The 122,760-nt window shown below is 46.9% G+C and overlaps 1 protein-coding gene across 6 annotated transcripts; it reads right to left on the bottom strand.

Annotated features, from left to right (window-relative positions):
* Positions 1-2,533: 2,533 nt before the first annotated feature.
* TK2 (thymidine kinase 2) lies at positions 2,534-103,105 on the bottom strand. 6 transcript variants are annotated; one of them, XR_003857669.1, is made up of 11 exons: positions 102,902-103,103; positions 101,807-101,844; positions 99,774-99,848; positions 67,588-67,641; positions 61,440-61,529; positions 37,772-37,845; positions 25,431-25,519; positions 8,759-8,838; positions 6,625-6,705; positions 5,784-5,963; positions 2,534-3,611 (listed from the first exon to the last, which is right to left on the bottom strand). XR_003857669.1 is itself a non-coding variant. In XM_029608188.1 (11 exons), the coding sequence occupies exons 6-11, from the start codon at positions 61,521-61,523 to the stop codon at positions 5,865-5,867; spliced, it is 507 nt and encodes a 168-aa protein (XP_029464048.1). In that variant the 5' UTR covers positions 61,524-61,529; positions 67,588-67,641; positions 90,179-90,653; positions 99,774-99,848; positions 101,807-101,844; positions 102,902-103,095; the 3' UTR covers positions 2,534-5,864. The 6 variants fall into 6 exon arrangements, 5 of the variants coding, with proteins under 5 accessions (XP_029464048.1, XP_029464045.1, XP_029464043.1 ...); XM_029608188.1 differs by adding an exon at positions 90,179-90,653 and having other exon boundaries at positions 2,534-5,963; positions 102,902-103,095; XM_029608185.1 differs by adding an exon at positions 90,175-90,653 and having other exon boundaries at positions 2,534-5,963; positions 102,902-103,095.
* Positions 103,106-122,760: the final 19,655 nt, after the last annotated feature.

The raw sequence follows: 122,760 nt of genomic DNA on the forward strand, positions 1-122,760 counted from the left end.
TACATATCTTAATCAGTTATATGCTATTGTTCTATACCAGTGTTTACAGTTTTGCTGTTAAATTACTTTAAATGTATCAGGTTGTTGTAACTGTAAACCGGAGTGAAGGCAACTCTGCTCTACCTCTGTATATAAAATATGCTAAATAAATATCAATACAGTAAAAAACTAATCAAATTAAAAGGTAATAAAAAGAAAAAAAAGACAGATTAGGCGGGGACAAAAATATGTCCAGGGGAGAGATCGTGATTTCATATGTGCTCAGCTAAATGCCTGCTGAAATAACCAGGTTTTTAGTTTCTTCTTAAATGTCTGAAAATTACACTCAAGCCATAAATCAGATGGTAGGGAGTTCCATAATTTAGGACCTGCTAAGGAAAGAGCTTTTTCTCTTACACTATATTTAAATGTGCTAATCTGGGAAATGGTATTGAAAGTAAACCTATATTAGCAGATCACAAATTCCGTTGTGGTGTATGAAAATGAAGTGCTTCGCTGACCCATTCAACATTTTCATTAAAGAGCGTTTTGTGGATCAGAAATAAAACTTTAAATTGGATTCTGTATGTCTTTCAAGACTTTCAAGATGGGTGTAATATGATCGTATTTCTTAGTACTGGTTAAAACTCTTGCCGCTGCACTTTGGAGCAGTTGGAAGGGCCTGATAGCAGCTAGTGGAAGGCTCAGGAGCAGAGCAGTACAATAGTCCACTTTCGAGAATATCAAAATTTGTAAAACTGTTCTGAAATCATTGGGGTATTATTATGTTTTCAATTTCTTTAGAACTTTGAAGTTTAAAAAAAAATCTTTGATCAGGTTTTTGTTAAACTTCTTTAAATTGAGTTCACTATCTAAGATAACCCCTAAATCCCTACTTTGTTAGCTATAGCATACCTAGGCTGCATATTGTTAATATCCAATATCCTCTTATCAAGCTTGTTGCAAATATACAAAATTTCTAATTTTCTGTTGCTTTAAGGATAAGTTCATATGGGCTAGTAATTGTTGGATAGAAGCAAGATATATTTCCCATAAGTTTAGAGAATTATCAAGAGAGCCAGAAATTGGAAGCACAATTTGAACATCTATATATTCTGTTTGTGTTAAAACTGCTGCTCAATGCAGGTTACTCCTACACAGTAAGATCTAGTTCATGTACCTGAAATAGATGTACAAAGAAAATAAGGCTTTTCTTTATTTATATACTTTCATAAGAAAGTATATATTTTGTTCTCTTTCTTGACCATAACATAAATGAAAGAGCAGAATCGCTAATATCCAAGAGATGAGATATCTATCTACATTCCTAGGGGCTGAAAGCCATTATTCACACTGTATTGGAGTGTTTTGTAATCAGCCAATGCAAATCTATATCACAGGTTTATGTCTAAACAAATAACAGAATCTAAAGCAAATGCAACGTTTTTTAATCAAATCTCCTTTGCTCCTTGGCAGCTTGTCCCATTACATATTGCAAGCTCAGAAGAGAGATTTCTTTATTGAAAGAGTAGTGGACATTTTGAATCACCTACCAGCAAAGGTGGTAATGGCCAAAAAGCACAAGGAAACCCGTTTTGTTTTGGGTTTTTTTTAAAATAAATAATTTTTAAAAACCTGGCTATAAAGCCAAGCTTTCCTTTGCATTTCAACACATTTTACTGCTAGGTATCTTCCCTAAACTAGGAAAACAGTACATAAGCAGATAAGATTTACATTACTGGGTCAGATCAAAAGTTCATCAAACCAGTATCATGTTTCCAACAGTGGCCAATCCAGGTCACAAGTACCTGGCAGGATCCCAAAAGGTCGATAATTTCCCCGTCCACTTATGCTTTCTGAATTTGTCCAAACCTTTTTTTAAACAACTACACTAACATCTTTTACCACATCCTCTGGCAACAAATTCCAGAATTTAATTATGCACTGAGTAAAAAATTATTTTGTCTTAAAATGTATTATCTAGCAACTTCATTGCATCTCTTAGTCTTTATACTTTTTGAAAATGTAAACAACTGATTCACATTTACCTATTCCACTCATTATTTTATACACCTCAATCATTATCTCCCTGCAGTATTCTACTTTTAGGTGTTGTGTTTATTTTGTTAGGTATCCTCTCTATCCTATGACATCCATCTATACTGCCTAATGCTTCTTATACAGTTTTGCATTGTTCAATTCCCAGTTTTATATTCTTGTGTCCTCTCTCTCTCCCAAGACATATGTACTGTGATTCATATCTTTCTTTGTAATTTTTCCTTGTGGAATATCAAAAGGCAATAAATAAATGTTGGACTGGAGAAAGAGTAGAATCAGCTAACACACAAAAGATTAGGGCAAGTGAGCAGCCTGGGTGGGCCAAGGTGTCCTTACCTGCCAACAAATGCTATATTACAAAAACAATAACTTATAATAACTTTACCGTACAAAGAAAAATCCAACTGAAGTTAACAAAACCACTGAAATTAAGGTCAGTATTTTTTTTTCGTTTGATTATAATACAGAATTCAAAAAGGCAAAAATCCCCATAAAATATCAATTCAAAACACTTTATTTATGCAAGAAAGACAACCAAAATACAGTAAACAGAAATTCTTATAGATTAATATGGTTGAAGACTAGTGCTATCCATCTGTCTGCCGGTTCACTCCAGCAGTGTCCACAAATGGCTGTATCTATGCTATGTTGTTTGAACACAATGCTAAACAGTTTCACTGCACGCTACTGAAAAAATAGCACGTATGGTTAAACATTAGTGTGCATTGTAGAAGAGGTGGCAGAGGAAAAATAGTTGCCCTTATGGTGAGAAGGAAGAGAGAAGTTTCAATACAAAATGCTCATTTGACCACAAATGTTTTTGCAGGTTCAGCTAACAAGCAAAACACAGAACGTCATCAGCCTGACAACTAAATAGCATTGTTCCAATGTATACTATTACAAATGTCTCAATGTAAAGTAAAAATGCATGCCTTGTAAAAGTTTAGATTATGCCAGGATCTACACATGAGAATCTGCATGCACAAAACAGAAAACATGGAGTTTAGAATTATGTTTAAGAGAAGGTACTCTCCAGTTTATTTCTTTCCCTCTATCCTCTTAGCTTGTTTTATGCACATTTCATATCTTTTAGGTGTTCTGGTAAATGCTTTACATTGAGGTAAGTTTCTGTTCAGATCCTTTCATCTTATGATGACAGGAAAATTCTGCAGCATCAGTAACTAAATGATGCCAATATTGCAGTGAATATAAAGAATGTCCTTGGAATTTTTGTGCATTCCAATGAGCATACCTTTCCAATCTTCTTTGTAAGGCTCTTTTATAGCTGAGGGAACATCCCACGTTAGAAGCAATGTTCGCAGCTTCAACGTCAGCCACAAACTTTTCAAAATATAACTTCTTATTTGGCGAACCGTTTCTTTCCTGGAATATCTGCTATTTCATGCTACAGCTCTCCTCGACCATGTCAGAATGCCACAAGAAATGATGCGGGACCACCGGAGGCTATGGGAACTTTTCAAAGAATGCAAAGGCTTTGCAAGCTCTTTCAACTACAAAAGAGCCTTCTAAAACTTCAGAGATTCATGCCGAAAAGCTGAGTCTCCACCGTGATTCTGGAGGAGGGGAAAGAGTTTGGGGTGACAAAGATCAGTTTATGTAGGCTGAAGTTACATCTTAGTAGATATGGGGCATTATCCTACCCCCACCACTGACTGAACACTCAAAAAGGCATAACATGCAAAACCAGCTTATAAAGCAGCAATGGCCAAAGCCAGTCTGCCAAAGCATTGCTTATGAGGGAAACAGCTGATGAGGCACCAGCTTCTATTTCTGAAAACATTTCCATCAGAATGATTATGCCTTTCATATCGACTACTTGGTCCTTCACCATGGTACACATGCTGCTCATGCAAAATATACATAATTGCTGATTTATTTTTTTTCCCTAATCATCTAGGTCAAGCACAGCATCTGCTTAAAACAGGAAGATATTTACCTTTCTATGCCTGTACCAAAAAAGCAGATTCCATTGAGGCTCAATAAATAAATCCTCAGTGTTAGGTAAATAAGCCCTGATGGGAACTAAACCCCAGACATGAGTATCCAAGAATTCGGAGATACTTTTTCCATGCATCAAGGTTAAGTTATGTCATATCATGGCAGTGGAGGGATGAGAGAACTAAGCTACCATTAAACTCTCTTTTCATCCACTGCTGACTCTGCTCTGTGACCTTCACACTTCGTTTAAAAAAATGAAAGGAAATAATCTGCCTCATCAGTGCATATTTCAACTTTCCAATGCACCAGTGCTCACAGGAGTTGACATTGCAGAGTTTAATGTTACCCAGATAAAAGTAAGCCCATTCCTTCTCTGATTTGGCTTATTACCATTCACGGGCTTGCAGGTGGGACTTGTGATTTTTATAAACAAAGCTTAGTGCGCCTCTTGTCAATAAAGAGGCCAAAGGAATACCCCCCAGATCAGATTAGCATCCAAGACTGCACACCATGGCAGATAGTATGCTATTTAAAAAAATGATCGCCTTTCTCAGATGATTTCAGTGTGTGATGGGAGAAGATACTCCCAATCATGATTAAATCAATGCAACACAGCAATGAGGATTCTTAAAAGTGATGGAAAATTAAAGGAGGCACTGGGTCAGCGTTTCCCAAGGACTAGTTCAAGGTAGACCTCATTAGTTTGTAATTTTGGGCCACAAAATGAGGTCTTCATTTTGCATCCTGATTTTATTTGGTACAATAGTTTCCCTTCTGCTCTGTTGGGCTATGGCACCATGAATCTTCATTCACAATCACCGGAGGTTCTGCCCTGTTATTTAAACCTCCTTTCTCTTCCCTTCTAAGCATCGGTCCTCTGCTAGGGGCCTCAGGAGTTCTCAAGGAAGCAGTGTGCACAGATGCTCTGAGTCTAGCAACGGGGGGGGGGGGCTTCACCGTTGTACCATGGTCCTCCTTGCCTCTGTAGCATCCCCATCCATGCCCAACTAGAAAAGAAGCAGCACTGCCATAAAGTCATCAGGTGAGTCTTCATTCTCCTTTCAGATTAGGCTTTTAAGACGTTCAAAGCTTCTTTAACACGCCACTCCCACTATTGCACATCTAAATAACCTGGTGGGCTACTCCCTTTTAAGAGCCCCCTGCATCCACTGCACAGATGCAGGAATGCAGCATGGATAACCGAAGAACAAATCTTCATTAGGATTCCACACAGGCAATGCACTGATACGCATTAATGTCATGTAACGCATCCAGAGGGAAAAAAAGAGTTTTTAGAAAAGCACATATGGTTATAATGAAAGGAAACAATTCATTGTTCCGGGCAAAAAAAAAAGGTAAAAAGATAAAAATTTAAGACATGAAAAAGCAGAGTTTGACCCAAGACCAAAATAGTCAAAGATCAGGTAGGTTGACATCTTATTGCCTGATTTAGGTTCTTAAGGAGCAAAAAAACATAACTTAGAATAAGACCCCCAAGAGCAGGAATTTGCCCACCCTCATCCCCACAGGAGTGCTGCACTTCAGTGGTGGTTGCAGGACAACCTCTTTGTGAGGAGTCTTAAGCATTCCAGCATTGGTCTGTCATGCAGAGAAATGGTAGTGGAATAAGGCGGCAGAATACAGCCGCACAGGTATGGGAATGGAAGTGAATCCTAGTGCCAAACGTTACAATCCCTGCTTTGCACCAGCACACTTTACTACCTCCATCAGCCAAACCCACAGCCTAAACAAGATGTCTTTCCAAGCCCGTCCCAGTTCTTTCTCACCAGAAATCTCCTACTGTGACTACTTAACAGGAACTGACGTTTCAGCAGTTTGAAGCGAACAATAGCGCTCTTCCTCCTGCGTTACAAACAGTGACGTGCATTGCATGGAGTCCGTATACGGGCCAGGTTTTCTTCGAACTTCTTGATTATTTTCTGCATGTCGTTATCTGCTTCTATGACCTTGAAAATACCGCCCCCCCACCCCCAATACAAAACGCAAACATTAGTACAATAAGAAATCTGAAAAAATCCTCAATGAAATGAAGCCATGCACGGTCCCTTCTTGATCATTAAAAATACTAGCATTAAAGACGTAAGGGTGTCATTACAGCACTAAGGTTCCCCTACACCTTCTGTTAATCTGCTTTCTGTCAAACACCAACATTTTTTTTTTTTACACAAAAACTATAGCCAAGTCCTCTAATGAGCACCAAATAATTCCCCTGATTGAGTTGTTCTACAAAAAGTACCACCACCAGGTAAAACATCAGTTTTAGCACATAAAAAAGCGTACATGTGCAGGTTATAGCCATCCAGTGGCATGATAATTCCTGTGCCCATGGACCGATGCAGTTAAATCCGAGGGGAAAGGCGGACATGATCCTGCCAGCCAGGCTGTTGAACATGAGCTCAATCCAATAAGCATGAGGTCATTTTAAAGCAGGATCAACTTGGAAAAGTGCTCCAAATCCAGACATCAAAGTGGCTTGTTCTCACTTTTTACTAGATAAAGTATTTTATTGAGCTTGGTGCTTTACTATTCGATTATCTTAATGCTAGAGAATGTCCCAATGCACTGCACTACTCTGGCACAACTGGGAACAACTGGATACAGACTTACAAGTACTGGAGCAGGCACTGGAAAGCGGGTTTGTTTGATGAGCCATTCTTCGTGGAGATGGTGGATGGCTTCTAAGTATTCCTGCATACAAACCCATTCAATACTAATTTATTTATTTATTTAAGGATTTTTATATACCGCGGTTCGTTAGCAAACATCACCTCGGTTTACAGAGAACATTAAATTAGCAACAAGCTTTACAATCAAAATTAAGTTAAGGCGAAACAAGTTTGTAAACAATAATAATTTAACTAATACATTAGGATAATACTCAACAATACTTCCAAGGAGGTGTAGGATACTAGGTATAGGGTACTAATTACTGAACAGTTCTAGCAAGCAGTCCCAGAGAAAAAAATGGGATTCTCTATGGTTTATAATACCTTTTACTGGGCCAATGTCAGAAATTTTAAAAGATAATGACATGCATTAGCTGACTGGGAGGGGGTGCTGGCAGAGGGCAGTATCTTGCTAGATGGGGATTCGTTTTCTGGTTTGTTCCTTTAAGTCTAGGTAAGTCATAAGAACATAAGAAATTGCCATAATGGGTCAGACCAAGGGCCCATCAAGCCCAGCATCCTGTTTCCAACAGTGGCCACCCAGGCTTATAAGTACCTGGCAAGTACCCAAATACTAAGTAGAGCCCATGCTACTGATGCCAGTAATAGCAGTGGCTATTCCTGGTCAACTTGATTAATAGCAGTTAATGGACTTCTCTTCCAAACTTATCAAAACCTTTTTTTAAACCCAGCTACACTAACTGCACTAATCACATCCTCTGGCAACAAATTCCAGAGCTTAATTGTGCTTTGAGTGAAAAATAATTTTCTCCAATTAGTTTTAAATATGCTACTTGCTAACTTCATGGCATGCCCTCTAGGCCTTGTGTTATCTGAAAGAGTAAATAACCGATTCACATCTACCCATTCTAGATCTCTATCATATCCCCCCTCAGCCACCTCTTCTCAAGCTGAACATCCCTAACCTCTTTAGCCTTTCCTCATAGGGGAAGATCATTGTATGTCCAGCTTCTCAGGGGCTGAAGGCCTAGCACAAAGCAATGCACAGCGCCTCAGCATATCACTCAAGAGGCCAAAAATAAGCTGCAAATATTGTCACCTTACGTAACACTGGATTTTATTCCAGCAGGAATACCAATAAAGCATTGGAGCAGGGAGTGGTCCGAGCCACAAGTTAAATAAAGCACCCACTGTCAATTTGCAACCAGCATTGAGTCCCCAGTAAGCTGTCAGACTGATAAGCTCCAACCCGCACCCTTTTAGCTATGGAACCCCCATGATCTGTGTTAACCACTCGTTGCCTCGCTGCACTGACAATGGTGTACAGCACAATGTAAACTCGGTGCTATAGGAAAATGAAAGAACTGAGAAGTGAATAAGCTCTCTGCCAGGGTTTCAGGGCCGCTGGAAAGATTGGCTAGCTTTAATTTATGCATAGGTTCAGGGCCGGATTTACATGTTGGGCGCTCATTGGCAGATGGAAGAGGTGACGCCCAGCCTTTCCCCCGCCCCCCCCATCTGCTGGGTGGCAAGAAGAGGTCCACTTCATCCCATCCCCTCAAACTAATGAGAAGTAGGGTGGAGAGGAGAGTGATGGCCACCAGATTTCCCCTGTGCAGAACCTCTCCCTCATCTCCTGGCTGCTTATTACCTAAAACAACAGCGTCCCAATCTAACAGCAGCAACTTAAAAAAAAAAAAATTCGGCATGAGGCCTCCAGCTGCCCATCATGCACTCAAGGCCTTGTGGCATCACCACCCCCTCCTCCCATTCGGGCCTCCTGTTACTATGGAAACTTATGCGAGGGGCAGGGCTGCATTAAGGCCTTGAGTAGGCGATGGGCGGCTAAATTTCTTTTTTTTCAAAGTTGTTGCTGCTGGATGGGGACACTGCCACCACGTTAGGTGACAAGTGGCTGGCAGGCAGACCCAGCAGAGGCGTAGCAGTAGCAGCAATGCTCCAAAGGCGCCTGTGCCTAAATCCGGGCCTGCACAGGTTTGATATGCAACAGTAAACATTAAGTTGCATGGTAAAAAAAAACAAAACAAACCCAAACAGCAAGGGCTGTGGGACATTCTGCTGTGACCGACCGACCGACCATAGAATTTTCTTACCATGGGAATGGTCTTCTCTTCCTCCCGGCACCTCGTCTTTAATCTCCTGTAACAGGTCTCAGGGGAGGTCTGTAAGTAAACTGTCATAAAAAACAGCAGTGGTTAGAAAGGCTGGCTGGTCTGGATTTAAAGGTCACAGGGAGCAAGGCCTAGATTCACAGAGGCATGAGAAGAGAGTTGATGGTTGGAGACACAGCTCCATATAGCAGCTTCAGTATCAAACAATAACCCAATTTACACAGTAAATGTCCTTCTTGGTCCACTCTATCAGCCCAGTTACCACTGTCTACTGCATCCATCTCCACTCTCTGTATCTATCTCAGGCACTCTTGGATTTGGCTACCGCTTGTGCTAGTGGGCAACTCCAAACGTTCACTGCCCTAGTCAGTAAATGTGAGGAAACAGCATTTTAACTCAGGGGTGACATAACAGAAGCAAAAGGGGGAAGCACAGGTTAAACCAGCATGCCCAACAGTGAAACTAGCCAGGGAAGCAGAAGTCCAAAGAGAGTGGGAGGGCATTTGCAGATGAACAGATTCAAAGGGGGAGGGAAAGCAGCCAGCATCAGCGTTTCAGAGGAATGTTTGGATTTTAAAATGTTCTCCCTCTCCTCCCCTCCATGCATCCTCTTGGAAATCTCTGAACCTGCAAATCCAAATTATCACTTTTCTCTCATAACTCCTTTCTGCTATTTTTGAAAGTGTGGAAAAAGGAAAAAGCAGGCGAGCAGGGCAGAGCTGAGGGACAGAGTTAGCTTTTGAAACAGAGCTCTGTATAAACCTGCAGCGTGAGAACAAACGTGCACAAACACACATATGCACTTATGCACTATAGAAACAAATAATGACAGCAGACATCCAGTCTACCTAGCAAGTTGCCTCTCTGTGCAGGTTACCCCCCCCCCTGCAGAAATATAAACTTTGGGAGTAACAGAGGTTACCCCCCATTTCTTCAATTCTATTCCCTAGCCAATAAGGATCTTCTGTGTTTATCCCATGCCCTTTTGAATTCCATGGACAGTTCCTGCCTTCAACACCTCTTCCAGGAGGGCAACCCAGGCATCCACCACCCTTTTCCTGAATAAATATTTCATGACATTGATCCTGAGTCTACCCCCTTGGAGTCATGATCTCTTGTTTTACAATATACTTTCCATCGGAAAAGGAAAATTGGTTCTTACCTGCTAATTTTCGTTCCTGTAATACCTAGTTAATCCTGGTCCACTCCATGTAAAGGCTGGACAAGCTTCCCCCTTGTGTTGACTTTCCACCACCAGCCCCTTGACCGGCATCATCCCTGGAGCCTCTATAGCCTCCATGAAAGAACTGCTGGCAATTGCCCATCAGCTTCGAACTGGTGGGAGTAACAGAGGTTACCCCCATTTCTGCTGGCAGTTGCCCACCAGAACAAAAACTTCTCGAATCCCTGAACTGGGTTCGAGACGGGAACACCTTCTTACTAGTGCGCTTATCCTCAGGCACCCTGTTCCCCTTAGATTCCTCCAACCCCTTCATCAGCTGATCCAAATCCTTCCTGGAGAGAAACTTCCCTTTGAAAGGGAGATTACACAGCTGAGCCTTCAACCACTGACCAATTGCACAGCCACAAAAGCCTGTGGGCCACCACCTCCTAGACCATACTCCTGGCTGACGTGCAAACCAAATCATAGAATGCATCGGCTACATAAGCCACCCCAGCCTCTAAACTAGCTGAATGCAGGGCACCATCTCCTGTCGAAGCCGGATCCTGTGCTTTCTGCACCCCACACAGACAGGCCCTCTGCATCAAGCTGGCACAAACAGCGGCCCAAAGACTCAGCGTGGGGACCTCAAACATCCACTTTGGTTGAATCTCCAACTTGCGGTCCTGCATATCCTTCGAGACGGCAGCCCCTGCCACCGGGGTGGTCGTCTTAAGTAACCGACAACGCAGCATCCACCTTTGGTAGGCGCAGTATCGCCAAACTCTCCTCCATCAGGGGATATAGCTTCCCAACTTCCTGATCTTCTTAGGTAAGGGAAAGGCACTGGGGGGGGGGGGGGGGCCGGGGCCCTCAGCCCATCCAAGAAAGGACTCACCCCCTTGCTATCCGACTCCTCCTAAGTCACTTTAACCCCCAATTCCTCCAAGACCTGGGGAATAAGAGGGCATAGTTCCACTTTCTTAACTAAACTGACAACTTGAGGATCATCCCCCTCCGATATTTCATCTGGATCCGGGACGTCCTTAGCTACATCCGGGTCCACACCCAATGCCACAGTCATGTCAGCATCTGGAACCATCCCCTGGTGGTCCAAAGGGAGATCCTGCGGATCATCCATGAAGTCCCCAACCCTGGAGTCCACCTCCAACTCTGCCCAAAGCAGTCCCAGACGATGCAGTAGGTCCCTGGACACAACTGCGGCTTCTTCGGCGCGGATAAGGGAGGCCTGACTTTCGCCCGCTTCCCTTTCGGCCCCTTCCTTGCCAGGAAGGCTTTATGCATCAAGAGGATAAATGTCTGCGAAAATCCCTAAGGACCATCCTTCCCCTGCTCCAGGCTATTGTCGGAGTCCCCCTGAAACACAGGAGAAAATGGGGGAGGGGAATCTCTGGGTTCCCTAGTTAAAAAGGACATCTGCCTGCAGCCCTCCACAGATCCAGCCACCTGGCAGGGGGCCCCCAGACCCCTCGGCCACCGACCCCCAATGTCCCACCAGAAAGGCGGGAAAATCCGCTTCCCCCAGTGTGCCCCTGCTGAGGAACCCTCCTCTCCCGAAGCGTGACTAGGATAGAGGGAGCGAGAATCCAAGCACGTAGACTCCAGCCCACAAGTATGGCACAATTCTCTGCACACTACCAGCCTCTGTCGCCGCTCTGGTGCAGGTCTTCTTTTTTTCCCTTAACTGTGCTGCTCCATTTACCACAGCGCGGAAGAATCAGCCGGGCGCCGCTGCAGAAAAGACTGCGGCTCTCCAGCCTCAGCAAGGCCCCCCAGAAACGCGCAGGAAAACAAACGCAGCCTCACCTCCTCTGCTACAGGCCTGCAGAACTCACTGCCTCCTGGCCATACCTTCCGTCCCCCAGCAACCAGCTGCTCGCCTTTCTGCTCCTTTCTTTCTTTTATCTATTTATCTAATTATTTAAACTTTAAAGTCACTGATGCAAAGGCAAAAACCACACACAGATGTACTTCCCTGATTCCGGGGCCTTACAGACAGAGGCCTCTGAGGGAATCAGTCCCCTGGCTTTCAGGACCCCCAGCACGATGTGGGCAAGCACAAGGCAGGAGTTCCCAATCCCCCGGATGCCCGGCTCAACCTGAGGGATGGTTCACCAAGGAGCCTAACACCTCAGGGAGCTTCCTCCAAAATTCTCCTACAAGAAAATTATTTCCTTACCTGCTAATTTTCGTTCCTGTAGTACCATGGATCAGTCCAGACTGTGGGTTATGTCCCCCTTCCAGCAGATGGAGTCAGAGCAAAAACTGAGAGGGCGGTCCCTCATGACTGGTGCGCCCTCTGTAAACCTTCAGTATTAAGAATATCCAAGCAACAAAGAAAAACCCCTTGGATGGATCAATACAAAAATGAATATCAACTAAATTGAACATCAAACTGTAAATCTGAATAGGCAAACTTGCAATGTGGGATCTCAGTCAATCCCAAACAGGTCCTGAAATGATTACACAGTCGAGCTGAAGGATTAACCCAAAGAAAAAAACCCCAAAATCCTTAGGGTGGGTGTCTGGACTGATCCATGGTACTACATGAACGAAAATTTGCAGGTAAGGAAATAATTTTCTTTTTCCTGTACGTACCAGGATCAGTCCAGACCGTGGGATGTACCAAAGCTTCCCTTAAATAAGGTAGGCCACTGATATCCCAGCTTGAATGACCTGAGACTCAAAAGAACCAAAAGATACAAGCGATAGTGATGTGGAAAAGTGTGCAAAGACTTCCAAGTGGCTGCTCGGCAAAATTCCTGCGGAGAGACCGCTCGGCTTTCTGCCCAGGAAGCTGCTTGAGCTCGGAGAGAATGAGCTTTAATACCGTCTGGGGGCTAATGCCCCGTGCCAATGTACGCGGTAGAGATTACTTCCTTCATCCATCGGGCAATGGTGGTCTTTGAAGCCTAGTTCCCCTTCTTGGGACCATTCCAGAAGACAAAAAGATTATCTAATAAGCGGAAGTCGTTAGTAACCTCCAGATATCAAAGGAGGACTCGCTTGACATCTAAGCACCTGAGCTCCTTGGAATCCTCATCCTGGAATGATGGCAGTACCACCAACTGAAGCAGATAAAAAGACGAGACCACCTTTGGAAGGAAAGATGGTACGATACCAGAGGATACTCTGGGATCCGTAGAGCAGAGATAAGGCTCTCTACGTGACAAGGCCTGCAGCTCCGAGATTCTGCGAGCAGAAAGATGGAAAGCAAGGAAACTGTCTTAAGAGTCAGGTCCTTGAGGGTAGCACTCTACAGAGGTTCAAAGGGCGGCCCGCCAAGAATTCGAAGGATCAAAATCAAAACTCCCCGAGGGGCATAAATTGCGAATCGGTGTTTCACATGTTTTACTCCCTTCAAGAACCGGACCATGTCCGGGTGTGCCCGGGCGTGTCGCAAGAGAAGGGCCATCCCGATGATGAACTAGAGCACCTAAGTCTGCCACCTGAACTCTGAGAAAATTGCAGGCTAATCCCCTCTCCAGCCCTCGCTGTAAGAATGACCAGATCTGGGCTATGGTCGCACGCCGTGGACAGAGACATGAGGACTGGCAGCAATCCTCAAAAACCTTCCAAGCTTGGATATAGGACCTGGAGGTGGAAGGCGTCCTAGCCTTGAGAAGAGTGGAGATAACCGCCGCTGCATACCCTAGTCTCCTCAGCTGGCGCTGTTCCAAAAGCCAGGCCACTAGACAGAAGCGATTTATCTGGTCGAAAAATACTGGTCCCTGCCGTAGGAGATTCGTCAGATGCCCCAGGCACAGCAGGCTGTCCACCGCTAGGTTGACTAAGTCTGTGAACCACGGCCAACAAGGCCCCTCCGGAGCCACGAGGATCACGGGCCCCTGGTGACCCTCTATTCTTCAGAGCAGGGACCAAGGCGGGAACACGGAACGTAGGATGTTCCTCGGCCACGGGAGGGCTAGGGCATAGACGCCTTCTACTCCATGCTCCCTTCTGTGGCTGAAAAAAGCACGGAGCCTTTGCGTTCCCATCAGATCCAAATGGGGAGTCCCCCATCGCGTGATGAGTAGTACCACTGCCTCTTGGGACGGTTCCCATTCTCCGGGATCTAAGCGCTGGCGACTTGAAAAAGCCGCCTGAACATTGTGCACCCCTGCAATGTGAGACGCCGCCAGATGAGACAGGTGGAGTTCCGCCCATGGCATCAGCTTGTTCGTCTCCCGAGTCACATGGAGACTTCTTGTTCCCCCCTGACTATTGATGTACGCCACAGTCGTGGCGTTGTCTGAGAGGATCTGGACTGCTCGGCCTTGTGCTAGGGGCAGAAAACGCTGCAGTGCAAGACAGACCACTCTTGTCTCTAGACGGTGAATTGGCCAAGTTGTCTGTTCTCCTGTCCACTGACCCTGCTTCGAGTGCCGACCGCACACTGGCTCTAGCCGTTAAGGCATCTGTTGTAATGAGTACCCATTGTGGAACCTCGAGCTCTACTCCTCGAAGCAAATGATCCAGGTCGAGCCACCAGGTCAGGCTGTCCTTCGGTATGGGCAGTATCGGCAGAGGAGCCTGAGATACCGGCTTCCAACAGGAGAGTAATGCTCTTTGTAAGGGACGCATGTGGGCAAAGGCCCAAGGCACAACATCTGTTGTGGAGGCCATGGAACCTAGCAACTGGAGACAGTCCCAGTCTGGGGGAAGTCTGAGGTCCCGAAATGCTGAACCTGAGCAAGGAGCGATTGGGCCCGCTCCAGACGAAGAGAGCCTGTGCCTACTTTGATGTCGAAATGAGCTCCCAGAAAGGTGAAGGACCAGGATCCGTTCCTTCCTCAGGGCCGCCGCCACAACTACCATTACCTTGGTAAAGGTGCGAGGAGCGATTGCCAAGCCGAATGGCAGGGCCTGGAACTGTAAGTGCTGCCCCAAAATCTTGAAGTGAAGGAGGCGCTGATGCTCCTTCAGGATGGGGATATGAAGATAAGCCTCCATAAAGTCCAAGGACGCCAGGAACTCACCCCGGTGCACCGCAGCAATCCCTGAGTGCAGAGTTTCCATCCTGAAGTGTGGTATCTTGAGCGTCCTGTTGACCATCTTGAGATCCAGGATCGGCCGGAAGGAGCCTTCTTGCTTGGGGGCTACGAAGTAGACGGAATAATGGCAGAGTCCTTGTTCCGGTAGTGGCACCGGAAGAATGGCTCCCAGATCCAGGAGGCAGTCTAGCATCTGACGTACTGCGCCATTTCCTTAGACCGCATGGAAAAAAGACAAACCTGTCTCTGAGAGGTCGAGCAAATTCTAAAGCGTAACCACGCTGTAGAATATCCAGACGCCCTGGTCTGAGGTGATTGTGACCCACTCCTCATAGAAGAGCGACAGGCGTCGTCCTATCCGGGGAATCGAAGAGTGGGCCAGCAATGTTTCATTGTGAAGATGTAGTGGCAAATCCTTGGGAGAGGGTGTCTCTGGCTGATCTTCATCTCCGAAAGGAATGAGATGAGGACTGCGATCTAGACTAGGGAGGCCTGTGGGACACTGGCCGCACCTGGCAGAAGCACCGTTGTCCTCTGAAACTGTTCCGCAAGGAGGTGTACGTTCTGGATCTCCGAGGATGATCTCCCGGAGCGACTTAATAAGTTGCTCCATCTCCTCTCCAAACAACAACTTACCCTTGAAGGGAAGGGAGCAGAGTTGAGACTAGGAGGAGGAATCCGCAGACCAGGTCCTGAGCCAGAGGAGGCGCCGAGCTGAGACTACGGAAACCATAGATCTGGCCAGCACCCAAAGATCACACAGCGCGTCTGCGCCATATGCTATGACGGCTTCTAGCCTTTCCGCCTGTTGTGCCTCCCCTGGAGGCAGGACCTGAGTCTCGAATAGTTGTTGGACCCACCGGAGTCATGCACGCTGCATCAGGGAGCTACAAAACAGCAGCCCGAACTCCCAAGGTGGACGCCTCAAACACTCTCTTCAAATACACCTCAAGTTTGCGGTCCTGCAAATCCCTGAGGGCTGCTCCTCTAGTCACAGGAATAGGTGTCCTAGCCGTGACTGCTGATACAGACGCATCCACTTTTGGTACCTTAAGTAGTTCCAGGGACTCCTCATGGAGTGAATACAGTCTGTCCATCACTCTGCCAACCTGCAGAGACACCTCCGGAGTCTCCCACTCCCTGGACAGCAATTGGAGGAGCATAGGATGAAAAGGAAAGTCTTCGAAGGTGGCTTGAGCCCTGGTAGGACGGGATCCCCTCTCTTCGGTGCAGTGCTGGTGGCAGGAGCCTCCTGGGGGGGCCTCAATATCTAATCTGGCCAGGACATGTGTGATAAGCGGAACCATCTCATCACTCTGGAAAAGGTGTAGAACCCGAGGAACATCCCCTTTGACTTGCGTCGAGGGTGTTGGGTCATCTAGATCAGGGTCCACTGCAGGGTTTGTCGGGGGTGGAGGGTCAGGAGCAGTTGGATGGGCAACCGGCTGAACCCTAGAGGATCCCGAAAGGGCCACTGAAACGGCAGGGCCAGAAATACTGGTGCTGTACCGGGTGGTGACTGTACCGATCCCCGAGGCCCCCCTGCCACGTCCGGGAGTTCCCCCAGACTGACCACTTTAGGAGGAGGGGGAGCCAAAACCGCATCCTGGTGCTGGCTGAGCCTTGCCAAATAAGCCCCATGCATCAGCAGAATAAATTCTGTGGAAAAAGGCTCCGGGGGAGGGATGGCCGGGGGGGCCCGAAGGGTGGCTCTGCGTCAGGGACGTGCGCCAGAAAGAGAACCGGAGAAGAATGAGGTCCGTCCGGGTCTGAATCCCCAGGAGGCAGCACCGGAGCAGCAAGTAGTGGATCCAAGATGGCCACCATTCCCACCTTGGACGGGAACGGGACTGACCTCCTCAGAGCCTGGCATGCATTTGCGCGCGAAACAGACCACCCTCTAGGGCTCGAAGTGCCCTCCCCGCCGGGGAGGCACCGAGCACACAGGCCTTCCCAGGAGAGCAGCGATCCGGGCTCCCCGCAGGTGCTGCATCGCGTCAGCCGCGGCATGAAAGCAAGGAAAGAAGGGCTTGGTACCCAGACTTCCGAAAACCTCCGATAGCAGGAATGAAATCAAAGTCCTGCGCTGCCTGACTAACTTTAATGACCCGTTCCGTTTTTTTTTTCAAGCTAGAGGGATGTCACTTCTCTGAAGCTTAGGGGCTGCCCTGAGGAAACGACATCTTCGGGCAGCGGGTCGATATTGAGGGGGAGAGGTTGGACCACCAACTTCACCCCTAAAGGCAGCAAATGACAACCCTGTAAAAGGAAAGTTAACAAACTTACCCCCAAAATTATACAGCAATTAATAAAAAAGATGACAGGTCTGCCACTGAATGAAAGCTCTGCCTGCAAGCCTGCAGCAGGACACAGCAAAGCAACAATGAAAAGTCTTTGCTTTTTTTTTTTTAAATAAGATCCATCCAAGTAAAAAGTGTTAACAAGAAAACAGGAGAAATAAATTAACAGACTAATCTCTCAGAAAGAAAATGGGAGAACCGAAGGTGCAACCCAAATCTGCTGGAGTCAGAGAAATACTGAAGGTTTACAGAGGGCGCACCAGTCATGAGGGACCGCCCTCTCAGTTTTTGCTCTGACTCCATCTGCTGGAAGGGGACATAACCCACGGTCTGGACTGATCCTGGTACGTACAGGGAATTCAATTTCTCTCTCAGACTGCAGGGTTGCACCTCTATCATCTGCTGGAGTCAGAGAAATACTGAAGAGGCTACAGGTAACACGCTCTGTTATGTAGCAGTGCCTGAAAGTTTTGTTCCTGACTCCATCTGCTGTTAGGTAGGAAAAACCCACTTGTCTGGACTGATCTGGGTATGTTCAGGAAAGCTTTGATTTTTGTGCATCATTAATTCCTTTCAGGTATTTGAAAATCTGTATCATATCTCCCCCATCCCTCCAGGGTATACACATTTAGGTCCCTCACTCTCATAAACCTTCTGGTACAGGCACCACACTTTTTTAGTTGCCTCTCTCTGGCCTGCTTCCATCCTGTCCTTATCCTTTTTGAGATGCGCTCTCCAGAACTGAACACAGTACACTCCAGAAGAGGCCTCACTGACGACCTGCACAGGGCATTAACAACTTTTTCCTGCTGGTCATGCCTCTCTCTTGACAGCCCTGCATCCCTCTGGCCTTAGTCACCATCTTGTCACATTGCTTCACTACCATTAAGTGATATTTACTGCTATCCTGGCCTGAAACATCTCGACTGAGGTTACCAAAGTCATGTGCAGCTTTGTGCTATTGGGTTTTGTCATTACATATTTCAATTAGTCTAGGAAAAGAAATGGAAAGAAAAGTGAATAAGTTTCACCTAGTAACATTATCAAAATAGATCCTCACAGCAAGAAACAGTCTTCTACAGAGGCCCCACAAGAAGTGCTGGGATTTGACAAGATCATTAGTAAACCAAATTTAAAAAGTTATGGGTAGATTTTCAGGGATTTACACACACAGCCAGGCCTTGCGCACAACTGCTGGGCCTCTTCAAAGGGAGAGGGCAGGATCTGGGCAGCAGACTGGGACAGCACCATTGATTGCTGTCCCAAATACTCGCACGCCGGCAGCCAGCTGCTGCGCGCAACTTACTTCAGTCTGGGGACCTGAATGAAGTTATGAAACAAAAAAAAAATAGAGATTTAGGGGGTGGGGAGGAGAGGGGAAGAGGGAGGGAGTTTAGGTAGGGGGGTAGGGAAGTTCCCTCCCAGTCTGCTCCTTAATTAGAGCGGACTGGGAGGGAACTGGGGAAGATCCAAATGCGTCACCACGCAGAGTTTGCATGAATTCTCCCCTCATTATGCGTGGATTATAAAATCCGGCTTGCATGTGCGCGCATGTTATAAAATCAGAGCATCCACATGTACGCGCACATTATAAAATCTACCCCATAATTAAAGCCAGAATTTGATTTTGAATTTTTTTTTGCCTGGTAACTCCTCCTGCCTTCTTTTAACTCCATAGTCAGAACCAAGGCTGGGATCTTCTGCTATGAGGCTTCATTCACAATTATCGGGGAGTTTTTCCTCCATTTTTTTTTTTTTTGTTTTTAATCTGTTTTTATTGTTAATCCAAAATAGCATCATATTGCTCAAAACTATTACATTACATTGTCAACTAATGTCAAATGATAGGCCTCAGCCATAACATCACAAGGGTGACTGACAGAAAATCTTAGTTATGCAAAACCGGTAATAAGTAGTACAATACATACAAGGTTACATCCAAATGTCTAGATAAGATTAAAATGTCAAATAGCAAGCTATACAGCCTTATCACTCGACACGTTGTCATATAAAACATCCCCACTTCCCCTCTCCCATCCTCCCTAGCTGGAGAATAAATCATGATAGTAAGTAAAAAATAAGTAATAACAAATAAGAAACAAGTATGAACAAGTATATGGTACAAGGTACTCAACCGGGTAGAGTAATATGGTAAATAGGCATCTCCTATAGGCTGGCTCTGAGGTATAGTCTCTGTTCCCAGAGATATGCTTCTACTGGACTGCCAGATAGTTTGACACGAAACACTTTTCCCGAAACAAGATTATCTAGGGTTGGGTCTGTGATAATCAAATCCCCTAGGGATTGTTGTGCATTTCCATCCATCTCAGATAGGGAGACCATATGGCTTGAAAAGCTGTTAATCTATTCCAGCTTACAGCCGTAAGTCTACTCAATTGATAATTGGAAAAGAGCCGCTGTTGCACAGCAGACAGACTAGGAACCTGTAATTGTTTCCAATGTACTGCTATTTCTGTCCTGGCTGCAATAAATACTTGTAACACCAACTTCTGTGTGGGTGTATTGTAGTCTACCATAGGAAGTCCCAGTAGGATATTCCAGGGCTTCGCATTACAAGGCAAGTGGAGCAAACTGGTAAGCCATTGACATACCCCATGCCAGTAATTGCGAACCTCAGGGCAGGACCACCATATGTGATAAGTGCCACGCTCCCCACACCCTCGCCAGCATTTGTCTGACACACTGGGAAAAAATCTATGAATCACAGCCGGTGTATAGTGCCATCGATATAACATTTTATAACAGTTTTCTTGTATCCCTGCGGACACAGAACATTTGCTGGCCATAGCGAATATAAGATCCCAATCAGTATCTTCCAGCCGTTGCTTGAAATCCATCTCCCAAAGTGCTCGGTATTTATGCTCTATTGCTGGCTTACAATTGAACATGGCGTATATCTTAGATATTATGCCTTTTACTGCCGGAGCACATTGGCACATTGTCTCAAATAGAGTGTTAGTGATGCGTACCTTATGTAATCTTATTCCTTTATATACAAATGAGTGAATCCTCGCATAAAGGAAGAAATCTATAACTCCTTCCTGGTGTAATGCGCTTAATTGCTCTTTGGTCATCATCTTGCCTTGTTGAGCAACATTTCCCAACCTGTAAACCCCCGCCGAAATCCATCTTTTAATAGTTAAAGAGCGTTCTTGTAGTGGTATTACTGTGTTGGCGAATAAATGAGACAGAGAGAAGTCTTCCGTCCCCACCAATACTGATTTCCACCGGTGCCAGATTTGCATGGTGGTATGGAGAGCGTATGGGTAATAATTGAAAACACTCCATGATGTGCGCGGTTGCCACGGCAGTGCAGATATAGGAAATTCACCCAAGAGCCCTTGCTCAAATCTAACCCACTGAGGGACTTCCCTTGTGCCATGTAAAACTACCAGAGCACTAAGCTGTGCCGCATAATAATACCAGGATAAATTGGGTAAATGTAGGCCCCCCCCTATTCTTGGGTTGATATAGAATGGTCCTTGCCACCCTAGGCGGTCGCTTCCTCCAAATAAAGTTACAAATGATTTGCTGCCACTTTTTAAGGAGCGCTGCGGGTATGCTGATGGGAATGGTGGTGAAAAAATATAAAAAACGGGGCAGAATAGACATCTTAACGATAGCCAGCCTCCCCAACCATGAATAAGAATTCCGCTCCCACCTTCGTAATTTCTCCTGCAAGTTGATTACAAGGGGTGTATAATTTAGATCAAACAGTTGGTGTGTGCGTGATCCAATTCTAATCCCGAGATATTTAAAGGGATGATGAGGCCCATATGAATGGGAATAGAGGCCTTATTGTCTGCACTTCATTGGGAGATAGTGTTAAATTGAGGATTTCCGACTTGTCATAGTTAACTCTCATGCCAGACACTGCCAAGAACTCGAAGTTCCTCCATGACACCCTGTAGAGACACCTGGGGTTCCGTGAGTGTCAACATTACATCGTCGGCAAATAGAGATATTTTCAAATGGGTGTCCCCTCCCATAACTCCCTTAATGTTTGCAGCACCCCTTACCCTAATAGCAAAGGGTTCTAAAAAGAGGGCAAACAACAGCAGTGATAATGGGCAACCTTGCCTCGTACCTCTCTGTATTGGGAAAGGGGTCCCATACCCACCATTAGCTTTGACCCTGGCGTGTGGTTGTTCATACAATTTCCTCAACCAGGATAAAAAAGTTTCCCCAAATCCCATAGCCCGCAAGGTCTGAAAAAGATACCCCCAATGAACAAGATCAAATGCTTTTTCAGCATCCAATGCTAGCAGTACCGCCGGTATTTGGTTCTGGTGTACTATATCCACAATATCTACTATTCTCCGGACATTGTCTGCCGCTAATCTACCTGGCACGAATCCAATCTGATCATTATGGATTAGCTCAGGTAACACCTTGTTAAGCCTAGCCGCTAACACCCGTGCCAAGATTTTCAGATCGATATTGATCAGGGAAATTGGTCGATATGAACTGCATTTAGATGGATCCCTACCAGGTTTCGCCAGTACCGTAATGCCCGCAGTATTGGCATCTTTGGTAAATGAGGCGCCTGCCAAAAGAGAATTAAACGCCTCAGTTAAGGGGTCCACTAAAAACTTAGTGAATTTCCTATAGTATGTGCCAGTAAAACCATCCAACCCTGGCGCCTTCCCAGCCTTTAGTTGTTTAATAGCAAATGCCACTTCGCCCGGTTCAATGGGTCTATCCAAACACTCTTTCTGCATCTCCGAGAGAGCCGGCAAGTGCACAGATTTCAGATACTGTTCTATTTCCACTTTATTAATAGAGGGGTCCCCAGTATATAATGAGGAGTAAAAATCCGTAAAGGACTTTCGAATGTCCTCAGATGAAGTGATGATGTGGCCCTGAGGATTTTCGATTTTAGATACCACAGTCTGGACCTGGGCTGCCTTAAGTTGTCTAGCCAAGTATTTTCCCGCCTTATTTCCCCCTTCGAAATACTGCTGTCTCAGCAGCATTAGTTGGTGAATTATCGCCTGATCCTCTAGCGATCTTAACTGGTCTTTAATTTTCAAAATTTGTTTATAGATCGTACTCGATTTGTTGCGACTATGTAACTGCGTTAAGGCTTCTAGTTCCACCAACCACGCTTGCCTCTTACCTTCCCGCTCTTTATTACAGTGAACCGCTCGTGCTATACAAACTCCTCGAGCTACTGCCTTAGAGCATTCCCACACTATGAGGGGGGACATACCCTCTGTTTGATTATCCCGAAAGAATTCCAGTAAGATCTTTTCAACTTGGTTTGTAAATGAGGTGTCCTTAAGAAGACTGTCATTAAGCCACCATGGGCGATATCCCTTATCTGTATCCTGGAAGCAGCACATCAGCCATATGGGGGCATGATCTGACCATGTGATACTGTCTATATCTGTTTTTAAAATTAAATTTTGGTTGGATTTGGAAATAAAAAATAATCTATCCTGGTATAAGTGCCATGTGGACTGGAGTAAAAAGTGTATGACCGGGACGAGGGATATCTCTCCCGCCAAATATCCGCTAAGCTCCAGTCTTCCAAGAAAGTTGTCCACCGTCTGCGGGCTGAGAGGTCAGAAATTTTCCCTGAACTTGAGTCTATGGATGGATTTTGTACAAAGTTAAAATCACCCCCCAATATGAGCTCCCCCTCCAAATGCTGCTGTAAAAGGGCATGCAGTTGTGATATAAACTGAATTGTGTGTAAAATGGGGAAGTACACATTAAGCAGCGTATAAATTTGCTTGCCCACTCTAATCTTGACCAGGACATATCTATCTTGAGGGTCATAAACATGTGCCAACTCTTCATGTACAAAGGAGGATGCTACCATTATACCCACTCCTGTATATTTGTCAGCTTTCGTACTAGCCGCCCAGTGCACAGCTGTATATTGAGAAAAATGCAACAGTCGCTGGTGATGCTTTCTCACATGTGTTTCTTGGAGAAATACTATACCCGCCCGCTGGCGCTGTAGTTCCCTCTGTAATAGGGAGCGTTTTCTTGGTGTATTGAGCCCTTTAACATTAAGTGAAATCAATTTGGTCGCCATTTATCCCATTAAGTATCTATAACTGCATGTCCCTCCCCTAGTCAGTCCCCTGAATTGCGACAGTCTAGCGAGCTGAAAAATCCTAAAGCACCTACCTATAAGCCCTAGATATGCCTACTGACACCCTCAAAAACAAGTACCCACAAGAAGTGTAATAGCTAAGAACTCCAGCATGCCCCCAAAGAAATCCATTAGTATCCCCAAACACTCCCATGGGATACCTCTCCACTGGAGGTCTGCAAATTCGCATGGTGCGTGCCTTCCCCAGCAATGTGATTTCCCCACCCCAGTTATTAAACCATTAATCATTATATGCAAATACCCCTCTCATGAAACCCACATTTTAATAACCATCAACATTGTCAGCCAAAAGCTACTGAACTTTAACAAAACAGAAATACTTCCCCTCAGGAATAACTGTGAGAATCGAACACAGGAACACGTTGTGAACCTTATAGCATAGCAAAAGATCTGTCTGCTACCAAATGTCACCCTTGACCTTGTGCCATCGAGCGTTTGGAATCAGAGTGTCGTTTAAGCCGCTTGCCTCCTTTATCCGCTCTCTGCCATCTAGGCGTGTTGTCCATCCTCTGCTGTTTCTGCGGTGCATTAGGTCGCTGAAATGTAATCGGAATCTGAGCTTTAGAGAAGGCTGCCACCGCTTCATCCATCGAGGTAATTTTATACCCCACTCCTTGAATCTGGAACACAAGTCCAAAGGGGAAAGTCCATCTGTATCTGACGTCCCTCTCCCTCAGTTGCGCAGTGACCTCACGAAGCTCATACCTTTTCTTAAGAGTAATAGGTGCTAGATCTTGAAATATAGAGATGTGGTGATTATTCCACTGAATGTCCTTCATCTTCCTGGCAGAGGCATAGATCCGCTCCTTAACTGGAAAACTGGAGAAACATATTACAATGTCCCTAGGTTTCTGATCCATCCTGGGACCTAGTGCCCGGTGCGCCCTTTCAAATTTGATCTCTTCCAGAGGCGAAGTGATAGTCTGAGACCCTTCTGCGGCTTGTTTGAGGATGAACTGGCAGATCTGCGTGGCTACTTCCTCCGCAGCAATTCTAATATTTTAGAGGATGCAGAGGCTTGTTGAGAGGTAATTGAGTTGATGGAATCACCGTGGCCGTCCACTCTATTTTCAATATCATCCACCCTATTTCCTAGGGCGGCAAGATCCTCCCTCAATTCAGCCATAGTTGCCATTATATTTTCACGATGTTGCCGGAGATCAGCTCGAATTTCCAAAAACCAAGAGCGGGCTTCATCCCGCGTGAGAAGCGCCGGGCTCTCACTGTTAGCCCTCTGCTCATTGGGGTTAAGAGCCTCCTCCTGCACCAACACATTTTCCGGCGTCCGCAACACTGTATCCGCGGCCTCGCAGCCATCTTGAAACGTGTCGGCAGACAGCTTCTCATAAGAGAAGTGTCTCAAATCCATAGTTTTTCGCTTTGTGGTCATAATATTCAGAAGAAATAAAGTTCCTCTCTCGATTGGAGTGTAATTCGCCGACTTTCGCTGAGTTTCAGGCGGTTTCCTGGGTCTGTTTAGCAGGTGGGTAATCGGAGCTGTGGTCCCACACGCCTACCCTCATCCGACGCGAACAGCCAGTTTTTCCTCCATTTTAATAGACTCTCCCACTATGGCAACAGTCCTGAGGCCAGGAACCATGTGCCAGGGATCTTTCCAGAATCCTACATCATGGGTGCTACATCTGACCACCAGATGTCGCCCATCACAGCGACACTGACACTTCCCCACCACCCAGGGTTATGAACACTGCAACCACAGCCTCCGCCGCCCCGGCCAACCTAGAGTGTGGAAGACCGGACTTGGGAATCAAAAGTGAGCACCTGGCTGGCCTTGTTTTCAACTTCTTAATTGGAACCTAGGTGTTATATTTTAGATACTTGTCATTGCTAGTCTAAATAGGCCCTTGGAATAATGACCCAGAATCTCACACGCAAAAACCAGACACCCAGAACATGCTGCAAAATTCTGTTTTTCACTGAACAAAAAAAGGTGTTGATAAAAACAGACTGACGCAGACTACTGATGTACCGTTAATTGCTAACTGCCAAAGAATTACAAGTCTTTTACCTATTAAATCCACAGAGATGTCAATGTTCCCTATGATCCAGTCAAACCATTCAGTCAGCACCGCATAATCCACTTCTGGCATCTTCCCACTGTAACAGACAAAAAAAGGAACACAATCTGTCAAACGCAAAGCATTTCCTAACATAGTACTTATTACATCCATAGGGCAGACATATCCTTTTATATTTCCTGAAGGATGTTCTTTGCGGACTATTTATTTATTTTTAAAGATTTGTATTCTGCACATCCACTGTTTGTGGTGGACAAAACAAAAGACCACCACACCTACCATTTTCAAGTGTATGAGTGCTATTTTGCGCCCCTCGAAACAGTAAGTGCAGAGTACATGTTAAAAGTGTGAATGTACTCTGCAACTGCTGTGTTTTGTCGGCAGCAGGGAGCCAAAGGAGATGCACATACCTGAAATTGGAAAGAAAGTGCACTGGTTTCCTCTCCAGCCTAATAATGCCCACAGGAAGACGTCTTAACACAGCTGAAAAGTGAACGCACACAACAGAACCTGAACTAATGTGTATCCCCCGACAGGCCTATTTGCCTGGATAACCGCCTTTGAAAGTCGCCCTGAGGCCTTCTGTGCTCCCTGAACAGGACTAAGATACTGTCGTACGTGTCTGCATTTATATACTTTTTTTAAACTAGGCCCATCTATTTATTCACAAAGTAAGAGATAGAACTAATTAATTGGCCCTGCACTGGGAGGGATATTACTGGTGTGCATTGCCAGCTGAAAAAATGTAAAAGGGGGAGGGCAATTTTTCAAACCCACCAACGAGGCTGCAACGTCCATCGGCACTTTTTACTTGAGGACTCTGCATCAGTTCTTAAAGGGAAACACACGGGTAGATTTTTACTTCGCAAACTGCCCCAGAGATAAAAAGTTCCCACAGAAATGTGTCTCTCCCTTTTTCAGTGGATACTTTTTCTAATCAAATCTACTCGCAGCTTTCTTCCCTCCTACCCAACTTTACCCTGTTCCAGGAACGCCCCCACTACAGTGCACTGTGGAATCAGGTGCGTAGGTTTACCTGCTACAGGGCAGATAATCATCAGACAGCTGATTTACACAGGTAAAACGGGTTTTACCCCATAGAAATCCCTTTGAAAAATATCTCCATATCCTCTGTTTTTGTTTGGTTTTTTTTAAATCCACAAGAACAGAATACATATGTACTTACGTGCTTCCTTCTCTCTGAAACCACTTGTTAACTTCAGTTATAGCCATTAACATTCTCTCCACTACAGGAGTGAGAGAGACTGGCCTTTTCCAATTCTCTAACCCTGCCACACAAGAACAATGCTGTTTAAACAGACACGGACAGATCCAGAATTCATTCTCCACTTTCAGATCCCATTTCTATTCTGTGCTGGTTTCCACACATTTTGAAAGGCGTCAGTTTTGCATGACTGTGGTGCTTTGTCTCTGTAGTCAAGGCTCTGTCTCACACAAATTGGCCAACAAACGCTGACTCTGCCAGATATCCCAAAAAGAAACACTGAACAGCAAGCTAAAAGAACTTTCCGGCCTGATAAAGATAGAGCGCAAATATGGCAGCGCAGGCACGACAAAGCCAGACACTAATAACTCCAGGTGCATATTCAGGGCATGGGAGTCTGCCCACTGTCAGATGCTTCTCACACCCCTAAATTGCTCCATTCTGCAACATCCGTGGAAATATCCAAAGTGGAGAAATTACTTACCTGATAATTTTGTTTTCCTTAGTGTAGACAGATGGACTCAGGACCAATTGGTATTGTACTCTCCTGATAGCAGATGGAAGACTGAATCAGATTTCAAAGCTGACGTCACTCTACATATACCTGTGCAGCAAGCTTAAGAACATAAGAAATTGCCATGCTGGGTCAGACCAAGGGTCCATCAAGCCCAGCATCCTGTTTCCAACAGAGGCCAAACCAGGCCACAAGAACCTGGCAATTACCCAAACACTAAGATCATCCCATGCTACTGATGCAATTAATAGCAGTGGCTATTCCCTAAGTAAATTTGATTAATAGCCGTTAAGGGACTTCTCCTCCAAGAACTTATCCAAACCTTTTTCAACCCAGCTACACTAACCACATCCTCTGGCAACAAATTCCAGAGCTTTATTGTGCGTTGAGTGAAAAAGAATTTTCTTCGATTAGTCTTAAATGTGCTACGTGCTAACTTCATGGAATGCCCCCTAGTCCTTCTATTATTCGAAAGTGTAAATAACCAATTCACATCTACTCATTCAAGACCTCTCATGTTCTTAAAGACCTCTATCATATCCCCCCTCAGCCATCTCTTCTCCAAGCTGAACAGCCCTAACCTCTTCAGCCTTTCCTCATAGGGGAGCTATTCCATCCCCTTTATTATTTTGGTTGCCCTTCTCTGTATCTTCTCCATCGCAACTATATCTTTTTTGAGATGCGGCGACCAGAATTGTACACAGTATTCCAGATGCGGTCTCACCATGGAGCGATATAGAGACATTATGACACTTTCCATTTTATTAACCATTCCCTTCCTAATAATTCCTAACATTGTTTGCTTTTTTTGACTGCTGCAGCACACTGAGCTGACGATTTTAAAGTATTATCTACTATGATGCCTAGATCTCTTTCCTGTGTGGTAGCTCCTAATATGGAACCTAACATCGTGTAACTACAGCAAGGGTAATTTTTCCCCGATATGCAACACCTTGCACTTGTCCACATTAAATTTCATCTGCCATTTGGATGCCCAATCTTCCAGTCTTGCAAGGTCCTCCTGTAATGTATCACAATCTGCTTGTGATTTAACTACTCTGAATAATTTTGTATCATCCGCAAATTTGATACCCTCACTCATCGTATTCCTTTCGAGATCACACACACACATATATATATATATATATATATATATATAGAAAAGCACCGGTCCAAGTACAGATCCCTGAGGCACTCCACTGTTTACCCTTTTCTACTGAGAAAATTGACCATTTAATCCTACTCTGTTTCCTGTCTTTTAACCAGTTTGTAATCCACGAAAGGACATCGCCTCCTATCCCATGACTTTTTAGTTTTCTTAGAAGCCTCTCATGAGGGACTTTGTCAAACGCCTTCTGAAAATCCAAATACACTACATCTACTGGTTCACCTTTATCCACATGTTTATTAACCCCTTCAAAAAAATGAAGCAGATTTGTTAGGCAAGACTTCCCTTGGGTAAATCCATGTTGACTGTGTTCCATTAAACCATGTCTTTCTATATGCTCTACGATTTTGATCTTGAAAATAGTTTCCACTATTTTTCCCGGCACTGAAGTCAGGCTCACTGGTCTATAGTTACCCAGATCGCCCCTGGAGCCTTTTTTAAATATTGGGGTTACATTGGCCACCCTCCAGTCTTCAGGTACAATGGATTATTTTAATGATAGGTTACAAATTTTAACTAACAGATAAGAAATTTCATTTTTGAGTTCCTTCAGTATCCTAGGATATATACCATCTGGTCCAGGTGATTTGCTACTCTCCTTGAAAAGCCATTGTGGATATATGCTTAAATAACTTGATTAAACTTGAACTGGTTCAACTGATTTCCAAATTGGAGACCACCAGTGTAGTCACCAATTAATGCCGACACCAGACCAAGTATGGGTGTCTTGAACTAGGGGTAGGCCGTGGCTTACCCATATTTGGCTTAATTTCAAGGTTTGTTATCAGAGGTTCTCGTTTTCTGGAGCAGCCATGGGCAGGATGCTGAGTCCATCTGTCTACACTAAGGAAAGCGAAATTATCAGGTAAGTAATTTCCCCATTTCCTAGCGTGTAACCAGATGGACTCAGGACCAATGGGATGTATAAAAGCTACTCTCTGCCAGGGTGGGAGGCTGCCCGTGACCCACTTAGTACTGCCCTTGCAAGGCTGTGTCTTCCCGGACCTGCACTTCCAGGCGGTAGAACCTGGAAAGGGTGTGTATGGAGGACTGTGTCGCCGCTCGACAGCAGCTTGGTTTCCGCCCAGGATACTGCCTGGGCCCTTGTAGAATGAGCCTTAACTTGTAGAGGTAAGGGCTTTCCTGCCTCTGTGTAGGCTGCCTTGATTACTTCTTTGATCCAGCGGACTATGGTCACCGGTGAGGCCACTTCCCCTTGTTTCTTCCCGCCGTGAGGAACGAACAGGTGGTCCGTTTAGTGCACAGGTTCCGATCTTTCCAGGTATCGGACTAGGAGTCTGACGATGTTTAGCTGGCGACAAAGGCATGAGTCTTCAGAGTCCTATATGGAGGTGGTAACAAGGTGATTTGGTTCAAGTGAAACTGGGAAAATCCCTTTCGGTAAGGAGGAGGGGACAGTGCGCAGCTGTAAGGTTCCAGGTGTGAAGCTAAGGAACGGTTCCCGACAAGATAGTGCCTGTAGTTCGGAGATGCAACGAGCTGAACAAATTGCCACCAAGAATGCAGTCTTCGTGATAGACCGTGTGTTGGTCTGAAGGAAGCCCCGCTAGGAAGTCTAATACTAGATTGAGATTCCATAGAGGCACCGGCCACTTTAAAGGTGGTCGGAGTTGTTAAACCCCTTTCAGGGAGCGGGAGACATCTGGATGGGTTGATGGCTTGATAGCGTCCACTTCGGCTCTGAAGCAGGCCAGCTCGGCAACTTGGATGAAGAGGGAGTTGAGTGACAATCCCTTCTTCATACCATCCTGCAGGAACTCCAGGATCATGGGAACTTTAGCCGGCCGCGAGAGAATCCCACGGTCCTCACACCAGGCCTCGAATACTCTCCAGATCCGTATGTAAGACAGGGATGTGGAGAACTTGCATGCTTATAGCAAGGTGTCAATCACTGTCATTGAGTAACTGCACTTCTTAAGTGCTATTCCTTTCAAAGGCCAGACCATACGAGAGACTTGAGACGGATGTTCGTGGAGGATTGGGCCTTGCCGGAGAAGGTCCCTGTGTGGATGTAGGCCCAGAGGATTCCCCGCAAGTAGTCTTCGCATGTCTGCAACCATGGGAGTCATGGCCAGTCCGGGGCGACAAGTAGAACTAGATCCCTGTGATGCTCTATCTTGCGGATGACCCTGTCCAGTAGTGGTCATGGAGGGAAGGCATGCAGAAGATCTTCCTCTGGCCATGTCTGGACAAGAACGTCAATTCCTAGTTCTTGTCTGCAGCCGAAAACCTGAGAACTTGGGCACTGAGACGGGTGGCCACGAGATCCATGGCTGGGAGACCCCAGCAATATACTATAAGTTGGAAGGTTGTGGCTGACAGCGTCCATTCCCGCAGATCCAGAGTCTCTCTGCTGCGGTAGTCTGCTGAGACGTTGCCTTTTTTCCACGATGTGGAAGGCTGAGATCCCTTGAAGGATTATTTCTGTCCATGCCATGAGGGATTCTATTTCCAGAGACACCTGCTGGCTCTTAGTTTTTCCCTGGTTGTTGACATAAGCGACTGTTGTGGCGTTGTCCGCCATTATCCGGATTGATAATCCATGGGGTCTGTGGCTGAATCGCAGGCATGCTAGTCTGACTGCTCATGCTTTAAGGCGGTTTATGTTCCAATCCGCCTCTCTTGTTCTACTGTCCCTGGGTCTTCAGTTCCTGACAATGGGCTCCCCATCCTCGCAGACTCGCATCCATAGTGCGCAATATCCAGTTCGGTGGGGATAGGCTTACTGCTCTGCTTAGGTGGTCTTCTTGTAGCCACCATTGGAGCTGGGTCCGAACCTCTACTGGTAGTTGGAGGTGAATTGAGTAGCTCTGGGACAGTGGGTTCCATCGTGATAGTAGGGAGCGCTAGAGCGGTCGCGTATGGGCCCTTGGGCACAGAACGGCCTCCAGGGTTGATGCCATGAGGCTGAGGACTTGGTGCATTGGTCATCAATCGTTGCAATTGAGCCCTCAATTTCCTTCTCCTTGAGGGGGGAGGAAGACTTTGTTCTGTAAGGCGTCGACCGGGTTCCCGGTACTGTAGTGACTGAAAGGGCTGCAGACTGCTTCTGCTCCTGTTAACAACCCACCCAAGATCCTGCAGTAGGCTCTGGACTCTGCTGGTCACCTGTCGGCTCTCTTCTGGAGAGTTTGTCCAGATCAGTCATCCAGGTAAGGATGTACCAGGATTCCTTCCTTTCTCACTGCAGCCGCCACACCCACCATAATTTTGGTGAAGGGTCCTGGGGGCGGTTGCCAAGCCAAAGGGAAGCGCCCGGAAGTGGTAATGGTGGCCCAGTATTGCGAAGTGCAGGAGCGCTGGTGTTCCTGATGGACTGGGATGTGAAGATTCCGGATGTACTGCCATTATAACGGGGCGCAGAGGTTCCATGCAGAAGTGTATTATCCACTGACAATGGTTGACGTTGAGCTACAGGTTGGGCCAGAATAACCCTTCCTTCTTGGATGTTAAAATAGACGGAATAGTGCCCAGTATTTTGTTGGGGTGCAGGAACCGGAGTTATTGCCTTCAGGCTGAGTAATCTTGTTAAGAGTGGCTTCCACTGCCAGTCTTTTGGTATGGGAGTGGCAGGGTGACATAATAAATTTGTCCCGAGGAATGCAGCGGGATTCCAGAGAGTAACCTTCTCAAAAGATGTATAGCACCCATTTGTCTGACGTGATCTCGACACATCTTTGGTAAAAGAGTGAAAGTCTACTTCCTATTTCATTTTCCCGTGAATGGATCAGCCCCTTCTCCTTGGGGGACATGGCTGGAGCCTGCTCCCGGGCCTGTTCCTCTCTTGGTTTGTTGGTGCTGAAAGGACTGGGGCTTTTCGGAAGGGCGGGGTGCTTGGAACTGTGTTCCTGTAGGGTCTAATGCGTTGAGACCTCTGCCCCTGGATCTTCTGGGCGAGGAGCGCTGGGATCTTTAACTCCTGTCTTCTGGTAGCCGAGGCAATGGTGGTTCGCCCCACATGCTGGCTAACTTTACCATTTCATTTCCGGATAGGAGATCCTTTTAAAAAGGGCATTCTCATGAGCTTCGCTTTAGGAGTCATGTCAGCAGGCCAAATTCGCAGCCATAACTGTCTTCTGGCTGCCACTACCGAGGGTACTCCTCAGGCTGATGTATGCCCTGGGTCTGAGCTTGCGTCCATCAGGAAGGCTGCTACAGGTTCCATCGTCACAACAGTATAAGTTCCGGAGTTATTTGCCTCTCTCGAGAGGAGTAAGCAGCAACGTGTCACCAGTGCGCAGCTGGAAGCAATATGCAGTGTCATTGCTGTTGTGTCAAAGGCCTGCTTAAGGATGGACTTCACTATAATGCCGGCCCTCCCTGTACGGGAATGGTTGTTCGCTTTGAGGCAGCATAGACCATAGCATCCACTTTGGAAAGCGCAGGCGTTCCTTGGCCTCAGGTTCCAGAGGGTATAAGGCTTCCAAGGCCTGACGTCCCTTAAAGCCTGCCTCCGCGGCTTCACACTCCAGGCTGGATGGTTACCATCATCGGGAATTAGCATGAGGCTTTACGAAGGAACACCGGAATGGGCTGCTTCTTTGGTTCCGGCATAGGTTCCGTGCCTGGAAAACCCAGAGTCTGGGAAACAAGGGCTGGTAATTCATCCTTGTGAGAGAAACGAAGCATGGTTCGGTATGGTTCCAGGTCTGGAGGGATTTCTCCTTCTTCCAGAGAGCCGTCATCAAGCTAATGCAGCCCCTTCTGAGGTATCAGAGTCCCTGCCCAGGAGACTCTTAGTTAGACTAGACATTCGAGCAAGGCCGGGAGGGTTTTGTGCTTCTGGCCAGAGTTGAATCTGTGTTGCAGCTGGGGCTGATTGAGCCTGTACAAAGGCTTGCAGTCATTGGAAAAGACTCTGACCAGGGTCCATGTTAATCCCAGGGGGAGTCTGAGTAGGAGCCCCTGAGGAGCAGGCCTCTCGGAGTTGCATAAGTCCGGGGAACTATCGAATAGTAGCTCCAGACCCTCCTTATACAGAGACGGGCTAGGCTTTGGTCTCCCCTGGGCTTCTTTACAAGGCAGACACAGGCAGGCCTCTAGTTCAGGCTGCACGGCTCTTATGTGGCAGGCTATGCAAAGAGTGCCATCTGGCCTTCTTAGACGCCAGTGCCATTGGATTTATGTCTAGGCGCACAAGTTTCACTGCGTGCGAGAATTTGTGCATAGCCGTAGTTATGCGCATGGTGAATATTTGTGCGCGGCCATAGTTATGTGCACGGGAATATTATTATTTAATTTTTATATACGGAAGTTTCATGAGAACATATCACACCGGTTTACATTAGTTAACAAATATCCATTTAAAAATATTTGTGTGAGTGGCAAACTTGTGGTTGTGCGCGAGGCCTGAGTTGTGTGCACCGGTGCGCACGCCCCAATGGGATGCGCACAAGTTATGCACATTGGCCACCGTAATGTCCTGTGCGTACCACCGAAGGGAAGGGAGATGGCGCCGACGACCCCACTTGCAAGATGGCGCCCCCATGAAGGTCTCCACGTGTGTGGACCCTTGCACCGGACTGGGGGCCTAGCCTAACCAAGGCTGCTCAACTCGATTGGTGCTCCCTTTCGACTCGCAGGAAGCAGTCGGTACGGCGATCCGAGTTCTGGAGACCTGAATGTAAAGTTTCCTTCTTACCTGGTCTTGTCGCTTACCGCTTGCGCATCGGACAGTCGCCAGTTGCGGGGGGAGAGGATTTTACTTTCACCGCCGCGCTCTGATGTGCACCCACTGTCTTTAAGCCACTCTGGGGGCTAAGTCCACGCCGGGACTAAGGCATACCTCTGATATCGGAGATCACCTCGACTGGGGGAGAGACCCTATAGGGTTCACCGCAGGAGAGCAGGGCTCGATCTTCTTAAGGTAAATTTTCTTCTTTGTTTTAAATTGTTACGTTGTTCTAGTGTGTGGAAGAGTGTCCACATCTGCTGGGAGACAGAAATACTGAAGAGCTAAGCTTGCTGCACAGGTATATGTAGAGTGACATAAGCATTGAAATTTATTTATTTTATTTATTTAGAGTTTCTTCTATACCAATAGCCGTTTGCACATCGTATCGGTTTACATATAACTAGGAACATTTAGGCGGAGCCATTTACATATAGGCAGAGCCCTTACATGGAACAGTATCCAACTATAAGAGGCAAGGAACAGTAGAATAACTGAATGTTAAATTCAAGGAGCTATGTGTTACATATAAAGCTAATGAACTAGAATACTAGATAAGGTGAACTATAATACAAAATGTACAGCAGTTCATGGTCATTCCAGAGCGACACTATTGGATCAATTATAAGGAGGTAAGAACAACATCTGAGCTGATAAATTGTTTAAATAAGAATCAAGAGGAAAGGATCGTGAGTGAGCTCAATGAAAGTATCACAAACACAATTCTGATTCCGTCTCCCATCTGCTATCAGGAGAGTACAATACCCATTGGTCCTGAGTCCATCTGGCTACACGCTAGGAAATGGGCCTTTTAAATATAAACCTGGTGATGAAGCAGACATGGAAAACCGCATGAAGCTTGCATGCCACCTGGTGGTGCCAGTGAAAAGCTTCAGTTTCCCTCCAAGTAACGCAACCAGCTTCACTTTGTAGATTCTGGAAAGATACATATTAGGTCTTCAAAATATTCAAAAACTACATGGGAGTTGTAATTACAGCAGACAATTGTAACTCCCTTGGTTGCAAATTGGTTTCCAAGACGCTTATCTTGCCTTGGGTTTCTGCCATCTCTCAAATGCTTTAAATGTGTTCCTCGGAAGCGAGAAGAGCTGAAAATCACAGGGCAGCTGCACATAAGGAACACAAAGGTCTCCTGACTTGCCACCAGTATGGTGGTTTGCTTTTGGTTAAGCCTGAGATGAAGGTTGCAAACTTGATAAGAAAGCACGGCTCCCTATTTCTTTCATGTTCCTTCCTGGGAACCTCTCCCTCTCGTCCTCTTCTGTAGAAAGTCTATGGCCCAAGAAAAAAATGCAGAACTGGCAACAGTAATGATAAACTAACAGGTAGCTCATGAGATGAATGTTTTTTGTTATGTGTTTTTTTTTTTTGTTTTTTTTTTTTAACAGTTCTCTCTCCAGGAGTCACTTTTCAAATGGTTTATGGGAAAACAGGAGCACACGAAGCAAGCACAAACAGCATGAAGACTACGCAGGACTGTTAACCTCCTACACTCATGAAAAGCACAAGAATCTACATGCCAGGCTGGGTCAGATCCATAGTCCATCAAGCCTAGCATCCTGTTACCACCAGTGGCCAGTCCAGGTCATTAGAAACTACCCATCAATTTGTAATAAAGTCCATTTCAGGTTTCTCACTCCAAAGGTAACACATGGAGATACCTGTTAATGGAATTTTCCTCCAGAAACGTGTCTAAACCTTGTCAGGTGACTGAAAAAAAAAAAAAAGAAAAAAAAAAACAACTTAAATTTGTTTTAAATCTACTAGTTATTTTCATGGAGTGTCCCCTAGCGCTATTTGATAGAGGTTTATAAAATCATGAGTAGAGTGGAAAAGTAATTAGGGAACTGTTATTTACTCGATCATACCCCCGTCTCCAAGCTGAAGAAGCCCTAACCTCTTTAGCCTTTCCCCATAGGGGAAGTGCTCCATCCCCTTCACCATTTTTGTAGTCCTTCTCTGTACCTTTTCTAATTCTGCTAACCTTTTTGAGATGTGGTGACCAGAACTGCACACAAAACTCAAGGTGCAGTCGCACCATGGAGTAATACAGACATTATGAAATATTCTTTATCTCCATTCCTTTCTGAACAATTCCTAGCATTGTTTGCTTTTTTTTTTTTAAACTACTGCCACACACTGAGCTGAGGACTTCAATGCATTGTCCACAATGACTCCAAGATCCTTTTCCTGGGTGGTGACTCCTAATATAGAATCCCAACATTGTTTACCAATAATGGAGAAATTACTTACCTGATAATTTCGTTTTCCTTAGTGTAGACAGATGGACTCAGGACTAATGGGTTATGTGTTTCCCTGCTAGCAGATGGGAGACTGAGTCAGGTTTCAAAGCTGATGTCACCCTAGATATACCCCTGCAGTGGCCTCAACCCTTCAGTATCTCCCCATCTCCTAGCAGATGTGGACACACTTTTCCTACAGCACTGGTGGTTCAGCGGGATCGCAGTATTCATTAGAAAAAGGAATAACAACTTACCTTTAAATTGGAGAAAGATTGAGCCCCGCTCTCCTGCGGTAATACCTAAAGTCCCTCCCCCAGTTGAGAATTCCTGAGGCGATTTCCGAGATACCTCAGAGGTGTGCCTTGGTCTGGTAGCCGGTTTTCCAATGTGGACGCTGCTGAAGCAGCTGAAAGGCAGCGGGTGCAGGAAGCTGAGCAAGGCGGGGACGGCCAAAGCCCTCTTCCCCCCGCAGCTGCAGACCATCTCTGTACTCAGCCGGTAAGCGCTGAGCCCAGGTAAGTAAAATAAGGACTCCTCCGATTCAGAGACGTGGAAGGGCTTCGGTAAATCTTTCCTCTGGTTCTCCTTGCTCGACGTACCGTACCGACAAAATTCCCGATCCCGTAGGGGCAAGGGAAGGGGATTTCAGAGCAGATTGAGCGGCCCCCTGATGGGCTAGGCCCCAGTTCAAGCTTGGTGGGCACTCTACATGGCAGGCCGCAGCAGTACCATCTTGTGTGCAGTTTTGTGCGGCGCCATTTTCCCCTATAGACAGTTGGAACGCGTGGTTCAGGTCACCTGTTTGCATTCCAGCACGCATAACCACGCGTGATTATTTTTCCCTGTCTGCATCACTTTGCGCTTGTCCACATTAAATGTCATCTATTTAGATGCCCAGTTCCCCAATCCTGCAATTCCTCACAATCAGCTCATGTTTTAAATTCTTTGAATAATTCTGTGTAATGTGCAAATCTGATCACCTTGCTCACTGCTCCCTTTTACAATCATTTATGAACGTGTTAAACTATACTGGACCCAGTACAGATTTTTGAGTCACTCCACTATTCATTACTTTTCATTGGGAAAAAGTGATCATTTAGTCCTATGCTCTATTTCCTCTCTTTTAACTAGTTACAAGACAGTCCAACAATAGAACACTGCCTATTATCCCAGGATTTTTTAATTTCCAAAATGTCTTTTATGAGGGACTTGATCAAATGCCATCTGAAAATGCAGATACACAATCAATGAGATAGAGGGAGAGCACCATGACAGCACATTAAAAATACAACTAGCTATAGAAAAATTACGGCAAGTGCCCTAAAGGGACCTTGATAGTCCTGACAGATGTAAACATTGCTTGGCCTTATCAGGAGGCGGCTCTAACCCAACTGTTCTCATGGCTTTTCTTTATGTTCAACCATGACAACAACCAATTACACAGACTCTGATGTAGCAAATTGTATACCTTTGAAACAAGTTCTCCACAAAGATGTACTTTGCACTGTAAATGGACCTCTCCATCATTCTCATGGGGGAAAGCTAGAAAAAAAAAATACAAAGCAGACATTCACCGGTTTCAATATTTAGTTTCCCTACAGCTCCCCCCTTAACTACCTCCCACACTAATTTAGAATGCCTGGACTGTGGCTCAGTATTGTGTTATACAGCTGTAACACAAATGGTAATGGCCTTGGAGCCAGCTAGCTCCATTTTCGAAATGGGGATTGCTACCATCCCTTTCTACATTGGAGACCACCATGGAAAGTGTGAGCATGGTCCAAAGGTATTGGGGGAGGGAAGAGTGATACATTTCCTGTCAAGTTATTTTTCATTGACTTTCTCAAATGAAAGACACAAAAAAAATAGGGGGGGGGGTGGGACTTTTTTCAATTTTGTTTTTAAAATCAAACAAAATCTTAGACTGAAAAATGCAATGAAAAGCTATTTAAAAACAAATGCACATCCCTAACAAGTACCATGCTTAAGGTGACACCTGCTGGTAAAGTTTAGGATTGCAAACCTTTCAAAGCAGAACCCTAGAACAGTGGTTCTCAACCTTTTTTCTGTCAGGACACACATGCGTGACACACTGAACACATGACAGTCACAGGGCTAAATGTAAATGTACACTTTGCCCCCCCCAGCAATGGGTATAAAGCAGAACTAGAATATTCCCCATACAAAAAAAGGATATTCTGGTGTTCTCATTAACACTACCACAAACTCCCCTCTACTACCAGGCACAATAGCCCTACTTATAAAAAGACAGCAGTTCACCACCAATACATGTCCTATTGAGAAAACACAACAAATAAGGTGAAGTATTTTACTAGCCTACATGCTAGTTAGATGCTTCACCTAGGTCATACACACAAGATCAACCACCGAGTACAGAAAGACCACAAATTACAAAAATGGAGACAGAAACTGGAATGGAAACCCAAAAAAGCCATTCAGCATGCAGTACAAAACTGGAGAAATGGAAACAGAAATAAAGCACCTAACACAGTACCAGGATCTGCAATAATTTGTCCTGGGGGAATTCTTCGCTACTGTGGAACGCAGAATTTGTGCAGAATTCCCCCCCCCCCCCCCCCCCCCGCTGCGCAGAATTGCCATTTTTTTGCACAGAATTGCCAAATTCTGCGCAGAAAATAGCAGAGGATATCCCGGCATGCCACGAACGGAGCGAGCAAAGACAAAGGCCCGCATGTGCCACGGGATGCGCTCTGCTCGCAGTGAAGATGGAAGGCCCCCCCGTGTGCCACGAACGGAGTGTGCTCCGCTCGCGGTGATAAGGGCCCGATGAGAGAGAGAGAGAGAGAGAGAGAGTGTGTGTGTGTGTGTGAGAGAGGGGAGGGTGAGAGAGCATGGGAGGTAAGAGAGCAGGGGGATGCTTGAGTGTGGGTGCCAGAGAGAGGGAGCCTATATGAGGAGATTGTGAAGGAGAGTGTGAGTGTGAGTGTGTGAGTGTGAGAGAGAGAGATTGGGAGCTCGTGTGTATGAAAAAGGGATCGTGTGTATGTGAGGGTGCTAGCCTGTGTGAAGGGATTGTGTATGTGTGAGACAGAGTCTGTATGAAGGGGTGTGTGAGAGAGAGACATAGGTAGCCTGTGTGAGGATGTATGTGAGAGAGAGAAAGGAGCTTGTGAGCGTGTGTATGCAAAACAGAGGGCCCTGTATGAGGGGATGTGTGTGAGAAAGTGAGGGAGCCTGTATGAGGGTGTGTGTATGTGTACTAGAGAGAGGGAGCATGCGTGTGAGAGAGGGAGGGACAGAGGGAGCCTGTGTAAGGGGCAGACCTGAGAACGGAGTCAAACTCTGGGACTGGCGATAGAGTGGAAGGGGTTGAGCCTAGAGGTGGAGGGGAGAGATACTGGCAGGTGGAGGAGTTGGAGCCTGAGAGGGCAAAGTGGCCAGGAGAGTAGGAAAAGCGAGTGGAAGGGACACTCTTACAGTGAATTTCTAGGGAAATTCTGCTCAAAATATTTAAAATTCTGCATCTTTAAGAAACTTTTTTCTGTATTAATTTAAAATGTAATTACTTAAAGACTGTCATGTAAATTGTGTTATTTTGACCAATATAACGTTTGCAAATTTTTGAGTTTTGTGCACAGAATTCCCCCAGCAGTAAATAATGCACACAAACAAATCCGCACAAAGTTACACCTGCATTGTGGAACACACTCAAATGGTAACAGCCTAACATATAAAAAATAGCGACCAAAAAGTAGTGGATCAGTAAAAACACCAGGGATTCTTTATTATCACAATCTTTACAAATTGCCCGACTCAGGCCAAGTTTCGCTCATGCGTGAGCTGCTTCAGGGGCCTAGTGGTTAGAACCAGGAGACCAGGGTTTCAGTCCCACTGTCGCTCCTTGTGACCTTGCCTCGAGTACAAAACTTAGATTGTAAGCCCTCTGGGGATAGAGAAATACCTACAGTACCTGAATGTAAACTGATGTGATATCTCAGATCAAATGTCGGTATATAAAAATAATAAAGTAAATAAAAGTAACATATAAAACATAAAATATGCAGACATTAATATAAAAATGAATAAAATAAATAAAATGATTGACATACCAACAGACCAAAAAATAAACGAGGAAAGCATAAATCAAAACATGTCAGAAAAAACGATACACATATAAAATATGTCTGTTATACACACACACACACCTCCCTGATCAGTTTCCCTCACACATACACGTCACCTCTTTGACCAGTCTCTCTCAATCACACAATGCTCTCTCTCTCTCTTACTTACCCTCTCCCTCCTTCCCCCAGAGCACAAATGGTAGCTGCAGCAGCCTCTTCCAACCCCCATGGCCCACGAAAGACACAAGAAAATTATTCCTTACCTGCTAATTTTCGTTCCTGTAGTACCATGGATCATTCCAGATGGTGGGTTATGTCCCCCGTCCAGCAGATGGCGTCAGAACAAAAAACTCTCAGGGAAGGACCTATATAGCCACGCCTCCCCTGCCTCAATCCTCAGTAACTGGACTAGCAAAGCCAAGACGAGAAGAGACAGAACCAAAGGGATCAATTAATCACAAAATGTAAAAACAGCTGTCAACCAACTGCAACTAAACTTGGAATCAAACTCTTAACTGAGATCTTGCAAACAGTACTGTGGTCTAGAACCAGCTCGCAGCATCAAGAGGTACTGAGTGAAAAATTGTAGAGACAGGAAAGCAGGGATGGCCCACAAAAGAACCCCCAACCAAGGGAGGGGTCTGGAATGATCCATGGTACTACAGGAACGAAAATTAGCAGGTAAGGAATAATTTTCTTTTCCCTGTACGTACCAGGATCATTCCGGACTGTGGGATGTACCAAAGCTTCCCCATCATGGGTGGGTCGCAGACAGCCCTGCCCGTATGACCCTGTCTCCAAGCTGGCCGCCAGACGGCGCGCGGACGTCCAGACGATAATGCCTTGCAAAAGTGTGGAGCGACTTCCATGTGGCCGCCCTACAGATTTCCTGAGAGGAGACTGAAGTACTCTCCGCCCAAGACGTTGCCTGGGCGCGGAGGGAATGTGCCCTAACCGCTAAGGGTGGAGACTTACCCGCTCCGATGTACGCTGCCATAATCGCTCCCTTCAGCCAGCGAGCGATAGATTGCTTGGACACCATGCAACCCTTCCTGGGCCCCGACCAAAGGACAAACAAATGATCAGAGAGCCGAAAATCATTGGTGACCTCCAAATAATGCATCAAAGAACATCGTACATCCAGCCTGCGCAGGTCACTCGACTCAGAGGAGGCAAATGACGGGAGCTCCACCGATTGGTTGAGATGGAAAGCCGAGACCACCTTAGGAAGAAACGATGGCACCGTGCGCAGGGATACTCCACCTGGCGTGAACCGAAGATATGGCTCCCGACAGGATAGAGCTTGCAGCTCGGAAATCAGACATGCCGAGCTGATCGCCACCAGAAAAATGGTTTTGAGGGTGACATCCTTGACAGTGGCTGTACTCAGAGGCTCGAAAGGTGGACCACAGAGAGCCCGAAGTACCAGATTCAGATTCCATGAAGGACAAGGCGGTCGAATTGGAGGCTTCAAGTGTCTCACACCCTTGAGAAAACGTAGGACATCCGGATGCGAGGCCAGGAGTTCCCTGTCGTCACTATGTAGGAAGGCCCCCAAGGCTGCCACCTGAACTCGGAGAGAATTATAGGCAAGGCCCAACTCCAGACCAGCCTGAAGGAAGGAAAGCACGTGTGTCACCGAGGCCTGCGTTGGCAGAATTGCCTTCGTCCCGCACCATTCCTCAAAAACCTTCCATACCCTGACATAGGTGAAAGTGGATGTCTTCCGAGCTTTCAGGAGCGTCGAGATGACGGATTCCGGATACCCGCGTCGCCTTAGCTGACGCCTCTCAAAAGCCAAGCCGCGAGACAGAAGCGATCTGCCTCCTTGAAAAATATTGGTCCCTGGCGAAGGAGACGTGGCAGATGACTGAGACGAAGAGGGCCCTCCACTGCCAGGTTGAGGAGATCTGCGAACCACAGTCGCCGAGGCCACTCCGGCGCAACCAGGATCACCGGACCCTGATGCGTCTCTATCCGTCGGATGACCTTGCCCACTAGTGGCCACGAAGGAAAGACATACAGGAGACACTGTCGTGGCCAGGGGAGAACCAGCACGTCGACCCCTTCCGCGCCGCGCCTGTGGCTGAAGAAACGGGCAGCCTTTGCATTTGCCGCGGTTGCCATTAGCTCCGCATGAGATGTCCCCCAGCGCTCCACTATCCTCCGCTTTGCGTCTTCTGAGAGTTCCCACTCTCCGGGATCCAGATGCTGTCGGTTGAGAAAATCCGCCTGCACGTTGTCCACGCCCGCTATGTGTGAAGCCGCTAGTCGCTGTAAGTGTGGCTCCGCCCACTCCAGCAGCTTGTCAGTCTCCAACGAAACTAGATGGCTTCTCGTGCCTCCCTGGCGATTGATGTACACCACCGTGGTTGAATTGTCCGAGAGGATTCTGACCGCTCGACAGTGTACCATTGGGTAGAACCCCTGTAAAGCTAGTCGGACTGCCCTGGTCTCCAACCGGTTGATGGGCCACCTAGACTGCTCCTCCGTCCACCGGCCTTGTAGTGAACTGTCCAGACAGACCGCTCCCCAGCCGGCGAGACTGGCATCCGTGGTGACGACCACCCAATGCGGGTTCTCCAGAGACACTCCCTGAGCCAAGCACTGGGGGTCCAGCCACCATTGGAGGCTGAGTAAGGCTACTCTCGGAATGGGCAGTACCGCCTGGAAATCTCTCGACACTGGGTTCCACCGCGTAAGCAGGGACCTCTGGAGAGGTCTCAGATGAGCAAAGGCCCACGGGACCAGATCGATGATTGAAGCCATGATTCCTAGAAACTGTAGGTAGTCCCACGCAGTGGGAGCGCGAGAGCCATGAAACCTGTGACCTGAGCGCGCAGAGCCTGTGCTCTCTCCGGGTGCAGGAACACTTTGGCCCGCCTTGTGTCGAAGTGGGCCCCCAGGAAATCCAGCGATTGGGACGGCACCAGCTTGCTCTTTGTGAAGTTGACGATCCATCCCAGGGATTGGAGGAGCTGAACAACTCTGTCAACTGCACGGCGGCCCTGCGCCCGCGATTTTGCCCGAATGAGCCAATCGTCCAGGTAGGTACTAGAATACCTTCCCTGTGCAACGCCGCCGCCACAACCACCATGATCTTGGTGAAGACCCGCGGGGCCGTGGCCAGGCCAAAAGGGAGAGCGCGAAACTGGAAGTGTTGGCCCAAGATCTTGAAACGTAGGTAGCGCTGATGGTTGCGATGGATCGGGATGTGCAGGTACGCTTCTGTAAGATCCAATGAGGCTAAGAATTCCCCTGGGTGCACAGCCGCTAACACCGAACGTAGCGTCTCCATGCGAAACAGAGGAACTCTGAGTGACTTGTTGACCGCCTTGAGATCCAGGATAGGTCGAAAAGTGCCCTCCTTCTTGGGAACCACGAAGTAGACTGAATAATGACCTCGACCCAGTTCGGAGGCCGCAACCGGCACTATTGCGCCCAGCTGTAGTAGGCGATCGAGGATCTGCTGAACGGCTCCTTGCTTGAGTCGGGAACCACAAGGGGAAAACAGAAAACGGTCTCGGGGCGCATGTACAAAATCCAAGGTGTAGCCGTGTCTTAAGATATCCAGCACTCATTGGTCCGACGTGATTTGGACCCACTCTTCGTAGAAGAGAGCAAGGCGACCCCCCAGGTGAGGAATCTCCTCGCGGGTCCATCTGGCATCATTGTGAAGCTTTTCAGGAGGAACCTGATCCCTGTGCTTCCTTACCGTGGCAGCGCCCACTAAAGGACCGGTTCCAGGTGTGTGATCGTGCAGATGGCGCCCGGGGTGTCTGCTGTCTCGCGGGATGCGTCCTCCATTGATTTCGGTACCGGTTCCTGGAGGAATAAAAAGATCTCGAAGAACGTGGCCGATCTTCTGGTAGCTTATGTACCGCATTTTCGTTAAGGGACTTGATGATTTGGTCCAAATCCTCTCCGAATAGATACTTACCCTTAAAAGGAAGGGAACCTAGGTGTGTCTTGGACGAAGCATCGGCCGACCAGTTGCGCAGCCACAATAGTTGGCGAGCGGACACCGCCGCCACCATGGACCGGGCTAGGACCCGTAACAGATTATACAGAGCATCAGCCCCATAGGCGACCACAGCTTCCAGTCTATCCGCCTGAAGAGCCTCTGCATCTGGCAAGGCCTGTGATGTGAGGAGCTGTTTTACCCAACGAAGAGCCGTGCGCTGCGCCAGGGAACTGCAGATAGCAGCCCTCATCCCCAACGCTGAGACCTCGAAGATACGCTTGAGGCACACCTCCAGCTTGCGATCCTGAACATCCTTCAACGCCGTCCCACCAGTAACAGGGATGGTGGTATGTTTCGTGTCAGCGGATACCGCCGAATCAACCGCAGGAACCTTGAGAATCTCCAGGAAGTCAGCGGGAAGAGGGTACAACTTTTCCATGGCTCTCCCGACCCGAAGGTTGGCCTCAGGAGTATCCCACTCCCTTGAGATCAATTGCAAGATGTTATGATGAGTGAGAAAAGCTTTAGCTAGGGGTCGTAGGCCCGCTAGAAGAGGATCCCCCCTCTTGAGCTTCGGGTCAGGTGCCACCGGATCCGGAGGGGGGTCTATGTCCATTTCCTGCAGGATGTGAGGGATGAGGTCATCCAACTCCGCTGCCTGGAAGATGCGGAAGACTCTCGGGTCGTCGCCTTCCACCTGGACCGCCAGGGTGGGATCGTCCGCATCAGGATCCTGCGGCGGATCCCCTGCAGGTTGGATCTGCAGTGGCGCCGGGGTCACGGAGGGAGCACGAGAGGGAACCAATCCCCCTGTGGGCAATGGAGATCTCCCCAGGGGAGGGTCTCCCCCCGGGCGGTGGGTCGCGCAGGCCAGTTTGGGGGGAGGGGGTCCCCAAGCCCCAAAGCCCGAGTCCCTGCTTTGCAAGAAGGCCCTATGCATTAACATGACGAATTCTGGAGAAAAAGCTGGGACTCCCGAGGGGGGGCCCCCCGAGGGATCCTCCCCCTGTCTGCCGGGTTCCGCTGCGTTCAAAAGCCCCAATCCGTGAGGAGAAATCGAGACCGGCGCGTCCATGTCTTCCTCTGAGAGACCTGCCTCCGAATCGGCAAACAAAATGGCCGCCGTTCCCGCGCTGAGAGGGAACAGGGCCTGTCGCTTTCTGCCGGCGCGGTCCGACTCCCCTCCGACCTGCCCACCAGGTGAGCTGTACTCCCCCTCAGGGAAGCTAGAAGAATGCCCCTCCGCGGGCTGCTGACCCCCTTGTCGGCCGGCGGCGATCTCTGCATCGCGGCAGGGGAGAGGGGGAGTGGTGGCTGCGGCGCGCGGTGAAAACTTCGGCGCTGGAGCGCACAGGCAAACTGCCTCCGGACCCGTCACCGACCTGAAGAGACAGTCGGGGAATGTACCTTCCCGACGGTCGGCAGCCCCGGGGAATGGGTCTTCGCAGGGCTGCAGGCCGGGACTACGTTCACTCCCCGAGAGGGAGGGGGGAAACGCTCCGGGGCTAGGGGGGAGCGGTCGGCCCCACCGACTTGCACCCCTTACAAAATCCTGTCCCTACCGGCGGCTGAAAAATGAAAAATAACAAAACTTACCGCAACACAGCAGGGAGAGGAAAAGAAAGAGCAAGAGAGAGAGAGAGGAAATGACAGGAAAGGCACCGCCTGTCAGCAAGCTCCTGCCAAGAGCCAGTGTCCCTCGCTGAACGGACCTGTCCTGTCAGCGGAGCTCACAGGATTTGGCTCCCTTCTAACTAAACTCTCTAATTGAAGAAATCAATCTCCCTATTAATTTTTTTATTGATCCCTCAGAAAAAATAGGCTTAAAGAAGTGCTGGGGACCACCGTGTCCCCCGCTCACATCTGCTGGAGTCAGAACTATACTGAGGATTGAGGCAGGGTAGGCGTGGCTATATAGGTCCTCCCCTGAGAGTTTTTTGTTCTGACGCCATCTGCTGGACAGGGTACATAACCCACCATCTGGAATGATCCTGGTACGTACAGGGAATGCTGTCTCCCTTGCTGATCGCTGACTGCTTCTGATTTTGCTCCAGACGTGCGCTGCTGCTTGGGGCCGATGCTGCCACTACTTTTCAATGCAGCATGGCCTTTTCTTCCCGCATGCCCCCCTACACATCACTTCCTCTTCCAGGCCATGGGGACGGGATAGGCCATGTTGCATTTGCCAGCTTCAACAAACACTGCTGCTGTTCTCATCGGGCCGGGTCTGAACGTTCTGATAGCCCGGGCGGCGGCAACAGCAGCAGCGGAAGAATGTCTGCCTCTCGCTCGGTGAAGGAAGGGGAGAGAAGAGTAATGCGAGACAGAGTACTACACACACACAGATTGAGAATCGCTGCCCTAGAACATTCTGAACCCATTCATCTTTTCACGTGGAGAATGTGTTGTGATTCACCTATAACGCAGCTTTTATTTTCAAAAACGTGGACCTTGCTTTAGATGGAGGCTGCGCTGCTGCTCTGTTACACATAAGAAGAGATTTAGGGAAAGCATACAGAAAAGGACCTTTCTCAGGTCATGGAAGGACAATGCATTAGCAGCCATTATAGGCACCAAAGGGATTAACTGGCCATTCTTCCCTGAAAAGTGGTCAAGCATTAAAACCACATCTATGTTAAAATCTGAAGTAGCCAAAGGGCTTAAAATCATTCTGGCTGGGGACAGCCTAGTGAGGATTTGATTCCTAGCTGCTCCCAGGGGAGGGGAAGGAGTCCCAGTCAGCACAGGAATACCTAGCAGCTGGCCTTAAGAGCCTACAATTCAGGGGTCTGGAAGGAGCCCTAGTGCACCGCCCCGGCTGAGGAACTCAGTAAGTTAGATGGAGGATATAAAAGGGGGAAAATCCCCCTTGAGTAGCTGTGAGTGAAGGATCCTGGTGCTCTAGCCCAACAGAGGTTGGATCCAACCAAACTGAAAGATGAAAGCAGCTGGAGTAAATAGCCGGGCTAAAAAAAGTAAAGGCCGTCTCAATTCCTGTTTATCATTTTCCTAATATTGAATGCATGCCTCTCGGATTAGAATCTTTCAAAACTGACCAACTTTCTTTTCTGGATAAGATCTATGGAAATCCTTTATAACTAACAATCTGTGCAGCCTTTGCTTTCCTAACGAGGGTTTAACCTTAGCTTTAGTGGAGTTGCCTTACATTTTCAGCTTCCAAGACCTAATGTTATCTTAGTTGTCCTGCATGGGTCCTATCCCCGTGAGATGCGGCAATGGCTGAGATGATAGGCTGTTCAGAGTAGGGTAAAGCAGCGACAGACAGTGGCTTACCTAAAGTATTTGGCATCCAGGGTAGATTCTTCCTTTGGCACATATCCCCCCACCCCCCCACAAGTTCACTGCTCCATCCCTCCCCCCATAATCTCCAGTTCCCCTCTCCCTCACACAAGTTCCCTCTCTATCTTGTATACACAAACACTCTTCTCACACGCTCCCTCTCTTGCACACATACTCTTATACACCCCTGCACACAGGCTCCCTCCATTTCCTTCACACAGGCTCCCTTCTCTCACCCACAAACACACACCCTCACTTCCACACACATGCTCCCAGTATTTTACTTATATACACACACACAAATGCATAGGCTCACGTGCAGTCATTCTGGGCCTCTCCTTCTTCAGTTACATGCAGGATGGATGCCTGCAGGTATCTGGCCTCTCTGTTCCCTCTCTTCCACCGCCAAGTGGGATGGGTTCTGCTTACGGCCCGCCGGATATTGCCACTCTGCCAGTGGCTGCGGGTCGGAGTCTCTCGATGACAAATCACTCCAGGCTGTCACCCTTGGCAGAACATTCCCTTGCCCCCTCCCCTTAGTACATCACTGGCGACAGAGGCTATCACAGGAGGTGGCGGGTATAGGAAAATTGGTTCTTACCGGCTAATTTTCGTTCCTGTAATACCACAGATCAGTCCAGACAAGTGGGTTTTATTCATCCCTATCAGCAGATGGAGGTAGAGAACAAAACTTTGGGCACTGCCATATATCCGAGAGTGCCACCTGCAGTCCCTCAGTACTGACCTGTACCCAAGCCAAGTTAACTTAACAACAGAGAGAACCAAGCCCCTGGGATGGATACCCCTGAACTGGATAGCCAAATAAACATTGCAACTCTAGAACATGTCAACAATCCCAATAAATTGTTTTTAAAGCCTTTCTTTGTATAAACCTGCAGGCCCAGCAGCAGAACAAGCAGTCTTTCGGCGTAGAACCCAAGGGTGGGCCTCTGGACTGATCTGTGGTATTTCCTAGCGTGTAGCCAGATGGACTCAGGACCAATGGGTATTGTGCTCTTCTGTTAGCAGATAGGAGACGGAGTCAGATTTCAAAGCTGACGTCACTCTAGATATCCCCCTGCAGTAACCTCAGCTCTTCAGTATCTCTCAGTCTCCTAGCAGATGCGGACACTATCCCACACACTAGAAGAGTGCTAAGAATTACAGCAAAGAAGAAACAAATTTACCTTAAGGAAGATCGAGCCCCGCTCTCCTGCGGTGATACCCAAGGGTCCCTTCCCCAGTCGAGAATTCCTGAGGTGATCTCAGATATCCCTCAGAGGTCGGCTTGGTCCGGCAGCAGGTTCCCGGCGTGGACTTAGCCCCCCCAGTATGGCTGAAAGGCAGCGGGTACCAGAAACGAGCACGGCGGTGAAGGTATTTCCCTCTCCCCCCCCCCGCAGCTGGAGACCGTCCGGCAAATCGATCGGTAAGCACAGAGACCAGGTAAGGAAAACATTTTTAAATTCAGGTCTCCGGTCTCCAGAGCTCGGATTGCCGTGCCGAATCTGTCCCGGCGAGGTTAGAAGGGAGCACCGATCGGGTTGAGCAGCCTTGCTTGGGCAACACCCCGATCCGGTGCAAGGGTCCGCACATTTGGAGACCCTCGGAGGGCGCCATCCTATGCACGGGGGTAGTTGGCGCCATCTTCCCTTCTCGGCCGGCGGTACATACAGGGCAGGCCGGGCGGCCGAGGCACCTAACTTGCGTGCGTCCAATATAGACGCGCGCATAGCGGCACGCACAACTGAGCGCACCCGTGCACATAACTACACGCACAGCCGTGTTTACAACTGCACGCACGCAATTACATAGATACAATGGCACCAGCACCCAAGGCGGCCAGAAGGCACTCTCTTTGCACAGCCTGCCACATAAGAGCCACACAGCCTGAATTGGCGTCCTGCCTGTCAACATTGCGAAGAGGCCCAGGGGGAACCAAAGCCTGGTCCCTTGCTGTCGGGAGATGGTTCCGGAACTACCACGATAGCTCCTCGGACCTTTGCATCTCTGAGATGGCTTCCCCACAGGAGGGCATCTCTGGGGCCCCTATTCCGACTCCCCCTGCGATTAACATGGATCCAGGGACCTTCTCCTGGTTGGAATTTTTCCAAGGGCTGCAAGCCTTCGTTCAGGCGCAATCAGCCCCAGCTGCACCCCAGGCTCAACCAGTGCCGGAAGCACAAGATCGTCCCAGCCCGGCTCGGATGCCTCGCCTAACCAAGAACTTCCCTAACAGGGACCCAGACACCTCAGATGATGAGAGTGACTCCCTGGATGAAGGAGAAATCCCAATACAACAAATCGGAAGGCGGTCCCACATAGCCAAGGCAAAAAACAACAAAGGGACAACCTTATACCGTGGAAAGATTTTATTGATATATTCTATTAGAGAGCCCGCCTCCAGCCGAGTTTCGCCAAATGAGGCTGCATCAGGGGCTAAAAATAAAATTTGAAAAATTAAAATTTTTTTTTATAGAGAAACCCAAACAATAAAATTACTGAATCATAAATTTCACTTAAAAAACATATATATATATATATATATAAAAAATTTAATTCTTTTTACCTCACGTTTCATTTGATGATTATGAAACTACATAAACCTTTTTATGTAGCAACAAAGATGGCAAACAAGGACCTAAATATACAGATAAATTGTACATAGTCAGAGAAACAATTGAAAGTGAGGCATAGATAAATCGTATAACCAGACAAGACAGACGAGAAAGTCATTTTTGTAGCGAGACAAAAAATAGCATTGTAGTACATAAGCTATATCTGCCATGAAAATATTCTCTTTAGTTAGACTGTATATTATGCAAAAATTAATCCATAATCTTTATACAATCTGATATAACTTACATATGTTAAGACACCATAAAAAAAGAAAAAAAAAAAAAGAAAAAAAATTTTTTTTAAGCAATCTAATGTTGTGATCATACTGCCTTTGTTGAACCAAACAGCAGAGAAGGGAAAACGGGGCTAAAATTGCCCTAAAAAATATAACAAGTCTAAATAATTACCTTAGTTTTACGAGCAACTCACACTACTTCATAAGCGTAGTATGTCAGTCTAGATACTGAATTTTTGACGTCCCCGATTGGGAATGTGTAAACAACTACATTTTTTTTTTTTTTTTTTTTTAAACAAAAGAGGGAGACAGTAATCAAAACTCCAATTTAAAGCACCGCGCGAAAACTATGGTGATGTCACATCCTCCAACATATGTCAGTCATGTCTCTGTATACCGAAAAAACGTTATTATTACAAACAAAATCATCATAAAAAATAATGGTTCAATAATATACATACTAAAAAGTAAATATATAGTTGCAAAATCATACTGCCGCAGGAAGAGAAACAAGGGCTCAGATCGTCTTAAAAAAAAAACCCAACATGAGAGCTGTTATTAAATCCAAATAAATATCTTAGTTTTGCCAGCAATTTGCATAAGTCTAATGTGTAGGTCTAGATACAATGTATATATCATCTCTGATTGGAAAAACTATTATAATTTTACTTTACATTTACGGCTGTAAATGCTACATTTACATTATGTACATATTGCCATTCTGATTATAGCCACTACATAAGATTTGTACTTCAGCGGCACTGCAACTATATATTTACTTTTTAGTATGTATATTATTGAGCCATTATTTTTTATATGATATTTTTGTTTGTAATAATAACGTTTTTTCGGTATACAGAGACATGATTGACGTATGTTGGAGGATGTGACGTCACCATAGTTTTCACGCAGTTTTTTGAGAAAAACCCATATAAACAAAGCAAAAGAGTTTGTCAGGTTTCAAATACTTCAAGCAGTGATTTCTGCCTTTGGCGAATTTCTATCTTGGTAGGTAATTTCTAAATACAAATTATGTTAATTTGGTGGTTTAGTAGAAAGTTTATATTTGATTTCTAATAATAACTGTACCGATAACATCGAGTCGAACAGTGGTATTTAAATAACAGCAATAAGAATATTTTTTAATTACAGCAGTACTTTGGCTAAGTTTATGTAGTGGCTACAATTATATTGACAGCAATGCTTAAGTGACCCGGAGCATTTACAGCCGTACCGACCGAAGTGAAATTGCTATGTAGCCTCTTAGACTGATGCTTTAAATTGGAGTTTTGATTACTGTCTCCCTCTTTTGTTTTAAAAAAATAAAAATAAAAATTAAGTAGTTGTTTACACATTCCCAATTGGGGACGTCAAAAATTCAGTATCTAGACTGACATACTACGCTTATGAAGCAGTGTGAGTTGCTCGTAAAACTAAGGTAATTATTTAGACTGTTATATTTTTTTAGGGCAATTTTCCCTTCTCTGCTGTTGGTTCAACAAAGGCAGTATAATCACAACATTAGATTGCTTAAAAAATTTGTTTTCTAAAATATTTTTTCTTTTTTTTATGGTGTCTTAACATATGTAAGTTTTATATCAGATTGTATAAAGATTATGGATTAATTTTTGCATAATATACAGTCTAACTAAAGAGAATATTTTCATGGCAGATATAGCTTATGTATTACAATGCTATTTTTTGTCTCGCTACAGAAATGACTGTTTCACGTCTATCTTGTCTGGTTATACGATTTATCTATGCCTCACTTTCAATTGTTTCTCTGACTATGTACAATTTATCTGTATATTTAGGTCCTTGTTTGCCATCTTTGTTGCTACATAAAAGAATGTTTATGTAGTTTCATAATCATCAAATGAAACTTGAGGTAAAAAGAATAAATTTTTTTATATATATATGTTTTTTAAGTGATATTTATGATTCAGTAATTTTGTTTGGGTTTCTATATAAACATTTTTTTTTAATTTTTCAAATTTTATTTTTAGCCCCTGATGCAGCCTCATTTGGCGAAACTCGGCTGGAGTCGGGCTCTCTAATAGAATATATCAATAAAATCTTTCCACGGTATAAGGTTGTCCTTTTGAAGGAGAAATCCCTCCAGGAATGGAACCATACCGAACCATGATTCGCTTCTTCCACAAGGACGAATTACCAGCCCTTGTTTCTCAGACTCTGAAGACGCTGGGTATTCTTGGCACGGACCCTATGGCGGAGCCAAAGAAAATCCCCATCTTGGTGTCCTTCGCAAGGCCTCATGCTACTTTCCAATGATGGAAGCCATCCAGGAACTGATTGACCTGGAATAGGATGCCCCAGAGGCCAGCTTCAAAGGGGGTTGGGCCTTGGAAGCCCTATACCCTCTAGAACAGGGGTCGGGAACCCATGGCTCGCGAGCCAGATATGGCTCTTTTGATGGCTGCATCTGGCTCGCAGACAAATCTAAATCAGTGTGTCGCCACACTTTCCAGTACCCCGCTGACCCAGCTGCTCCCCGGTCCTCCTCCGCCCGGGCTTAAAATGCTGTCAGCCCGGGCGGAACGCTGCAGAATAGCTGGAGTCGGCGGCACCGGCATGCTCTCTTCTTCCCGCCCCCCGCGGCCCGGAAGAGGAAGCGGCAGAATAGCTTGAGTCTGCGGCACCGGCATGCTCTCTTCTTCCCGCCCTCTCCCCCGCAGCCCGGAAGAAGAAGTGGTGAGCATCGGGTGCATGCGCGGGAAGAAGAGACCATGCTAGTGTGGTCAGCGTCGGTCCGACGAAAAGAAGACTGTGCAGCGCGGCTCGGAGGAAAATAAAGAAGAGCTTCAACCGCGGCCAATGGGACTCCTCCTCCGCGAGGGCTGAAAATGAAGGAGGTTAGCGTTAGGAGGAGGCTGCTGCTGCGAGTTCCCGGGGTGGGGGTGGGGGAGAGAGAGTGTGAATGAGCGAGCAAGCATGTGTGTTTGAGATCCTGTGTGTGTGAGTGAGAGATTGCAGGTATGTGAATGATTGAGAGCCTGTATATGTGAAAGAGAGTATGTCTGTGATTGAGAGCCTGCCTGTGAGAGAGAGAGCATGAATGTAAGTTTACGATTGGGAACCTGTATGTGTAAGTTTGTGATTGAAAACCTGTTTGTGTGAAAGAGTGTGTATGTATGACTGAGATCCTTTGTGTGTGAGAGAGATCATGTGTATGTATGATTAAGAGCCTGTGTGTATAAGTAAGAGAGAGCATGTGTGTCTGTGTGATTGAGAGCTAGTTTAGGTGAGGGAGCATGTGAGTATGTGATTGAGAGCCTGTGTGTAAATGAGAGGACATGTTTGTAAGCATGTGAATGAGTCTGTGTGTGAGAGAAAAAGACAGCATGTATTTATGTGATTGAAAGCCTGTGTGTGTGTGTAAGCGTGAAAAGATAGACAGCATGTGTGTAAATGTGTAATTAAGAGCCTATATAAGTGAGAGAGAAAAAGCATGTGTATATGTGAGTGACTGAGAGCATGTGTGTATAGGTGTGTCATTGAGAGCCAGTGTGAGAGAGAGCGCTGGTATGTGACTGAGAGAGGAGAAAGTTCCAAGCAAACCACCCCTCCTCCTGCTAATTCAGAACAATTTCAGGACACCTGGATATCAAACGTTCCCAGGTATGCAGAGTAAAAAGTTTTTTGTATCCTTATTATTTTTCATTACTGGGTCTTTGTGTCTGCTATTTTGAAATATTTTGTTGGTATCTGGAAATTTTTTATATGAGTTTTTAATTATTGGATATTCCACTCATCAGCTGTTTCGAAATATGTTCTTTTTGTTAGTACAGTTTTACTGCTGATGATTTTATATTTCTTGATTTATTTTATAAGGATGGGTGATGTTTCTTTTTTTTCCTTTGTTACACTGCATACAGAGACTCTGGCTTGTTGCAGTTTCCAATTGTTTTTTCTGCATGCTTCTAGTTATGCGTTTTGGTCTCTTTATTTTATGTTAGGTGAGGGTCAGCACGTGATTCAGGTGAGGTTTTCTGCTGGCGTGTAGTTTCTGTGTAGGACTCTATAGCAGCCTGACTTGGTCCGTTTTCCTAATAGGAGATGTATTGGTGTCTTAAGGCCTGGTGTAATATTTTCAGAGACTTATTGTACTTTAAAAGTGTGATCTTACATAAAATGCACACATTTACTTGTATTTAGTTTTAAACATATTGTATGGCTCTCATGGAATTACATTTTAAAATATGTGGCGTTCATGGCTCTCTCAGCCAAAAAGGTTCCTGACCCCTGCTCTAGAACCAGCAACCAAGGAACGCCTGCGTTTCCCGAAAGTGGACGCTATGGTCTGTGCAGTCTCAAAGCGAACGATTCCCATTGAGGGAGGGGCTGCATTGAAGGACACTCAGGACAGATGATTGGAATCCATCCTTAAGCAGGCCTTCAACACAACAGCAATGACACTGCAGACTGCTTCCTGCTGAGCCCTGGTGGTACGTTCCTGCTTCCTCCTCTCGAGAGAGAGGCAAATAACTCCGGAACCTATACCAGCGAGACGATGGAACCCTCAGCAACCTTCCTCACGGACGCAAGCTCAGACCTGGTGCGCACCTCAGCCAGGGGCGTTGCCTCGGTAGTGGCAGCCAATAGATAACTATGGCTACGGAATTGGTTTGTGGACCTCTTGTTCGGAAGCGAATTGGAAAAGTTAGCCAGCAAATGGGGCGAATCCCCAGTGCCTCGGCTACCGGAAGATAGGAATAAAAGATCTCGGCGTCCCTCCCCCAGAAGATCCAAGGGCAGAGGATCGCAGCGCTTTAGACCCTACAGGTACTCGCAGTTCCAGGCACCTTGTACCTCCGGAAGGTCCCAGCCCTTTTGGAACAGACAAAGAGGGGAGCAGGCCCGAGGGTAGGCTCCAGCCATGCTCCCACAATGAGAATGGGCCGACCCATCCACAGGAAGAGGATATAGGGGGGAGACTTGCCCTCTTTTACCAAAGATGGATCGAAATAACATCGGACAAATGGGTTCTAAACATTATTCGAGAAGGTTACTCTCTGGAGTTCCACAGCATTCCTTTAGACAAATTTATGATGTCAGCCTGCCACTCCCACCCCAAGAGACTGGCAGTAGAAACCACTCTAACAAGACTACTCAGTCTGAAGGCAATAACTCCGGTTCCCAAGCCCCAACAAAATACGGGGCGCTATTCCATTTATTTTATTGTTCCCAAAAAGGAAGGATCATTCTGGCCCATCTTGGACCTCAAGAAAGTAAACAGTCATCTGCAGGTTCTACACTTCCGCATGGAAACTCTTCGCTCCGTAATAATGGCAGTACAACTGGGAGAGTTTCTAACCTCCCTGGACCTTTCTGAAGCCTACCTTCACATCCCAGTCCATTAGGATCACCAGCGCTTCCTGCGCTTTGCGATACTGGGTCACCATTACCAGTTCCGAGTGCTATCCTTTGGCCTAGCAACTGCCCCCAGAACTTTCACCAAAATCATGGTGGTCGTGGCGGCAACACTGAGGAAGGAAGGGATTCTGGTACACCCTTACTGGACAATTGGCTAATCAGGGCAAAGTCTTCGGAAGAGAGCCGGCAGGTGACCAGCAGAGTCAAGAGCCTACTGCAGGAACTCGGCTGGGTCATGAACACGGGCAAGAGCTGTCTGCAGCCCTCTCAATCGCTAGAGTACCTGGGGGCCCGTTTCGACACCAAACAGAACAAAGACTTTCTCCCTCCTCAGAGGAGAAGGAAACTGATGGAACAATTATGACGGATGATGACCAATGCACGCCCCAAAGAATGGGACTATCTTCAAGTCCTCGGCCTCATGGCATCAACCCTGGAGATCGTCCCGTGGGCAAGGACCCATATGCGACCGCTCCAGCGGGCATTACTGTCACGATGGAACCCACTGCCCCAGGACTACTCAATTCGCCTCCAACTACCAGCAGAGGTACGTTCTCAGCTCCAGTGGTGGCTACAGGAAGACCACCTAAGCAGAGGAGTAAGCCTATCCCCACCAAACTGGATCTTGCTCACCACGGATGCAAGCCTGCGAGGGTGGGGAGCCCACTGTCAGGAACTGACGGCCCAGGGACAATGGAACAAGGAAGAGGCAGAATGGAACATAAACCGCCTGGAAACTCGAGCAGTCAGACTAGTGTACTGCAATTCAGCCACAGACTCCGAGGCAAAGCAATTCGAGTAATGTCAGACAACAGTTGCCTACATCAACCGCCAGGGAGGAACCAAAAGCCAGCAGGTGTCTCTGGAGATAGACCCTCTCATGGCATGGGCGAAGATAAAACTACAAGGTATCTTGGCCTCCCACATCTCAGCAGACTTCCTCAGCAGAGAGAGCCTGGACCCGGGGAAATGGACGCTGTCGACCACAGCCTTCCTACTGATAGTATATCGCTGGGGCCTCCCAGCCATGGATCTACTGGCCACCCGTCTCAGTGCCCAAGTCCCCAGGTTCTTCAAATGCAGACGAGAGCCACAATCCCAAGGAATCGACGTTCTCATCCAGACTTGGCCAGAGGAAGACTTACTGTACGCTTCCCCCCATGGCCACTACTGGGCAAGGCAATCCGCAAGATAGAACATCACAGGGGACTAGTTCTACTAATGGCCCTGGATTGGCCAAGATGACCATGGTACGCAGACATGCGGGGAACCCTCTGTGCCTATCTCCCCACAGGGACCTTCTCCGGCAGGGCCCAATTCTCCGTAAAGATCCGCCTCTATTCTCTTACAGTAGGGCCCTTGAGAGGACTCGCCTGAAGAAGCACGGTTACTCTAAGGCCGTGATTGACACCCTGCTCCGAGCGCGCAAGTTCTCCACATCCCTGTCATACACAAGGATCTGGAGTGTATTCAAAGCCTGGTGTGAGGACCACGGGATTCTCCCGTGGACAGCCAGGATTCCCATGATTCTGGAGTTCCTACAGGACGATAGGAAGAAGGGTTTGTCCCTCAACTCCCTCAAGGTCCAAGTAGCCGTACCGGCCTGCTTCAGAGCAGAAGTGGACGGTATCCAGCTATCAACCCATCCGGACTTATCCCGCTTTCTGAAAGGCGTTAAACAACTCTGACCACCCCTAAAGTGGCCGGTGCCTCTATGGAATCTCAATCTAGTATTAGACTTCCTATCTGGGGCTTCCTTCAGACCAACACGCGGTCTGTCACTACGCCTCTTAACACTGAAGATGGCATTCCTGGTGGCAATATGTTCAGCTCGTCACATTTATTTATTTATTTATTTTTAGTTTTTATATACCGAGGTTCCTGTATAATATACATATCACCCCGGTTTACAAGGAAATAAAACTAACGCCTCGCAGGGCAATTTACATTGAAACAAATAACATTGAAACAGATAACAGGTAATGAAGAGGGGCATAACGGGGATTAGGAGAAGTTACATAGAATGACATGTAATAAGCATGTCCATTTTAATTGTAATAAAACTGCTCAGAAACCTATGTACAGGGGGGGATGGTGGTTCAAGGTTTATCCTTTGGAAGAATACAGATATTGTATTCTTCCGACTCTTAGATGTCCGGGAATGCTTGTGCGAAAAGCCAAGTCTTTAGCTTCTTTTTAAACGTAATGTGGCAAGGTTCAAGACGAAGATCCGGTAGGAGCGAATTCCAGAGTGTGGGACCCGCTGTGGATAGTGCGCGTTTCCTCAGGGAGGTTTTCGCCGGCTGGGTTACAAGCATGTTCTTATACGCATTTCTCGGTCGGTCTCTTGGAGATGTGTAGCTGGAGTTGAAAAGTTAAGTTGAGAGGAGAGATGTTATGTAGGGCCTTGTGTATCATCATGATGCTTTTAAAGTGAATCCTGTATTTAATTGGAAACCAATGAAGGTGCTGGAGGATGGGGGTGATATGATCCCTTTTTTTGGTGTTTGTGAGAATTCTTGCCATAGCGTTAAGGACCATCTGGAGTGGTTTGGTGGTGCTAGCGGGAAGGCCCAGAAGGAGTGAGTTGCAGTAGTCCAGTTTCGGGAGTATGATGGATTGTAGAACCAGGCGGAAGTCTCTGTAGAGTAGTAGTGGTTTTAATTTCTTTATTACCTGCAATTTAAAGAAGCATTCTTTTGTGGTGTTGTTAACGAATTTGTTGAAGCTGAGTCTGTTATCTAGGAGTACACCCAGGTCTCTTACTTGTGGTGAAGTGAGGTCTTTGGAGGTGGCAGGGGATTGGCTGGCTGGTAGGGTGATGGGTGGGATATAATTTTCAGGAGCTATAATGAGGATTTCGGTTTTGTTTGTGTTTAGAACCAGGTTGAGGCTGTTGAGTAGGTTGTTGATTTCTGAGAGACATTTATTCCAATATGACATGGTTTTGTGTAGGGATTCAGCAATCGGGATGAATATTTGTATGCCATCCGCGTATAGGAAGTGAATTAGCTTGAGTTTGGTAAGTAGGTGACAGAGAGGGAGAAGATAGATATTGAAAAGAGTGGGTGAGAGGGATGATCCTTGTGGTACCCCCATCTTGGATTCAATCGGGTGAGACTCTTTGTTGTTTATCTTGACCTTATAAAACCTGTTTTCAAGAAACGATTTGAACCATTTGAACACTGATCCTGTGATGCTAATGTCCTTTAGACGCTGTAGGAGGCATGGGTGGTTCACGGTGTCAAACGCTGAGGAAAGATCCAGAAGTGCAAGGAGGCAGGGTTGACCTTTTTCCAGATTAAAGAGAATTGTGTCTGATAGAGAGGCTAATAACGATTCGGTGTTCCGGGTCTTGCGGAAGCCAAATTGGTTTGTGGTAAGTATATTGTTTTCCTCTAGGAATTCTGAGAGTTGTCTGTTTACAATTTTTTCCATAATTTTGGCAATCAATGGAAGATTTGCTATGGGTCTGAAATTGGCAGGGTCTGTGGTGGAAAGGTTGGGTTTTTTTGAGTAGAGGCTTGAGCATTGCCAACTTGAGTTGGTTAGGGACATGGCCTTGAGCGAGCGAGCGAGCAGTTTATAATGTCTGCAATAGGTTTAGCAATGATGTTGGGGATGGAGCTCAACAGATTGGCAGGAATATGATCTGAAGGATGGGACGAAGGTTTTATCTTCTTAAGGATGTTCTCTATTTCTAAAGTGGACGTTGGCTCGAAGGTATCGAGAACCGCTGGGGTTGCGTTATGTTGTTGGGGGGTAAGGAGCGCTGGTTGGGAGCTGGAGGTTATCGTGTAATTTGTGTGTGGCGATGGCCCCTTGAGGGGGGCGATGAGTGCGGTGAAGCAGGCACAGCTCTTCCCTCTTGACCCGCGGGTGGTCCGCCTGTTCAGAGCACCTTTTGAGGGCCCAGAAGTGGAAGGCGATGATCTTCCATAGGGTCCTCCGGGTCCTGGAGGTGCCCCCCTGGGTCTGCATCCAGATCTAAAAAGCCCCCTTGCCTTTTTAGCGGAGTCCGCCAGGCTGTCCTTAAATCACCACTTTCCCAAGCTAGGAAGGCCTCGTGAAGTAAGAGGACAAACTCGGGCGAAGACCCTCCCTGATCTCCCGAGGACTCTTCCGGACTGCTGGGGCCCGACCCTGCCGGGCCCTCCGCCCGATGCTGCACCGTGGGGGAAAGGGGAGGTGGAATCCCCAGAGCTCCAGGGAAGAATCTTTATCCAGATCCCCTGCGGGCCCTTCCTTCAACGCTGCCACGGACCGTGAGGCTCTCCGACCTTTAGAGTGCTTGGCAGAAGCCCCCTCCCCCCACAGCACAAACCGTGCAGAGGAAAAGGGAATTAAGAGAGGTGGACCACTCTCTGCAGGCCTCCACTAGGGGCCAGTCCATCATCAGGCCTAAAAAAAGCACCGCCGGAACAGAAGGCGCACTGCTGCGCAAAGTTCCCGCTGGCGCGAGAGTCATGCCGCCGCAGGACAAACACGCGTGCAATCACTCTGGCACAAAGACAGAGAAAGAGGCACTTCCCCCAGCCGGGGGCACCCTCCTACCACGACCGGCGCAGATCCTCCCCTCCCTGCGCCAACCCTTGACGATCCCGACAGTCGGCCCAGACACTAAGTCTGAGCCACCGCCGTTGCTGAACTCTCAAACTGTCCCCCCCCCCCTTTTTTTATTTTTTTTTTTTTAAAAGAGACAGCCACTGAATCCCAGGCAAAGGGAAGGCACTTAACAGGGGGATACTTTCCTGAATCCACAGGCAGAAGGAGGGGGCTTCAAGCCCCACTAAGGGAACCAGTATCCTGGCTGTCAGTGGTCACGGAGTTGCGGGCTAAAACCTGGCAGGGATATCCAACCCCCCTGTTTGACTGGCTCAACCCGGCACAGGAACCTGGCACCTCGGGAAGCAGAAGTCCTCCAAATTCCTAATCAGTCAGGACTGCAGGTTTAGCACCTCTACCATCTGCTGGAGGTAGAGAAATACTGAGGGATTGCAGGTGGCACTCTCGGATATATGGCAGTGCCCAAAGTTTTGTTCTCTACCTCCATCTGCTGGTAGGGATGAATAAAACCCACATGTCTGGACTGATCTGGGTATGTTCAGGAAAAAGCAGAGAAAAGGTCGGCAATTCTTCATACAACAGAGAAGTAACCTTTAGAACTCACTCAGGCATTGCTCCAATTAGTATTCTAATGCACGTTTATACTTTACCAGTTGCCGTTTTGATTAAAGTCAGGTATTATTGATTTTGACAGTCTAACCCCTAGATCCCTGCACTCACCAAAACTGCATGTAAAGGTTGCCCTTATCACCTACATCCCCAGCTCCACTACTTCACAGTTGCCCTCACTGAAACTTATCTGCCACCGCATGCTCCAGTCTCCCATGCTGAATCAGTGTATTTATTCTTGGGAAGAAATGTTTTTTTTAAGTGTGTCTCTGTCACCCCCACCCCACTCCAGAAACCAAAGTGGAAACAAAAGATTAAAAAAAACAAACAAAAAAAACCTTACGCTTGGCCTGGTGTGCATCTTCAGCATGGTAAGCTGCACGTAGGTCTGTAAAGTTATCCCCCAGCGAGCAGGGTCCAGATACATCAAACCCTGAGGAAAGGAACATGTTTCAAAGATCGTCAAGCCAGCCAGGCTGCAAGGACATTCAACATGCAGGAAAAAAGCAATGATAACATCTGCATTAAAAGGATCCTCTCTGTGGGTTTCCTTTATCATTGTCCAGGTGAGAAAGTGAGGTGTGGCAATTCTCTCCTGGACTTCCTTGCTCATCCCAAAAAAGGATATATGATCACTGGTCAATGAATTTTTGGTTCTGTGTGGCCTGCCGAAGCAGGGCCCTGTGCACATGCGAGGGAGGCGAACCGTTCCATCTGGTGTATTGGCCAAAAGAGGCACCTCTTTTCTGGTGGCAAGTGGAGGGGCTCTTTAAATTAACACAGCTTAAAAGAAAATTAGGTCTTGCCTTCGATAATTTTCGTTCCTGTAGTACCAAGGATCAGTCCAGACTCCTGGGATTTGCCTCCGCACCAGCAGGTAGAGACAGAGCAAGATTTGACAGGCTGTGCCATATATACCAGGGTGCCACCCACAGCCTGCCAGTATTACGCCATGTCAAAGCAAAATGATCCCCAACTGTCACTTACATGAAGATCAACTGGGGAACCCTCGGGTCACTCCCCTCCAACAAGGATCCGACCCAGACAAACGTAAGAACAGAGATGATAAGCTCCTCAGAGCTAACGAATTTAGAGCAACATTTAGGAACAGTGGACTCTCCGAACTTAACGCAGCAGTGGGAGGGACTCTGGACTGATCCTTGGTACTACAGGAACGAAAATTAGCAAAGGTAAGACCTAATTTTCTTTTCCCTGTACGTACCGGATCAGTCCAGACTCCTGGGATGTACCAGAGCTCAACTACACGGGGTGGGAAACAGAGAGGCCCGCTTTCAAAATGCCTGCTCCGAAATTGCCCTCCCTGGAGTCCTGAACATCCAGACGATAGTGACGTGCGAACGTGTGCAACGACTTCCAAGTCGCTGCCCTACAGATCTCTAGCGGAGAGATCTGCTGACACTCCACCCAGGAAGCCTCCTGGGAGCGAGTGGAGTGTGCCTTCAGACCCAAAGTCAAGGGCCGACCAGCCAAAAGATACGTGGAATTTATGGCTTCCTTCAACCATCGTGAGATGGTAGTCTTGGATGCCATATTACCCTTCTTGGGACCCTTCCAAAGTACAAAAAGGTGATCCGAAACCCGAAAACTATTAGTGATTTCCAGGTAGTGTAAGAGGGCCTGCCGCACATCCAACTTCTTCAACTCTTTGGACAGAGTATCCGACCTATCTATATGTGAAAACGCCGGAAGCTCCACCGACTGGTTCAGGTGAAAGGAAGAAACTACTTTAGGTAAAAAGGAAGGAACTGTCCGGAGACTAACTCCGGACTGAGAGATGCGCAAGAAGGGTTCCCTACAGGTCAAAGCCTGCAGTTCGGAAACCCTCCTAGCAGAAGTAATCGCCACCAAAAACACGACCTTCAAAGTGAGATCCTTCAGAGACGTCCTCTTGAGAGGCTCAAACAGGGGTGCGCACAAAGCTTTGAGCACCACATTAAGGTTCCAGGAAGGACAAGGAGCATGCAGGGGTGGACGCAAATGCTTTTCCCCCTTCAGGAAACGTACAATATCAGAATGAGATGCCAGCGTCCTCCCTTCCACCGTGCCCCGTAAACAACTGAGAGCTGCCACCTGTACACGCAACGAATTACAAGACAGCCCCTTGGCCAAACCGTCCTGAAGAAAGACTAAGATATCAGAAACGGCCACCCGGGTAAGTGGAGCCATCCGAGAAACACACCATGACTCAAACACTTTCCAGACACGAATATATGACAAGGAGGTCGAGGTCTTGTGCGGCCAAAGAAGGGTGGATACCACCGCATCCGAATAACCTTTGCCTCTTAGACGGCGCCTCTCAAAAGCCATGCCGCTAGACAAAAGCGATCTACCTGATCGAAACAGACCGGTCCCTGATGAAGCAGATTCGGTAATGCCAGGAGACTGAGTGGAGCTTCTATTGCCAGGTTGACGAGGTCTGCAAACCACGGCCGCCGAGGCTACTCGGGAGCCACCAAGATAACTTCCGCAGGGTGATTCTCTATGCCTATCAGAGGCCAAGGAGGAAAAACATATAGAAGGATTGATGTCGGCCAGGGCAGTGCCAAGGCATCCACCCCTTCCGCTCCCGGTTCCCTGTGCCGTGCAAAGAAGTGTGGAGCCTTGGCATTCTGAAAGGTTGCCATCAGATCCATGGCCAGCTGTCCCCACCTGTCGCAGATGAGCTGGAAGGCGCTGTCCGTCAGTACCCATTCTCCGGGGTCGAGCTGATGTCTGCTCAGAAAGTCCGCGTGAACATTGTCTACCCCTGCGATGTGGGATACAGCGATGCTGAGAAGGTGCCGCTCCGCCCATTGAAGTAGAAGTCGAGCTTCTAACGCCACCGGGCGACTCCAGGTCCCCCCCTGACGATTGATGTAAGCCACCGTAGTTGCATTGTCGGACAGGACCCTGACCGCTTTTCCCTGAACTAGAGGGAGGAAGGCCCTCAGCGCCAGATGTACCGCCCTGGTCTCCAGACGATTGATCGACCAGTGAGACTCTGTTGTGGACCAGCGTCCCTGCACTGACCGACACAAACACACCGCTCCCCAGCTGGAGAGGCTCGCGTCTGTGGTGACCACCGTCCAATCCGGAGCCACAATCAAAACCCCCCCTTGAGGAGACTGTCCGAGTATAACCACCATCCCAGGCTGGACCTCGCCATAGCCGTCAGAGGCAACGGAAGATGGAACTGCACGGAGGCCGGACTCCAGCGGGAAAGAAACGCCGATTGTAAGGGACGCATATGTGTGAAAGCCCATGGAACCAATCAACTGCAGATAGCCCCACACCGTCGGCGGCTGCATCTGTAGCAGGGCCAAGACCTGCCCTCGTAAGTTGCGACAACAGTCTACGGACAGGAAAACCTTGCCTTGCCGCGTGTCGAATAACGCTCTCAAAAATTCCAGAGACTGAGAGGGATTGAGCTGACTCTTGGTCATGTTGACCACCCAGCCGAGGGAGTGCAACAGTTGTAGTACCCGCTGGATCGCTGTGCGACAAAGCTCCTCGGATTTTGCTCAGATCAACCAATCGTCCAGGTACGGATGAACTAAGAGGCCCTCTCGCCGTAACTGTGCCGCCACTACCATCATTATCTTGGTGAAAGTTCTGGGGGCCATCGCGAGCCCGAATGGTAACGCTTGAAATTGGTAATGCTTTCCCAACACAAAGAACCTGAGATATTTCTGGTAATCCTTCCGAATTCCAATACACCTCTGTGAGATCAGAGAGGCCAGGAACTCTCCCGGTCGTACCAAAGCAATCACGGACCTCAGGGTCTCCATGCGAAAGCGTGGTATCCACAAGCAGCGGTTGACCTCTTTTAGGTCGAGAATGGGCCGAAAGGAACCCTCTTTCTTTGGAACGACGAAATATATGGAGTAGTGTCCTCTTCGTTGCTCCAAGACGGGAACTGGAACAATGGCCCCCAGGTTTACCAACCGGACTAGCGTCTGATGGACCACTTCTCGCTTGTCTGCGTGCCCGCACGGGCACAGAAAGAACCTCGGTCTGAGCTGGCGAGCAAAAACTAAGGCGTAGCCGTGTCTTATCACCGAGAGTACCCACTGGTCTGTCGTGATCACGGTCCATGCCTCATAAAAGAGGGATAGCCTGCCCCCTACCTTCGGCACCGAGGGATGGACCAGCAGGCCATCATTGCGCCGACTTACCGCCGGGGGGGGGGGGGGTGGAAGAAGTGGAAGCAGGTCTGCCAAAGCGCCATCCCCGAAAGGGCTGAGACTGCTGTCTACCCCCCCCCCGAACGAAAGGTCGAGGGTGTACTAGGGGGTCCTTCTCCTCCCTAGACCGGGAGAAGGACCCCTTGGACCGTGACTTGTCCTCTGGCAGGCGGTATCCTTTATTCTCACCCAGTAACTGTATCATGCCATCCAATTCTTTGCCGAAAAGCAGTTTTCCCTTAAAGGGTAAGGAGCCCAGACGAGATTTGGAGGCACCGTCCGCCGACCAGTTCCTTAGCCACAATAGACGTCGGGCTGAGACGGCTGACATCATGGAGCTCGCCGAAGTTCTCAGGAGATCGTGCAGCACGTCCGCGCTGTATGAGACTACCGCCTCTAGACGTCCGGCCTGTCTGGATTCTTCCTCCGACAGGCCCTTATTGGCGAGCAGTTGCTGTACCCAACGCAGGCCTGCCCGTAGCGCAAAGTTACTACAGATCGCCGCTCGGGCCCCAGAGCGGAAACCTCGAAAATTTTCTTCAATTGGATTTCCAACTTGCAATCCTGTAGATCCTTCAACGCCGTAGTGCCCGTGACCGGAATAGTCGTCCTCACTGTCACCGCTGACACCGCAGCATCCACTTTCGGAACCCGCAACACTTCCAGAGCCTCCTCTGGCAAGGGATAAGAGTTTATCCATGGCCTTCGTAGCCTTCAGACCTAGATCTGGGGTATCCCATTCCCGAAAGAGAAGGTCCGTCGACGAGAAGTGAAAGGGGAAAGTGGGCCACTCAAACCCAGCAACACTGGATCCATTGAGCCCAGCCTAGACTCCGCAGGCAGAGTATCAATCCCTAATTCCCCCAAAATGGCGGAAATAAGGAGGGGGCTACTCCTCCTGTCGGAAGAGGCGTATCACCCTCGGGTTGTCCCCCTCGGAGGTCTGACTTTGTCGCGCTGTCCCCTGCGCAGGTATTCCATCTCCCTCTGCCCCCCTCGGGGGTGGGGAGGGGACCCCATGATCCTCGGGGTCCGCCGAGTCATCTGAGGACTCAGTATCCTCCCTGGGGGGGGGGGGCGGAAGGGCCAAAAGAGGCCGCTTGGCTTTGGAGGCTCCTTCCTTCTCCCCTGTACTTGGCAGAGACTCGCCCGAAGGTGGGACCCCTGGGGACCCCTGATGGGGAGGACCGTCTCTTGCTGGCTTTGCGGGCCTTAAAGGACCTATGCATTGCAAGGATAAATTCCGACGAGAAAGAGGAGCAGGAATCCTCTGTATCAGTAGTATCAGCATTGGGTCCCTTCCCCCCCCCCCCCCCCGCCACGCCCGGGGACTCCGGCCGCGAAACTGGGCGTTGCGGAGAGAGGGGGGGTGGGGAATTCCGGGCTCCTTCCGCGATCGCCGCGTCTGTGCGGGCCGCAGGTAAAATGGCGGGATTTCCCACGCTCCGTGAGGCTGGCCTAGGAGAAAAAAAACGAGGGATGCTCCCCGATCGCGAGCCGAACCAGCACCCCCCGAACCGCCCCCGACGATCCCTCGCCTCCGGGGATGCAGGCTGAGAACAGCCCATCCCGTGAGAGGCGCGTGCTAGCAGAGCCGCAGGCCCTGCAGGCTGTGCCTCGTGGCATGCCGACTCTGCTGAAACTACCTCGAAAACACGCGAAAACAATTAAAACGACCGTGCAGGAAGGGGAGGGAGGCAGGGGGGGAAAGCAACGCCGCCGCGGTAAGACCGGAGAATCTTGAAAACAAAAATTTATTTTTTTTTTAACCTCTGGAGCTGCCCCTCGACGAATGCTGGATCGGTCCGGCGGGGGTGAGTGAGCCGGGCTCCCCGGTATCACCCCTGCTGGGCTTGATGAAGCGGGGTCCTCGACCCCCTTGCCCTAGCAACCTGCTCGACCAGGGGGAATGGTCCCCTCAGGACCTAGCAAACCCCCTGGGAACCACGGACCTTTCTTCCTCCAAAACTCTCTGTTTAAGTTTATTGAAGAAAAAAAAAAAAAAGGAAGGAAGCAAACAGGAACAAACAATCCCCTGACTGACTATCCTTCCTAAGTCTCTTGTTTTTTTGGTTTTTTTTCAGGCTGTGGGATCTGCATCCGGACCAGCTGCTGGAGACAGAGAAATACTAGCAGGTTGTGGGTGGCACCCTGGTATATATGGCAGAGTCTGTCAAATCTTGCTCTGTCTCCACCTGCTGGTGCGGAGGCAAAACCCAGGAGTCTGGACTGATCCGGTACGTACAGGGAACTTATTTTACAATTAGATAGAATGATAACTGGAATTAAATCACTAATTTCACTTACCAGGGGATTATGGCCTCGAACGTTCCTCCATTTCAACACTGGTTCCTCTAAAATCTTAGAAAACCAACAATATTTGTTAGATACTAGTATGTGCCTGTTTTGTATTTTATTAAAATGTATTGATTGCTTATGCCTAACTTGTATGCAATGTACATAGCTTTCATGCTGAAGTATAGCCATGGCAAAAGCCACCGGGAAAACCTGCTTATTCTAAGAAATGAGATACAGGAATAGTAAAACTGACCAACTTCAGTAGGAGAAATGAATCGAGGCCAAATTGCCCAGTGGTAGGGCTGCTGCCTAGGAATCAAAGCCCTCCCTCCTCCCCCAGCTCTTTTTTTATCAATAGAAAGACAAGAATCCAGTTTTCAGCATATTGAATAAAATGAGTAATAAAGTTAAAAGAAAAAAGAATAGAATAGGTCTCCTGAACTGATAAATATTCTGAATACTTTTGTTCAAAGCAGCAACAAAAAATGCAGTTGATCATATAAAAGTGGTTAAACAGAAAAACTACTGGTTGCCACCACTACTATTACCTTGGTGAACGTCCGGGGTGCAGTGGCTAACCCGAAGGGTAGTGCCCGGAACTGGTAGTGATGATTCAGGACCTTGAAGCGTAGGTAGCGCTGGTGTTCCTGATGAATTGGGATGTGTAGGTAGGCCTCTGACAGGTCCAGGGATGTAAGGAACTCTCCTAGTTGTATTGCACGTATGACTGATCGTAGGGTTTCCATGCGGAAGCGTGGGATCCTTAGGTGTCGGTTGACCGACTTGAGGTCCAGGATGGGTCTGAATGTACCCTCTTTCTTGGGTTTGATAAAGTAGATGGAGTAATGTCCAGTATTTATTTCCCGTGTAGGTACCGGGGTTATGGCCTCGAGAGCCAGAAGTCTGGTCAGTGTAGCTTCCACTGCCGCCCTCTTGCGGGGGTCATGGCAGGGAGATTCCACGAACTTGTCCGGAGGGGTTTGAAGGAAGTCCAGGTAGTACCCCTCTCGGATGATGGCTAGGACCCACTTGTCCGAAGTTATCTCGACCCATCTGCGGTAGAATTGGGTTAGTCTGCCCCCTATGGCTTCTTCCCTTGGATGGGTCGGCTGAATCTCATTGTGGGGTGCGGCTGGGGCCTGGCCCAAGCTGGTTCCCCTCTTGCTGTGCTTGTTCCGAAAGGACTGGTTCCTGCCCGTAGGGCGGGGCGCTTGATAGTTGCTCTTGTAAGGGTTGAAGCGCTGTGAGCTTCTGCCTCTGGAGGACCTGGGAAGGGACGCTGGTTTCTCTTAGTCTTGTCTTTCGGCAGGCGAGGTAATGGGGAGTCGCCCCATTTGTTGGCCAGTTTTTCTAGTTCGCTGCCAAAGAGGAGGGATCCTTTGAATGGCAGTCTTGTGAGGCGTGTCTTGGAGGAGGCATCAGCTGACCAATTTCGAAGCCAGAGTTGTCTCCTGGCTGTCACTGTGGACGACACTCCTCTGGCTGCTGTGCGCACTAGATCGGAAGCCGCGTCAGTGAGGAATGATAGTGCTGATTCCATGTCTTCTCCCGGGGTGTTGTTTCTGGCTTGGGATAAACAGGAACGTGTCACCACGGTGCAGCAGGCCGCAATCTGCAGGGACATGGCCGCCACCTCAAATGATTGTTTTAGTATGGCTTCCAGGCGCCGGTCGTGTGCATCCTTGAGCGCCGCTCCTCCCTCCACTGGGATGGTAGTGCGCTTAGCGACCGTGCAGATTATGGCGTCCACTCTAGGGCACGCCAGAAGTTCCTTGGTCGCTGGATCCAGGGGGTACATGGCCGACAAGGCTCGACCTCCTTTGAATGAGGACTCCGGAGCATTCCATTCCAGGTCAATTAGCTGTTGTGCCGCCTGTAAGAGAGGAAAATGGCGAGACATCTGTTGAAGGCCCTCCAGCAGGGGGTTCATTCTAGGTTCCCCCGAGGTGCCTTGGCCCGGGATAGCGAGCTCCGATAGGCATTGGGATACAAGGTCCGGAAGCTCATCCTTTGTGAAGAAGCGTCTCATGGTTCGGTGTGGCTCCGTCCCCAAGGGGAGTTCCCCCTCCTCAAGGGGCTCGACTTCCTCTTCGGAGAAATCCGTGTCCCCGTAGGTGGGGCTTCTGGGAGGTGGGAGCCTGTACCTAGGCCTCGAGGGTCCTGGGGTATGAGGGTCTTCCGGTGGCGCATATGGCTGGTCCGCCCGGGGTTCAGTTTGCATTTTGACAAAGGCGTGAATCCCCTTAAACAACTCCACCCAAGAGATCGACGCTGGGTCTAAGCTGAGGGGCGCCGGTTCCTTAATTTTGGTCTAACGCTCTGAGAGCGTGCAGATAGTCCCTAACTGCTATGGAGACGGAAAATACTGAAGCACTGCACTTCCTGCAGGGGTATATGTACTAGGGGCTGACGTCAGATTGAAATCTGATCCATCTCCAACTGCTAACAGGAGTACACTATACCCATTGGTCCTGAGTCCATCTGCCACACCAGAGCTTTCCAAACTTTTCATGTTGGTGACACACTTTTTAGACAAACATAATTTCGGGACACAGTAATTCAGTCTACTAGCAAACCGGAGGTTAAAAGTTAAACGAATGAAATGTATTTTGACAATTTATGTATGTTTCCTTAAATATATACATAATAAAATGTTTCAAGACACATCCTATCTTGTGAAAACCTTTCATTTATATTAAAACTATATAATATTCCAAGATTAATGTTATTGTTCTAATTTATGAGTAACAATAATAAAACAAAGTTATTGTGTGATTCAATTTACCTCTTTAATGAGATATATGAGCTTGATGGGATGAACACAGATTTGAATATTTGGTGTTAATAAGAAAGTCCAAAGAGTCTTCTGCATAATTTTAAAAAGCTGGCCAGTTTCACACTACATAATTATTTGATAGCCTCATTCAACTAATTCTATTTGGCTATGAGAGTGAAGTCTGGAATTTATAGGAAGGGACTGAATGTCAATATAAATCCTGCACCTCCAGTTCTGTAAGTCTGTGCATCCACTGAAATTCCCCCAAACAATGGAGCTTGGATGTTTCCCTTACAGCTCATCATAGTAAAAGATATTTTCAAATGCTGGTGTCACCTCACAGTAACAGCAGCACAAACACCTTCCTCTACCAGGCACATTGTGAACTAAAATAAAACCTCGCAAAAAAGACACTCAAAATCTATACTGCAATCCCATTGTAACATAACAGTAATAACACCAAGGACTCAAACAACAATACCCCTACCTGTGAAAACGCAAAGGTAAATATTACACTGGGTCCTAGAATACCAATACACCACCTACTGAGGAAACAAAACAAACCCGATTGCTATAGATCCCTATGCTAGCAGAATCTCTCATCATGGTCACACACACACAGAGCAGAGACAGACCCTCACCAAATACAGAATACAAAATAAAGGAGCACAAATTAAACAAAAACTGAAATGGAAACCCCAAGAAGCCAGACTCTGTGTATTAACAATGGAAAAACAGAACCACCATTCCTCATAAAACAAATAAAATCAAAAAACAAAGCATCAATTATAATAGTAAAACCATACTAATAAAAGAATATTTTAAAACTACTGATAAATAGAATTTCTATTAATTAAAATCATATACATTTTTTACAATTTCCCAAACACCAATAAAATATTTCAAAACAGCACATATATCAAACACCACCCAATAATTAAAACTAACAAGGATTTTAAAAAGCCCCTGCTGTCCATACGTGGGAGCTCTTGATTTCCAGTCACCCTGATATTGTCCAGGATTAGGAGGTTATCCTCTCTCACACAGACTCACATGTCCATTCTCTCTCACACATACACTGTCACATACATACATATTCATGCTCTTATACCCACCATAACCTCTCGCTCTCACAGACACTGACACACTCTCAGGCTCTAAGACACTCTCTCCCCCTCCACACACAAACTCTTACTCCCCTGGATTTTCTCATACACACTCGCTCTGGCTCCCTCACATACACACACACCCAGGCAAGTTCCCAGTCACTCTCACACACTGAAACTGACCCCCAGGCAGGCTCCCATTCATTTTCACATCACTCCCTCACCATCCCCCAGGCATGCACACATTCAGTCACACACACACACACACACATACACCACACACACAGGCCGGCATCTATTCTCACACATACAAACCCCAGGAAGACACCCATACATTCTCATGCACTGACACACCCTCAGGCAGGCACCCTGCATTCACACACATACACCCCCAGGCAGACTCCCATTCATACACATGCACACACTAAAAGGCAGACCCCCTCTCTTTCTTTTGCCAGCAACCTCGGAGCCTCTCTCATTCCTCTGCTGCCACTGTCACAGCTGCCACATGGCTATTCGGGAGGCGCTGATTGCTGCTATTGGCACTGAAGCCCATTCTGCTGCCTCCTCTGTGCAGGCCCCGTGGGCTTCCACTTCCTCCATGTTGATCTCGTACATTGTGAGATCCGCATGGAGAAAGTGCTACTCAAGTAATTTATTTCTTTTTTTTTACCGTTGCTGTCTGATCTTAGTTTTCTAAATGGTTTGTCACAGGCTTTTTTTGTTCCACCTCCCCTTTCTTATTTTTTTGCCAATTCCTTTCATATTGTCTTTTTTTTCTATTTCTTTTCTCTCCATCTATCTTCTTCCCTCATACATTCAGTCAGGTTCTCATTCTCACATACTTTCTCTCTCTCTCTCACACACACACACACACACACACACACAGGCTCTCACATGCTCTCTCATACAATCATTCATACAGTCTCTCTCTTGCACATGCTGTCTGACTCTCACACACCCAGGCTCTCTCTCACTCCCACATGCTTTCTTGCTCAAGCACAGGCTCTCACTGTCACATGCTCTCTCTCATACAATCATTCATACACAAGTCTCTCTCTTGCACATGCTGTCTGACTCTCACACACCCAGGCTCTCTCTCACTCCCACATGCTGTCTTGCTCAAGCACAGGCTCTCACTGTCACATGCTCTCTCTCATACAATCATTCATACACAAGTCTCTCTCTTGCATATGCTGTCTGACTCTCACACACCCAGGCTCTCTCTTACTCCCACATGCTTTCTTGCTCAAGCACAGGCTCTCACTGTCACATGCTCTCTCTCATACAATCATTCATACACAAGTCTCTCTCTTGCACATGCTGTCTGACTCTCACACACCCAGGCTCTCTCTCACTCCCACATACTGTCGTGCTCAAGCACAGGCTCTCAGTCTCACATGCTGTCTTTCTCTCACACACATACACACAGGCTCTCACATGCTGTCTCTGCAAACATTCAGGTCCTCACTCCCACACCCAATCTCTCAACTCACCTCATACACGCACACAACTCATCGGGCCCTCAGCCTCTCTCTTACCTCTGGGCCTCCTCTTCACGGGTTGCTGCAGGATGGGCTCTGCAGCGGCTCCGGCCGATCGCGGCGACTCTGATCTTCTCGGGCCGATCCGCGGTGGAGACCCTGCTACCTGGCCTCCTCCTCTTCTCGCCCGCTGCAACAACGCTGCTCCTCTTCTGCACGTGGCTGATGCTCCACCTCTTTCCTGCCCGTACGGCTCCGGCAACATTTTTCTTCCGGGGCCGCGCGGGCAGGAAGGAGGTGGAGCACCTGCTCTTCCTGCCCACGCGGCTCCGGCAACATTTTTCTTCCGGGGCCGCGCGGGCAGAAAGGAGACGGAGCACCTGCTCTTCCTGCTTTCTGCCCGCGCGGCTCCGGCAACATTTTTCTTCTGGAGCCGCGTGGGCAGGAAGGAGGAGGAGCACCTGCGTGACATTTTTCTTCGGGCCATGGTGACGTAAGCTCCACCACGACCCCGCCGATCTTCCTGCTGTGCGTCTCCGGCACACAGCACAGCGATACTTTACTACTCAGCCGCCAGTGGGATGAGGTCCACCGGCGGCCGCATTGGCTCCCACTTGCCGGTGTGTCACGTGCACCGGGCTTGCGCGACACACCGGCACACTGCAGGCGACACACTAAAGTGTCGCGACACACACTTTGGAAAGCTCTGTGCTACACGCTAGGAAATGGATAATATGCATTTTTCTCTACTCAATTTACACACAATACCCCATAATAACAAAGCAAAATCAGGTTTGTAGAAATGTGTACAAATTAATAAAAATAAAAAAACTCAAAATATCACAGCTCAGGTGCAGCCTGTTTCCAATGATCATCCTTGAGATGTTTCTCCAACTTGACTGGAGTCCACCTGTGGTAAATTCAATTGATTAGACAGGATTTGGAAAGGCACAAATCTGTCAATATAAGGTTCCACAATTTTCAGTGCATGTCAGAGCAAAATCAAAGCCATGAAGTTGAAGAAATTGTCTGTAGACCTCTGGGACAGGATTGTGTCAAGGCAGAGATCTGGAGAAGGATACAAAACAAACTTCAAATATGCCTTGTCTATTGCCCGCCTGGAGTACTTGAAAAAAGCTGCTCACCTTTAATTGAATATTTCATGAACAATATATCATTAAACAAACCAATCATAATCCTGGGTGATTTCAACATTCACTTCGACCTAATCAATAACTCAAAAACCTGTCAAATCATCATTGACGCACTTGGTTCACTACAGCTAAAACAAATACGGTAGTTGTTAATCCAACTCACAAAGCAGGCCATACAATTGACCGGCACAACATCAATACCCACACCACAGAAATACCTTGGTCAGATCACCACCTAATCCAAGCTACCTTATCTTCTAATACTATCCTTACCCCTCCTCGATACCCACAAAACAAAATAACTTATCGACCACCTTTCAACACTGAACTCCTTCAAGAAACTCTTCAAGAAGAACTGACTAATATTAATCTCTCAAATTCTGATGAAGCTGTATCATCTTGGTTTAAGATCACTAAAAAAGTTGCTGATAATATCAATCCTGTGGGAAATATGCGCTTGCCAGCAAGCCATTTCAGGGTTTAAACACTAACTTCCCTTCTCCCTGACATTTGCCTGAATAAAAGCATCACTTGTGCTTAAGTCTCTGCCTGGGAAAGGATACCTGTTGGCCCTGAATTCCTGGGGGAGGGGCTGGGTGTTCCCTAGTCAGAGGCAGGACAAAGTCAGGAGGTATAGATTTCAGCAGCCAATGATATGATCCGTGCACACCCCCTGAGCCAAAGCCAATGGTGTAATGACTCTTCTGTTGCTATGAGAAAGTAGCCAATCATGTAATGACACATCATCTGCCTTTGTATGAATGTACAATAAAAGGAAAAGGCTCGTGAGGGCAAACCCTCTTTGCCTTCTCCCTCTTCCTGCCTGCCATGAAAGCTGTATGATGCCTCTTCATTACTCCTATAAATCCCTTAATAACTGTTAATCAAACCATCAAAGCACAATAATCCATGGTATAACAACAACATCAGAGCGTCTAAACGTCAACTTCGAAAGAAAGAAAAAGAATGGAGACGAAACAAAACTCCAACCACCCTAAATAAATATCGAACATACCTAGCCCAATATAAACTTATTATCAATAATGCAAAAAAAGATTATTTCTCAAAAAAAGAAATCATTAAATTCCACCACAACCCTAGAATGCTCTTCTCAATAGTGCAGAAGCTCACAAAAATAACTCTAAAAACTACTTGTACTTCACACAACAGTGATGATTTTGCAGAATTCTTCAATAATAAAATTGTAAACTTAATACAATCAAACCTCAATGTTAATACCCAATCTGTATCTCTGAACAAAAAAGCAAAATCAAATTGGACTCTTTTTGAAATCTCTTCCACTATCCAAATCCAATCAATTATCAAAAAAATGAACCCGGCTAGCCATCCTTTAGATAGCATCCATATTACAAGCCTAAAGAATATTGAATCTACTATTACAAATACAATCACAAAGATCATCAACCTATCTCTTACTGAAGGTTCATACCCAAATTCCCTTAAGTCAGCTATAATAAAACCTATCCTAAAAAAGACCAACCTTGACCCAAATGCTCTATCTAATTACCGCCCAATTTCAAACCTTCCCTTCATTGCCAAAATAGAAAAAGTAGTTCACTCACAACTTCATGAATACCTTGAATCAAACAATATATTATCTCCAAACCAATATGGTTTTAGAAAAAACCTCAATACCGAGACGCTCCTTCTTTCATTAAATGATACCATATTAAGAGGTTTTGACAATGAAAAACAATACTTACTTGTATTACTTGACCTCTCCGCAGCATTCGATACTATAAATCATCAAATACTTCTAGACTGATTATCAGAAATTGGTCTAGCTGGTAATACTCTACAATGGTTCACATCATTTCTTAACAGGAGCTACCAAGTCTCATTCAATAATAACATATCAAAGAAAATTGACCTCAAAACTGGAGTACCACAAGGATCTGCATTATCTGCTACTCTCTTTAATATTTACCTTTTACCAATCTGCCAACTACTAGATGATCTTCAAATAACATACTACCTCTATGCAGATGATATACAACTTCTTATTCCTATAAAAAAAATCCATTGATGAAACATACAAAGATACTTCCATGATTCTTGATGCACTAAAACAACTCCTTTCAAATTTAAAACTAATAATCAATATTGATAAAACTGAATTAATCATCATGAACAAAAAACCCAACTTAATTCCACCACCTCAATTCACCACTAACAATCAAATCAACTTTATTACCCCTGTCAATCATGCCAGAAATCTTGGAGTTATCATGGATAGGAACCTATACTACAATATACACATAACAACTAAAATCAAAGAAGGATATCATAAGTTCCTAGTTCTCAGACGTTTAAAACCTTTTTTAAATTCAACGGACTTCAGAACCGTCTTGCAACTTATAATCTTCTCAACAATAGACTATTGTAATTCTCTTCTGATTGGCCTCCCATCAACAAGCATTAAACCTCTGCAGATTCTTCAGAATTCAGCAGCTAGAATTTTAACAGGAACAAAAAAATATGTTCACATCACCCCAATACTAATGTCGCTTCATTGGCTTCCTATTAAATCTTGAGTAGATTATAAGATCCTGATCATCACTCACAAATTAATACATGCCGATCATCATAAACACACTGGTTTAAAAACCACTCCACAAATTACCAGAACAAATCTTCGATCTAACAACACTTCTTGTCTAAAAATTCCTCCCATTAAAGCTGCTCTACTATCAACTACTAGAAACAGAGCATTCTCCATTGCTTCCCCAAAAAAATGGAACTCTCTACCGCCTTATTTAAGAACTCAATCTAACATCAAAAAGTTCAAGAAGGACCTGAAAACTTTCCTCTTCCATACAGTCTACATCAATGATCATCTTTAACAACAATCCTTCTACAATCAATTCAACCATTCAAACCCAAACAAGAAAAAACAGTAACTACAACTGGCATCAACCTTAAGTATTACAATTTCAGAAATTTAATATGAAGCTTAAGATGAATTAATACTATTTTTGTTACTTTCCTTTTTTACATCTTTCCCTTCTCCCCACCATCCTCCTCTACCTATCATTTCACTTTTGTTATTGTTTTCTTCTTTTGCAACTATGTATAATTTATCTGATTGTTGTTTTGATTCTGTAAACCGTTGTGATGGCTAAACTGAATGACGGTATATAAAAACGAATAAATAAATAAATAAATTGCTGCAGCAAAGTTCCAAAGAACACAGTGGCCTCCATCATTCTTAAGTGGAAGAAGTTCAGAACCACCAGGACTCTTCCTAGGGCTGGCCACCCAATCAGGGGAGAAGGGCCTTGGGTCAGGAAGTGACCAAGAACCTGACAGTCACTTTTACAGAGCTTCAGAGTTTTGCTGTGGAGATGGGAGAACCTTCCAGAAGGACAACCATCTCTGCAGCACTCCACTAATCAGACCTTTATGGCAGAGTGGCCAAATGGAAGCAACTCTTCAGTAAAAAGGCACATGACAGCCCATTTGGAGTTTGCCAAAATGCACTTAAAGGACTCTCAGAGCATAAGAAACAAGATTCTCTGATGAAACCAAGATTGGCCTGAATGCAAACATTATGTCCATCACCTAGAAAATACCATCCCTACGGTGAACTATGGTGGTGGCAGCATCATGCTGTGGGGATGTTTTTCAGCTGCAGAAACTGGGAGAAACTAGTCAGGATCGAGGGAAAGATGATCGGAGCAAAGTACAGAGAGATCCTTGATGAAAACCTGCTCCAGACCTTAGATTGGGGCGACGATTCACCTTCCAACAGGACAAACCACTCTAAGCACACAGCCAAGACAATGCAGGAGTTGTTTTGGCACAAGTCTGTGAATGTCCTTGAGGAGCCCAGCTAGAGCACGGACTTGAAACAGATTGAACATCTCTGGAGAGACCTGAAAATAGCTGTACATCGACGCTCCCCATCTAACCTGACAGAGCTTGAGAGAATCTGCAGAGAAGAATGGGAAAAAATCCCCATATCCAGGTGTGCCAAGACTGTAGCATTATTCCCAAGACTTGAGGCAGTAATCACTGCAAAAGGTGTTTCAACAAAGTACTGAGCAAAGGGTCTGAATACTTATGTAAATGTGATTTCAGGGTTTGTTTGGGTTTTTGGTTTGCTTTTTTTTTTTTAATTAATTTGCACAAATTTCTACAAACCTGATATCACTTTGTCATTATGGGGTATTGTGTGTAAATTGAGGAAGGAAAACATGCATATTCATTTTAGAATAAGACTGTAATGTAAAAAAATATGGGAAGAGAGGTCTGAATACTTTCTGAAAATACTGTAGTCAAACATAGGGGGTGGGGGGCTATATTTTTTGTTATTTTTAACAAAGGGTCAAGGAAGATGTTGCGATAAAAAAAACCTATCTAATCTTTACTTGTCAATCCTGCAAAAATGTGCTGCAGATTTTGTAATAAACCTCTTCTAGTAGGGAGAGAAAAAAGCAATAGCTGAAGAAAGATAACTATTAATACATAACCCATAGGAGGCCCTCCTCTGGATTGATCAGAAGAATTGCTGCCTCTAGACCAGCGGTTTTCAACCAGTGTGTCGCCAAGAACACGCAGGTGTGTCGCCACACTTCCCGGTCCTCCGCTGACCCAGCTGCTGCCCCTACCCAAGCGAAATAGTTCCTCCGCCCGGGCTTAAAATGCTGATAGCCTGGGCGGAACGCGACAGGACAGCTGGAGTCAGCGGCACCGGCATTCTCTCTTCTTCCCGCCCTTCCATGGCCCGGAAGAGGAAGTGGTGAGCAGCAGGTGCGTGCGCGGGAAGAAGAGACCTTGCTAGTGTGCGCGGCATTGGCCTGAAGGAAAGAAGAGAGGCGTGGCCTCAAGAATGTGCAGCGCAGCTCAGAATAAAATGAGGAAGAACGTCAACCCCCGCAGCCGATAGGACTCCTTTCTCCATGAGGGCTGAAAACGAAGGAGGTTGCTGCTGCCTTTAGATTGGGAGGAGGCTGCTGCCGCCGCTAGTTCGGAGGGGGAGTGAGTGAATAAGCAAGCATGTGTGTTTGAGAACCTGTGTGTGTGTGTGTGAGATAGCATGTATGTGAATGATTGAGGCCTGTATATGTGAAAAAGAGTATGTGTGTGATTGAGAGCCTGTGTGTGAAAGAGATCATGTGTATGTATGATTAAGAGCCTGTGTGTATAAATAAGAGAGAGAGCATGTGTGACAGAGCTGGTTTAGGTGAGGGAGCATGTGAGTATGTGATTGAGAGCCTGTGTGCATATGAGAGAAAGAGAGAGAGCATGTTTGTAAACATGTGAAAGAGTCTGAGTGTGAGAGAAAAAGACAGCATGTATGAGTGTTATTGGAAACCTGTGTGTGTAACCATGAACAGATAGACAGCATGTGTGTAAGTGTGTAATTAAGAGCCTATATAAGAGAGAGAAATTTTTGATATGAGTTTTTAATTATTTATTAAAGGCTTTTATATACCGACTTTCTTGATACAAATCAAATCAACTCGGTTTACATCGAACAAGCAGTAACTAACCAACCAATAACAAGAGACAATTTGAAGGAGCATAAAGTTACATTATAACAAGGATGCGTTAACTTGGAGTAGGAAATAAGAAGGGGAACGAAGATAGAGTATAATATACAAGGGAGTATATGAGGGAGGCAAGGAGCCGTCCTCATGATAACTTGTAAGCGTCCTTATGATAACTTATATACATGATTTAGCGCTTGTTTATTTATTGGATATTCCATTCATCGGCTATTTTAAAATAATCTGTTTCCCGTCGATAGCAGATCTGTCAATCAGGTCCGGGAGGCGGAGCTTGTTAAGCAGAGGTTAGTCTTTTGTTCCCCCTGCGGCTGCGCATGTGTTCCCACACAGGAAGTAACAGATTCTCCTCAGTCTGTTCTTTCCGCGCGCGGGATCGCACGCAGAGCCATATTTCTCCTCAGCATGTCCAAATCGGGATTTAAGAGGTGTCGCTGCGGCAAGGTAATGTCGGTCACGGATGGCCATGACAAATGTTACCGCTGCCTCGGCGTCACCCACGAAGTAGAGGAATGCGAATTCTGTGCCCGTATGTCCCCCAGGGCTAAAAAACAACGGGCCTATCAGCTGAAGGAGCTGTTGAGCCTGTCGGACCCGGAGACCCATTCTTCACCGGGCCCGGTGAAGAAATCTTCGCACTCTGTTCGGAGGGCTGCCTCATGGGACACTTCCAGGCCGAGAGAAACGGTGGAGAGACAGGTACCTGGGGAGCAGGGCTCTGACTTCCCCGATCGAGATCGATCGCCCATCCACTCGACTCCGACCCGAGAGGGATCTGGGGAACACAGTGTTTCGGTGCAGGGCTCGAGAAAACTGCTGCGCCAGAAGGCGCCGAAAAGACCCAAACACGGCGCAGAGAGGGTGGCGCCATACAAGGAAACGGCGCCATGACAGCAAGCGCACTATTCAGAGCTGCCACAGTACGGCAGGACACTGCCACAGTCGGCGCCTATGACATCGGCGCACAGGACGGTGCCGACACCACCATCAGCACCCAGGATAGCAAGGGTGCCAGCGGATACCAGAGAACTCAGAACACCGGTCACAGTTCCAACGGGGCACAGACCGGATTTATATACTCTATCCGGAAAGACCAGGCCGAACCCACCTATCCATGGTCTTATGTTTAAACGGTTTTTATTGGTTTGAACAATAACAACATTCACAATCCCGAGGAAGGATGTTTCCTTTCTCCTCCTCAAGCATTTGCACATCCAACACCATTTTCTGATTTTTTTCCCCCCAGCTCCCCCCCTCCTCCCCCCTCCCGCAGACGATCAACATATGTATAATTAACCATCTAAAACTTCAACCAACTCCAGGGGTTCCCAAGTGGTGTTCCCCTGTATTAGCAAACATTTATATCAAGTAATACAGCCACCCCATTCTTTGTCCCCCCGCCCCCCCCCCCCCCCCCCCCTTTCCCCCGGGAGTCTCCTAGTATCTATAGTCCAAGTCCATAAACTGCTTATTCCAATCTTATCGTGGGAATCCTCTTAGAGTCAATCACTGATTCACTAACAAACTACGTATCCGATGTGGAAGTCTCTGTATATACGGATCCCAGATCTCCTGAAATTGTTTCTTCTGTCGAGGATTGAGGCGTGCTATAGAGGCTTCCATTTGCATCATATGATGTAGACTATTTCGCCATGCCCAATAAGACGGGCTTGTAGAGTCCCTCCAGTATGTAAGTATATTCTTCTTTGCCACCAAACACGCTTTTTGAATGAACAAACGGGCTCCCAGAACTCTCACCTTCAAGGGCGAAATACAACCAAACAACAACCAATAATAAGAGAGTGGTATGGGTAACTGTAGCACGAACTCCAGGTACTTCACCACCTTCCGCCAAAAAAACTGGATCTGCGGGCATGCCCAAAATACATGCGATAATGAGCCTCTTTCTACCCCACACCGCAGACAAGTAGGTGAGGACGCTACTTTACAATAAAACGCCTCTTGTGCAGCAATATAACTTCTGCGGATAAATTTATACTGCATTTCACGATAGTACATGTTGGGTGAGAGTTGTGAGATACGCCGAAAGCATGCCCGAATAATAGCAGTAGTTAACACAAATATCCCATCCCTGTTCCATCTTTCCACCAAAATTGAGTAGGTATCTTTTAAAGTTAATTGCTTCAGCAACAGATAGTGTTGAGACAAAGACGGCGATTTTTCCTGGTCTAACAATAGGTGCGCCTTAATAGTGTCTAGTGCAACAGCTCGGTCCCCTCTATAGGGTAGGGAAGCGATATAATGTTTAAGTTGCAAATATGGGAATACCTCCTTGGTGGAGACTCCATACGCTTCCTGCATTTCAGCCAAAGAGAAGAGCTCACCCTCTGTACTCACTACATGTCCTACGTGTGTAATTCCCATCTTGCCCCACCTTTTAAAGGAAAGGGTATGCAAACCGGGGATAAAGTCCGGATTACTTTGAATGGGCAATAGATAGGTGCAAACCCTATCCAACTTCAACAAGCGCATCACTTTAACCCATGTTAGGCGAAGAGATTTAGCCAAGACAGTCTGTGTCAGATATGTATTTAGACTAGCTGCAGGAGCCTGTAAGACAAAGGTCAGTGCATAAGGATGTGCCCACGCTTGATCCACCTGCAAATTTACATATGTGGAGGACCCCAATATCCAATCCCTTATTAACCGAAGGTGTCCCGCAAGATTATAGATTGCAAAATCCGGAACTCCCATTCCACCCCTCCCCCAAGGTCCACGCAGCCACTCCAGCGGAATGCGGGCTTTCCCCCCCTTCCAGAAAAACCGCCTTTGTATCTTATCCAACTGTGTTAGCTCCGCCCGACGCAAAATGAGAGGCATATTTTGAAAAAGGTAAAGCCATTTGGGCAGAATTACCATCTTAAACAACTGTATTCTTCCTCCTAAGGACAGAGGGAGACCTGCCCAGACTTGCAGTCTGTCTTTGGTGTGTTGCATCAGGGGGAGAACGTTCAGAGCATATAACCTAGAAATATCCCGGGGTATTGTAAACCCAAGGTACTTTAAAGAATCTGCTGCCCATTGCAATGGAAAGTCTCCCCCCCACTCCCGCTGCAGTGTCGCCGGGCTTGCCAGAGCCTTTGATTTACACATATTAAGACGTAACCCAGAAAAGGTCCCAAATATCCAAACAAGTTGTAAAAGCCACCGCAGGGAGGATAGTGGGTCCGTTAAAAAAAATCAACATGTCGTCCGCGAACGCCGCGTATTTGAACAGCGTCGATTGAAAGCGTACCCCCCGCACTTCCTTGGTAAGCTGGATGGCTAAAAGTAACGGCTCTAACTGCAGTACAAACAACAAGGGGGATAACGGACACCCCTGTCGCGTGCCTCTGGTTATTGAAAAAACTTCCGAGTGCGATCCATTTGCCAAAATTAACGCTTCCGGATTGGAATATAGCAAGTGAATCGCCTGGAGAAATAAACCCTCAAATCCCATCAAGTGTAGCACATGAAAGAGATAAGGCCATTCCACCCTATCGAAGGCTTTCTCTGCATCAAAACTTATGGCCAGAAATGGTGTATCGGACCATTGACACATAGTCATAGCCGCTAAAATTTTCCGGATATTGGCAAGAGTGTGGCGCTTCCGTACAAAGCCCACTTGATCCTCTCCCACCAGAGAGGGGAGCACGTCCGCCAGCCTGCCATTACCTTTGCAAATATCTTATGGTCAAAATTTAATAAAGATATTGGCCGATAAGACTCCGGTACCAAGGGGTCCTTCCCCTGTTTAGGGATAAGAGTGACATGCGCCCGGTTTTCGTATTTCAGGAAAGAGCCAGTTTCCAACATTGCCGAGAAAGATTTAGCCAACGGGCTAACCACCTGATCTAGTAGACACTTATAAAATTCTGCTCCATATCCATCTGGCCCCGGAGCCTTAAACCTTTTCGCCTGCTGGATTACCACCCGTATTTCGTCCTCCGAGACCTGCCTATTCAAATACATTCTTTGTTCTGGTGTTAGCTGAGGGAGTTGAAATTTAGAACAAAATTGTTCACAGGCCTCTCTATTCCAACCTTCCTTTGCATACAAGTTACCAAAGAAATCCCGAAAGCATTGCAATATTTCTTTGCGGTCTGTGAGAAGGCTTCCCGATCGGGATCGTAGGGCGGGTATGTGCCTAGAACCTCGCGCCGACCTCACTAAGTTGGCCAACAACTTCCCCGACTTATTACTATACTGATACAACTTACATTGATAAAACAATTTACTTTTAATCGCTCTCTGATGCAATAAAGTGTTCAATTCAGCCTGCACCGTATGATAGTATGCTCTATTCTCTGCCGTATTAAGCCTTACCAATCGTCTCCGCGCCTGTGTTAGCTGTGCGGTTAATGACAAGAGCCTATTGTTCATGGTTTTCTTCCTGTGTGACATATAAGAGATTATATCTCCTCGTATTACTGCTTTGGCCGTGTACCAGTAAAGGTCTGGGGAGGAAGCCTGTATCTCATTAAAGGCCACATAATCCGTCCAACTTTTAATCAAGAGCTCTCGAAACCTCTCCTCTGCTGTCAAAAAGAAGGGAAATTTCCAAAACTTGGAATAATGAGTGTGGGATTGCAGTTCCACCTCTAACTTCACTAGGGCATGATCCGAGATTACAATGTCAGCTATCTCAACTGCCCTGATCTTTGCACATCCATGAATACTAGTTAGAAAATAATCCAGCCGGGATAACGTCCCGTGTGCCCGCGAGACATGGGTAAAATCTTTTTCGCCCGGGTGAAACACTCTCCATATATCCATCAATTGCAAGGAGGATTCTAGTAAGGATGGGCCTCTCCCCTCCGACGCTGTCTGTTTTGTTGGCGGGGACCTATCCTGGGTCGGGTCCCGTGTAGTATTAAAATCTCCGCCCAATATCAAGAAGTCCCCCAAATACGGGAGCAAGTGATTATGCACTTCCTTGTAGAAACTAGGTGTGTAAAGGTTATGTGCATATATGTTACAAAATACTACCTTGGTGTTAAATATTTCAACTATCAGTATAAGGTATCTGCCCTTGGGATCTTTAATTTCCTTGTGTAAGGTGAAAGGCAATGTACGCTGAAGCAAGATAGCCACTCCGGCCGATTTTGTTGTAGCAGAAGCATAATAAATATCTCCCCCCCAGAGCCTACCCAATTTAGCGTGCTCCAAGTCTGTCAAATGTGTCTCTTGCAAGAAAACTACTTGGGCCTTCCGTCTTTTCAATACAGATAAGATCTTCTTCCGCTTTGCAGGTGAGTTAATTCCACAGACATTCCACGTTAAAATATTAGTGATAGAACTAGAAATATAAGATTACATTGAACACACTAATTACCCAACTTAAACATATATTACAGTGGAGACCCTCCCAGCCAAGATCTCCCCCTGCATGCCACAGGATTCCCAGTTTCCTTTCCCACCTAACTACCAAGAGCAGAAACATCTTGAAAATAAAAACATAGAGAACTCCCACTGTAAACCCCCCCTTCCCTCCCCCCCCCCTTGCAACACCTTCCCTCTCATATTCCCTGATCTTACTCTAAGATCGAGATCACTGGCCCCCAAAGTACTCCCTTACCCCACCCCCAGACCCCATCCACCCCCTCCCTATTTACCAAACAATTTCCCGGTGCCCGTCCTAGCTATAGGCCCCTGAACTGACCACCGCTAGTCGATCTAGACTTTGACTAGGGAGACCGGTTGCCTTACCGATAGCAGTCCCCTCTTCTGCAGACGCTATCCACCAGCCTTGTTATTCAGGGAAGCTTGCGGGGAACGAATGCTATAGCGCTTTCCGCATATCCCCCAGGGGGCATCTCCACGCCATGATTCCCTAGCCTCTCATAAATAAACTTCCCGCCAAAAAAACCCTGGAGTATAAAGTACATTTGGATTTAAAAATGCAACTAGGAGCTAGGTACCTGGACTTTCTAGGGTTTCCCACACCCAACCCTCTTAGGAGTGCCCCGGCAGCCTTGCGTCCCCAAGTCTCCTTTGCCCCCGCTCTATGTGTCTGGATCGGACCCTCCGGGACTTCAGGACCATTAGGTCAATAATCAACAGTAGAAGGGGGAAGTTAACTGCAAAAATCTGGCGCTCCATTCCCCCTAGAAATACCTAACTTAGTCACAAGTATATTTCATTAGAACCCAAACAAGCCAAAAAAACTACAATAAACGCTCTCCCATCCGCTTCACCTCCCCTCCCCCCTCCAACCACCCGTTGCCGACTTAAATCTATTATTCTCAAATTTATGAACTGCTCAGTCCCGATTCCCCCAGTCCACCAGCGCTATCCAGAATCCAACAAAAGTTTTTCTCCGTCAGTCTTCAGGCTCCGAAAACACCGAGCCCAGAGGGAATATCACTTTAATTGCATCAGCTTGCTACCACGTGGTCAATTAAGCTTTCCTCGTGCTCGGGCCGTTCAATTATACCACTGCTGGCTCTCCTCTCTCCGCAACCAAAAGCCGGGCTTCTTCAGCCATGTCGCACCACTTCACCCCCGAGGGCAGGACCACCCGTAGCCGCGCCGGATATACCAATGTTGCCCGGATCCCCTGGTCAATCAGCTTTGTGCACACTGGCGCCATGAGCCTGCGTTGTGCCGACACCGCCGCGGAGAAATCCTGGAAGATCATTATTTTGGTGTTGTCAAAGGTTAGTTCTTTTTTCCCCCTTGCTGCTTGTAATATTTCTTGTTTGTGGGCATAGTTTAGAATTTTTGCAATTACTACTCTAGGTCGAGTAGCATTAGAATTCCGCGGTCCTAAACGGTGTGCCCTCTCAATGTGTATCCGGCCATGCGTCTTAGATATAGCCAAGTCTTTTTCTAACCAGGCCTCCAACCTCGGGGCCAGTACTTTATCATCAATCGTTTCAGGCAGCCCAATGAAACGCAGATTAGATCTGCGTGATCTATTTTCCAGGTCCTCAAGTCGTGTAGCCTGGGCCGCCACTAGTTTTTTCAACTCTCCAATTTCAGACTGGGCCGTGTGGAGGCCATCTTGCGTCCCAGACACACGGGTCTCTATCTCTTCAAATCGGTGTTCAAATTTCCCCAAATTTGCTGACAATTCCGTGATTTTAGAAGAGAGGTCTTGGAGCTCAGGGCCCAAGGCTTCCAGCACTGCACTTTTAATATCTGCAAGAGGTACAACCGGGGAATTTGAGCCTTCACTGACCTCCGCCATGTCTGAGGAAGAAGCAGGCTTCGGTTTTTCTTTTATTTTTTATTTTTCCTTGCGGATCACCCGGGTGGACATGCCCGCCTAAGTTGAACCAAATAACCACGCAGCCAGAACTATAAAATTCAGACGTTTCTATCGCCAATCCTGGGGTGGATGGGGTCCGATTTAAAGGCCTGGCGCAGAGAGAGAAGGAATCACATCCTCTCTCTACAATGCCCCCTAGTGATCCATCCATGGTCTTAAAACAACGGAAGCGCATAGGAGATGACATAAGCGTAAACACCATTCCAGATCACAGTCTACTTCGAGTGAGTTGAGACACCAGACATCGGATGCATCTTCTAAAAGGTCTAGACATACCCATACTCGGGCCACTCTAACAGGGCACGACCGTAAGCATAGACATAAACACCATTCTAATCGTCATACTGTGACGCAACGGATCACGGATAAGGAGGTCAGCCCTTCTACCTCCAGATCATCTACAGTTTCCCACCACAGGGCGAGATCACAGCAATTGGCCATATGTCTCACTTTGTCTCAGGCATCCAGGTCATCTACAAGCCCCTCGAGGGGAAGAGAAGACACATCCCTACCACACAAGACACCCGTACCACAGGGCACGAGCAAACCTATCATGCCTCCTGCAACAAAAGAAGCTTTCTGGCAATTATCTCAATCACTGGCAGGTTTCTACGAAACTCTAGAAGCTTCCTTTGCAATGGACAAACCAACTCAAGGATCGGTCATCGACCCTACCTCTACACCTCCGAGGGACCCACGGAGTGAGCCGCCTTCCTCCCCGAGAGAAGGGACCCCATTACACTCGCCTACAGACCCGGAGATTCCGGGTGATTCTCCGTCCACTTCTCGATCACCGTCCTCATCAACTGGTTTTCCATCAGACACACCAGAGCTGCCACAGAAACCATATTCCCCACCTGAGGACCTATCATATCCCAGATTTCTGGAAAAAAGTGGGTAACATCCTGCAGTTGCAGGTTCAAAAAGAATCTGACCCCAGATCCGAAACCCTGGGCCTCTTAAAGATATTTGATGTCCCAGGTAAACCTACTACACTTCCTCCGCATGATTTACTTCACCAACTACTTCTAAAATCTTGGGAAACCCCTCATTCTTTACAAGCGGTTTCCCGGAAATCGGACATAAAGTTCCGAATTAAGAAAGACCCACCATATGCGCTCCCACAACTCCCTCACGAATCGGTAGTAGTGGAATCTGCGATGCAGCGGTTTAAGAAAACTAAGACCCATTCGACGTTCCCGCCCACCAAGGACAACAGATATCTGGATGAAGTGGGACGGAAGGTTTACCAAAATGCAATGCTTACCGCAAGGATCATGCATCATCAATTCTACATGGTGCAATACATGTACGAATGCATCCAGGCAAGAAAAGGGATGCTATCATCTACAGGGGATCAACCACCGCAAACTCTCCATGACATGGAAGAATGCACGAGACATGTACTCCGATCAGTCTACGAAGGCAAGGAGACGTCGTCCAGAGCATCAGCGACGGCCATAGCAGCACGCAGAACAGCATGGCTACGCTCTAGTTCCATAAGGGAGGATGTCCACGAAAAGCTGGTCAATCTCCCATACACGGGGGATAACCTTTTTGGTACAAAGCTACAGGAAACAGTGGGTAAATTAAAAGAAGAGGCGATAGCCGTGCAGTCTTTGCAATCACAACCGGCTTATATGGCCTCCAAGCGATACTACCCATATAATTGATGATCGTCGTATGGTCGCAGACCTTATAGGTCGTACCAAGGTTTTCGACCCCAGTCATACCCAGCATATCAGAGGCCACAGCCACAACAACAATCCCATCTGCCTCGTAGAGGGAAACCACGTACTCCATACCAGCAAAGTCAACAACAGACTCCCGCAGTTAAAGTGGCGCAGTCTTTTTGAACATACAGCCACCACCACACTCCGTAATGCCACCAGGGAGAATTCAGTCGTGCCTCCCAGTATGGGAACAAATAACATCCGATCAATGGGTACTAGACATCGTAAGTCAGGGATACCAAATTCAATGTCTAACAAAACCACATTTACCTCACCTTTCCACCACACAGAACAGGGGAGTTCAGAAGCAACTCTAGCACGAGATCTCCAACTTACACAAACAGCAGGCCATCACACTTCTATCCCTTAATCAATGGAACAAGGGGTTTTACTTCCCTTACTTCCTGATTCCCAAAAAATCGGGTGGCCTACGACCCATTTTAGATTTTCGGGAACTCAACAAATTCCTAATCAAGGAAAAATTCAAGATGGTGTCCTTGAAGTCAATTCTTCCTCTGCTACAACCCAATGACTGGATGTGTTCAATCGACCTGAAGGATGTGTATACACACATTCCAATCCATCCATCCATCCTCTTGGCGTTACCTATGCTTTCGGTACAAGCATCGACACTACCAGAACAAGGTACTCCCCTTTAGTTTATCAGCTGCACCCAGAGTATTCACCAAATGCATGGTAGTGGTGGTGGCTCATCTCAGACATCAGGGTATGACAATCTTTCCCTACCTGGACGATTGGCTCATTGTAGCCTCAACTCGGGAACTACTGATAGCGCATCTACAACAGATCATACAATGTTTGCAAAAGTTGGGGCTAGTGATCAATTTTCAAAAATCACACCTACAACCAACACAACAAATACAATTTATAGGAGCATATCTGAACATGACACTGACCAGGGCTTATCTTCCAGTGGACAGACAAATACAGCTACGACGACTCTTACAGCAATTGAACAACACTCAAACGCCATCAGCAAGGCAAGTGTTAGTAGTATTGGGTCACATGGCGGCGGCCAATTTCATGGTCCCCAACACCAGGCTACATATGAGACGCCTGCAGTGGGGACTAAGCGTCAGTGGAAACAACACACACAACCAATCGTTCTTACAGCAGACATGAGGAAAGACATTGCATGGTGGCTGTTCCAATCCACACTCGCAAAGGGAGCACTGTTCTGCCCGCCCATCCACAATGCAGACCTAACTACAGATGCATCACGGAAGGGCTGGGGAGCACATCTCGAAGTTTACGAGACGCAAGGGCTCTGGACTTTTGCGGAACAAAATCTACAAATAAATTTGTTAGAACTCAGAGCGATTCGAAACGCCCTACAAGCATTTCAGGATTACCTGAAGGGCCGCAGAGTCATGATCTATACAGACAACCAAGTAGCAATGTTTTACATCAACAAACAAGGGGGGGGGGGGGGGGTCGGGCTCCTGGCCCCTTTGCAAGGAGACGTTGATCATTTTCCAACATGCTCAGCAACATTGCATACATCTACAAGCAACTTACCTACCGGGAGTTGCAAACATGTGCGCGGACAAGCTAAGTCGCATCTTCCATCTGCACGAATGGCCCCTCAATCCAGAAGTAGCCCACAGTGTCTTCAGAAGATGGGGAACCCCATCAATCGATCTCTTTGCAACGGAACTCAACACGCAAGTTCCAAATTTCTGCTTCATACGACCCAGCGCCATCAGGACGGCGCAAGATGCGTTCCTCGTTCCTTGGTCGACGGGTCTTCTATATGCCTTTCCTCCCATACCTCTGATCACCAGAACAATTCAGAAGTGCATAGCGGACAGAGCTCAATTGATTCTTATCGCCCCGGCCTGGCCACGACAACCATGGTACAGCCACCTTCTCCACTTATCTCGAGACACGCCAATACGTCTTCCAAATCGACCAGATCTTCTCCTTCAGGAACGAGGGACTCTTCTACACCCGTTGCACGCATCCCTCCATTTGACAGCATGGAGGTTGAACGGCTTCTATTAATGGAACAAAAAGTATCACAACATGCACAACTTATACTATTAGAATCTAGAAAGCTAGCTATCCATGAGGAAAAATTACAATTGGAAACGTTGTTCCACTTGGTGCAATCCAATCACATATCACCACTGGACTGTCCACCGGAACAACTTATAGATTATTTACATACACTATATGAAGATGGTCTGGCTACATCTTCCATTAGATTTCATCTCAGTGCCATTGGTGCCTACCATAGACCTTTCAATAATGTATCAATATCTACTCATCCGCTCCTATCTCGTTTCATCAGATGGCTCTCTCACCTACTCCCTCCCATTACAAAGCCTCCAGTTCCATGGCATATCAATACGGTCTTGGAACAACTCATGCTTCCTCCCTTTGAACCTATGGAGTCAGCACACAAAGTATCTGACGTGGAAAGTAGTATTTCTAGTGACAGTAACTTCGGCGCGACGAGTGAGTGAACTACAAGCACTGGTCCATTATGCTCCGTACTACAGTTTTTCCATCAAAAGGTGGTGCTTAGAACGCAACCCTCCTTCTTACCGAAAGTAATTTCTCAGTTCCATCTCAACCAAAGCATCAAATTGCCAATATTTTTCCCAAAACCTCATACCAATGAGCGGGAAAAATTACTCCACACGCTGGACTGTAAAAGAGCGTTGGCGTACTACATGGACAGAACAAAAGTACCATCCCGAACTTCTCAGCTGTTTGTATCATTTGATCCAAAGGCGCCGGGATCTACCGGTAACGAAACGTACCATATCGAGCTGGATAGTTCAGTGCATTCAATTCTGCTATGAGAAGCAAAGCTTACAGCTCTCTGCCATGCCCAAGGCTCACCAAGTCCGTGCCCTAACAACGTCATGGGCGCACCTTAGGAATGTACAGCCAATAGACATTTGCAAGGCAGCTACATGGTCATCACTCCATACCTTCACGTCACATTACTGCCTTGATCAGCAAACAACCACAGATGCAAAGATAGGACAACCAATCCTGCAATCTTTATCATCCCATCCTAAGTGACTGCCATACTTCTGCAGATCACGTTCAAATTAACATTATAGCACCTAACGTGATCAGGAGCTTGGGACTCCCAGGACAGCATGGCTAATTCAGCCCTGCTATCGACGGGAAAAAGCAAGTTTGCTTACCGTAAACCAGAGCTTTCCAAAGTGTGTGTCGCGACACTTTACTGTGTCGCCTGAGGTGTGCCGGTGTGTCGCGCAAGCCCGGTGCACGTGACACACCGGCAAGTGGGAGCCAATGCAGCCGCCGGTGGAGCTCATCCCACTGGCGGCTGAGCAGTAAAGAATCGCTGTGCTGTGTGCCGCGGACACACAGCAGGAAGATCGGCATGGCCGTGGTGAGTTCACGTCACCACGGCCCGAAGAAAAAGGGGAAGTCTAAACGTGCAGGTGCTCCTCCTCCTTCCTGCCCATGCGGCCCCGGAAGAAAAATGTTGCAAGAGCCACACGGGCAGAAAGGGGGAGGAGCAGAAGAGGAGCAGCGTCGTTACAGCGTGCAAGAAGAGGAGGAGGCGGCCCGGTAGCAGGGTCCCCACCGCGGATCGGCCGAGAAGATCAGGGCCGCTGCAGAGCCCATCCTGCAGCGACCCGTGAAGAGGAGGCCCAGAGGTAAGAGAGAGGCTGAGGGCCCGTAGAGTGCGTCTGTGAGCTGAGTTGAGCGATTGTGTGCGTGAATGAGGACCTGAATGTTTGCAGAGACAGCATGTGAGAGAGCCTGTGTGTGTGTGAGAGAGAGACAGCATGTGACAGTGAGAGCCTGTGCGTATGAATGATTGTATGAGAGAGAGCATGTGACAGTGAGAGTCTGTGCTTGAGCAAGACAGCATGTGGGAGTGAGAGAGAGCCTGTGAGTGTGTGAGAGAGAGAAAGCATGTGAGAATGAGAACCTGACTGAATGTTTGAGGGAAGAAGATAGATGGAGAGAAAAGAAATAGAAAAAAAGACAATATGAAAGGAATTGGCAAAAAAATAAGAAAGGGGAGGTGGAACAAAAAAGCCTGTGACCAACCGATTAGAAAACTAAGATCAGACAGCAAAGGTAAAAAAAAAGAAATAAATTACTTTTTACTGATTGGCACATGTAATCTTTGGTAATGCGCAAGAGTAGCACTTTCTCTATGCTGATTTCACAATGTACAAGATCAACATGGAGGAAGTGGAAACCCATGGGGCCTGCACAGAGGAGGCAGCAGAATGGGCTTCAGTGCCAATAGCAGCAATCAGCGCCTCCCCAATAGCCATGCGGCAGCAGTGACAGTGGCAGCAGAGGAATGAGAGAAGCTCCGAGGTTGCTGGCAAAAGAAAGAGAGGGGGTTTGCCTTTAGTGTGTGCCTGCCTGAGGGTGTGTCTGTGTATGAGAATGTATGGGTGTCTTCCTGGGGTTTGTATGTGAGAGAATAGGTGCCGGCCTGTGTGTGGTGTATGTGTGTGTGAGAATGAATTGGTGCCTGCCTGGGGTCTGTGTGTGTGAGAATGAATGTGTGCATGCCTGAGGGAGTGGTGTGAAATTGAATGGAAGCCTGCCTGGGGATCAGTTTCAGTGTGTGAGAATGACTGGGAGCTTGCCTGGGTGTGTGTGTATGTGAGGGAGCCAGACAGAGTATGTATGAGAAAATCCAGGGGAGTAAGAGTTTGTGTGGGGGTGTGTGTGTGGAGGGAGAGAGAGTGTCTTAGAGCTTGAGAGTGTGTCAGTGTCTGTGAGAGTGAGAGGTTATGGTGGGTATAAGAGCATGAATGTGTATGTATGTGACAGTATATGTGTGAGAGAGAATGGAAATGTGAGTATGTGTGAGAGAGAGAGGATAACCTCCTAATCCTTGACAATATCAGGGTGACTGGAAATCAAGAGCTCCCACGTATGGACAGCAGGGGCTTTTTAAAATCCTTATTAGTTTTAATTATTGGGTGTTATTTGATATATGTGCTGTTTTGAAATATTTTATTGGTGTTTAGGAAATTGTAAAAAATGTATATGATTTTAATGAATAGAAATTCTATTTATCAGTAGTTTTAAAATATTCTTTTATTAGTATGGTTTACTATTATAACTGATGCTTTATGTTTCTTGATTTTATTTGTTTTATGAGGAATGGTGGTTCTGTTTTTCCATTATTAATACACAGAGTCTGGCTTCTTGGGGTTTCCATTTCAGGTTTTGTCTAATTTGTGCTCCTTTATTTTGAATTCTGTATTTGGTGAGGGTCTGTCTCTGCTCTGTGTGTGTGACCATGATGAGAAATTCACTAGTATAGGGATCTATAGCAATCGGGTTTGTTTTGTTTCCTCAGTAGGTTGTGTATTGGTATTCTAGGACCCAGTATAATATTTACCCTTGCTTTTTCACAGGTAGGGTTATTGTTGTTTGAGTCCTTGGTGTTATTACTGTTATGTTATGATGGGATTGCAGTATAGATTTTGAGTGTCTTTTTTTTTTGCGAGGTTTTATTTTCGTTCACAATGTGCCTGGCAGTGGAAGGTGTTTGTGCTGCTGTTACTGTGAGGTGACACCAGAATTTGAAAACATCTTTAGTATGATGAGCTGTAAGGGAAACATTCAAGCTCCATTGTTTGGGGGAATTTCAGTGGATGCACAGAGTTACAGAACTGGAGGTGCAGGATTTATATTGACATTCTGTCCCTTCCTATAAATTCCAGTCTTCACTCTCATAGCCATATAGAATTAGTTGAATGAGGCTATCAAATAATTTTATAGTGTGAAACTGGCCAGCTTTTTAAAATTACGCAGAAGACCCTTTGGACTTTCTTATTAACACCAAATATTCAAAAGCTGTGCTCATCCCATCAAGCTCATATATCTCATTAAAGAGGTAAATTGAATAACACAATAACTTTGTTTTATTATTGTTACTCATAAATAACAATAACATTAATCTTGGAATATTATATATTTTTAATATAAATGAAAGATTTTCACAAGATAGGTTGTGTCGTGAAACATTTTATTATGTATATATTTAAGGAAACATACATAAATTGTCGAAATACATTTTGTTCGTTTAACCTTTAACCTCTGGTTTGCTAGTAGACTGAATTACTGTGTCCCGAAATTATGTTTGTCAAAAAAGTGTGTCACCAACATGAAAAGTTTGGAAAGCTCTGCCGTAAACAGTGTTTCCGTAGATAGCAAGATGAATTAGCCATGCTGACCCACCCTCCTCCCTGGCAGTCACTGTTTTTTCCTTCTACCAACTACAGCTTAATCACAAACTGAGGAGAATCTGTTACTTCCTGCGCGGGAACACACGCGCAGCCGCAGGGGGAACAAAAGACTAACCTCTGCTTAACAAGCTCCACCTCCCGGACCTGATTGACAGATCCCAGGATAGAATGGCTAATTCATCCTGCTATCTACGGAAACACCATTTACGGTAAGCAAACTTGCTTTTCTTTTTGTTAGTATGGTTTTTACTGCTATTGCTTTTATATTTCTTGATTTGTTTTATAAGGACTGGTGATGTTTCTTTTCTTCCTTTACTACACTGGTCTTTTATTCTTTGTTAGGAGAGGGTCAGCACATGTGATTCAGGAGAGGTTTTCTGCTGGCGTGTAGTTTCTGTGTAGGGCTCTATAGCAGCCTGACTTGGTCCGTTTTCCTAACAGGAGATGTATTGGTGTCTTAAGGCCTGGTGTAATATTTTCAGTGTTGCCTTTTCTTAGGTAAGGTGGTTACTGTTTAAGTACTGGAAATTGGTGCTGTTTTGGTGTGGGCTGTTTACTATTTGCAGATGATACAAAATTGTTCAGAGTAGTTAAATCACAAGCAGATTGTGATAAATTGCAGGAAGACCTTGTGAGGCTGGAAATTTGGGCATCAAAATGGCAGATGAAATTTAATGTGGATAAGTGCAAGGCGTTGCAGATAGGGAAAATTGACCCATGCTATAGTTGCACAATGTTAGGTTCCATATTAGGTGCTACAACCCAAGAAAGAGATATAGGCATCATAGTGGATAACACATTGAAATTGTCGGTTCAGTGTGCTGCGGCAGTCAAAAAAGCAAACAGAATGTTGGGAATTATTAGAAAGCAAACAGAATGTTGGGAATTATTAGAAAGGGAGCCCCGAAGACGACCTGGCAGAAATCGCCGCAGCAGCCGGGGAGGATCCGGCACGAGGCTGCCTACCCCAGGTCCCCAACGCCGGCGCTCCCTCTCCCCCTCCCACACATGAAGAACAGAGGCTGTCCCTAGACAGCCGCACCGCCGCGGACCCGCAGGCCCGACAAGCCGCCTGCCTCTGCATGCTGTGCCACGGAGCAGGAGAGAAGAGCCCGCGAAGACACACAAACAGGCCCTCTCCCTCCCGACAAGCGAGCCAACGAACCGAGTGGACCCTGGCGACCGAGAGAGAGTGAACAGGCAGGGAACACAAAAACAAAACAAACTTTTTTTTTTACCTAATTCTCGGTTACGGAGCCAGCTGGGGGGAGTGAGCCGGAATCCCCGATGTCACCCCCAGCCCTGGAGAAATGCCGGAATATGGGGCTCCCCTACTCTTCGGCAGCCTCAACCAGGAGGAACGTTCCCCTCAGGACCTCACCCTCCCCTGTGAGGCGGGGACTGGAACCAGCAGGCAAGCCTCTGCGGTCCTTTCTGTGAGAACCTTTTTTTTTTTTTTTTTTTAAATTAAACTACCACCTAAAAACTTAGGCCAAGCACAGACTGTAGGCTTTGCACCCTCTCCACCTGCTAGGAGACAGAAGAATACTGCCAGACTGTAGGTGGCACCAGCCTAGATATAGGCGGAGTTTGGTTTGTAAACTTCTGTCTCCATCTGCTAGAGGGGGAGCAAAACCCAGGAGTCTGGACTGATCCGGGTACGTACAGGGAATGCCTCTGTATCGCTCCATGGTGAGACCGCACCTTGAATACTGTGTACAATTCTGGTCGCTGCATCTCAAAAAAGATATAATTGCGATGGAGAAGGTACAGAGAAGGGCGACCAAAATGATAAAGGGAATAGAACAGCTCCCCTATGAAGAAAGACTAAAGAGGTTAGGACTTTTCAGCTTGGAGAAGAGACGGCTGAGGGGGGATATGAAAAAGGTGTTTAAAATCATGAGAGGTCTGGAATGGGTTAATGTGAATCAGTTATTTACTCTTTCGGATAATAGAAGGACTAGGGGGCACTCCATGAAGTTAGCATGAGGCACATTTTAAAACTAATCGGAGAAAGTTCTTTTTTACTCAAAGCACAATTAAACTCTGGAACTTGTTGCCAGAGGATGTGGTTAGTGCAGTTAGTATAGCTGTGTTTAGAAAAGGATTGGATAAGTTCTTGGAGGAAAAGTCCATTACCTGCTATTAATTAAGTTGACTTAGATAATAACCACCGCTATTACTAGCAATGGTAACATGGAATAGACTTAGTTTTTGGGTACTTGCCAGGTTCTTATGGCCTGGATTGGCCACTGTTGGAAACAGGATGCTGAGCTTGATGGACCCTTGGACTGACCCAGTATGGCATGTTCTTATGTATTCAATAAAGAAAAAGAAGAGGAAAAAGGATCTAAATCCAATATCCAACTTATAAAGCAAAACTAATAAATCTAAATAACTTATATAACAGCAGATGAGAATATCATCAATGTTTGCCTCTAGATCTCTCTTTGCAGCCTCTCGCCACTCAATGGGCCGCAAGCCACAATCGGTCAATGAAGCAATTAGTTAGTCATAATCATTTATTGTCATCATGCTGTAAAATTATAACAAATTTTTATGAAGAAAATTAATTATGTTTTAAATTAGAAATCTCAAACACTGTGATAATGCACCACTAGAAAATCTAAAAATCTGCTATGTTTCCCACATTATAACTACCCCAAATACTAAAAATCCCCGCTTTCTCCCACTGTCTAATATGCAAAAAGTCGAAGAAACATATACTTAGCTTTAGCTTGATTTAACACGGCCCAAAGGGCTCATAAAGTGTAAAACACCATCATCACATTTAAAGCTGTCCTTCAAAACTGTCTCGACATGTTTCGATTGCACAAGCAATCTTCTTCAGGAGATCAAAAACGATAGTCTAAATGTCAAGCAAGTGTTCTTCAACCCTTAAACCAAGAATAAAAATGAATAATTACAAACTCACAAACAAAGGAACGTGATCATATTTAAACAATCGCACTGATCAAAATGCATAGCACTCACCCGAGCGCCTGTAGTGCAGCATTGTCTACAGTTGAATCATTCTTTTGAAGTACTGCAATTTGCGGCTATTGAAAAATTAGACCCAAGCAATAGAGGTGGAGATTTTGACAATTTTTTACTAAGGAGAGAACAAAAATGGATCCATTACTTTGATACGGTGGCCCCTAGGGGCCTCAACCGTGAGATTGATTGGTCTGTTTTTTAGCGCTTTGTATGATGGGAATTGTAGTTATTTGTTAGTTTTTAGTTTTGTTTCCGGTTCCGTTTGGTTTATAATGAACACAGATTCATTCGATTAGTTCATAGACGCTGAGGCGCCATTTTTGAAAGTGCAGGAAGAGGCAGTTTCTCTGCTCGGGTGAGTGCTATGCATTTTGATCAGTGCGATTGTTTAAATATGATCACGTTCCTTTGTTTGTGAGTTTGTAATTATTCATTTTTATTCTTGGTTTAAGGGTTGAAGAACACTTGCTTGACATTTAGACTATCGTTTTTGATCTCCTGAAGAAGATTGCTTGTGCAATCGAAACATGTCGAGACAGTTTTGAAGGACAGCTTTAAATGTGATGATGGTGTTTTACACTTTATGAGCCCTTTGGGCCGTGTTAAATCAAGCTAAAGCTAAGTATATGTTTCTTCGACTTTTTGCATATTAGACAGTGGGAGAAAGTGGGGATTTTTTAGTATTTGGGGTAGTTATAATGTGGGAAACATAGCAGATTTTTAGATTTTCTAGTGGTGCATTATCACAGTGTTTGAGATTTCTAATTTAAAACATAATTAATTTTCTTCATAAAAATTTGTTATAATTTTACAGCATGATGACAATAAATGATTATGACTAACTAATTGCTTCATTGACCGATTGTGGCTTGCGGCCCATTGAGTGGCGAGAGGCTGCAAAGAGAGATCTAGAGGCAAACATTGATGATATTCTCATCTGCTGTTATATAAGTTATTTAGATTTATTAGTTTTGCTTTATAAGTTGGATATTGGATTTAGATCCTTTTTCCTCTTCTTTTTCTTTATTGAATATAATTTGGAGAGGGTTTTGCTTCTATTATTGTTGATTACTTATGTTCTTATGTATGCAATTTCTGTTCAGACAGAATACGTATCTTTCCCTTGTGTCATTCTTAACAATAAAAATAATACTGGGCTTTTATTTTTTATTTCCACCGTGAATTGTAATGAGCAGTGTGTCACACATGTGAGCGTGATCTGTCAGGTGTGTCACGATGTGAAAAAGGTTGAGAACCACTGCTGTAGACCAAAATGTTGCTGGTTCCAGTCCCCAACTGAGACATTGCCATCTGGATTTCACAGCACCCCTACAATTAAGACAGGAGCTGAACCACCTTAAATTTCATAAAGGGAGTAAAAGATGGTTTTTCACTCAAGCTTTTAATGAAATGGGATTTTATTGTTAAATGAGTTCATTCCTTAGTATCTTTTAATTGAAAATGGGATCCATGTATATGTTTTAATCCAAGTTTTTAATTCTGAGGAACCTGTCAGTTTTCAGCGTACTAGAATAGTATATATATTTTTTATATTTGATTATTGCCTATTATTTTATTGTATATGTAATGATTGATGCTTTTTATTAATGTAAACTGCTCTGATATTTTTTATGTGAGAAAGCAGTATATTAAGTTTTAAAACAAACCAACCCTTTTCCTCAACATGTGAGGCAGCACATTCACAGCTCTTGTGCTGCCTCACCAAAAACTGACAAACATCAAGGGGAATTTGAACACAACAAAAGTAGAATCATGCTGGATCAGACCTAACGGGCCATCAAGACCAGCATCTTGTCTTTCCCAGCAGCCAATCCAGGTCGCTTGGCACTATCTAGCAGATTACAGAGGATGATAAGAACAACCACCACCCAAACCCATTACCTCAATGTTGGTAGTTTTAGCAAAGTATTCCAGGCATGTTGTTTTCCCACTGGCGATGTTGCCTTCTATGCAGATCTGCAAAGAAACAATTTTCACAATCACCTGTTCTGTCTGACAATATCAAAAAAATCTAACTGTAATGCTCCATTTTCAGCACCATATTGTCCCTCCCCCAACCCAACTTGCTATTTAATTAATAATATAATAAAAGCACAAAACTGAAGGCACATCATACGTGCTATGTACTGTTAGTCCATTCTGTGTCTGAGATAAGGGGGAAAAAAAAAAAACACCTAACGAGTCCATTCTCCAATAATATTAAAACAAAGCTGAAACCCATGTCCTGAACAGTGTATCAGAATATTCCACAGACAGTAATAACCACACAGGAGCAGTTTAATTTCTTTTCCTCTATTACATCTAGTTTACTTCTCCAAACCTCTGAGAGCAGATTTTAGTAAAGGTGAGCACAGACTGCTCCAAACTCACTGGATCCAATTGGCCCACACGATCTGTGAGGTTAATAAATGACATCATATCCATATGTCATGGACCAATCAAATCCCATGTCAGGTGAGGTCAACTGCAATGTTCCTCCAGGAGCTCTGGAGAATGGCGGACAAGCAGCTTAAAGAATTATCTATTGGCAAGATTTATACATGAAAATTGAGAGAGCGAGGAGGGGAGGAGAGGTACTTCTGAAACACAGCACTGTATACAGCATGGTACACAGAGTTCAGCTATTTTTCAACTAGGGGTAGTTGACGATCGTCTTGACGATCGATTTTGGCTGGGGGGGGGAGGGAAATCTGATCGTCGTGTTTTGTTTTTTTTTTTTAAATCGTCAAAAAATCGTAAATCGGGGGAGGGGGGAGGGCGGGAAAACCGGCACACCAAAACAACCCTAAAACCCACCCCGACCCTTTAAAACAAATCCCCCACCCTCCCGAACCCCCCCAAAATGTTTTAAATTACCTGGGGTCCAGTGGGGGGGTCCCGGCGCGATCTCCCGCTCTCTGGCCACGGCTGCGTTAAGAGAAATGGCGCCGGTGGCCCTTTGCCCTTATGTCACAGGGCAAAGGTAGCGCCGGCGCCATTTTGGTTCCCGGCTCCCGACGTTGCGCGTGCAGGAGATCGCTCCCGGACCCCCTGCTGGACCCCCAGGGACTTTTGGCCAGCTTGGGGGGGGCCTCCTGACCCCAAGACTTGCCAAAAGTCCAGCGGGGGTCCGGGAGCGACCTCCTGCACGCGGGCCGTATTGCCAATATTCAAAATGGCGCCGGCGCTACCTTTGCCCTCATGTCGCTCCCGGACCCCCGCTGGACTTTTGGCAAGTCTTGTGGGGGTCAGGCGGCCCCCCCAAGCTGGCTAAAAGTCCCTGGGGGTCCGGGAGCGATCTCCTGCACGCGTGACGTCGGGAGCCAGGAACCAAAATGGCGCCGGCGCTTCCCTTGCCCTGTCACATGATAAGGGCAAAGGGCCACCGGCGCCATTTCTCTTAACACAGCCGTGACCAGAGAGCGGGAGATCGCACCGGGACCCCCCCCCCACTGGACCCCAGGTAATTTAAAACATTTTGGGGGAGTTCGGGAGGGTGGGGGATTTGTTTTAAAGGGTCAGGGTGGGTTTTAGGGTGTTTTGGTGTGCCGGTTTTCCCGCCCCCCCCCCTCCCCCGATTTACGATTTTTTGACGATAAATCGGGGGAATTGTTATTGTATCGCGGCTCTAACGATTTTTGACGATTCAAAATATATCTGACGATTGTTTTAAATCGTCAAAAAACGATTCACATCCCTACTTTCAACCAAATTCTAATGTAATTATTACAGACTTCCCCACTTTTTTCTTGCTAATAACATAGAACTAACAGCTTAGAAACTAACAGGTATCTAAAAGCAACAGACTTTTTTTTCTCCTAAATCAATTAATTGGAAGATCATTAGTCAAATTAACATCTTTCTCAATGTAATTTTACAATATGGTTCATACTTTTTTCTTTTTTTTTTTAAATGTAGGTGCATAATGTACTTACAACTGCATTTTTCTTGGCCCCACTCTTCAGGAGTTTTCCTGCATCAAGAAATACGTGTTAGAAGAATCAGGAAGCCACAAGGAGGTTTACAGAATACATGATCAAAATTCGGTTCAGGCTCGATCAGATTTCCAGGTTACCGTGGCTTGTGATATGTCACAGCCCTGTCAAAAGTGAAGCCTCATTGGAATGATTCTCCCAATATTGTCCCTATTCTGTGAAAATTATTTAGCTGCTCAAAGCAGCTCTGAAAAAAGCGCAGGATGTGCCCCGAAAAGGCTTTTTTTTTTTTTTTTTTATTGTAAAAGTTTTTAAGTTTGTTTGGGCCCTGGTATAACCAACGGCTATGGGGTTCCCTCTGTTTTGTTTTGGTGGGGGGGGGATTGGATTTTGGTTCTTAATCAGGTGGTGGGGGGATATTTGGCTCTGTCACATTGAAATCTACTCCTGCACATTTTATTTCACAAAGGTAAGAGATTGTGTAAATAAAATCAAGATACACTAGCCATGCAAAGTGGCCTTTACCCTGTTGGACAGGGATCGGGAGATGGGTGTTCATGATCATCAGACACTCTCAACGGAGTTGTCTGGCTGCTCATTATAAACATATATAGATATAGATATATGTATAGAGAGAGAGATAAGAGATAAAAATCTAAGGACTAAACGACTTGGGTAATACACAACCCGTGACAGGCATAGGAACAAGGACCTGGGCCAGACAAAAACGCATATACACCCCCTCGCCGCGCCTAGATTTTGGTGTGAAGTTAGGAAATAATTCATACAAGCAACACCCTGTGGCTCTGAAGAGTGATACAACGGATGAAAAAAAAAAAAAATCCCAAATGAAAAAGCAAAGGCTTCGGAACAAAGGTGCCTGATGCCGGAGCTTCTAAAGGCAGAATCTGGCCCGTTTCTGCTTCTTCCGTTTACACATAGGGTTAATGCACGCCGGGGCTGTGAGGCCGAAAGGATCCGTCGGTTTACAAGGCAGGGACCCCATTTTGCAAAAATCTACATAATGCACACATGGCTATGCCCTTGCATTTGCCAAGCCCTCCCCTGATCCGGAATGGACGGAAGAGATGCTACCGGCCGACCGCTGACTCCCCACAGCCTGCTGCAGGCGCCGAGAGCCGGCGAGGAGGGGCCACATCCGGAGCCCCCTCGGTACCAACATGGCACATCTCCAGCGCCTTTCCCTTATGCTGCTGCTGCTCCTCCTCCCCGACTACTTCCGTGGCGCGCAGGGGTTGTGTTTCCGCGCGGCCTCGATCGGCTGCGAGCGAAAAGAGAAGCCGCTCGCAGCTCTCTGGAGCCCTTTCGGTTGATTTAAGGACAACGGAAAAATAAAATAAAGCAAACAGGACTAAGGCCCACCTACTTCCTTGTTAGGTGGAGCCAACCAGTTATTTCTTTTGTAAACACTTCGAGGCCACGCAATTAAAATGCATTGAAAGCCGGTCCGCCATGCAATATTTAAATTAGGGGTCGTGTGGTCAAGGAGGCGCTAGGGTCACTTGCACGCCCCTAGCGCCTCCTTAACAGCGGGAGCCCGCGAGCGGTTGGCCGTCCGCAGGTTTAGAAAACGGATGCTGAATTTATCTGCGTCTGTTTTCCTAATCGGCACACAGCCAGGGGTTCAGGAAACGGACGTTTGTTAACTGAGCTTCTGTTTCCTGAGCCCAACCGCTGGCACTTTTTTTTAAGTAGGAGGATGTACAGAAAAGCAGTATTTTCTGCATTTCTGTGCAACTTTTGAGCATGCTCAGCAAGTAATGCCTGCTCTAGGCAAGCGTTAATATTTTACCATAAAAATGTGCATCTTGGACCCACTTTTTTTTTTTTTTTTTTGCATTGCTGGTGATTGCTAATAGCCTCAACATGCGTTTGTGTGTGATGAGTGCTATTAGTTTCGCCATGCGTTGGACGTGCATTGTGTAGGTTAAACGGTGCGCTCGGCTGAGCGTACTGTATTGCATTGGCCCCTTAATTCTCGCCAGGGCGGAGAACAGCAGCATAGAATAATGGCCTAGACCAGAGGCAAATATCTGGTAGAACGCCACACTCTGGGCAGCTCAAGGCAATCCACCACCTGAGGTCCCCCTTTCCCAAGGAATATCACAGGTCAAATCACAGGCAGAAGCTGGCCATACTTCCAGGAACCTAACCACTTGCCTCCCACATTTCCCCAGCATTTGCCAGCTGGAAAAGTGGGAGCTAGGTGAATGCTTTGTGTGTGTTGGGAGTTCTGTGTCTCCAGGTTGGTGCAAAATACTAGTTCCCTGTACATACCAGATTCAGTCCAGAGAAGTGGTTGTGTATCCCTACCAGCACATGGAATCAGAGAGCAAAACTTTGGGCACTGCCATATATACTATAGTGCCACCTACAATCCCCCAGTATTTCTTTGACTCCAGCAGATGGTTAGAGATACACCTGCAGTCTTAGTGTTTTTAGTTTGTTTTTTTTCAGGTTAGATAATTAGATTTTTTTCCTTTTTCCTGCAGTTGCTTCCTGAGGTGTTAGGCACCTTCGTGGGCCATCCCTCGGTCAAAGCCGGGCATCCGAGGGTTAGATACCCCTGTCTGGGTTTCGTCTGTTCCAGCTCAGGGGGTGAAGGCCAGGGGCTCCTGGCTACTCACTTCTGTAGTTGTTTCAGCTGCTCCCTTAACCCCCGCAGAAGGTGAAGATTTCTCCATAAAGTTGATTTAAAAAAAAAAAAAAAAAAGAAGACGAACAGGTCTTGCCTGCTTTCTTCAGCTGAGGTGAGGAGTCGTGCGGGGGGGGCCTGCATTTTGGCAGCCATTCAGGGAGCTTAGCTGCAAATTTCCTCGGCTCCCGGGGCTCCAGGGTGCGTCTGGAGGGAGGAGATGTTTTATTCTGCGACTCCGTTGTCAGCGCATCTCGCCGAGATTTGCAGCTCAGCAATTTCGGCAGGGTCCGGAGCGCCATTTTTTTCCCACGTCAGAGCAGTGCGCGAATTTTCTCCTACTAGGCCTCCCTCCTCAGCGCGGGCCGCGTGGCGGCGCAGTTTTGCCTTTGGGCCCGCGATCTCGGCCGGCAGCCTCCCGTGTGTGTTCAGCACAGGAGCACCTCCTTAATCTGGCCTTCCTGTATTAGGCAGCTGCCTGGAAGATGGAAGGCTCGTCTGAATCGGCTGCTCCCTCCCACAGGGAGGGGACAGAGGCCCCACGCCGCGGATCGGGGGAAGAGGTTGCTCCCCCCATTTTAGCCCAGGTGGGGGCCAATCTCACTCTCGGGGCTGGCAATCCAGCACCACTCGATTCCCCAGAGGGGTTTTCCCCTGAATTTATTTTGCTGATGCATCAAGCCTTTTTGGCAAGGAAGCATGCAGCATTTAAGAGACAGGGGCAGCCGGGGGACCGGTCGGAACCACCTACAAAGCTGGGTCGGAGCATGGAGCCGCAGCTACGGCCCGGGAGAGTGCCCTCATCCGGTAGAGGATGCCCGAGAGCCGCAGGATCCGGCTTCTGGGGCAGGGGCTGCGTCAGCCTCGGCCGTGGGTCCAGCGGATCTGGATCCGATCCCAGATTTGGGAGATGTGGATCCAGATGGCCCGGATGGTGACGACGCCATTCAGCCTACTGAGGGGTACGATCTCAGTGTGATGCGTCTTTTTTTTTTTTTTTATTCTTTATTTATCAGCATTTCAAATAATACAAAGTAATTTTGCATAGAATCACAAGAGATGTAAGAAATTGTTCTTTTCATGAAATTCTTTAAATTAAATCTATTTATTTAGAAAACAAGACAAAATCATACTATCTCTAAACTTCGTAGGAAACTTGGGAGGAATAGAAAAAAAAAGGAGAACATAAGAACAATTTAGAAGTAAGGCTGGGTTAGACATCAGATACATTTACTGGATCCTGCTCTATAGGCTGCGGGTTCTGCTCTCGTGCCTCTAGGAAGGCTTGAAGTTGTTACGGACTGAAGAACACATATGTATTCCCTAAAAGTTTTACTATGCACCTACAGGGGTACCGTAAAACATAGGTTCCCCCTAGTGCTAAAACTTTTGGGCGTAATGAAATAAATTTTTTCCTTCGCATCTGCGTTGGTTTTGCCAAATCTGGAAAGATACGAACTTGGCCACCCAGAAAGGAAACATTCAAATTTTTGAAATAGTTCTTCATTATCATTCCAACGTCATTTTCTGAATAAAGAATCACAAACAAGGCAGACCTCTCTATAATTTCCTCCGTTGATGTTTCTAAGAAATTGGATAGATTCTCCATGTCTATCCCTATACCAGGCAATATTGAGGTACTCCTTTGTCTTAAGAAGAATATTTTTTTAACAGGCGGGACATTCTCAGGTGGTATCCTTAATATCTCAATAGCAAATTTCTTAAAAGTCTGCAAAGGCAACTCTCCCATAACTTTGGGGAAATTTAAAAGCCTTAAATTTAATTGCCTTAAATAATTCTCTACTGACTCCAATCTTCTTAAGGACGATAGTCTCTCATTAACAGAAACTGCACTTAAATCTTGCAACTTTTTCACATCAACAGTTACCTTTGTTAAGACTTTTTCTAGATTCGTGTGGTCAGTTTCAATCTTATTCTTTCTCTTGGAGACTTCCTCCAGTTTGCAGGCCTGTCCATCGAGCTTCGCGGCGTTCCCCGCAACCAAATCCCAAAGGGCATCGAGCGTTACAACCGCTGGTTTTGTAATTCTCTGTGGGGTAAATGGAGCAACCAGCTCTGATGTTCCTTCTCCGCTGGCTACACTCTCTTCCACTCTCACAGCCTCAGCGGAGACAAGAGCACAGGCTGCCCCCCCCCCCCTGCATCGTCTCTGGGCTTGCCTCCCAACTGAGCATGCCCAAAGGAAGTTCCCGACGGCGTCTCAGCAGGCACAGAGTCAAGCAGTAGAGCTGCCTGAACCAGCGTTTTAGGGTCCGGAGGCGTCAGCGATAATTCCCTGGGTGAGTACTGGGCTCCTTTCCCTGCTTCACCAATGGGGGTAGACGTCCTCGATTCTGATGTCGGAGTCGCATATTGATAAATCAACCGCTGCCCTTCCAAATTCTCCGGTAAGGGAGGAAATATCCGGATTTTCCCCTTCCTCTTATGTGGCATTATAGACTTCAAAGAAAAGGAATTGCAGAAAACTTGGGGACGAGGGCTTCGGAGCTACTCAATGTGCGTCTGCTCCCGCGGCCATCTTGGTTCCTCCTCGTCTGGTGCATCTTTTTAAGCGGGATGAGCTGTGTCCATTTGTCCCCCAGGTGTTGGATATCCTGGGCCTGAAGGTTTCCCAAGAAGATTCCGACAATGAAGGGGTTAATCCGGTCCTTGATGGGATCTGGGTCCCCACAACGTCTTTTCCATTATCTAAGAAGGTTCGCAAGCTGGTTACCCGCGAGTGGGATGCTCCTGATGCGGGCCTGAAGGTGGGCAGAGCTATGACAAAATTATATCCTCTGTCGACAGATGTTTTGGACCTCCTAAAGATCCCGAAGGTGGATGCGGCTGTGCCTGCGGTTACAAAGAAGACCACAATCCCGGTAGCTGGAGCGACTGCTTTGAAGGACATGCAGGACTGCAAGCTGGAGATCCAGTTGAAGCGGGTCTTTGAAGTGGCCGCATTGAGCCTGCGGGCAGCGGTTTGCACTAGCCTTATGCAGAGGGTGTGCCTCTGCTGGGTCCAAGATTCTGCTGCAAACTCTGGGGCCGCTGGCAGTGATGCCCTGCGTTCCACAAGATTGGAAGCGGGCATCGTGTATGTGGCAGATGCGCTGTATGATCTGGTGTGGACCTCTGCACGGAGTATGATGTCCGTGGTGTTGGCGCGTCGACTCCTCTGGCTTCGAAATTGGGCAGCGGACTTGTCCTCCAAGTCCCAGCTTTGTAATCTCCCCTTTAAGGGCAAGCTACTTTTCGGAGAGGAAATCGATCAGCTGGTTAAACTGCTTGGGGAGTCTAAAGGAAATAAGTTGCCAGGAGATCTTCTAAGAAGGTTTTTCCCTCCCGGTCTCGCTTTCAGGAGCACCACCGTTTTCGTACCGGCAGATATTCCACCGCCTTCGGCCTTCCAAACAAGCTCCGGGACATCAGCAGTCCTTTTGCGGGGGTCGTCGCACCGGTAGAGACTCTGGACACCTTGATGCAGGAACCAGTAAACCCAATGAAGCACAAGCACCCATTCCGTCGTCGAAGCTGTCGGAGGCAGATTATCTAACTTTTACACGGAATGAGAAAGGATTACCTCAGACCGCTGGGTTCTGGAGGTGATCAGAGATGGATACACTCTAGAGTTCTTCCAACCGGTGCGGGAGGTTTTTGTGGAGTGGCCTCTCGCACTAAACGCGACGCGGTTCAGATAACTCTGCAACGTCTTCTCGAGCTGCGAGCAATTGTCCCAGTTCCGGATACGCAGCAGGGATAGGGAAGATACTCGGTTTACTTTGTGGTTCCCAAGAAGGAGGGCACGTTTCATCCCATCCTCGATCTTCAGAAGGTGAATCGCTGTCTTCGGATCCCTTGGAAACCCTGAGGACGGTAATGGCTGCTGTGTGGAAAGGGGAGTTTCTAGCCTCCCTGGACCTCACAGAGGCATACCTTCATATCCCCATCCAGCTGGACCACCAGCGGTTTCTGCGTTTCAAGGTCTTGGGACAGCACTTCCAAATTCGGGCCCTTCCGTTTGGTCTCTCAACAGCCCCTCAGACGTTCACCAAGGTGATGGTAGTAGTAGCAGCCTTCCTTCGCAAGGAGGGGAATTTGGTCCATCCTTACCTGGATGACTGGCTGATTCGCGCAGTCACAGGAAGACTGCGAGAGATCAGTGCGCATGGTGATGATGACCTTACAGTCGCTCGGGTGGGTCATCAATGTGCAGAAGACTCACTTGGAACCCACTCTGGAGTTTATTTATTTATTTATTTATAGGCTTTTTTTTGCCGACATTCGTAAAGGCACATCATGCCGGCTTACAGTGAACTGAAAGGAAGAAAATACAATAAACAATAATACCATATCGAAGTCAATGTAAGGAGAAACTATGTACAACATATGAGGTAGTATCTGTCAGGGTTGACAGCAGCAAAAGGAAGAAAGGGCAGAGACAGGAACTTTATATATTCTATACATCGTTATCTTTATCAATGGATTTCATTTGTCGAGGGAGAACCAAATATGCAAAATTCTGCAAGGAAAGAAAGGGAATTAGGGGGGTTGGTAAGTGGGAAAGTCAAGGCAAAAATCTGACTCGGTAGTCAGACTACGTTATATTTGTGTCAGGGTAGGCCTGCTTGAAGAGCCATGTTTTGACTCCTTTTTTAAATTTAGTGAGGGACGGCTCTATACGGAGGGAGGCGGGGAGAGAATTCCAGAGCGAGGGTACCAGCTATGGAAAAAGCCCTTTCTCTAATGAGGGACAGATGCGCTGACTTAGGAGAAGGAGTGTGTAGGGTACCTACATGAGCGTTTCTTATGGGGCGGTTGGTAGTGTGGAAGCGAGGCATTTCTTCAAGCCAAGTGTGATTGAATTTGTGTAATGAACAGTGAAGAATAGTAAGGGTTTTGTATTGTGAACGGAAGGAGATGGGGAGCCAGTGCAGGTCCTTTAAGACAGGGGTGATGTGCTCCGTTTTGCGAGTATTTGTTATGACTCTGGCCATCGAGTTTTGAAGGATCTGGAGCGGTCTGATGGTGGAGGCAGGAAGGCCAAGTAGGAGGGAGTTACAATAATCCAGTTTCGCAAGCATGGTGGTCTGCACTACAGTACAGAATCTTGAGTGTGAAGTAATGGTTTGAGTTTCCTGAGAACATTTAATTTGTAGAAACCTCCCTTTAGGAGGGATTTGATGTAGGGTTTAAAGTTTAGTTGATGATCTATGAGGACACCCAGGTCTCTTACTGCACATAGTTGGTGTTGTGTAGTGGTTGTGTTCTCGGGTGTGAGGTGTGGGGTGCGGTCCGGATGGCTGGAGATGATGAGTAGTTCCGTTTTTGATGCGTTTAGAGCTAAGTGTAGGTTGGACAGCATGGGTGTAATAGATGTAAGGCAGGATTCCCAGAAGTGCATGGATTCATCAATAGATTTTTGTATCAGTATGAGAATCTGCACATCATCTGCGTATAGGAAAAAGTTTAGACCTAGGTCATACAGTAAGTGGCAGAGTGGTAGGAGGTAGATGTTGAACAGGGTGGACGATAAGGAGGAACCTTGAGGAACACCCTGTGTGATTGGGACGTGTGAGGATTGGTGTCTGTCAGTTTTTACTATGTATTCTCTGTTGTTAAGATATGAGGAGAACCAAGAAAGGGCGGTGTCAGCAATGCCTATTTCCGCCAGGCGGGTCATTAAGATTTGGTGGTTAACAGTGTCGAAGGCTGCAGAGATGTCTAAGAGTGCGAGCAGGTAGGATTTTCCATGGTCCATGCCCTTGAGAATAGTATCTGTCATAGATAGTAATAGAGTTTCTGTGTTTTCGGGCTTTACGGAAACCAAACTGAGAGGGGTGGGAGGATATTGTAGTCTTCTAGGAAATCGGAGAGTTGTTTGTTAATCACCCTTTCAAGAATTGTAGAAATGAAAGGCAAGTTGGAGATGGGTCTGTAATTAGCAGGGTCAGAGGGGTTGAGATTTGGTTTTTTAAGTAGTGGCCTTACTACAGCAAGTTTGAGCGTGTCTGGGATGCTGCCATGAGTGATAGAGCAGTTAATGAGTTCAGCAATGGGCTTTGAAATGGTGGATGGGATGGAGAGGAGGGTTTTTGTGGGAATGGTGTCCAGGATATGGGATGCTGGTTTCATCTTCTTTAGAATAGCCTCAATTTCCGTATTAGTCGTGGGGTCAAAGTTTCTGAGTTTGTTCTTGTTATCATTGCATGGGAATGCACGGAGGGGGTGGGCTTGGTAGGAAAGCGAAGTGAGAATGTTTGTCAATTTTGTTTCTTGAAGTACATTGCCAATTCTTGGCATGTTATTGGTATTGTCCTCGTTGAGTGGTGGTGGCGGGGTTTGTGAGGTCTGTAACAAAAGCAAACAGTGCATTTGCGTTGAATTGATAGGCATGGATTTTTTTGGCGTAGTAGGGAGCGCAGTTCAACACCTTGCACGGAAAGGTGTTTTCTGGCGGCGGACCGGGTGACAAAGTTGCAGGACCATATCCATTCTCTCCTTTGGAGGAAGACCCCACAGTGTGGCATCATCTACAAGTTTTGGGGTCCATGGCTTCAACCTTGGATTTAGTGCCGTGGGCGTTCGCTCACTTACGACCGTTGCAGCGTGCGCTTTTATCTCGATGGAGTCCGGTGTCCGAACAATTCCACCTACCAATGCCGTTGCTTCCAGAGTCCAGAGTCAGTCTGTCGTGGGGACTATCGCACGCCAATCTGGAGTGGGGGGTGGACTTGGAAACCCCGAATTGGCTGATAATCTCCACCGATGCCAGCCTATCCGGTTGGGGAGTGGTGTGTGCGGACAAATCCGCCCAAGGTCTCTGGTCACCGATGGAGGGCGCATGGTCCATTAATTGACTCGAGACAAGAGCGGTTCGGCTTGCTCTACAAGCATTCCTACTCTGGATCCGGGGCAGAATGGTGAGTGTTCTCCGACAATGCGACAACACAAGCTTACATCAACCGACAAGGCGGGACAAGAAGTCCTGCAGTAGCGCTCAAGGCGCGACTCCTATTCGCCTGGGTGGAACGTCATCTAAAGGGGATTACCGTGTCTCATGTCGCAGGAGTGGAGAATGTGCAGGTGGACTTTCTCAGCAGACAACAGCTCAATCAGGGAGAGTGGGAGATGTCTCCCGATGCCTGGAACCTCATTTGCACCAGGTGGGGCGTACCGCAGTTGGATCTGATGACAACACGGGGTGAACACGAAGACGGAACGCTTCAGCCGTCGATGGGAGCAGGGCTCAGTGGGTCTCGGCGCTTTGGTATGCCCCTGGCTCACGGGAATACTACTTTATGCCTTCCCTCCCTGGCCCCTCATCGGTCGGCTTCTCCGTCGCATAGAACTCCATCCAGGCAGGGTGGTGCTCGTAGCCCCAGAGTGGCCGCGTCGTCCGTGGTTCGCGGTTCTGGTTTGCTTGGCTCTCGAGAGCTCTTTGCAACTCGCGTATCTACCGCGGCTACTTCGGCAGGGTCCAATATTTTCAGATTGGGAGGATCACTTCTCTCTCACTTCTTGGCTTTTGAGAGGCGGCGTTTACACTTGAAGGGCTATTCCGAACAGGTCATTTCTACACTTCTGCAGGCGAGACGCCCAGCCACTTCTATGGTCTATGTGAGAGTGTGGAAGCTGTTTGAGGCATGGTACCAACAGCATTCCTGTGATCCATTAGCAGTGAATGTCCCACAGGTCCTGGAGTTTCTGCAACAGGGGCTCGCTAAGGGGTTAGAGTTCAACTCCCTTCGTGTTCAAGTGGAAGCACTAGGTGCCTTGATTGGCAAGTTTGACGGCTGCTCGCTGGCAGTGCATCCGGATATTGCTAGGTTTCTCAAGGGGGTTAAACACTTGTGGCCTCCCATCCATTCTGTGTGCCCTGATTGGAGTTTGACTCTAGTGCTTCAAGTGCTCTGTGGTCCCCCCTTCGAGCCTCTCTGCAGAGCTTCATTGAAGGATCTGACTTTAAAAATGGTCTTTTTGGTGGCCATTTGCTCAGCACATCGGATTTCAGAGTTACAGGCGTTGTCGTGTCGGGATCCCTTTCTTCGCATTTATGACAATAGGGTGTCCTTACGCACGGTTCCGTCCTTTGTTCCGAAAGTTGTTTCAGCTTTTCACTTCAATCAGACTGTGGAGCTTCCGGGCTTTCCTCAGTGGTCTCGTGAATCCTCCCAGGGCAGGGATCTGCATATGCTGGACATGCGGCGCATCTTATTGCGTTACCTGGAAGTTACCAATGATTTTCTACGGTCCGATCATTTGTTCATTCTTTTTGGTGGACCAAAAAAGGGGGACAGAGAGTCTAAGGTGACCATCTCTCGTTGGATTAAAGAGGCCATTTGTTTGTCCTACATAGCCCGCGGGCGCCAAGTACCGTTGGGTCTCTGAGCTCATTCCACTAGAGCCCAGGCTACTTCCTGAGCAGAATGTCAGTTACTATTGCCTCAGGAAATCTGCAGGGCGGTGGTCTGGTCTTCATTACATACTTTCACTAAGCATTATCGTCTGGACGTGAAAGCTACTGAGGAATCGTCCTTCGGTGAGAGTGTTATGCTTGCGGGTCTTTCGGGTTCCCGCCCAGTGTAGGGTGGTTTGGGTACATCCCACTTCTCTGGACTGATCCTGGTACGTGCAGGGAAATGAAAATTGGTTCTTACCTGCTAATTTTCGTTTCTGTAGTACCAAGGATCAGTCCAGAGGCCTGCCTCTTTCTTCAGCTACTGAAAGACAGCCTTACTGAGTTTTTTCCTTTTATGCTGGAGTTTGCACGGAGCTCCGTTTTTTTGCAGACATGTTTGATTGAGCAGTTTTCTAGTGGTTGGTTCGATTATGTAATTTATGAGGGCGAAGGGCTGTTCCGTTTGGTTGAGTTCCCTTCGTCCGTTAGTTATGTTAGTTCGGTACATGTGGGCTTGGGTACAAGTCAATACTGAGGGACTGCAGGTGGCACTATAGTATATATGGCAGTGCCCAAAGTTTTGCTCTCTGACTCTATCTGCTGGTAGAGATACACAACCCACTTCTCTGGACTGATCCTTGGTAATACAGGAACAAAAATTAGCAGGTAAGAACCAATTTTCATGTGCCCTACAGCCTTGCGAACCCTCCCTCCCAAGCCTACCACATACAATTATTATTTTTTTTTTCATTTAAGATTTTATTAAGTATTATAACATTTACATCGAAATGATATAAAGAAAATCCAAATAGGAAAATTCAATTCACATAACAAAACATATCTAAAATAACACACTATAGTTTTGGATATCTAGCCCACATCTAGGGGGAGAAAGAGGATCAGGTTGTACATGCTTACATTATCTTATGCAACCCTAAACTCTGAAATAGCACTTTTCAATTATTAATCGGAGCCTTATCCCTTAAGAAACGTTCCAAATGCATAGGATCCGTAAATACAAACTTATTATTTTGGAACATTACATGGCATTTACAGGGGAATTTAAGGAAAAAATTTGCCCCTATATCAAGAACAGATTGCTTATATGTCAAAAATTGGTTTCTACGTGCCTGTGTGGCACGTGACACATCCGGAAAGACCTGAATTTTTTGCCCGCAGAAATTTAAATCTTTCATCTGAAAATATTTAGAAAAGAATTGGTCCTTCTCTTGCTTTAATGAAAACGATATAAGGAACGTTGATCTAGAAAGAATGTTGTCCATTGAGTCCTCTAAAAAAGTAGAGAGCCCAGGACTTTCCAACAAATCTGTACCCCCTGGTTGCGCTAGTAATATTCTTCTCTTAGGTAAATAGTATATCTTAGAAATAGTAGGGATTTTCTCTATTTCATAGGATAAGATCTCCACTGCATATTTTTTATATAGTTCATAAGCTGAAATTAATCTTGCTATAGGAAAATTTAATAATCTAAGATTGAAAGATCGTACTTCATTTTCAAGTAATTCAATCCTGTTATGCAGTGTGATGTTATCTTTAATGAAGGATATATTAGAAGCCTGTAAATTTGTAACTAGTGGATTCAGGTGCATCACAACTTGTTCTATTTTGTTTGTTCTACTTTCCAGGTCTTCAAACTTCTCCCTGGTTTCTACAGAGAAAGTATGAATTTTGGAAATAGAACTAGACAATTTCTTATCAATTTTAACATTCAATCTCCAAACATCTAATAAAGATACATTCACAGGTTCCGCTTCAGTATCTACTTCATTAACAGATTCAAAAAATCACAGACGGGCATTGAATTTTTCTATTATTAGTAGTGATCATGTTCTCCCTATTATTTATATTTGAAATTATATTCCCCTCTGATATGTTCTCCCCCAAGGCTATACTGGGGGAAACATTTACAGAGGAGTCTATAATCACATTGACTTCATGAATATCTTCACTTGGCTGTATAGGGGGTTGCGAGGACCTGGGACTTAAGGAAACTCCCATTGGGGAGCTACCTTCTATACTGTCCCTTACACTGGACTCACCAATATGAATTATATGGGAGTCCATGGGTCCTAATCTTCTCTGTATTGGAGTCACAGGCGATGAGGTGTAATTCTTAGATTTTCGCTTCTTACCCATAATAGGATAATAAGAGAAAAAAGAAAAAAACAGATTTTTACCTAGGGGCGTGCCCCTTTGGCACGCGGCTGCGCGCCGGTGGCTGCTCGCAGCAGGGCCCTTGATTTTATACAGTCCCGCGGGCGCCTGCCTATGATGTCGCGGCAGGGACCGCCCCCTCGGTCTGGGCCTCACCACTTCTCGACCAGGAGTGTTCTCTTTTCTCTGTAACCTCAGCAGCACTGAAGTCGAGGGTCTCTCAGCACACCAACCGCTTCCTCCTCTCCCTGGTTGGGACGCCGCAGGGCCCTTGATTTTATACAGTCCCGCGGGCGCCTGCCTATGACGTCGCGGCAGGGACCGCCCCTTCGGTCTGGGCCTCACCACTTCTCGACCAGGAGTGTTCTCTTTTCTCTGTAGCCTCAGCGGCACTGAAGTCGAGGGTCTCTCAGCACACCAACCGCTTCCTCCTCTCCCCCTACCACATACAATTAAAAGAACACATTTTACATGAAAAAGGAAATTCATTGTCTTCTGTATCGCTCCATGGTGAGACCGCACCTTGAATACTGTGTACAATTTTGGTCGCCGCATCTCAAAAAAGATATAATTGCGATGGAGAAGGTACAGAGAAGGGCTACCAAAATGATAAGGGGAATGGAACAACTCCCCTCTGAGGAAAGACTAAAGAGGTTAGGACTTTTCAGCTTGGAGAAGAGACGACTGAGGGGGGATCATGAGAGGTCTAGAACGGGTAGATGTGAATCGGTTATTTACTCTTTCGGATAGTAGAAAGACTAGGGGGCACTCCATGAAGTTAGCATGGGGCACATTTAAAACTAATCGGAGAGAAAGTTCTTTTTTACTCAACGCACAATTAAACTCTGGAATTTGTTGCCAGAGGATGTGGTTAGTGCAGTTAGTATAGCTGTGTTTAAAAAAGGATTGGATAAGTTCTTGAAGGAGAAGTCCATTACCTGCTATTAAGTTCACTTAGAGAATAGCCACTGCCATTAACAATGGTTACATGGAATAGACTTAGTTTTTGGGTAGTTGCCAGGTTCTTATGGCCTGGATTGGCCACTGTTGGAAACAGGATGCTGGGCTTGATGGACCCTTGGTCTGACCCAGTATGGCATTTTCTTATGTTCTTATGTTATGTTCTTAGATAAAAATATCTCAGCATTTATATTATTTTTACATGCACTGCTGTGGTGCCAGTCAGGTAACCCTGCAAAAAAGCCACTTTCTCAGCATTCAGACAGGTTAATCTACGACCAGTGGGTTATGCATCTCTACCAGCAGATAACGGAGCAAAGCTGACATCACAGTATATATACTCTGCTCTGACATCAGCCAGCCAGTATTCTCCATCTCCAGCAGATGATGGACATGCATCTCCCTTCTGGGGATTGCTTGTTTAAAAAAAAAAAAAAAAAAGGAGAAAAGAAGGAGATTAATCACACACTTTTTTCCTGAGATGATAACTTGTGGTCCCTCCCTCAGTTGAGTTCCCCTGAGGTGATATCTCATGATCCCTCCCTCAGTCGAGTGCCTCGGTCTGGTAGCTGGTTTTTCGGCATGGACTTAGCTGCCAGGAAAGAATCAGCTGAGAGGCTAGCAGGTGCAGGAAGCTGAGCGTGGCAGTGAAGGCATTAGTTGTCTCCCCCAGCTCTGTACTCGGCCAGGACGGGCTGAGCTCAGATAAGAGGAATAAAAAAAAAATAATAATAAATACATAAAAGAGAGAGGGATAATTTAAAGATTTCCCTCCCCCTCTACTGGTCTGGTCTCCAAGCCTCGGTCTCTCGATCCAACATTTGTTCCCACTTCTGTGAGGGGTTTGGGGAGTCGTGGCAGTGGGTGCCTTTTGGCTATACCCCATTCTCAAGCTTCTTTGCATGCCTCCTTCTGCACAAGTCTGCCATGAAACTACGACGTCGGTTTGTGCCTGCGTGTCCGGGTTGGGCGAACTTCTGGACTGTGAGGATTGGGCGTCCATAGTTCAAGCATTCATTGTGCTTATGGGATGTCCAATCTCAAATATAGGCATCCCATACTTGGGCGTCCTGTTTTTTTGGATGTCCTGTCTGGGCTTGCCTTGTACAGGACACACAGTTGTCAGATGCTTCTTTGTAAGCATGCTGCTAGTGAATGGCTATTCTGTGCCTGGCTACACGTGTCCGGGAGCAGCAGCAATACATCGAGGCGTTGGTCACCTCGGTGGAGAAATTACAGTTATGACTTGAAGAGTCAGCCATTGCCAACCCCGGAACGTTTACTGGAAGCGCTTCCTCTGGTTCACTGCCCTCACAGGCACTGCTGGCCCTCCCAACTCCTCCCCGGTACAACGGGGACCCTTGTCTCTGCCAAGGGTTCGTTAACCAGTGTTACATGCAGTTTGTGCTACAACCTTCTCTGTTTAAGGATGAACTGACAAAGGTTACCTTTATCCTCTCACGTCTGGAGGGGAAAGCCCTGGCATGGGCCTCCCCACTCTGGGAGCGTTCTGATTCTCTGCTACAGGAGCACCCTCACTTCATTTCCACATTCCGACGCACCTTTGATGACTCAGGCCGGCAGGAAGTCGCCGGACATCATCTCCTCCATCTTCTCCAGGGGTCCCACTCTCTCACGGAATACACCATTGAGTTCTGGACCCTGGCAACGGAATTGGAATGGCAGGAGGACTGCCTGCGGGAACTCTACCTTGAAGGACTGTCATCCTCTCTAAAAGATGATCTAGCAGCCCGAGAGATCCCCTGCGTCATTGGAGGACCTTATCTCCCTGGTTGGACGGATTGACCACCGCCTCCAGGAATGGTATCGGGAAGTAAGGACCATACGACGAGCGGCCCAGGAACCACCTCAGTCCGCTAGCCCAGACCAAGGGCACTACAGTTGCAGATCAGCCGTGGTCGTCTTACTCCCGAGGAATGCCTCCGAAGGCAGAAGACTGGTCTCTGCCTCTACTGTGGGGGGTCCAGGCCACCATATCCAGACCTGTCTGGTGCGTCCTGGAAACTCCAAAGCCTGAGCCCGGTGGGGGTCCCGAGCTTGGGCACTACTGTTACCGGCCCTCAATTAATGCTTCCAGTCTCCCTCTCCCGGGAGGCACACACATTTGCAACCACCACCTTTGTGGATACTGGGGCCATGGGAATTTATAATTGAAGAGTTAGTCATGTTACTCCAGATTCCTACTCGACCCCTTGAGGTCCCGCTGCGGATAGCCTCCATCCATGGAGAACATTTACCTGACCACATCACCCATATCACCCTAGCCATCCAGCTGACCGTAGGGACCCTCCACAATGAAGAGATCTCCCTCCTGGTCCTGAAACGGTCAGTGCACCCCATCATTCTCGGCCTACCCTGGCTGCAACAACACTCCCCACAGTTCGATTGGGAGTTGCTCCAGCTCACCAAGTGGGGCCCTTGGTGCCAGAAGCATTGCCTACAGTGGGTGTCCCTGTCCGTGCCAGTCTTAACGACCACAACTCTTCCTGGGCTACCTACGCACTACACTGATTACCAAGATGTCTTCTCGATACAACAAACCAACATCTTACCACCTCTCCGAAAGTTTAACTGCCCGATCGAGCTATTACCTGGCACCACACCTCCCAAAGGGGGGGGGGCATACCCACTTTCGCGCCCTGAAACCCAGACCATGTCAGATTACATCAAAGAAAACCTAGCCAAGTGATTCATCAGGCCGTCTATGTCCCCAGCTGGCGCCGGGTTCTTTTTCGTAAAAAAGAAGGACGGCTCCTTAAGGCAGTGTATTGACTACCGCGGCCTGAACGCCATTACCCGCAAGGATCGGTACCCGCTTCTGCTCATTAGCGAGTTATTTGATCGGCTCCAGGGGGCCCGGATTTTTACCAAATTGGACCTCCGTGGGGCCTACAATCTGGTCCGTATCCAACCTGAAGACATCTGGAAGACGGCTTTCAATACACGAGATGGGCACTACGAGTACATAGTGATGCCCTTCGGGCTATGTAACGCCCCTGCCAACTTCCAGAGATCGATGAACGAGATCTTCTGAGACCTACTCTATTCCACTGTTGTAGTATACCTCGACGATGTCCTGATTTTCTCTCGAGGCCTGGAATCCAATCAAGACCACGTCCCAACAGTTCTCCAATGTCTACGCAAAACTAGAGATATGTCTATTTGAACGCTCCAGACTTCCATTCCTGGGCTATATCATATCCCAACAAGGCTTTACGATGGACCCTGACAAACTTCAAGGAATCCGTGATTCACCGCAGCCTGTCGGGTTATGGGCCCTCCAGAGATTTTTGGGCTTCACAAACTACTACCGCCACTTCATTGCGGACTACTCCACATTAACTGCACCCTTAACCACGATGACCCGGAAAGGATGTAATATCAAGGAGTGGAGTCCACGAGCCCAAGCGGCCTTTCAGGACCTTAAAGAAGCATTCCGGACCAGACCCTGTCTTCGATATCCTGACCCTAACCGGCCTTTCGTGTGGAGGTGGATGCCTCGGCTATCAGAGCTGGCACAGTTCTCAGCCAATACTCCTCAAAGGGTAAACTACTGCCATGCTCATTCTACTTGCATAAGTTTTCCTCAGCTGAACGTAATTACTCTATTGGGGACCGTGAACTGTTGGCTGTCAAGTTGGCCCTCCAGGAATGGTGCCCCTGGCTCGAGGGTCCCAGCACCATTTTACTATCTTCACAGACATAAAAACTTGGAGCACTTGAAGGAGGCTCAATTGCTGAAGCCTCGCCAGGCCCACTAGGTCCTATTCTTTGCAAGATTCAATTTCAAGCTCCGATACCACCCGGCCGAGAAAGGCACCTGCACTGACGCCCTTTCTCGCTTCCTGGAACCCAAGGACACAGCCGCGCAGAAAGACTGTAGTCCCATGCCATCTCCGTGAATGAGTCCTATGATGGGCCCATGACTCCAGACTTGCTGGCTACCCAGGCCGGGCCCGCACTCTAGAGATGCTTCACCGCAATTATTGCTGGCCTTCCATGGTCAAAGACTCTCGTGACTATGTCGACTCTTGCCCTATGTGCGCCCAGCAGAAGCCACCCACAGGACGCCCGTGGTCCCAGTTGACCACGAACTTCATTGTAGACCTGACCCCTTCCAAGGGGAACACCATCATATGGGTCATCATCGACCCTTTTTCAAAGATGGCTCACTTCGTACCACTACCAAGCCTTCCTGGAGAGCTTCCTGAAGAGCGCTCGATGTCATCTACTTGGACTTCAGCAAAGCTTTTGATATGGTTCAATGTAACTTTACCTTCTATATTGTTGTTAATTGGTTTTCCCTAGTTCCATTGTAAACCAGTACGATAAGACCTCGTCTTGAGCATCGGTATATTAAAAGAATTTAAATAAATAAATAAATAAATAAATAAATAAATGGTTCCGCACAGGAGACTGGTGAATAAAATAAGAAGCTTAGGAGTGAGTGCCAAGGTGGTGACCTGGATTGCGAACTGGTTGACGGAAAGAAGACAATGTTTGATGGTAAATGGAACTTACTCTGAACGTAGAGCAGTGTTGAGCGGAGTGCCGCAAGGGTCGGTGTTGGGACCGGTCCTGTTCAATATCTTTGTGAGCAACATTGCGGATGGGATAGAAGGTAAGGTTTGTCTTTTTGCGGATGACACTAAGATCTGCAACAGAGTGGACACGCCGGAAGGATTGGAGAGAATGAGACGGGACTTAAGGAAATTGGAAGAGTGGTCGAAGATATGGCAGCTGAGATTCAATGCCAAGAAGTGCAGAGTAATGCATCTGGGATGTGGAAATCCGGAAGAACTGTATTCGATGGGGGGAGAAGGGCTGATGTGCACGGGGCAGGAGAGAGACCTTGGGGTGATAGTGTCTAATGATCTAAAGTCAGCAAAACAATGTGATAAGGCGATAGCTAAAGCCAGAAGAATGCTGGGCTGCATAGAGAGAGGAATATCGAGTAAGAAAAGGGAAGTGATTATCCCATTGTACAGGTCCTTGGTGAGGCCTCACCTGGAGTACTGTGTTCAGTTCTGGAGACCGTATCTCCGAAGGGACAGAGACAGGATGGAGGCGGTCCAGAGAAGGGCAACCAAAAAGGTGGAGGGTCTTCATCGAATGACTTATGAGGAGAGATTGAAGAATCTAAATATGTACACCCTGGAGGAAAGGAGGAGTAGGGGTGATATGATACAGACTTTCAGATACTTGAAAGGTTTTAATGATCCAAAGACAACGTCAAACCTTTTCCATTGCAAAAAAATCAGAAGAACCAGGGGTCACGATTTGAACCTCCAGGGAGGAAGACTCAGAACCAATGTCAGGAAGTATTTCTTCACGGAGAGGGTGGTGGATGCCTGGAACGCCCTTCCAGAGAAAGTGGTGAAGACCAAAACTGTGAAGGATTTCAAAGGGGCGTGGGATAAATACTGTGGATCCATAAAGTCTAGAGGATGTGAATGAAGAGAAGAGGCATGGGGGTGGCTTGAGGGAATGATGGCTACTACCTGGAGATGAATATCCTTATTCATTAATGCGACTCCAACATTGATCTATGCTTTAACGGCAAGAGGAAATATGGAAAAAAAAAAAGAATTTGCAACCACATAAAAGCAGGGGAGTAGCTGGCGTGTTACGGCGGTTACTACCCCAAACCAAAAAATACCTGATACTTCACTTTCAATGCAAATCCAGCATAACTCTCTGCTTCAACGGCAGGGGAGGAAGTTTAACACTTCACACATATCCAGCATAGCTCTCTGCTTCAACGGCAGGGGAGGAGGAAATTTGACAATTCACGCATATTCAGCATAGCCCTCTGCTTCAACGGCAGGGGAGGAAGTTTAACACTTCACACATATCCAGCATAGCTCTCTGCTTCAATGGCAGGGGAGGAAATTTGACAATTCACGCATATTCAGCATAGCCCTCTGCTTCAACGGCAGGGGAGCAAGACTGATACCGTGTTTCCCCGAAAGTAAGACAGCGTCTTACTTTCTTTTTACCCCAAAAAGTCCCACTATGTCTTACTTTCAGGGTATGTCTTATATTGGAAAAAAACCTGTAAGACATCCCCCGAAAGTAAGACGTAGTGTTCAAAAAAAAATAAAATTTTTTAAATACCTGTTGGAGGGCCGCGTGGGTCCAAGCGGCCGGCGGCGGGAGCCGGGTGGTCGCGTGTTAAATCTAGTCCGCGGGCGGGTGGGCGCTTGTTCCCGGGGGGGGGGGGGGGGGGGGCGGGTGGACGCGCGTTAGTTCGAGACGGCCGGCGGGCGGCGGGTGGTCGCGTGTTACATCTAGGCTGGGTCGCACAGGCCCACAGCGCCTGTGCGACCCCTGCGATTCGGCGCTGGGGGCTGCTGGTGGGGGCTGCTTTTGGCGCATGTGACTGCCTTGAGCGCCGAAAGCAGCCCCCCACCGGCAGCCCCCAGCGCCGAATCACAGGGGTCGCACAGGCGCTGTGGGCCTGTGCGCGCATTCATTCACTGCCGGGGGGGCTGCCGAGGCAGCCCCCACCGGCAGTGAATGAATGCGCGCACCCGGCCTAGATGTAACACGCGACCACCCGCCGCCCGCCGGCCGTCTCGAACTAATGCGCGTCCACCCGCCCCCCCCCCCCCGGGAACAAGCGCCCACCCGCCCGCGGCCTAGATTTAACACGCGACCACCCGGCTCCCGCCGCCGGCCGCCTGGACCCACGCGGCCCTCCGACAGGTATTTAAAAAATTTTATTTTTTTTTGAACACT

Source organism: Rhinatrema bivittatum, chromosome 7 (genome assembly GCF_901001135.1).
Source record: "Rhinatrema bivittatum chromosome 7, aRhiBiv1.1, whole genome shotgun sequence".
NCBI classification, from domain to species: Eukaryota; Metazoa; Chordata; class Amphibia; order Gymnophiona; family Rhinatrematidae; genus Rhinatrema; species Rhinatrema bivittatum.

What these genes read in the sequence shown, in the direction of transcription:
- TK2 (XM_029608183.1), bottom strand. Translation starts at nt 102,989, where the DNA reads ATGTTGGTACCGAGGGGGCTCCGGATGTGGCCCCTCCTCGCCGGCTCT. An exon ending in CATCTCTGTGGATTTAATAG is followed by an intron (nt 8,839 to 25,430) that starts GTAAAAGACTTG and finishes TTTTTATGACAG; the next exon opens with TTTACTTACAGACCTCCCCT. An exon ending in CAGTGCCTGCTCCAGTACTT is followed by an intron (nt 5,964 to 6,624) that starts GTAAGTCTGTAT and finishes GGTATTTTCAAG; the next exon opens with GTCATAGAAGCAGATAACGA.